At 43.4% G+C, this 144,179-nt stretch overlaps 8 protein-coding genes and 1 long non-coding RNA gene across 14 annotated transcripts in view; 3 read left to right on the top strand and 6 right to left on the bottom strand.

Moving 5' to 3' along the window:
• Positions 1–1,037, bottom strand: part of srsf9 (serine and arginine rich splicing factor 9) — a 3,648-nt gene extending 2,611 nt beyond the window's left edge. Inside the window, exons 1-2 of one of the 3 annotated variants that reach the window (XM_062478072.1) lie at positions 899–1,037; positions 1–32 (exon numbers count right to left, since the gene is read on the bottom strand). The exon at positions 1–32 is cut by the window's left edge and continues 379 nt beyond it. The gene's annotated coding sequence lies outside the window, so the exon portion shown is untranslated. The remainder of the gene's footprint in view (positions 33–898) is intronic. The other 2 variants (XM_062478073.1, XM_062478074.1) reach the window with 2 other exon arrangements.
• Positions 1,038–1,315: 278 nt separating this feature from the next.
• Positions 1,316–5,433, top strand: gal3st1b (galactose-3-O-sulfotransferase 1b). Of its 4 annotated transcripts, none has more exons than XM_062478696.1 (4): positions 1,316–1,460; positions 2,237–2,288; positions 3,930–4,077; positions 4,162–5,433. In XM_062478696.1, the coding sequence occupies exons 1-4, from the start codon at positions 1,332–1,334 to the stop codon at positions 5,291–5,293; spliced, it is 1,461 nt and encodes a 486-aa protein (XP_062334680.1). In that variant the 5' UTR covers positions 1,316–1,331; the 3' UTR covers positions 5,294–5,433. The 4 variants fall into 4 exon arrangements, with proteins under 4 accessions (XP_062334680.1, XP_062334681.1, XP_062334682.1 ...); XM_062478697.1 differs by lacking the exon at positions 1,316–1,460 and adding an exon at positions 1,727–1,756; XM_062478698.1 differs by lacking the exons at positions 1,316–1,460; positions 2,237–2,288 and adding an exon at positions 2,445–3,228 and having other exon boundaries at positions 4,162–5,432.
• Positions 5,434–42,137: 36,704 nt separating this feature from the next.
• Positions 42,138–52,017, bottom strand: LOC134034003 (uncharacterized). Its single transcript, XR_009932182.1, has 5 exons — positions 51,952–52,017; positions 43,834–43,962; positions 43,434–43,632; positions 42,947–43,284; positions 42,138–42,425 (listed from the first exon to the last, which is right to left on the bottom strand). It is a non-coding gene; the product is annotated as an uncharacterized LOC134034003 (long non-coding RNA).
• Positions 52,018–62,661: 10,644 nt separating this feature from the next.
• On the bottom strand, positions 62,662–77,481 carry LOC134034223 (reticulon-4 receptor-like). The gene is made up of 2 exons (XM_062478613.1): positions 76,998–77,481; positions 62,662–64,700 (listed from the first exon to the last, which is right to left on the bottom strand). The coding sequence occupies exons 1-2, from the start codon at positions 77,017–77,019 to the stop codon at positions 63,352–63,354; spliced, it is 1,371 nt and encodes a 456-aa protein (XP_062334597.1). The 5' UTR covers positions 77,020–77,481; the 3' UTR covers positions 62,662–63,351.
• A 15,266-nt stretch (positions 77,482–92,747) lies between these two features.
• On the bottom strand, positions 92,748–105,233 carry prodha (proline dehydrogenase (oxidase) 1a). The gene is made up of 15 exons (XM_062477941.1): positions 104,799–105,233; positions 104,090–104,298; positions 101,329–101,363; positions 100,037–100,186; positions 99,559–99,623; positions 99,290–99,406; positions 98,893–98,972; positions 98,561–98,642; positions 98,131–98,223; positions 96,899–97,045; positions 96,076–96,251; positions 95,729–95,827; positions 95,215–95,303; positions 93,062–94,089; positions 92,748–92,949 (listed from the first exon to the last, which is right to left on the bottom strand). Exons 1-14 carry the CDS (start codon positions 105,156–105,158, stop codon positions 93,899–93,901), a joined length of 1,893 nt encoding a protein of 630 aa, XP_062333925.1. The 5' UTR covers positions 105,159–105,233; the 3' UTR covers positions 92,748–92,949; positions 93,062–93,898.
• Positions 105,234–106,313: 1,080 nt separating this feature from the next.
• LOC134033544 (scavenger receptor class F member 2-like) lies at positions 106,314–113,430 on the top strand. Its single transcript, XM_062477753.1, has 11 exons — positions 106,314–106,654; positions 106,986–107,047; positions 107,151–107,252; positions 107,452–107,971; positions 108,503–108,721; positions 108,941–109,069; positions 109,287–109,390; positions 109,613–109,727; positions 109,964–110,079; positions 110,844–110,996; positions 112,070–113,430. Exons 1-11 carry the CDS (start codon positions 106,554–106,556, stop codon positions 113,200–113,202), a joined length of 2,754 nt encoding a protein of 917 aa, XP_062333737.1. The 5' UTR covers positions 106,314–106,553; the 3' UTR covers positions 113,203–113,430.
• A 1,827-nt stretch (positions 113,431–115,257) lies between these two features.
• LOC134033546 (cytochrome b-c1 complex subunit 9) lies at positions 115,258–116,129 on the bottom strand. The gene is made up of 2 exons (XM_062477755.1): positions 115,943–116,129; positions 115,258–115,597 (listed from the first exon to the last, which is right to left on the bottom strand). The coding sequence occupies exons 1-2, from the start codon at positions 116,081–116,083 to the stop codon at positions 115,550–115,552; spliced, it is 189 nt and encodes a 62-aa protein (XP_062333739.1). The 5' UTR covers positions 116,084–116,129; the 3' UTR covers positions 115,258–115,549.
• zmat5 (zinc finger, matrin-type 5) lies at positions 116,099–118,306 on the top strand. Its single transcript, XM_062477754.1, has 6 exons — positions 116,099–116,231; positions 116,540–116,688; positions 116,860–116,922; positions 117,211–117,291; positions 117,748–117,856; positions 117,964–118,306. The coding sequence occupies exons 2-6, from the start codon at positions 116,562–116,564 to the stop codon at positions 118,115–118,117; spliced, it is 534 nt and encodes a 177-aa protein (XP_062333738.1). The 5' UTR covers positions 116,099–116,231; positions 116,540–116,561; the 3' UTR covers positions 118,118–118,306.
• Positions 118,307–125,565: 7,259 nt separating this feature from the next.
• Positions 125,566–135,731, bottom strand: cabp7b (calcium binding protein 7b). Its single transcript, XM_062478608.1, has 5 exons — positions 134,703–135,731; positions 128,497–128,640; positions 127,778–127,890; positions 126,176–126,323; positions 125,566–125,930 (listed from the first exon to the last, which is right to left on the bottom strand). Exons 1-5 carry the CDS (start codon positions 134,809–134,811, stop codon positions 125,803–125,805), a joined length of 642 nt encoding a protein of 213 aa, XP_062334592.1. The 5' UTR covers positions 134,812–135,731; the 3' UTR covers positions 125,566–125,802.
• Positions 135,732–144,179: the final 8,448 nt, after the last annotated feature.

The following is a 144,179-nucleotide window of genomic DNA, read 5'->3' as shown; positions in this document are numbered from 1 at the left end:
AATCAGCCCAGGAGCATGGACCAGTCTGAAAGCTTTAAAAGAGGACAATGAATTCCTGGCCCTCAAAACACTACAGAAAAAACGACTACAGATATAACGTGGTCCCCATTAGAAGTTAATTGGTCAACACTTCCTAGTAAGGAGCTTAAATAAATTAGGGGTTGCATGTTAAAACAGTCTATTGTATATATTGGGGGGAAAAGACTGGCAGAACAATGAACGACAACAAAAAGTGAAACCTTGGATTTGCGTGTTATCTAGTCATCTAGGCTAGCTTTTTATCACGGCGGGAAGGTTTCCAAACATAATTAGTTGAATTCACGCTAGTTGTAACTTGTAGAATGTACGACATAAATACATTCATAAGATTGCATGTCAGCTAGATACTACTGCTGAGCTAGACAGCTAGTTGCATGTAACGTTTCTAGCGAGGAAAGAAAGCATGCACACCATGCTAGCTACGGTAGCACGCAGCAACTACATGCACACTGCACAGCTAATGTTAGCCTAGCTAATGCTATTACTAGCTAGTAGTAGCACCGTAGTGGATGTCCCGGTACATTTTACTAGGCCAGCTAGCTATAGTCGTAGCTATCTTACACTGAATAATTACAATCAGTAAATTGCACGTTAGCTAAAAATTAGTTGGCTTCCAAAACTTGTTGAGATCCGCGCAGTCGACTGTGTAGCGGCTAGCTACCCGCCTTTGTTGATTGCATATGGATAGTCTACTCTTGCTAGCTAAATAAAAAAAAGATTAGCTCCCTTGATATACACGCATTGCCTCATTCATCTGAACTTCAGTTGTATTTGGGGAAATAAACACATATATATGTACTTTGTACACGTACTGATACACGTAATTTGTCAAACTTAAGATAATGACTTTCAGACATACCTTCAGAGAATTCGCGATACGGGAAATGAGACTAGCTCGATCTGTGATCAGTGTCTCTCTTCCGTAGAGGAAGTCAACCAGCAGCAATAATTGGGTACTTCGTATAATCTACTTGGGCCACCCTGCGGTGGACCAAGTAAGACACTCAAGTCTTATGACATGCAACATTGGCAGGTTAGCAATTTTGACGGAGACCCGTGAAAATAATAATTTATGGTTCTCTAGATCCAACAGTTTGCTTGAAAAAAATCCTGAAGATCATCTATGCAATTACGTTGGCCTCTCGCTTGGTATAGGGATGATTTGGGACTACCTGACACCCCTCTTCTTCAAACGGATCCCGACGGGACGAAACATCTTATATTGCTGACATCAGTGTGAGCTCACATATTGCTGACATCAGTGTAAGCTCACAACTCCCATCAACATTAATATGTGCCAAGATATTATAGAACAAGGTAAGATGTCACCTGGGAACAAGGAGTCGGACGGGGTCAAGATTCAAACCTTCAGCTCTTTCCTTCATCTCACATTTTCGGCCAGATTTCTTCATCCCATTCAGGTGGACCAACTTTATTTTACGAAATGATGTTTTTGATTGTAATTTATTGCGTTTTAATTTTTTGTAAGATTGGTAATGTGCTCAAGATAAAGATATATTGCTGTGAGCTCACTGTGAACATATTTATGTGAATTTAATGGACACAATGAACTCGCAGTCTGTCTCACACACACGCACACAAACCTTTGGCATAGAGGAGCCCATGTCAGAAGACAACAGTCTGTTGAACCGGTTTTGGAATTCTATGAACTGGAATTTACGTCACATCTTCATTCAGAACGATGAACGTGTTTCAGGTCAAAGATTTTTCTCATTATTATACATTTAATAAGTGTGCAGTGTAATTGTTATTTGCCACCTGTTATTGACTTGAACTAAACCATTAACTGTGAATAACATAAGAGAACCTTTAACTTTCATCTGATAATATTTGGTTTAATGGAAATGTTTGTTAACCTACTCGGCATTGTGTGCTACCCATATCAGATACCTGTCCTAAGGCTTGTAAAGCAGCTTAACAACAATACTGTAAACACTACTGCACAATTAATGGCTGTATTTGACGAAAACTGCCTTTAGACTATATGTTGATTTTTTATTTATTTTCGTTTGTAACTAGGAAAATGGTTCTACAAAGTGTTTTGTACCTCACTGGAGAGGTTGTGCGCACCAGGACACTAGGGGATAGCTGGGGGGGATTTTAAAAAGGTAGTTGTCTTTGGGGGGGTTGCTGGTTACGTGGAGATGTCACCCCGTGTCATCTAATGTCATTACAGGAGCTGACTTTTGCAGATGATCTTCAGAAAATGCGTTTTTCCAGTTTTAGAGGTTGGTTTATAGGTTTCCCTTGTAGGTAACATCGAGATTATAGCATGATTAAGCATGAGGTGTCCTATCTCCCAAGTAAAGTTCAGCAATAGTTGCAGTTCAGGGTACAGTACTGTACTGCTACAGTAGCTACTAAACGGTGCTACTGTAGCTAGCTCACCAGTTGAATAGAGGAAAAATATGGAATGTAAAGGGCTATATTAGCTATGTAGATTTACTTTCTTAGCGTCTGACATGTTTGTTAATAATTTTTACATTTGCCAACGTTGTATAAATGTAAATTCGTTATTTTTTAATAAAAATGTCTAGAACCATGCAGTTCAGTGGCGGTTGAACGTTATGTCAGTGAGCGCGTGCCACTGGCGGCAATTCCTACAGTTAGCCTAGCTATGGAAAGATTCTTGATAGATAAACAAACGAACTTATGAGAGTTATAATAATGTGAACAACTCACAGGAGTTATGTTTTACATCTTAAATGTTTTCTTTTAATTTCTTGTGTAACAAGTTATTTTCAATCAGTCTCACTTCTGGAAAATGCTGTACAGACTTTTCAGTATCCCAGGCAATCATATTTTCCCCAGAGTTGAACACTATACAAAACATCTGTAACCGCAATGAAGGTGGAATTTCAGAACTGAAAACATGTTTGTTGTGTAAGCAGTGTTTTGTTTTGGAGAAACATTTCTTAGTACAGATAAGAGTGTTCTAAAAGTATTACGAATGAGAAACATAATTGTAAAGACTGGTCTTTAAAAAAATTATTGAATGTAAATGTAACAGACATGGTATTCCGCCGTCAGAGGTAAACGGGCCGATGTTCGCCCCTCACTGGGGTCGAGCACGCCACCTCTGACTTGCCAAGCCCGACCACTACCAGCTAACGCCAATGAAAAGCTAGCTAGTCGTTGGTGCGGGTGGCCTGTTTGCATACTTGAGGAGTGAGTTTAAACCGATACACCCGGCTACATAAATATATTCACTTTTCATCTGTCTACCCATTATTCACTTAAACAAGTTGACTACCCAAAAGATATGCAGCTTGAGCGAATACAACAAATTCCATATAGGGTATGTTTGTTCCATTTACACAGTGAGAGTGTATAGTGTCAAGGGGGAGGATGTCATGACAGCGTGATAATTTAGAGGCAGTTTATAACTAGCAATATAAATTAATTAGACACTTTAGACACAATTAGACAAGACACAATTAGACAGGATAAAAAAACACACCAGATGATGTAGTCCAGCATACAGATGCATCACACAATCCTCTCTCTCTCTCTCTCTCTCTCTCTCTCTCTCTCTCTCTCTCTCTCTCTCTCTCTCTCTCTCTCTCTCCATCTGTCTCTCTTTCTCTCTCTGTCTCTATGTCTCTCTCTCTCTTTCTCTCTTTCCCCTCCCTCCCTCCCTCCCTCTCTATCCTGTCTATCTCTCTCTCTCTCTGTCTCTATAGTATAGGGATAGTACAGTATAGTGTGAAATATTAGAAGACTGGAAGAGTGTTAGAGAGTGTATCTGTCTCTCCATCTCTCTCTCTCACTTGCGTTCTCTCTGTCTTGCTTACTTTCTTTCTTTCCATTTCTCTTTCAGTGTCCTTCCCAATCCATCTCTCATTCACTCTCTCATCCTTCCATTGCAGGTCTCCCACATATTGTAAATATGGAGGGAATAAGACAAGGAAATCCCAAATCCTTAACAAGAGGACTGATGATTGCCTTGTTGGCCACTACCATGGTAGTGGTGTACTTCACATCTGGCCCAGGGGCACCCCATCTTTACCTTGAGCAGTGAGTCTAGTTGGGGGGAAAAAAACGAAACATCCGATTGAAAGTGTTTGTTCAAGGTTTACTAGGTTTCTGTTTCTTTCACAGGTTGCCTCTTTCCTGCCTTCCCAGCTCGGCGATATCAGAGCAGGACAATCAAACCAACTCCTCTCAGAGCACAACGTGTTCTCCAAAGTTTGACGTCATGTTCATGAAGACACACAAGACCGCCAGCAGCACATTACTCAACATTCTTTTCCGCTTCGGTGAGAAGCACAGGTTGAAGTTCGCCTTTCCAGACGGACGGAATGACTTCTACTACCCATCTCCTTTCCACCGTTCCCAGGTGAGGAATTATCGCCCCGGGGCCTGTTTTAACATCATTTGTAACCACATGCGTTTTGACGGCCGTGAGGTCTCCAGGCTTCTCCCCTCTGATTCTGCCTACATCACCATCCTGCGGGATCCGGCCCGACTCTTTGAGTCGTCCTTCCATTACTATCGCAGCATGATCCCTCTCACATGGCGGATCCCCGGACCCCACAAACTAGCCGAGTTCCTGTCCTCCCCCCGAACCTACTACAAACCAGATGGTTACAACTCCTTCTACCTCAAAAACTTGCTCTTTTTCGACTTCGGGTTCGACAACAACCTGGAGGCGGACGATCCCAGTGTGGAGACGGGCGTCCGCGCGCTGGCCGAACGCTTCGACCTGGTCCTCATCGCGGAGCACTTCGAGGAGTCCCTCGTCCTGCTCAGAGACGCCCTCTGCTGGACGACGGACGACCTGCTTTTCTTCAGCCTCAACGCCCGGAGGACGGCGTCCGTGTCCCGGTTGAGCCCGGAGCAGAGAGCCAAGGCCCGGGACTGGAATGGGGTCGACTGGAGGCTCTACCGGCACTTCAACGGCACGCTGTGGGCGAAGGTGGAGGCGTACGGGCGGGCAAGGATGGAGCGGGACGTGAAGGAGCTGAGGAAGAGAAATGCAGAGATGAGGGGGATCTGCCTCGTGGGTGGAGGTGCCGTGGAGGCAGGGATGATCCGGGATAAGGATATGCTTCCTTGGCAGCCAGTTGGGGAAACCTCCATCCTGGGCTACAATTTGAGAAATGACATTGACCCCCAACACAGGACACTGTGTCGTAAAATGCTCACGCCTGAAATACAGTACTTATCCAACCTAGGTGTCAACCTGTGGCTCACGCAGTTATGGGGCTGGTTGAAGGATCTTCTCTGTTAGGCAAAGACTGCCTGAGGACTTGGAATGCAAGACTGGAACCTCAGGCATTTCATTTTACAATTACATTAGAAAAAACATGTTTTATATGATGAAACTAAACAAGTTGACAAGTAAACAAGTTTTCTGTTTTACCACTTTGTTTTGATGTGGTACTTGATTACCCCCTCCTCCATGCAAGACAGTCATTTCTATCTCCGGCCCTTGAAGTTGAATGGATTAGAGAAAGACAGGCATTGAGCTAACTTGTAGCTTACATAGGAAAGTGTGTGGGCCCACTGCTTGTAGGTGTTAGGTGTAATATTACAAGTCTCATTCCATATCTCTTCTGTCCAGACTCATATAAAAACATTGATCTACCGCTCCTCCAGAGGACAAATGAAACTGCAGTTTGTTTCACAGTAGATACATATGTATGAATCAGTAAGCCAGTCATCATTCACTTGGTAATGCAGGTCGATCTTTATTAAAACAGGGAAGAGTTCGACTGCTATGGCCGTATAATTCCTTTTTCTCATCTGGACACCTGGTCATTGATCAGCGTTAATCTACAAATGAGTCACGGTTCCCGAGTCCTCGGTGGGTCTGGCTGCAGTTAAAGACGCGGTGCTTTAGCAATGCAGTTCCATCACACTAATGAGAAAATAGACACCGCGTTGCCTAATGAGGACCGTGCTCCGTCTAGATAAAACAAAAAGTTAATTGTTATCATGTTGTAAACTAGCTTCTCCAGCACAGGCAGTTTTGAACAGTAGTAACTTTAAACGCGTTTGCACTTTCTAAAAATAAGTACGCCTGTTGATTGTGTCGTGACTTGAAGTGAGATGAGGGACAGTTACACTAGACCGCCTGCAGGGAGCAGTAAAACACCTCCATACTCTATATATCGATGCCAGAGAGTCGACTCGTCAACATACGTGTTAAAATCTGAAACTCCGATGTATACCAATCAGGATTATTTCATTTATAATTAATAAAGCATAATGTGTACAAGAACGCACATGAAGTTTCAAATATTTAAAAGATAGCCATTGCAGTAGGCTACATCATTATCTGTATATTTCAAATCAGAAAATCTTGTGGAGAAAGGGCATCTCTGAATTGTACCTTGCTTACAGGCCTGACCCAAAGAAAGTGATATTGTAATTGCCGTCTAATGTATGCTTTTGTGGTGCAGTGCATTGCTCTGATTTATCTACGGAATCACCCATTCCCTTGGGATTAGTTCGCCACAAGGAAGGAAGTTTGAACAGACCCGTTTTACAAGGGGAAGGTAACCATGGAAACCGTCACAATGGGCAGCCCGGTGTGGTTGTTTAAGGAGCACGTTTTGTTGGCAGGCTACATATCGGAGGTTTTTTACTCGCTGGAATAGCCTGTTTTGTGGATGAACGGGGGGAGAATAGTTCTTATGCAGGCTCTGGTTATGTTCGTCAGTGGTTGGACACTATAATGGGGTCGCAAGCAGTTGACAGGTGTCCTCACCTCACCAGACCTGTAAACGGGTGATAGTCTAAGCACTCTAAGCAACGTAACAAACAACCGAGCATGAATAATGTTTTGGAGTTCATCACCACCTTCTGACAGTGCTTTCATTTCCTTTGGCTCTCTTCATGGGCGGCAGTGATGTCTTAGGTTAAATGAAGGATCATGCATGTCTGTCAGGGGTTGGGCTGGGTAGGCCCCTATGATGATGATTAATTTTTTTAACTGTTTTCTTAATATGCAGGCTAGGCCCTATCTTGTGAAAATGATTCATGCGGCCATTTACTTGGCATTATTTCTCAGAAAATGAATCTTAAAAAGGATCAACACGCTGCCTTAAGACAGTCCCGTCTAATTGCTCACATCGATCAGTTGGACACTAAACAGGCCTCCATTTGCAGCAAATTATAAAATCCGAAAGCGCGACAACCAGATAATTGAACAAATAGTATTAATGTGGTATTTATTAGAGGTAGGCTATAGGTTATTCGTTTTCAAACCAGTCCTCGAAGGCTGATTTCACCATTTGGAAATCATTGTAATGATTTAACTGGAGGAAATAAAAGTTATTTCTGAATAGCTTCCATTGACTATTCCAATGTTTTCACTGGACGATTAAAATCCTGTTTCATTTTGCCTTGTTAAATATGCGCTTTTTAGACAGCAATGAAGCCACCTAGCTCAGTGCATCAAACTATAGATGCGGATATAAATTAATTTGTCAAAATGAGTGAGGTTATAGGGTGAGCCTGAGAAGTGGATGTTGACTTTAGATGCTGTTTTTATTATTCATAGCTGCACTCTAGTGTCAACAATCAGACGGGCCCCTCAGAGATCACATCTATTCCAGAATAATACCGCTCATGTATATTCAGTCCACATCGCAAACCTGCCTTAAGATGTGTTATTTTCTGTGGCTTTAGTCCTGAGAATTCCTATCTAATCCTGGCATCACTCTGCCAATATATAGCCCTGTATCATTGTGTGTTCACTTCTTCATGGCCATAGACCTCAGCCTTCACTATCCGAGAAACGTCTGCCGGGTGTTGACACGACCAACAAAGCCTGCACCTTCGTCATGCAGTGCAGTTATGTACACATCAATCTTATCATTAGAAGAAGAAAAAAAAGCACTGCACTCTTTGTATTCCTGACGCTTATATCAAGCAGGGGGTACTACCCCCTGGGGTAGAACGGAATGGTGTTTTTTTCTGTGATGTTGCGCTCAGAGGAAAGGCTTCGGGTGAACGACACAGACCAAAAGATTTGTTGGCAGCGCCACTGATGACTTGTCTGATCACTTCATTGGAATTCAGAAACATTCAGACGATGTTACTTTCTTTTAGAGTGTGAGTAATTGACAACAGAGCAAAATTGAACCTGCCAGATCAAAGTTAAATTCGGTGACGCACAGGGAGTGTCAGGCGGAACCCCAGTCACTGAGCACGCTCAAGGCACGGTGTTGATGATACAAGTTTAGCCTATAGGTTTGGTGATAAAGATATTAGGTGAGTTATCAGCAGTCTGTGGCCTCTGGTGGAGTCACACTTGCCAGTGTTGTCTAGATGCTTCTTAATAGAAAGCCATATGTTCTGGAAGACATCTTACCTGAGACTGACTTGTTTAAATCCAAAGGGGAGCAAGACTGTTTTCTGTAAATAAACACTTCTTGTGCGCATTGGGCACTGTGATGAGATAAATAACCATTAGTTGATCGAAGATATTCAGGATGATGAATTCAGTCAATGTTCATGTCAACAGAAAAGCTCTCTGATCAATGATTGAAGTGTAGCTTCCAAGAAAGGGACTGGGAGGATTATGGAAATCTCTGGCTGTGTTTATTTGCTTCTCAGTGGGAAGACTATTTTAGAGATGTTTCACACTGCATGCTATTTAGTTAAGTAGCTAATGACTGGACCTCTGCTGATTTTTATTCTGAAGGAAAAGCTTACTAGGGACCATTACTTTTACTGTCACCGTAAACCAACTCCATATGACATTCAGCCTGCTGACATCCTTCGAGGAAATATCACAAGAAATTCAAGTGGTTTCTAAGCCTGCCTCTCCACGAGCCTCCATCTTGGCATTTCTGCAGAATGCGTAGGGAAGTGACCAGCATATTTGGGACTAATTTGAACTGTTCTTCTTAGAAAACACCAGACAGAAAGTGTTCACCCAATCAATTGTAATCAACCATTAGACACAAGTCTGCCCCCATATACTCAGTTTGGCCTAATAAATTCCTGGTCAAGACGCATGTATTCTAGTATTCCTCACATAATTAATTAATTATTCGCCTAATTGTCTATCAGTTTCTTTCCATTAGCGAACTCCCCCCTGCCAATATTTATCTAGCACCTTCCCTGGAGGTCTAAGTGATTCGAGGATGCCACCTCTACTTATGATTCCTCTCACAAACGATCCCGACTGGATAAACAAACCCCCAGTATCTCATTTTTTAGCGCACTGCAAGCGATAATGACACTACTCAGCTAACTGGTGCCTCTCATTGACTCCCACTACCTTTCTCTCTCTTTCTCTGTCCATCTTTCTCTTTCTATCTCTGTCCCAGTTTATGCCTCTCATTTTCTCTTTTTCTCTCTCTCTCGTGCCATCTCCCCCCCCCCCCCCCCCCTCCGCCTCTGTCTCTTTCCCTTTTCTAACCGTCTGTCTTTCCAAATGACAGTTTGAGCCAGAAGCAACCGTTCCCAGTTTCCGTACTCCGCTGCGGGCTATCACCGGACAGTGACAGTCTGATAAACATACATACTGTGATTTAGAGGTTTCATATTCGTGACCTCTCCCTCGGAGCAGGGCTTCCTCCTGCAGTCCTCTCCTGGGGGCTAGTTAGGAGACCAGAGCCGATCCAGCTGTAGGAATCTGTGAGTCTTGCAATGATGACCGTTCATCCTCTGGCTGGGGGACGAGCCAGAGGGTTGGGAAGGTTAAGCAGACAGTGATAGATTTCCACAGCACCGTCTTAGATGTATGTTTCTCCTTTGTGGTTCTCCCTGTCCCGTGTGGGCAGGTGGCAAATGTTTTGAGAGGCGGGAAACACAAGACTTTGGTGAGAATTATAATGCTAATGGAATCGCCTCGGGGGTTCTGGAACTTTCAACGGTGTTCAGTGGAAGGGTCATGTGGTTTGAGTGTGAATGTTTGTTTCTAGCATGCCACCTTCTAACATAACCCTAACCCTTGCTGGTAATGTGAAAGGGGTAACATGCAGAACCCCCACACACATTAAGTCACATCTACTGTATCTCAGCTTGCCATTCAACCAACCTTTCCACTTAAAATGCTTTGATACTGTTAGCTATTATACGGTGTGTGTGTGCAATACCACTGTGTCTGTACTATACACACACATTGCTTTCTGTCATTTAATTTTTCACAGTGTATTTTCACAACCTGCTGGTATCTCCCACAATGATCTGGTATTCTGTCTCATTGACAGAAGTGAATGGAGTACAAAAACGTTCCCCTTTCTATGACTATTGGCAGCTGAACCTACCATGAAGGCCCCCCTGCAGTCACAGAGTGGGTGGGAACAGACTGGTGTGGAAATCCTGACAAGTGACATGGGGCTTCATAAATACAGGTCTGGCAAAGGGCAGAACAACCAATGGTAAAGGTGTCGGAGACATGTTGCTGAAGTGTCAATCTCGTTGGCAAAGTTGAAAGTGAAAATGAAACTCGTGACGAAATCTGAGAGAGCTGACTCTGGCTCTGCTGGGATGAGATCCATTCCATTATTGTAACCTGAAAACCTTACCAAAACTGTACGAACAGCACATTCACACACTGATTGACAACTTTAATATAGGTAAGTATGTTCGCACTTATACTTTGTGTAATTTGTGTCCACTTAGGCCCGTAATTAGACATTCTGTTTTGATGGTCTGCTCCTTGTCAAGAAGCATTTCAGTGTGAGAGCATAATGTTGACTGCAGCATTGAGATGTGAGTCTTCTGAGGCCTCTTTCTACTGTAAACAAGAAACAACCTTTCTCAGACCTCTACAATCACTTAAGGCCAAAATTACTTTGGACTGCTGCAGATACAATGGGACTAATTTAGACGTTCCTCATTAAATCGGAGAGGTCTGAAAGACCCTTATGTGTTCCCTTAATTCGTGAACCTAGAAATAACCATGTCAACATAGATTACTTCCTGTCTTGTGGAAAGCGGTCTCCAAAAAGCAGGCATGGTTGTCGGTCTATGAATTACAGACGGATTGAGATCTCTTCAAGGACTGAACCTGACAGACTGCATGTGACAGAGTCAGACCTCAGCAAGGCTTGTTCCACGCAACCCAGGTGTGATGTTGGTTTGATAAACATGAGATATGTTAAAAAAATACTAAATATGGTTAGGAACTACAGGCAGTTCTTTGACTCTGATTCCTGAAATACTGTAGAACTACTTAATAGACTATTTGCACATCGCTTTTTTATAAAAGCGTCTGCTCATTAGTGAACTGTAATGTAATCTAAACGTTTGGCTGAACAGGCATTCAGCAATTTTTGGGAAATGTGGATTGATTTGAACCAATTTTCTCTTGGCAAAACACTCTGTTTTTTTCTGCAGCATGTTAGGATTCATTGATTTGATTTAAACTCCAAAACACCCAAATGTATATTATCCTAATCTAATGTCCCCTGGCTTAGACAGAGGCTGGTAGACCGTGCTGTTCCACATGAAGCCAAGAGCTTAAGTGAAGACAGACAGAGAAACACTGGTGTGTTCTCAGGGGCTTAGAGGGAGACGATAGCCTCTGTACCTCAGCCTGGCCACGGTATATTTTAAAGACAGCACTGAGAATAGAATAAAAAGAAAATATCGTTGCGCAGGCTGCAGAATGTACTTCATTTTCATGGAGGATTACCAGGGGTCTCCCAGCACTGCTTCAATTGGCTTGTCATATTTCATTTGGCTTAGTACAAAGCTTTGAGGTATAGTGTGTTTCAGTGCTCCAACAATTACTATGGCTGTCCATCCATTGGTGTATAATTTCAGTATTGTAGTTTTAGCAGTTTAATACCATGAAGTGGGTATAATACTCTTGAACTTTTCAAAGTATTATTTCAAACTAATTTAGCATTTGTGATAATTATGGCTTCCTAGTTGAATAAATTATGTTGTTTATTTTTCATTTGACTTTATTGGATAATTTCCTCATCCGTCGATGGAACGAGATAGACGTGAAAGCAGGAGGGAATGTTTCTCAGTTATAATGCCTTATTTACTGAAGCAAAGGATATGTCAGTAATTCCATATTTCAACACATCAAGGTGCCATACCTGCTGATGAGTGAACCAACTGCCCCTTAGTAGACTTGGTGATGATGTTAACACAGACGCTCATTCATTTTACATTCTACTCTGAAAATCTCTCTGGAGCAGACAGCCCAAATATCAATATCATCCACTTAATCAGCAGACAACCTTTACTCATCCCCTAAACAAGCAGCAAGCAGAACATGTGGGGACCTAAAATAAAAATAAAAAAATTGCACGGTTATATTTTTTTACTTTTAAACATTCAGTAGGTAGCAGGGAAAAGAGAAGGTGGCTGATAGAAAAAGAAAACTCAAGTGGTTGTTCCTCCAGTTGAGATCAAGCAGCCCTGCAGGGTTTGTAAAGCTGCACAGCATTGTGGGATATCTAACTGTCAAATCCCCTTCCTCCTCCTGTAAGATTGAAATGCTCCTGTTCCGCCAGGTAGATGTGTGGGTGTTTACCTTTCCTGGCCCTACATGCTCCGGGGTTCCAAGGGACGCCTTGCCTCTCCGGCTGGTCGCGTTCCGCTAGGAGAAGACAGCCGTCAGCTGATGTAATGTCGGAGAGACCTCAAGCCTTTGCTAGAGAATAAGTGCAGAAAGAGCCCCTTCAATTATTCATTGTATTTATTTCAGGGTTTGTTTTGTTGATGCTGTTTTTAAAGGCAAAGTGGATGGAGCGAGTCACAACGGCAGGTTAGGTAACGATAACATGTCCGACCATGTCTTTCGATACCGACAGCTTAGGCGACCAGGAATTAAATACTTTTGCGAGCACACCTTCTCCCACATACAAAGCAACATTTAATGGTCATTTAGGCTACAACTTCTTCGCCAGCATTGTAAACGCTGTGTTTTGCGAAATGTTTCACTGTCTGCAAGCTTGTTGCTGAGAGGCTCAATGTAGCCTATTCATCAGTGAAAATACTGGTTTAGGCTATCAGTTGAAAGAAATTGTGTGACTAATAGCTGAATGATACCACCTGTAAATGATACATTGTGATTTGCTCAAAGTAGATTCAAAACAAAGTGGCTGCTTTAAATCGTTGCTGTCCATAACACCAAGTAATTTATGTTTACTCTGGCATGACTTTACAATTCATTAGAATTAGCTACACTATGTATTAGGCCTATACAAAATCCATATTGTCGCTACATAGTACAGTGACCCAGTCTAATTGCTCTGACAGCCCAATTCATATTCCAGATGATCGAGCATCTCCGTCTGTCTAGAAAAGGTCCGGAGAACATATATGTAGCTTGAAAACAGGTTAGGAGGACCATAGATATATATAAAATACATATCTATGAGGAGGACCATGAATACATACCTGTTGACTGTGACACCCGAACGGAACACAACAGTTAGAACTTTAATGCAGAGCTCTGGGTACATGCAGATACAGACATATAGACACAGTGACCTCCATGGGGAGGAACGCTGGTTGATGTCAGCAGCCGTCTCCAGGACCTAACCCAGTCCTGTCTGCCTCACTTGCGTAGCCCAGATGGGCTACTGACAACAATGTCTTCATTTAGCAGCTGAAGCTTTTATCCATAGCAACGGGGGACATGGTAACAGACGACCTCTTGATCTGCAGTCGAATGCTCTTAACCACTGAGCTATACCTAGTACTATTCATGGGAAGGAAACCATAACAGATATCCAGAACACTATCTTTATTTGATGCCATCTCCTTATCGTGGGGTATATGTGTGTTTATGATTGTGTAAGTGTGTACGATTGCATGATGGTGTGTGTATGTACACGATTACATGATGTGTGTGTGTGTGTACGGTTGCATGACAGCCGTGTTTTTGTGCGCCTGAGTGATCTCAGTGTGTGTGTATGACAGCGTGACGTGTGTGTGTGACTAAGTGATTGCAGTGTGCGTGTGTCTATACAATCTAGTGACAGAAGTATGTGTGTGTAGATGTAGATGAAGTAGATGTGGTTCCTAACTATCAACAAGCAGGGGCTGATACAGTTAAGCTGAAGTTTTGAAGGCAGGGGATTGCAGATGATTCTGCTTCGCGCTGGGTTGAAGAAGATGACCGTCCCTCTGCCATGGATTCTGGTAGGTGTACATCGATTTTGTTGCTGCCTTGTGTGCTAGCGCCACAGGTGTCATGGCGTCGCTCGTCAGTTTCTTCTCTATCTTGCCCATGCCGGACATAGATATATATAAAGGGTAGATGTCTCGTCCGCGTTGCCGGACAACGGAGTCGAACGTCCGCACATGGCGGCGATCTTGTTACATTCAACTCGCTCACCCATAACATCAGAGATGTCGTTCTGCCACTGCATACTTATGAATAAATATGTTATAAAAAAAAATAGAATAGAAGTATGCAGTGGCAGAACGACATCTCTGACGTTGATAACAAACCAAACCGTTTAAAAATCGGTTGAAAATTGAGCAAGTTATGGTCATTTAAAAAGTACATGTAGCATCAACACAATGTTATGGGTGAGCGAGTTGAATGTAGCAAGATGGCCGCCATGTGCGGACGTTCTAGACTCCGCCGTAAGACATCTAGTCTTTATATATATCTATGATGCTGGAGATCAAACTGGGGACAGTCCTGACTCATGTAGCAACTACCTCTCACAAACACCGCTTTAGCCAGCTGTGCCACTGAAAAAATAGCTAGGAGTGTTTGACTAATTCAAGTGAGGAGAAAGAGGTGAGTTTAACCAATTTGACTCGGTTACACTCTACGGTGCTAGGATCCCCTCAGCTTCTGGAATCGTGTTTGTCCTCTGGTTGACCTGAAGTGCTTCCTGGTGGAATAAAAGGCCTGGCCGCGGGCCTTGCAACAGCAGCTTCAAAGCTGAAATTCCACAATGTTTTTATTTTTATTTATTTTTTTACAACATATTGACACAACTTTTGAAGCATGCCTTCTGTTTTCCTTGTCGATTCATCTTGACTTTTGGCTGTCTGTTGTTACATGGAACGTGTTCAAAACATGAAATAATCTGTGGGTGTTGGACTCCTCAGATTGAACTATGACTGACTGTTCAGACTTGTGAGATGAGCTGTTGACCCATGAGTTTGTCATGTTTCATACAAACAAAATACATTTTTCATTCAATTGAAAGTTAAATACTTGACCGTAAGAAAGATAAGTATTTATGGAACCTACACATTCCAAGTGGAGTCTGTGCCAGTTAGTTTCTGGTGAAATCTGTTCTAAAGTAGCTACTTTTTGTTGCTGTGTTCCCAACAAACGCTAGTTACAATGCTGGTGGGCTGAACGGTAGACAGCAAACGTGTTTCTATATTTATAATAATTTTTTTATACATTTATTAGTCAGGAACAGTCAACACTTCATGTCCTTGAGACCTGAGCCATACACAGCATTCATACAGTGTCGGGTTCGCCAAATAATTGAGCCGCACACACGGTTTCTTGTAATTTTCTAGTTAGATGTGTTTATCCTTATAAATACTTATATACTTAGTGGCATTAGTACCACTAAGTGAGAGATTCAGAACGATTCCACAGCAAATAAGTGGCGTATTGTTTCACTCTGAGCAAGGAAATGTGTTGCTGTGTGTTAATGTGAGGATGAAGGATATCAGAGTAAACGTTTTCATGTCAGTTAGCCAGCGCAGGCCTCGCTGTTAACTCCATGAAGGGCAAACACCGAAAAGCATGTGCAGCGTGTTGTGAAGCCAACGGGGAGATAAATGAAATCACACAGTGTTTCCCCCCGCTAACTGCACACTCAGTGTGAGAGGGATGGCCGGCTCCTGATGGTTCAGAGAGACACAACAGAAAGAGAAACCAACATAATCACATTCTCCTAATGTGCCCCCGTCTCTGCCTCTGGCGGGGTCAAACAGCCATGCAGCAGGATGAAAGGCAAGGGGACTTTGTTGGGAAGGATACAGCCTTTCCAGTGAAACAGGCTTCAAGATTCCCAGTTTCATTCTTAGATACTATCCTTTTCCCTTTAAACCAGGTAGATATATCTGTCTGTATTGCAAATTAATACAGTAATACAAATTATTTTGTGTTTTTATGTCAGCTGGGTTTCCCGCAGCACTTTGCAGTTAAGGCGGCCGCCTAAACAACACACCCCCCCCCTCCCCCCCCGACGGCAAACCCCACCCTACCACCTTAACTAACACATTTTCTGCGGGAAACCCTGAATAAAATTCCTTTTGTGTTTTAATGTCAGAGTCTCTCTGCCCCTAGTAAGCTTTTCTGATAACCTTTTATATTTTCACCAATTATCTCTGAATAATGAATAAACAAATACGAATAAGTCCCAAGTGCGAATCAGTGCATGTTTGTGCTTCATTAGACATGACTCAAACACACTAATGAGGAAAGGGTTTTCCTACTTTAATTGAAACAGTTTCCACACCGAAGGGCAGGCCTATAGGTTAAACCACTCTCCGTTCCCCAATTTGGCTAAATCAAGGGAGGCATGTTGAATAAACCAGGAAGCATCCCTTAAATCCACCCCTGGTAGGCAGCTCAGGCCAAACCAAACAAATATTTAGCTTCTTTGCTTTGGAGACGGCAAAAGCATAGCAACAAACAACAACAATCTTCTTTTAGTGCAGAGCAACAGGATGTGTTCTGAGGCCACGAGTTCAGAAAGGCGTTGCCCTCCATCGCCCAGTCAGTCACCAACTAATCACATTTCAAAAATGATGTCTAACCAGGAGGAACAAGTCAAAAGCCTTTTGCGTTATAAAAGTTTTGCCGTTGGTGTGACGTCCACCTGATGGTTACTTACAATACCAGTGGATACTCAAGGCTAAAGGTCAAGGTAGTCGTCAATGAGGGTTAAGCTGAAGTTTTTCAGTACTGGTTTTAATAGAAAACGTACAGAGTACATCCATTTCATTTGACTTTCTTCTACAGTGCTTTAATGAAAGATCCGGCTCCTAGGAAACTGACATTGAACCTTTACAGTGTCGCCCCTGAATGGGCAGAGGAACGATCAGATGCAGTCATGGCAGTGCCCTTCCAATGGGTGGTTCTGTCACGGCAAAAAAAAAAATATAGCAGTCACGACCTGGAAAACATATATGGCATTTACCTTTCGATTAACCACAATTACATATTCTGCTCTTGACTTCATTCTGAATGAAAAACATAGAAAACGGGATGCTGGAGATTATAGTTGATCTGGGTCTGTTGTTTACAGTTGAGTTGAGACCACGTCTTCATTTCAATTGAGACAGTTGCTTCTTGTTTAATGCGAATCTACGTTCATGAAATTTTGAAGACAGTGTTCTGGTGATGATCAAAAGACCTTGGCTGCCAAGTTCTTCTTCAGAGAAAATACTTTGAGGATTCTACTTATCCCCAGTTCAATTTAGTCCTACCAGAAATGTATGCAAATAGTCATCAATTGTAGATGATTGAAGTCACAACGGTTCCAAGGGAATCGTAAAATCACTCGTAATTGGCCGAGGAGACAAAATAGACGGGAATCTCTCTCCATGTTTCATTGCACCAGTTCAGCCCAAAGCCATGATTACCCTATGGATGAAGGAGAGAAGGAATCATGAAATAATACACATCTCCCCAGGGGATTTTATTAGCCTCCTCCAGTGTGTTTTCACTTGTGGGAGAGGACGAATCTGGAAACCTCTCCCTCCCTGAGGAGAGCCCTAGAAGTTCAGTAAAAAAAAAAAAGATGTCAGTTAGACCATGAAAAGAAATGAAAGAGAATATTTTAAAAATGCTCCTATTAAATGTCTGTTATGTAACACAGGAAGTCTCAGTTATGCATGCAGTGATGTATTTAACTGTGTGAGGTGTGTGTGGTGTGTGTATGTGTGAGGTGTGTGCATGTGTGGTGTGTGTATGTGTGATGTGTATGTGTGTGCATGTGTGGTGTGTGCATGTGTGGTGTGTGTATGTGTGTGTGTGTGTGCATGTGTGTGTGCATGTGTGGTGTATGTGTGTGTGTGCATGTGTGGTGTGTGCGTGTGTATGTGTGGTGTGTGTGTGTGTGTGCATGTGTGGTGTGTATGTGTGGTGTGTGTATGTGTGGTGTGTGTATGTGTGGTGTGTGAGGAGTGAGTGCGGCAAACACGCGTGAGCACTGCACACATCCCATGCAGGCATGACGTGGGTTTATGCTGAGGAAATGCTTCAGCTTGATGTGTGGTGTGTGTGTGTGCATGTGTGGTGTGTGTGTGTGTGGCTCTGTACTTTTGCAGGTCGATCTTTTAGGCGTCAGAGACCTACCTCTGAGGCTTCCTCTGGCTGCTTTGAAGAGACTTGGAACACCGTCTGGAATACTGAGTATGTGGGTGCTTGTGTGTGTATGTATGTGTGTGTGTATGTGTGTGTGTAGAGACAGTGACTCTAATGGGCTGCCACGTAAAACCTAGTGAAAGCGGTAGTGAACCGCCAGGATGCTCTCGAAGCGTTTGAACGGCATACTTATCACTGATTAGCAGGATGCTAGTTAACTCCTTTACAACAAACAGGATGGTCAAGAATCATCCCTGACCTTTGCTTTTAACCAATCCATGTAATGTTTAATTTACAGCACCATCATCATCTATCACTGCTTCCAGACTCAATATGTCAGTAACTGAAGATCCTGTTGCGATGATTCCCTGAAGGGAAATGTTTCCAACTCGATGCAGACAAATTCAAGTATCCAAACGAATCTCAACCTTGCTGGAATTTCTCGCACCCTAAATGTGCTCCGGTTCCATGCCTTGCCCAAATTGAAATTCCCATTCTGGCCTCTCTGTTCCCTCTGCTTGGCCCAATCAGAGTTGTTATGTAGATCTGGTCCCGTGAGAGAACCGATAGGGCCAATGGAGGGAAGCCTCTCTGTAAATCAATCCCCTTTTTGTGAAGTTGCAGAGGTTATTGGATTGGAATGGTGTCTCATTGTGAATTCCAGTCAGGAAGACTCTGCTCTCCCATAAGGATGGTGTAACTTGTGTGGAATGGAAAGGTTACCCTTCTATTTTATTGTCGGCGTGGTAACGACTCGTGTGCTCTTGGGCATTCTCAATGAGCTGCAACTTGTGTTTCCTGGCGAGATGGAAAGAGTGGCTTGCTCCTCACACACAAGATGCTCTTCCTTGTAACGACGGGGGGGGGGGGGGGGGGGGGGGTGAACTGTAAACAACCTCGCCGGATGAAAGTAAAAAACAACAACTTTGTTCTTACCGGGGAGGGATTTGGGGTTGTTTCGCTGTACAAGACAGGCAACAATTTTATCGTTGTGGATTTAGTTTAGTTACTGAGGCATTGATTTAAATGGTCTGTGCCTGTTGGAGAATGATCTGCCTCATCACATTGTGATGATGTTAAACAGCATCTATCCGTTTGGCTCTGTGACATGCTCTGCTATCTCAGATGGACATGGGTGTGCTTTGGACTGTCCACAAATAAAGCCATTCATGTGATTCTTCAACCACAATTCTCAGATAGAAGCTCAGCTTCTTTTGTCATCGACTAAGAGACTTACAAAAAAAAGAATAATTAATTTGGCCGATGAATCATGACTGGATAATGCTTCATTGTCTTTCTAATACCATGCCTATTTAGTAAAAAAATATAAGACCATTTAACAAACACTTAACATGGGAACAAAAGGATGTGTTTTGATTGACAGCCAACAGGTCATGAAGATCTCCAGAGAGGATAGACTATAAATAGAAGATGGATAATAATTCAGAATACAAAAAGAACGTATTTCTGGACTTTATAGTGTTCAACAAATTGCACTTGACTTTCTCTGAGTGCAGTATGGTTCCTTTGTCTGATAGGCCAGCTTGATTGTTATTAGGGTGGGCTTCATGTAAGTCATTAGTATATTAATACCAGCATGGCCTCATGCATTTCTCTAACTATCCATCCTCATTTTTTAACCTGTACACTCATTTACACTTGATAATTACAATCATAATTATTGGTCATGACATCGTATTTCATAAATTACAAGAAAGTCTCTGGCTAAAACTTGATCGTCATGAATTTCATTGTACGATGAAGGTCTATTTATGCATAATTTATAAATTACACATGAACTAATTATCAGGCAGTCATTCTTCCGACATTTCCTATCATGTGTATACATTTTTTGTACATATAATATATAACACTTTTTGTGCATAACTAATTAGTGTGCTTAGTTAACAACTTACTAAATAACTCCTATACAAGACTACAATATTACCACACCGTGATAATAATATAACGTAACACGTCTTCCAGGCACTATGAGTCCAATGCTCAACGCCCTGTTGTTGTTGAGAGCAGGAGACAGTTATGGAGATGAATGTCTCTCTGGTGGCTGTTGTACCCCTAGTGAGTCATGTTTCACTTCCTCTCTTCTGTAGAGTCCTGACAATGTTTTCTTCGTTAAAGAAACTCACCCAATCTTTCCTTTTTCGCCTCGGGGACGTTGTATTATCACCCCTGCTGTTTGATAAATGGACTCATTTTCCACTTTTGCGGAGAGATGTGCACGGGACTCTGACATGTCGACGACGCCGCTACGGGATGTTTGTTTGTGGTGTGGTGCGCTGAATATGCAGTCGGACGACGTCAAGCAGGTAGTTAGGAGCTGCTGTATATCTTAGCTTTCCTTTAGTCTTTAGTTTTCCGTGCTTCTCTCCAAGGCCAGTAAAGGCCACGCGTTTGAAACGCATGGCCTTTTGAAGTCGCTGACCCAGAGGGAAGGGCTCCAACATCAAATGACGATGGAGTCTTTTGAAAGGTTGCCTCTGAAGTGAACTCTCGCCTTCTGCAGTCACTGCCGGAAAAGGTACTGCGCCGGCTGTGGTCAGGAACAAAAGAATCAGGTGTTCCGCTGTTGCCGAGTTACTTATGGAATGATCTGACCATACTAGACTTTACAACCTAGCCGTTTAACAGATCTGTCCATCCAAAGCCAGGTACAAATAGGAACATAGAAACGCATAGAAAGATCAGAATTGCGTCAAGGAGTGGGCTGCATTAAGCACATCTCAGGTCCCAGGCACAGTGAACGATAATAAAATGTCAATATTAGAAATGACAGGTATGTACATACCCTGCCAGGTAGACAGGGGATGTAGGTGACAATTAGGCGTAGATTACACTCTAAAATGACCTCTCACAGTACCTAATGACCTCTCTTTGTTTTTTTTGTGGTTGCATCACATTTCATTAAGTATCTAATGCACAATGACAAATAAAGTCTATTCTATTCTCACGGTACGTAATTACACAAACAGGAAACAGATAGTCCACTAGAAACATGACAACTCTGACTGATTTGTAACACAGGCTAAGTTCCTAAACAGGCAAGCCTGAGATCGTGTGGTAAATTCCACAGTTTTCCTCTTTATACCCCGTGTGTTAGATCTGACACATCATGGCGCAGTGCGGCGTGGAGTGTTCTGTGTTGCGTTCAGGACTACAAAGTCACGCAGGAGACAAAGGCTCAGCAGGCTGTCTGCTTCGGAAAAGAAACGACAGAAAAATCTGCAGGGGGAGTCAGTGTGCTGAAGGGGAGTGACGGGAATTAATTTTTCTTCCTGTCAGAGAGACAGGTAAAGCGAGTTAGAATTAAGGTCAAAATAGAGGCTTGGTGTGTGCCCGGCGAATGTAGAGTTTCCTGCAAAGCATGATGGAAGGTTGAGACATGCTCCACATTAAACCAGGTTTTTGTACTTTCAACAATCCTATACTGCTGTACAATATGTGTTTTTTTCTGGCTTTCTCTTCATTACAACTTCACTTCAACACATACAGTCTTCCTTTTCTCAAAATCTCTTGTCTGTTTATACAGTGAACCTATCTTACGTAACATGAACGCCCAGAATCTAGGATAAGGCTGTCCTGTGTAATTCCATGATATCCAGCTTTCTGTGCAATTACACATCGTCCTTTTATACCCTCTGCCCTCACATTTAGAACTAACATGAAGGAGATATTGGAAGATCAAAATGCTGAAGGATGTTCAAACGGTGGGCCAGGATCTCGGCTCTCTGCTCCACTCTTGGTGGTTACTTTCAGAAAAGCCCTCCTTCAATGACTGACCCATGCCAGAGAACACTTCGTAACTTTTCACATCATAGTTAAGTTAACATAACTTTTTTTGCATGGGCAATAATTCAGATTTTTCCCCAGTCTCTAACACTGTTCGACCAGAGAATCAAATAAGGTACAAGTGTGTTTTCTGAGGTAAAAACGTTATACAAATAAACAGATTTAAATATGAATACATTAGTTACTATAGGGAAGTTTTCCTTTTTCCCCCCTTAACAAGCTTTAGCAAAGCTTTTGAAATAATGTTTGAAGCTGATGAAACTCTGACCCAACCCCTCTGCACACATTGGTGGATATTTCTGGAGCAATCGAGTAGTGTTTCTACAAAGTGTGACTTTCTCACATTCTAGGAACTTCCATTCCCATATTGGATTATGTATTTAAGTATTTATTCAACCAAAATGTTTATCTTTGGCGGTGTTTGGCTCTCTCTAAGCTGATAACTGTCATCTGTGTGTTTACCTCCTGAACAAACATTGGTTAGCTGTTTCACTTTAATATAATTATTTAGCAGATGCTTTTATCCAATGCAGTGTACAGTTCAGGGGGGGAATGTGAACCTCCCACAGATCTACAGTCAACCACTAACCATTAAGCTACACCCTCACCCCATTTGAGGAGCACTATCTCCAAGGCCACATCCAACATGATCGTTTAGGAGAAGAGAAGGTTCGTAGATTGCAAACATTCCAACTCCTTCAATTCGTCTCCAAGGTTACCACAGCGTTTCCCCCTCCAGCCCGCCCCTGGCTCTAATCCTCTCAGAGCCCCAGATGATGCTTGTGTCTCTTGCTCCTCCGACAACCCTCCCCAGGACGATCATTTCATCAGATGGAGAGTGTCTGATCCCTTCATCCAGGTGTCTGGGTTCCCCCGCCCTTCGGCGTTTCTCCTCGGCCCATCCAGGAGGATCATCAGGGCCAGGACTTGACGACCCAGATTCTCTGCTCACAGTTAACACGATTTGACTGAACTCGTCCCGGCGCCCTAAGCAGCCCACAGGTTCCTGCCCCCCCCCCCCCCCCCACATCGAGCAGGTAATTAGCAGGGAAACAGAAACACCAGCCGCCGTCTGCAATTGTGCGACCGTGTGACCCATCACACTCCTTGTCCCCTGTGAGACGTTAATTAAAACTACCTCCGCTGATTAAGGGGGGGGGGGGGGAAGAGGGGGGGAAACTGTCAATACAATGGCAAGCTATGCCTTTTTGATAGCGCTACTTTCTCTTCTGGCATGGATTTGCATAGTTTGGGGGGGGGGGGAGTGATGGGGGGAGGGGGTGTGAGTAAAAAAAACGAAATTGTAGGGTGGATTGCTATGGAGATTAAGAAGTTAATGAACACACACACACACACTTACACAAATGCACAGTATATACACCACACACAAATTCTTTGAAATCAAATAGTCTATAAATGGCAAAATTGAGTGCTTTTCAATGCAAATTTATTTCTGTAATCTAATTGATTCCATTTGCAAGTATGAGCCCCTTCCCCTTGGAAATGGCGAAGAAATAATTACTACATCTCTTTTTCCCTTCCTTTGTTGTGTAAATTCCCCTTTTTTCAAATCCATACTTCTCAAAGGACACCGCTGAGAGATTGCATTCCCACCAGGGAGCCTTTCAACCACAGCTCTCCACATCCCTGGCTGGACGCGGAGCTGCGAAGCACAGCACCATGATTCCTCCAGAGACATCGCCCGGAGAGTCTGTCGCAGGGTAGGCCCACAGCAACACCACAAACGAGGACAGTGCAGAGAGTACAGTTCCTTTCAAACGTGGTTATTAACACGGGGAGGGTAGCTACACAGGGCGCCATCTGGAGCGGTTATGTCTCGCCAGACTAACAGACGCCGGGGCTGTTTATGAGTGACTCTAGTTTTAAGTGAGTAAACGTACATTAGCTCATCATCTGTATCAATTAGCTCTGTGGTCTCCCTCCATTCATTATATATGACGGACCTCAGACACCAAGCCACATCTGATTGACCGGAGAGGTGAAAATGACAGCCGAGGTCGGTCTGGTGAGGCCTGACTGGCTGCCAGCCGACATTGATATTCATGTCATCCAAGCCAAGTCCACGGGCAGACTGAGGCTCCCCTCATTGATCAGGTTGAGGAGTTCCGACACACACTCGGGCACAGCGGGCAGACAGACACGGTTTTTCCCCGTCTTACCCCCAAAAACTGGCAGAGTATAATCTCCCCTGACTAACAGGCCTCGGCCAACTCCGATTGTCTCTTACGAGGCGATCATCCGCCACTGGATCAGGCGGGCGACAGGTGTACTCGTCCCATCCGGAGGCGGTACAAATACAATTCATCTGGTAAAAGGGGGTGATTTTCCATACGGTTGGTGTGTGTCGTGTGGGGAGGCTTGTGTTGACACAGAGAGAGGGGGAGTAGTTAATGGAGCCGGGGAGCAGGCAGACATCAGTGGAGGCAAGAATGAGACTGCGAGGAGGAGAGAAGCTGCCGTTAGAGGTGAGCTGAGCAGGAAACTGTCTCTGCACTCTTCCCCTCCCACTCCGGTCTGCCACTGTATAAACAAGCGAAGGGATAGAAAGAGATCAAGGGCCACGACAGGCCTGGCTTGAAAGAGAGGAATGGGGGTGGGTGGGGGTGGGGAGGGGGTGCGGATAGTCAAAGAGAATGCATGGGCGAGTGAAGTCTAACTTAAAAAGTGAATGGAATACTGTTGTCGTGCAAACGGAGGCCGCGTCTGAAAGGGAACGAAAGTGTGACACCCTAAACCGAGAAAGCTACTTAGGCATGAATATGACTTTGCGGCACTGTTTGCTCTGCCTTGTTTGCGGTGCAAGTGTGGGGACTCTTGAAAAAGGAACAATCAACACTTGAGTTTTTCCCTAGACGTCTCTCTACCTTGTCAAAGCTTAGTCCATAACCAGAAGGCTCCCAGATTCCTGTCACAAGAGGGACCAGCCTTGACTGTCGGCCCAGCAACTCTGCCTCCCTGACAAGAAAGCTGCAAGCACTCACCTTCATAAGATGTTATATACAGGCTTCTTATGGGTGAAAATACGCAATACGCCACAAACAAAACATCCGATTTTTGCATGTTATCCTTTTTTCTCATAGATCCAATTACCGAGCTCCCAAGAAAAAACGAACAATTGAAAGTATTTATATTTGTTTTCATGTTTACAATGCACTGTTACTTCAGGTGTGTTAGTCATAATGCATTGTAATTCAGTGTAGGATCACACCAGAGGCCATAATTTGTCTTTGTTCAGGGTTAGCACTGGAAGTCATTACGGATTTTGATGTGTTCGGGAAACTCTTGTGTAAACAAATGAAAGTGATGGAAAGTGACGTGTTCAAGAGAGAAGTTTAAAGCAGAAATGTGGAGCCTCCCTTCAGTGAGAAAGCTTTTCTGTCTTAGTGCTGAGGTGTCGGGAATCGACTGTGTTTAGTGCTGACAACATTTTGGGGAGCAAAAAAAAGGCTGTCATAATCAATATCATGATCAATGTGATACTTGGGCTTGCAGTCAAGATAGAGAGTGCCTGCAGGTATTAACTATACATCACTTCTCTCTCATCTCTGCACTTCACAATCTCCACAGCCCAGAGTTATAGAGTTCACATGGGATTGAAATCCTGTACTTCACAAGACTGCAGCTGAATATTGTCAACAATCTCGATGGAGGTCCCCCTGATACAGCCTTTCTGTCATTTTGAGTAAAAGTATTTCACTTTGAACATACAGAAAGCGTCAGATATGTGAACGTGTGCGTAAAAAAAGCAAAAATCGACAGACTATCAACAATATGGATGGAAATCCCTCAATTTAATCAGATATGTTTCTCTGCTTCAAAATCATCAGCCTTTCAGTTTTTTATTCTTTTACTCTGAACATACAGAGCAAAAGCATCAGTTATGTAAGAATACTTACTTCATTTTCCACACACACATTTGAAGAGAGATGGGAAAAAAAAGTATTGTCGCATTAACTGATGGTTTTGTATGTGCTCTGTAGACTCTAACTGGGACTCTATTAGGGAGTCAGATGGCTGAGCGGTGAGGAAGTCGGGCTAGTAATCTGAAGGTTGCCAGATTCCCCGCCGTGCCAAAATGACGTTGTGTCAAGGCACTTCACCCTACTTGCTTCGGGGGGAATGTCCCTGTACTTACTGTAAATCGCTCTAGATAAGAGCGTCTGCTAAATGACTAAATGTAATGTAAATGTAACTGCATCTTTTCAGTCAGGCTAGATTACATCAGTGAATGTGGAACTGGAAGCCGCATCAGCCAGGATGCTACACAGTCATCTCACACAGACACGCGGAGATAATTATATTATGATAAAGAGAGATGTTTCTCATTAAAGGCAGAGTAGACTTGAAGTATTCTCCTGGAGAATCTAGTTCTGCTTCATGTATAATGCAGGGTCAAATCTACCGTGCTTCATACACGGTAAGGATCCTAACTTGTTTAAAGGAGCATCAAAGTTTCTCAGTCGAGAAAAATCGAATTTTTCTAGATTATTGTGGTGCTTTGCTTTGACGAGATACGTTCAAACTTTCAACACGAAAAAAATCTACGAACTTTTTCTAATTCGTTTTTCAGAAAGTTCTTAGTTGGTTCTAAGAGAACACATACAAATCTTAAGTACCACCATAACTCATTTGACAGCCATGAAGTCATAAAACACTTTAAAAGGTCTGTGGTGCTCTAAAGCTTCCCATTGTTCTGACAGCCCACCGACAGCGCGTAGAAGGACGCACAAACAAAGAAATTTAAATCTGTGTTGAGATTTTGCCTCTCAGCCATCATCGTGCTCTTTCCCCCAGAGCTCGAGAGAATCAACCCGGCAAACCCACAAAAACAAGACTCTCTCCATAGCCGGCCATCCATCAACCACAGGCTCTGTCGGCATGTTACCATTCTTACACGCTCTCTCAAGTAGCTTCAGCCACTTTTCTGCCAGTGGTGAGGGGTGGCAGCGATGGTCTCACGTCTCCCTCTGAAGACAGATGTCTGCTGCAGCCAAGTGGCGTTGGGAGTCTCGCGTGGATGGCGTTACGTAGCCGGTTAGCATGCGGCGCACACAGCAGAGACATAGGGACATGATAGGGAGGGATGGGATTAAAGCAGTTTCTCAGAGACTGACAGGGAAAACAACATGCTTTTGAGTCAAGAGACACAGTCTTTTATTTATCACCTTGCTACAATGGAATCCCGATCCAAGCTCGAGTACTTTTTTTTATCTCTAGAAATCTAGAAACTATTTCTGTACACACACAGCCCCCTGGCAACCCCCCCCCGTCCTCCCAAACAATTTCCTATAAAAAGGAAAATAACAAATGTCCTTGCGGAATGTGGAAAACAATCTCTGTGTATGAACAGACATATTAATAGGAAATGAAGCTGTGTTTGAATAGTCAAGTGTGGACAGGGCTTTAGTGTTGCCTTCACCAGCACTCGTTGAGAGGGCAGGAAGCCTGCTGGAGCTACAATGAACATAGAGCCTCATCATCATCCAATGGGACTGCGGTGATCAGACCAGGGATCTCAACTGCCTCATCCAATCATACGACTTGTACCTAAGGCCCGTACTTTATGATTGGCCGAAAAATAGTATTTGGCAGCGGTGGGCATGCTTGTCTAGGTGGTGTCTGTTGTGGACTCTCTCAGACTCGGGGAGACAGGCCAGATGCAAACCCAGTAGTGAGGGGGAGGTGGATCAGGGGAGCTGGGGCGGAAAAGGGGGGAGGAGGGAGGAAGAGGGCTGGGTGTGAAGAGGGCTGGGTGTGAAGAGGAGAGATTGGGAGGAAGGGGGGGGAGGAACAGGGGGGAGGGAAAGGATGAGAGAGGGCTGGGTGTGAAGAGGAGGGAGGGGGAGGAATGGGGGTGAAGAGGGAGGAAAATGGGGGGAGGTGAGATAGAAGAGGGAGGGGGAGGAAGAGGGGGGAGCAGGCCGGGAGAGTCGGTGCTAACGTGTGTCACAGTTGCGAACAGGAAAAGGCTGCAGTGTTGCTGAGTTCCCAGACGACGAGGGCCTGCAGGGAGACAGCAGGCTCTCAATGAGCTACAATATCCTCCAGGAAATAGAAAAGAGCCTGGAGTAAATGTTGTGCCCCTGCAGTGATTTATAACGCTATTTTTATATCTCATATGAAGCCGGTGTTGTCACACAACAAAGTCTGGGACATTGGATGCTGTGATGGGTTATCAAAGAGATGATTGTCCTATCTTCCTTCATCATCCGTTATCAAAGTACTATAACTTTTTCAAATTTCAAACAAGTGAAGACCCTCATCACGTTAAAGATTATTTTAGAAATGGACTGTACTTTTTTCCTAGTGGACCTGTCTCACAAAGAAATTGCCACTGTCAAAAGATGAATGTACAATGAATTGCAGATTCTAACTTTTATATTACCTCGATGAAAAAAAGGGATTATTTCATGTCCTGGAGGTCCCTGTGTGACAAGTTCAAAGGGAATTCTCTGACATGCAGTTTGACTATCATATTACAGGGCTGAAGATAATTAGCACTCAACCACATGCACAGAAGTACACCCACACACACACAGGTGATTTGGTATGTTAGAAGTTCATCAGCACGCAACCTTTTGTCTTGAAGATCAGAAGAAATCTGCATGCCCCAGTCTTTTCCTGTATCACACACACACACACTCTCTCTCTCACACACACTCTCTCTCACACACACACACACACACACACACACACACACACACATACACACACACACAGACACACACCCGTATCCAGCCTCACTCTCCTTCCTCCAGTCCCTCACTGGCAGGGCATGCTCTGGATCAGTGCCCAGACCAGATGGCTGTGAAGAGGGAGAGGGACGGGACGTTCCCCCCACTCTCAGACGCAGCTCTGGTGCTTTGCTGTCAGGTCTCCTCAGGCCTCGCTCTCTCCCTCTGACGCCCGCTACGCTCCTCCTTCAGCAGGCAGAACTCTGGAGGACTGGAACATTCACAGTAGTCTTCCTGTCCTCCTCCATAACTCCATATTAAAATCCATCACTGTAATGGAAGCAGATCTTGACAGTGTGCTGAACGAGGCAAGTCAGAGCAGAAATATCAAACTGACGTGCAATAGTAAATTGATGTACTGTGTTACTTAAATATAAATTGATATAAAAAATAATAATAATGAAAATTGGCCTATAAAATGTTTTCACGACAAAGGTTAGGGTTTGCTTGCAGCCAAGTAATGGTATTTGATTGTCATTCATTAAATGAACAATATAACTAACAACCCTATATCATATGAAACATTTAAGTGAGTTTATTTGCCTGAAAAAGGTTTTCACGATAAAGTTGGGGGTTTGCTTGGGCCAAGTAATGGAATTCAATTCTTATCCATTTTATGAAGACTACAACTAACAACCCTTTTTTAATCAGAAAAAGCTGGTGAATGGGACTCCAATAATGTCCAAAATGTTGAAACTTCTGACCCTTTTATCATTTCAAAAAGACGTTTCAAGTCCATTCAACCCAGAGGACGGGACTTGACAGTACAAGCAAGAGGTCTTTTTTTAAATAAACGGCCTACTTAGAGAATCACTTGTGCATCAGTCGATTACTCATCAACTTCTGTTGAATTCTTGGTCTCTTGGCGTTGCCTGGACGTCACTATTACACCAGCGTTAAATTATCTTCCATTATCGGACCTCTCAGTCTGTCTCTCTCTCAAAAAGAAAATAACTACTTGATTGTCACGAAATTATCCTGTTTGTGACGCCGCACTCTGTACTACTTATATAACGACGTAGCTCCTTCAGCTGTGATTCAGCTGTGAGCTCCTTCAGATGCCAGAGTTCCCCGTCTACGATTCAGACTGGAATCAGAGTGGTGGTGTCACGCCAAAAACTGTCTTAGTGCCAAAAACTGTCCTAGCTGACGTCACAATGCCGTTCCGACGCAAGGACGCGTCCGTCGTTATGCCAACCTTAAATTCTACTGTAGAATACACCATGATCAATATTAACTTTGAAGCTAGTCAGCACTGTTTGTTTTGCAAACATGGAAAATGCACATGCCGGTCACAGCTGGCTTTAGATCCCGTCCAGAAAGCTTTCGTTTTGAATCAACGAATTTCACAGTTTGATTCGAGTTCAGTCAAAACAAATGTTTTTGCTTGAAGCACATGCACTGTGTTGTGAACAAACTGATGATCATGATGTGTCAGTGCACCTGCACATCAATGCTGCACTACACGTATCATTAGCACACAACACATACCATCACTACAATACACATAGACCTATCATATCTACAGTACAGTATCATATCTACACATATCTACAATACAATATCATATCTACAATACAGTCTCATTACTACAGTACACATATCACCACAAAACAATGACAGTTGTGTCCCATATTATTGTGCTCGACAGTCAGTGAGTTCCGAGAGAGTAGGATGCTAATTTACGTACTGTAACTCGAGAAGTGTTAAAATGTAAGCACGCTTCGAGGGAAGTTATTTGGAGACATTGTGATGACATTGAGTCCTTCATGTTTATGAGGCTGTAATGGCAGAGAAGACTCAGGAGAAAGACTGGCGACAGGAGATAAAACTGATCTGTGAGCTGAATGAGAGCATACAAAGTGTCTGAAATCTCACAATGTGCTCCTTTTGTTCTAACGTCTGGAGCTTTGAAACTCGTTTGTGCAAACAGATTAATGAAAAAAAAACTAATGAGTACAGGCAGCTCATAATATATAATTATAATAATGTTATTGTAAAAGATACTTTTTGTGTCCTAACCTTTTTTCTTTAACCCATTATTGTGATATTTTATTTGACTCATCATTGTGCACTCTCATTAATATCAGTGAATCTACAAAGCTCCAATACTAATATTTATTTTTTGTACATACATACTGTATATATTCAGCTGGGTTTGTTATTTCTCAAATTGGCAGAATGCTCACTTTGCAGTATGACAGTCGTTGTAGCACCATCACATTCGACTTGGTGACGCATTCGCTTCGAGATACAGCCCGAATGCATTCACGATTTCCATGTGACCCAAATACGTGGGCTATCTTGTCGGCTCTGACGCAACACAAGCGTTTATTTGTCAATCCTGATGCAATACAAAAAAAACAAAAAAAACAAAAACAATACCACACTCCACACCGCAGTTCAACCCACGAGGACTGATCTGTGCCTTCCCTGATGGTGGTTCTCCCTGGGCGGTATCGGGCCACTCTCCTCAGCCTTGTGCTACTAGCCTCTGCCTCCACGATGGAAGCATCTGCTCTGGGTCCAGATGCTCCAGTATCAGGGAGCCTTTAATGAGCCTCCGGGGCCCTGGCATTTCTGTGGGCGTGCTCCTCCGTCAAACCTCCTCTCGCACGCACAGCCTGCGTATTCGCCGCCCCCTCCCCCGCCCCCCCCTCCCCCGCCCCCCCTCCCCCGCCCCCCCCTCCCCCGCCGCCCCCTCCCCCGCCCCCCCCTCGGGGATGATGTGGGAACACCAGCGGAGCGTGGCGAGGGCTCTGGTACATGACCGACCTCAGTCCTACCTGTTAGAGGAGCGTGCGGGGATCACGCTGGGGGATCGCTCGGCTAACGGGCGAGTCAAGCCAGCGCCGAGTGCTAACATGTGCTCGGGTGAATCGGGGAGAAGAAAGCTCGGGATGGTGTTTGTTTTTTTCTTCCCCGCCAGACAGTATTTGATCATCACCTTTTGATTACTCTCTTTGCAGCTTCCTCTGTCACTCAGACAGACACCCGCTGACACAAACACGCAAGCTCTTGCAAGCACAGTCACGAGCGGACTGTCAAACACACACACACACACACTCTCCTACATGCACGCACACACAAGCACACACATACACGGTCACACTCACGTACACAGGCAAACACACGTGCGCAAACACACACACATGCGGCTTTCATGCCGAGTCGGGATGTAGCAAGTCTCCCACTTGCTACAGTGTGTGTGTTGGTGTATATATGTAAGTAGCAGAGAGTGTGTGTTGGCGTGTGTGTGTATGTAGGAGAGTGTGTGTTGGTGTGTGTGTGTGTAAGTAGCGGTGTGTGTGTGTGCTGGTGTGTGTGAGTAGCAGAGAGTGTGTGTTGGCGTGTGTGTGTGTATGTAGGAGAGTGTGTGTTGGTGTGTGTGCATGTAGGAGAGTGTGTGTTGGTGTGTGTGTGTATGTAGGGGAGTGTGTGTGTGTTGGTGTGTGTGTGTAAGTAGCAGAGAGTGTGTGTTGGCGTGTGCATGTATGGCGGAGTGTGTGTGTTGCTGTGTGTCTAAGTATCGGAGTGTATGTGTTGCTGTGTGTCTAAGTAGCGGAGTGTGTGTGTTGCTGTGTGTCTAAGTAGCGGAGAGTGTGTGTTGCTGTGTGTCTAAGTAGCGGAGTGTGTTGAGATGGTCTCTGCAGGTCCGGAACCTCCTCTGTCAGCAGGCAGGCATGTGTTCACCGAGCCCATCTGTTATTTACACAGCCAGGGAAGGTGTGAGGCGGCGGCCCTGGCCTCTACGGCCTCACTCCGCCTGCCTCACCTCGGCCCCGCACTGCCGCAATACGCCCAGACACTTGAAAACTAAAACCCACTCCCACTCGCTGCCCAATGTATGCCGCTCACACACACACACACCGCCGACCAGGGGCATTTTTAGAATTGAAAGAGACTAGGGGTTTAGCCCAGACCCCAGACACAGACTCACAGCACCCCAAGTGCAAACATTTTCGAAATTCACCTGCGCCCAGGATTGAACACATCGCCTCCAACATCAGTACAAATATATTAACTGGAATTGGATCAAATGGTCACCTATGGTCACGAACTGTGGGTAGTGACCGAAAGAACGAGATCGCGAATACAAGCGGCCGAAATGAGTTTTCTCTGCAGGGTGTCCGGGCTCTCCCTTAGAGATAGGGTGAGAAGCTCGGTCATCCGGGAGGGGCTCAGAGTAGAACCGCTGCTCCTCCGCGTCGAGAGGGGCCAGTTGAGGTGGCTCGGGCATCTGATAAGGATGCCTCCTGGACGCCTCCCTGGTGAGGTGTTCTGGGCACGTTCCACTGGGAAGAGGCCCCGGGGAAGACCCAGGACACGCTGGAGGGACTATGTCTCTCGGCTGGCCTGGGAACGCCTCGGGGTCCCCCAGGAAGAGCTGGTGGAAGTGGCCGGGGAGAGGAAAGTCTGGGCCTCCCTGCTTAGGTTGCTGCCCCCGCGACCCGACCCCCGGAAAAGCGGAAGATGTTGGATGGATGGATCAAAAGACTCTGGGCCAGTACAAAAACACCTGGGGCTTAAGCCCCGGAAGCCCAGGCCTATTGACGCCTCTGCCGCGGGTACCTGCGTCGTTGTGTGTGTGTTTGCTTGTGTATGTCTGTGTGTTTGTGTATCTTTCTCTCTTCACGACAGAGCATCTAAGCTCCTACTTACAGTATACATTGGTTAACAGAAACTGCTTCAACACAAGAAAATCCATTACAACGAGCAAAACAGCAGGTAAATATAATATTGTGTTACACCGGAGCACATCACCTGATTGAAGCCCACTCCTCTAATGCATGATGGTTATGATAATGTGGGTTGGCTCCCCCTATGAATTACCAGTACTGAACATTTACATTTAGTCATTTTAGCAGACGCTCTTATCCAGAGCGACTTACAGTGAGTACAGGGACATTCCCCCCGAAGCAAGTAGGGTGAAGTGCCTTGCCCAAGGACACAACGTCATTTGGCACGGCTGGGAATCGAACTGGCAACCTTCATATTACTAGCCCGACTCCCTCACCACTCAGCCATCTGACTCCCTTTTACATGAACATACCCAAACTTAAAATTATAACTCTAACTTTGGGGCCTTTTCTACAAAAGAGTTGATAAAAATGAGACTGTTGATTATTGTTATTTTTTGTTTCTGTTTGTCCCTGAAGGTTTCTAATATGGGCTGTTCAGTTTGATTACATGTCTGTAAAAGTATAAGTACAATAAAGTTTGATGAGAGTAAACATTTTTTCTTTAGTGTTTTCACAGAGAGCTGTGTCCTGAACTTAGATTGGATGGTATTTTCTAAATCAAACCACAAAGACCATAACATGTCTCAGACAGAGCTCTTCAGACATACACCCTATTCAGGAGGGAAGAATATAGTCTGAGGTTTTGTTAACTACCCACCAAAGGTCACCTTGTGATTCTCGGCTTAAGACCGTGACACACAGACAGATGAAAAGCCAATGACCTCTGTCCTCATCAAAGCAAAGAAGACTAACTAATAGTAAAGTACATTTTTTTTCCACGCTCAAAGAAAACATTTACCTCAAACACACAAAAAACATAGATTTTTATCGTGGCATTTTCCCCCCTTTGTGGCTTCATCTTCACATGTGAACAAGATGAGAACGTTGTCCTCATCTTGTTTATAGGGCTCTGTTTATTCCCCTCTCTTCAACCCAAACCAAAACGTCGGCAGATAACCACACGCTCATCCAGACGTCCACATGCTCTGCAGGGGGGTAGCTAGGTTGGACTCTGAGGTGATGGAAACATCAATTAGCCTAATGATGCTCTCGCTGGCCTTTTGTAAAGGATAATTCCCATGCCGCTCAGCGCTCTGCATTAGCCAGTACATCAGTGGGATCCCTGGCCTCTCCCCAGCCTCTCCCAGCCTCTCCCCAGCCTCTCCCAGCCTCTCCCCAGCCTCTCCCAGTCTCTCCCCAGCCTCTCCCCAGCCTCTCCCAGTCTCTCCCCAGCCTCTTCCCAGCCTCTCCCCAGCCTCTCCCCAGCCTCTTCCCAGCCTCTCCCCAGCCTCTCCCCAGCCTCTCCCCAGCCTCTCCCCAGCCTCTCCCCAGCCTCTCCCCCACCTGCTTAGTTTTCCATTCATTTCTCTTGGCGCCCGTTCTGCTGCAGGAAGCCTGCGAGTGTGTGGTTAGTTAGCAGACTAGCCAGAGCCCAGAGGGACAGGCCTGTTCTGGCTGATCCTGCCTGTCTGGACACTGACCCGCCCAGCCCGGACTCCAGCCCCGGGACGGGTAGAACCCCAAGCTCTGGTTCACAGGACCAAGGGAGAACACATTGTGTGGTAGGACAATAGTACAAAAATGATGTCTTTCTTTAAAGCTACAGAAAATATGGTTGCGTGCGGTCGAACGCGGTGTGCCCAGTGTTTCGCCTGTCTTCCTCGGTGTGGCAGTTTAAAGGAGGGGTGAGAAAGGGGGTTGTCGCTGTGAAGAGTGATCGATGGACACTTTGGTAGTGTAAATGCTTGAGGGAAATGTTTAGCTTTTCGTTCGCACACAAAGCATTATTTACGTAGATTGTTACCACAATCGTTGTGTATTCCTGTGCCCCAATGCTTCTGTGCTACAACATGATCATTTATCAACCACCCCTTTGTTTTATTGATATAGTGTGATTTTAATGAGTGTTGGTTGTTATTTGTGTTTTTGTGTGAACCCCAGGAAGACCAGTGAACACTTTGTTGAAGTTAATGGGGATCCAAATGAAAGACTAAAGAACATGAGCACTACCCTGACGGGGAGTTTGTTCCCTGAGAGAAAGTTGATTGACAAAGAAAAGGAGAGCTTGTTAAAGGTTTGGCCTCTAATGACTATCATCCCCTGCACAGTTGGAATGACGTGGTCAGTTTTGTGAGAGCTTCGCTTTGAAGACTCAACTCCAACATTTGAAATGTATCCAATGTTCCAACAAACGAGCCTCTCCCAGAATGAGTTCCTTTTACAGTAAAAGAGTAATCAGCCTAACTTGTCATGGTGGCAATAAATCACTCATGCAGACACTTCTCACAGTCACTTTTGGACACTAAAGGACTCTATGATGGATTGTCCGAAGATGGAATATACACTATTAATGACTCTGGGTGTTTCAGCGACAGTGTTACTGTAAATGTGATCATTGCTTTAAAACGAGGTGGATATTAGCTTTCTTCTCACCTTGTTGAAACAACCTCAAAGTTACTTTCATACTCTTTGAGGGGAATATTCTGAATCTACTGATGATCTACTGAAATGTTTAAAACTTTACATTTAAACATTTATGCATTTTGGATAAAAGCGTCTGCTAAAATGCATAAATGTAAACAGTCTGAAATGAGGCACTCACAATGTATGTTATATAACAAAGTTGTATACTGACAAAAACAATTCAGATATTATGTATACTGAGAGATACAAGGAACATGTGTGTCATTTAGTCACACGCTATCTGCGGCTGATCACAGTCCCCTCACTGATGTGAAGAGCTGTAAGAAAAACGATTCAATTAAACAGATCCTAAGGGACTTGTAACAACAAACTGAGCAGTAAATTGGGTCAAATATTTGCCAGGCAGAATCTTCCACTCGTGTGCAGAATATATGACACTAAAGCACTGACATCAATGAATGAATCAATGAGTCCATGAATCAAATTAGTTAAATCTTAATAATAATTAAATCTTGTAGCCAACATATCAACAGAAGTGTTGAAATTAAATCTGCTTGGACCAACCTTTGGATCTCTGTGTTTGTATTTTCTTTTTTTCTGGTTTTATTTGATTATTTAAACATTAAAGTAAAAAAGAAAATGCAATCATCCATTGTCCTACAAGCAAACGTTTCACCAACAACGACCCACACTTTATATTCCAACTGCATCTACCGTATTTACAACATTAATTAGAACAACATTGATCAGTCGCTTCTTTCTGCTCCAAAAGGTTAAGTGTGAAAATGTTCCTGATTGTTGGTGCCAAGAGACCAGTTTCTCAGCTTTCGAAAAAGAGAGAGAAGGCAATTTTGAATCATTAGAGTTTTACTAATAGATTTTGAGGTTAGCTTCTTTCTTTTCCCTTAGAATTGAGAGTTAAAAAACGACATTTACCTGTTCAAAACATTATTTGGGATCCACAGTCTCCGTGCCTCAGAGGAACTGGGTTCGGCCATTCCAGTTTGGTGTGTGTCAGTCATCCAGACATGGTCAGCTGTCGACCCAGACTTGTTGAGGTTTGAACAGACAGACTCTTCTTCTCTTCCGTCTCGTATGTTTGTTTGGAGCGGAAGTGGGGACAAAAAATGTTTCACCCCGTGAGCTAACACTAACCCTTCCCCTGTTACAAATTATAGATGTAGACTTTTCTCTTGACATTGGTAAAGGACATGTCCTTACAGTTCGCCTCAAAACCTTCGTCGACGCTTTCAAATGTGACGACTGAGAAACTGAGTCCAGAAAACTGCACCAGCACAGCGCTCAAATGTTTTTTTTCTTCAGGAGCCTAAATACAAATTCCCAGCAGATCTTCAGTACCCCAGTCAGGTACAACACTGTGTACAAGGATCTGGACTGTGCACCATGTCTTTCATGAATTGGCAGTTGCTTTTCTGTTCACTGACAGTCAAATCTGTCAAATAAACTGTTCCTTCCAAGCTTTCTGGCTAATATAGGTAATACTGACCAAGATGGGCAAAAGAAGGATTCGTGTTCCTTGGTGGTTGCCTGATAGATCCTGTCTATACCGTTCAGCAGTGACCAGAACACACAATCAGACAGGAAGAAATAAATAGAATGGACTACCTACAGCATCTGAGAGAACTGTAATCTGGTCTCTTAGCTGATGTTAATCATGAATCTGATGGACTAAGACCGATCCAGAACAAAGAGGAGCAATCAATATTTATCAGCACCTCGGGATTTCTCTGTGTTCACTCCAGTCAGTGTGTCTGTCTGAAGACATCTCTGACTGAGTCCTGCTGCACCTGCATCCTGACAAAAGGGCACTAATGGGTGAATTTGACTACCAAGGGCTCTTTTTGTAATGACCCTGGGTCTTTGAGCGACAATCTTACTGTAAATAATAGCTGCTGCAAGATAAGATGTATGAAATTAGTTTTCCTCTCACCTTGTTGAAACCATCTCAAAGTCAGTCATACTCATTGAGGGAATATTCCGAACAATCTGAATTTTCTGATCTACTGAATAATAATTTCTCATTAAAACAGTCTGAAAAGAGGACTACATCTTTAACTGAACCAGTTCAGAGACTATGAACACTCCTGTTGTTGTATCTCTTTGTAGGTGCCCCTGACTGAGTCCTATCTCTCTCACAAGGACACAAACCGGTCTGATAAAGAATCTATTGACCCATGGAGCTAATAGTTGGATCACCAGCAGCTGTGTCTTAATCGGATAAGAACAGACCTTCCGAGTCACTATGGCCCTGGGCTTGCGAAGATGAAGATAACATTGCATTTAACATTTAATAATTCCGCAGATGCTTTCCTCCGAAGCGACGTGCAAATAGTCTATATAGAATGTACAGCAGAAGATCAAGGATCCAAAGTGCGTGGCGGTTAGAGTCAAGGAAAGGTCCCATTAGATGGACGGTGAGAGCAATCTAACCATCTGCCATTTTCAACTTCCTTGACGTGTTTCCTCACGTTGCCGTCGGAGACGGGCCTGGAACTGCGCGGCCCCAGTTCTCCGTCGAAGAAGAACCATCATCATCATCATGGCGGTCAAGATTGAGCGGCTCTTCTCAGTGCTTTCCTCAATTGTGATGGAGAGACGTGGGGAGCGACGTGAAAGAGAAGAGTGGTGACATGGAGCGAATTGGGGAGGTGGAGGGGGGGGGGCATACAGAAGGGACTCAGGGATCAAAGAAAGGAGAGGGAGAACTTTAAGTGCAGATAGGAGGGGGTTGGAGGGGAGGAAGCAAAGGAAGGGAGATGAATAAGGAACATTATGGGGGAGTTTGCCTGCTAGGTGAGTCAGAGGACCAGATCAGAGCGGGGAGGGATGGAGGGAGTGGGGGGGGGGGAGGTGGGGTGGGGAGAAATGGAGGTGGAGGTTGGGGTGTCAGGGGGAAGAAGGGGAGGGGAGGTGGGGGAATAGACGGAGTGGGAGATGGGGGTGAGGGAGGAGGGAGGGAAGGGAGATGTAGAGGTGCTGTGGGGATGAAGGTGGATGCAGTAGAGGGTCTGTGTGTGTGCGCGTGTGTGTGTGTGTGTGTGTGTGTGTGTGTGTGTGTGTGTGTGTGTGTGTGTGCGCGTGTGTGTGTGTGTGTGTGTGTGTGTGTGTGGGGGGTCTCCGGGAAGCCATGCTGGTCACAGTCTGAACACTGAGCATCACACCCCCTGCCTTCCTTCGCTGGCTCAGTTAATAACACAGGGGCAGCCATTGATTGGAGCGCCACTGAGCAGCTAATAGCCCCCCTCTGAGTCTTCCCCCTGGTGCACAGGGCGGCCTGGGTTTGCTGATGCGACTCGGTTATGGAGGCTCATTTCCACACACCCCTGACCCCCCCACCCACCCCCCGCCTCCCAGCCCCCCTCACCTATCTGGGCCTACAGCACGCCACAGAGCTGGGGGTGAGCAGGAGAACCCGGAGGAGGTCATACACAGACTGTGAAAAAGCCGCCAAACCCCAAATCATCCCAATTAGCTAATGAGCCCAATAAACCTAACCTCACATGCTTGTTAAACTTCTCTGTGAAATCGTGTATGTATCATTCATGCCCCCTCCCCCCCCAAAAAAGAAATTGTGGTTCAATATAAACCCCTGGACCCAATCTGATCTGGTCTCATCAGCTTCACACTTAGTCTCGCAGATATTCGGTTGCTTTTAGAAAACTCACCACGTTTCTTATGCGTTTGAGGAAACCTGTTTCCATGGAGACCAGTCAAGGCCACAGAAGTGACTCCAGGTGTTATCTCTCACTTTGTTCGTACACAGAGTCCAGGCTCGAGGTACGGAAGAGTCCCACAGCTCTCAATATTATACTGTCGAGCATAAACAGATCAATGAACTGGCTCCCAAGTCTGTGTGTGTGTGAGTGTTTGTGTGTGTGCCTTCCTATGACCCTTAATTAGTATAAAATTGGTATAAAACAGGACAATCCAACACCAGCTTAACCTGTGTATCCATGGACACTGCAGACAGGTTGAAGCTCTTTCAATCCTCCATATTTACTACAACACTCAGAATGCAAGATCTTATTAAAAACCACTGCTGTCCATGTGAAGGCCGGATTGATTCCTTTCTTGTATGAGATTCATTGATCGAGTCAGCGGTTCCGCAGTTTACTGAGACGTAACTGTAATTACATGAAGAACTCTGAAGTGTTTGACTTTCTCTGCAGTTTATTCCAATCTAAAGGGCACCCCAGATCTATGAACATGAAGGTGGAGAAGAGGCTAACCAGTCCATCCAAAGATCTAGCAGGTTAAAAGGCCTGGAAGAAGATTAGGAATCCATACTTTCACTGAAATGCCGAGATGTTTTTCCTATAGGTGTTTGCTGAGTAGTTTTATTATACTGTAGGCATCGCTGTTTTGTTACATGGTGGCTGATAGAACCTGACTGTTAATGGTTGCCCAGGACTTTTCTGAGGTTCAAAGTAGTGGCTGCATATCACTGTGATATTGCAGACCTGTGGTTCGGCCTCTACCCGGATACATAGAGAGTTTCCTCAATTCTCAAATTGATATTGATTGGTTCCATCAGATTTTGAGCAAAGGCCTGAGGAAGCCGACCTCTGGCCGGACCAAGGTCGTTATCCCTGGCGTCTCTGACCTTCACAACAAATGATCTCCGATCGAGGAGAAGAGCATTGGGAAGCGCTGAGGTGGGCGCATCCGGCGCTCTCCGGCCATCACTCGGAAGTGGGTGTTTATGGAGGTAATTATACGCGTCGACCTTTCTGTCGGACGAGTGCTGTAAGGTGTCAGCAGGGATGAGGTGTGGCTGACAGGAGCGGGAGACTGGTCTCCACACATAACGAGATGCAGCGCGAAAAGGTCAACGCTGGCTGACCAGCGCTCGTCACGTCAAGTTTGCGTTGTAAACTGCTGTCAACATTGCACACTTGAAGATAAATAAACGAAGGGGCGCGAAGCAAAATGTATTCAGCACAAATAAAGGAGAACAGTTTAGGATGATCGCAACTTAGATTTTCACCTTTTTTACTTCACACAAAACCCAACTTTTCTGAATCACTGTTTTCCCAACAAATACAATATTTCAAAACAAAATAATATGGACTTGAGGGTATGTGTTTTCATTTCGTATTTCCACATGGTTCAAGGAGGCTCAAGCCCATGGTGGGATGATCCAGACATGTCTGCCATTTTCATAGCTCTTTATCTTGTGTTGAGTGTTGTACCACATGCTGGTAAAAATCGGTTTAATCCTGGGCCCCCTATGGTCAAGCATTGTGCCATCGACATTTACCAAATTTATGTTGTCCCAGACACCAGATAATCCCAGTCTTGACACACATGTTGAATACAAGGATAATTCTTCTCAATGCAGGATCAATAGGCCACCGAGGTGTTCAACTCACTTTATACACAGTGTGAGTTTTTATTTCTGGGGGGGAAAACACAGCTTAGACGGAATACAAATTGGGCATAAATGCTGAGAATGAAGTCTTCACAGAAAGAGTGTACACTGTCCAGATCGTTTTGTTTACACAAACAGATTGCGGGGTGACCCCATGTAGCTATAGGTCATTTGCAACCATAATAATTTCAGTGCCGATATACTGGTTTTGTCTTGCGGAGAGAGAGGGAGAGAGACAGGGAGAGAGACAGGGAGAGAGATATTGAGAGAGAGAGATTGAGAGAAACAATGAGAGAAAGAGAGAGAGGGAGAGAGAGATATATTGAGAGAGAGAGAGATTGAGACAGAGATTGAGAGAGAGAGAGAGAGAGAGAGAGAGAGAGAGAGAGAGAGAGAGAGAGAGAGAGAGAGAGAGAGAGAGAGAGAGAGAGAGAGAGAGAGAGAGAGAGAGAGAGAGACTGGTCTGTAAGCTATTGATCTCAGATGAGCCTCCAGCTTCCAACATTAGCATCCTAATACAGAAAGAGATTCTGCTGAAACCCAGTCAATAGCCAGAACATTGAATTCTTACCAGGTACATCCAGCAGCTTCTCATCTGATTATGAGTGAGGTGAGGAGGTGAGATGCCACATGGAAAACGAACATGCACTCACGAGCTAGTAACAACACAAGCCACAGTAGACAACCTGGTGGATAACCGTCCTCACCTGTCCTCAGACAGCCCCACACGTTAGTCTAGTTAGGACCGGGTGTGAAGCGGAACTAATCTGCATCTTAACCCTTCCCAGGGTTGGGTTGGTGAAGTGTTGGATGAGATTCCTTTGCTGCTTCTTTCATGTGAGATCTTCTGAGGATGGGCCAACTTAAAAGCTTTTTTCTCTTGTTTTTTTTTTCCTTTTTTCTTTCATCTCTGGACTCTGTGGCGTCTCTAAGGGATGGGTCAGCCGCAGGTGGAAGAAGAGGACGGAGACGCAGAAGAAAGAAGAAGAGCGCTGGGACTCATCTGCCTGGATGACCTAATTGCGATAAGAGTTGTACAGTCATTTGTGCTTATTACTGAGCCTACCTACGTGGGAAAGAAGCTCTTTAACAGGCCAACAAACATCCCGTGGACTTCAGGATGTTTTCAGCATGTGTTTCACGAGGCCCAGATACCCTATGCGTGTTGACGTTGAAGCAGGGTTATAAATAGACATGGCTTTATGAGAGTTTTAAGATGTTAAATATAATATATGTCAGCATTTATGCCACAGTAATCCACAGATGCTGCAGCAGTCACTGCATTGAATCCAGCTCACGCCATTACCTGCATGCCCCCCCCCTCTCTCCCTGCTTTCCTGTCTCTCTCCAACTGTCTAGTTAATATATATATCCCAAAATATCCCAAAATAAAACATCGGCCGGGCCTTATATCCGCACAGTACAGTCTCGCTTTGTTGCTAGTTTATTTGGTGCAGTTTGAGGGTGTCCAACAGCACAGCTCTTTCCTCAGCAGCTGTCATGACCCTCTGGTCTGAGTAATTAGGTATATACTCACACTCTCTTCACTCGGCCAGCCATCTCTTCACCCCCGCCCCTCTAAACCCTGCAACACTTGCTCAGCATGGGTGAGCGATGGACTCGAGTGAACGCAGACTGATTCTTTCTTTCCCTCGGTCTGCTTTCGTCCGGCTTGTCTGCTGCGATAAAGAAAGAGATACGGACTGTTGATTGAACGAACCGACCAGAACAGGCTCGGGTGCTTACAGCAGATCTACCACAGTCCTTAAACGCTTTCACTTGATGGTTTCTTATCTCCTTCTCGCCGCCCCAGTCTGTGAGTGTCACTTCCTTTATCTGGGTGGCCAGCCAGGGATTGGAAGCCCCTCACTGGACCTTGATCGTTCAAGACATTGTCAAGACAAGTTAAACACTGAATGTTCCCATCAGTCTTGGTACTAACTAGACATTTACGTATAAATCTCCTGGAACCTTTTGGTTGTATTTCTTCTTTTTTTTTTTTTGGGGGGGGGGGTAATTATCACCTTGCAAAGGACTCTGGAAGGTTCTGTGTTCTTATTCCTTAGTTGATATCAAAGGCTGAGTTGACACTACAGGAGCTGATGAAGTCAGTTGAAGGGATCCTGTTCACAGACAGGGTGCATCCTGGGTCGCCTCTCAATTTCATGGCGTGATTGAGAAGAGCAGGAGGTTACGGATTCATTTCACAGAGGCGCGTGGAGCCTTCACGACAAAAGTGGTGAGAATTACATTCAGGGGGAGAGAAAAAAGAAGGAAATTCATGAAAGCTCAGGGTGGAACTCGAGTTACCTGAGGCGGATGTTTGCTGTGGTGGGTGTTGTGTAAAAACAAACATGGTTTTAATCAAATGTACATTGTGATCGATACATGCAGTCTCCACATGTGAACACCATGTGAAACCACCATTTCTCCAGGATGCCATGAATTGTGTTTCTTCCTGGAATCCTCCATCTTCCTGTGATGAGCATGGAGCTCCCAGCTCTCCGAGTCCTCCAGAGCTGACGCAATCAGGCTTTTAATGCCGGGTCATCCCTGGAGAGGTAAGAAGGACCAGGGTTTTTTTGTTTGTCGTCGGAGCAGGTGGACCGTTCATCAGCAGTGAAACAGAGATGCAACAGGGACAGGTAGCTGCACACAGAGTGGTCAGAATTAAACCATCACCGCTGGCTTTGAACGTATTGATGGACGGATGTATTGATTTGTGTTGAACAAGAGTCTTCAGTGTCGAGGAACTGAGAAAGTATAACACTATACCTTTCAACTAGCAGGTCTTTGCCTTAAATACAGTAAATTGATATTCTCCTCGCCGGATGTCATGGATTTTTTATTGAGTATTCAGTGTTTAATTAGTCTTAATTGGGGCACAAGAACATTGGGCTCAAAACCGCATGGTAACATTAAGTTAAAGAGGCAGGCATCTCTGACGAGACTGTTAAATGAATTCCCTTGAGTCTCTACAATACAATGATATCATGTGTGCATGCAGTGTACCTTGTAATCATGCAAAAGCTTGATGAGATAATGACAGCTTACACAAACCTCCCTGTAATTACTATCATGTCACAGCTGAAGTCTTTATCTCAGAGTTTCACAGTCTCTTCAGAGTAATTAGGGGCTGTGAGACTCAACTATTACCCACCCAGTCATGGTTTAATTACAAGCCGTTTACTATTTAGCCTCCTTAAATTGCTGGAGAGAGTCTGGGGATAGTGGTGGTGGTGGTGGGGGGGGTATCGAACTGATAAGAACAATCAGGAAATGACAACTCTTTCGTCTGTTATGAAATAAATATTAGAATTGTACAAAAAATATGTATAAAAAGTGTGCTGAACCCAACTATCTCTATGTATTTCCATTGACTTTATAGCACTAGCTATAGGACTCTATAGGACTATCTATAAGACTTTGTAAAGGACTCTCTATAGGACTAGCTATAGGACTCTCTTTAGGACTGTCTATAGGACTATCTATGAGCTAAACACTATCACCTCTGGTTAGCTCTTCTCTAAGAATAAGAGTAATATGAATTATTTTGAAAATAGCAATAAGTCATTGCTGTTGAGATAACACTTCTAGTTTGTGCATGATTTTCCCTGTGTTTATATTTTAATTTTAAATAATTTATTTCACCTTTCATTTCAAATTTAATTTCACAATCTCTGCAAGACAAAACCCCTTCCATCTATTCAAGTAATCACCTATGCAGAAAAAAAACGTGGGGGTTTGGCACAGTTAACTGCAGTAAAAGTTTTTTTTCAAAAAGTAATCCTTTTGTTTAATGACTGCAGCATAATGACTGCACTCAGTGGTCACTGATTACAATGGAGACTGGCCAGAGAAACACAGTTGGCATTTCATTATTTTACTGTGTGTGTGTGCGTGTGAGAGTGTGTGTGTGTATATAAATGAGTGAGTGTGTGAGTGTAGTGGAGATGATAACTACAGCACGTGTGTGTGTGTGTGTGTGAATGTGTCTGGATGGATCAATTGGTACAGCTTTCCAGGCAATTGGTTAGGAAGATTAATGCATGGGTTATTAATGTTTAAATCTTCTAATGGCCGGAAAATCATATTAACTCAATTCATCCATGCCAATACTCCCCTGTATTCACGGATAAATTACTTTTTTCTTAATAATTATATGCTAACACAAAGGGTGAATTTACACCCTGCTTGTCAAATGTATAACAAATAAACAGCAGGCGGCTTCAGTAAAGTCAAACAATTTATTCTGACTGTAAGGAGTGGAATTTTCATTTCAGGAATGTGTCTAAAGTCAAAAGTCACTTAACAGAGGATAATCATAATTCGCCCAGGGACATCCTTCAGTGGATGATTACAGCAGAACAGTTCAGCATCGGAAGCCAAATCCTCTTAGTTCAACACAATTACATCCAACTCAAATCTGAGAAGGCCATTTTCAATGTTATGGGAGAGTGAAAGACTGCACTACTTCCGGTTAAACTCTGGGGTAGCTGGAATGTTTTCCAATGACAACCACAAGAACACACACGGACTAATGAAGAAAAATAAACAAATTAAAGAGCAACAAGGCCATGCCATGGAAGAGACGAGAGGATAAACCACAAAGACTGAGATTGTAGGCTACATGTCACAAACTCATCTCCCGATCACTGTCCCCTAAGGAATACTCGTGTCTCCGAACAATTACCTTATCCCAGTTTAACTGATGTCGCTCACAAGGTAACGACCAAACTGCTTTGAAATACTTTCTCGTGTTCCTTTTCAAGGAATTGAAAGGTGTAAATGAGGTTTGAGACGCGCTAGTCCGACAGGACTCAAAGTTTGTTTGATGAAGGGGTGAACCATTCACACATGAAAAGACTCTGGGCTTGTCAACGGTGCTTCTGCCCCTCGCATGCAAAACTTTAATAAAGGCAGATGACAGAACCCTGCTGCCAACCTCAATTACGAGCGATCGCCTTTTATCTCCACTCTCCCTAATTAGTATCCATCCTTTCACTTTAGAATTCTTCTTAAGGCTCACATGCCGAATCTTATATGCTGTACAGATTAGGTGTGAAGCTTAGTAGACACAGGCTGACTGCATTATGCAACATTTTACAAATGATTTAGCCTTTTCTGTGATTTTGATTTTTGGTTTCAGTCTAACAGTCCCTTTTACGACTCAGTAATGTGGTACTTCTAACCACAAATAATCAATATTGTATTTGAAAGGATGGTATGCAGTTAATACCTACAGAATCTAGTTGATTTGCTGCATGTCAGTATCGGACAAGACAACAAGTCACCACCCAACCAAAAACACATATAAACTTTCCATCTGTATGCATGTCAAGGCCTGTGTTCCCAGCCACAATATTCTATAATCGGGCAACAATCAGGTACCACATTACTGCACTGCAGTGTGCTCATCCATCTTCTGAGCTATATTTCAAGAACAAACGATTATTCTCCAAAAGGGCACTCTCGAATTGTAATACGTTGGGATGCGGCCTAATTTTCAGTCCATTTACCCTAGATTCATGTCACATTCAGACTCTTGACAGACGGCCCTCTGGGAGCCTCAATAAATCTTTAACATAAATATTGTGTTAAATCATCCCCACCCTGGCCTCATCCCCGTCACGCTCCAGTGATAGGGGACACGGCAAGGTGACAGAGAATGAAGGATCGTGCAGACGTCCTCTGAACCGCACTGGCACCAGTTTCCACGGAGACGACACAGCAGGGAGTCCTCGCTGAGTGGACTCCACAGCTCATATTCAAATAATTATTAGTTTCCCTCTTCTTTTTGTTTTTGGATCAAGTGGCTTTTCTATGCTTCCACGAGATGTCAGTCTGATGACACGTTACACACCTTCCGTTGCTTAGCTGTTTCACTGTCCGCACGGCCAAACCAGACCATTTTGAGTCTGGAAAGAAATTCACCTAAGACACATTAGGCCTGCGGAGGTCTGCATGGAATGCACTTCTGAATCGTTTCCATGTTCTTGTCTTATAAATGCACAAGTCCTACATAAGACACTGTTACCATCACATAGCCACAACCGAGCGCCGTTCTGAGAAATGTCCAAAAGATGACCTATGACCTTGGCGCAACGGGACTAAGCTAGGCTAAAAATGTATCCTATCAGCCTGCCAGTGTATCTCGCCAGGGCTTTATGCTCTGGCCTCACTGTCTCTTCATCAACCGGAGTCAGACACGATGACTAGTTCATTCATGGAGTGCTCTGATTGGCTGTAGCATATGGAGGCTCATTTCCTCTCCCCGGGGTGCTAATTAGCCCAGAGTATTTGTCTCAAGAAAGGGCCTAGACTCTGAACCTGCACCACATGCCAGCAAATGAAATAAATAAAAACATCCATTAACGTGACAGATTTTAGTGTTTGTTACCAAATCCACTAGCATTTTAGAGAGGCGAGTAATTCTATCTGCATTGATCCATGACCCACATTCATGCAAATGGGCCTAAAAGTAATTTAACTACAGGAAGCGTACAGCTGTATTTCAGACCTGAGGATGAGTTTTACAGCCAACGAAGAGAGAATGAAAATTGAGAGTAGAAACTAACAATTGATTGTTTACTGTGGTAGAATCCCTCTACCGTCTCTCCTCACCAAAGCTTTACATTTTATTCATTTAGCCGACGCTTTTACCCAAAGCGACACAAAGACAGGAAAAGATTACGGATCAGAAGGGCACAGTTCGAACAGTATTTCAATAGTCTGTATGTTGTGGTGTGTTTTTGTTAACCAGATATAGTGCAACAACAACATCATCACTACAGTATTAATTAATCATTCCGATCAATAGCACTGCTGAAAGCCTTGGTTGTCACACTCCGTGTCTCCTCGCCATGCTCATCACATGTTGGATCGACTTCCCCCACAAGCAAGGGGTTTGTTTCCAAACCATTATGTTTTAAGAAGAATATGTTACTACGTCACTTCAAGGTGACTTATTCTGTATTTATGCACACAGTTACTCGAACATGTTGAAGCCTATTGATTATTGGGCAGGGTGGCAGGCATATGTGTGGTATCCAAGGGCACTCAGGAGAAAGGCCTAGGTCTGAGCTGTATTGTGTGAGCAGAGAAACATGAAACACTTGAATTTCCCTTTTGTGAGCTCTGGAGCTTCACCACAGCTGATGAGGAGAGGAACTTCTCATATGCCCAGCCCAGCTATCATGATAAGTGCTCATCAGCAAGAAGACCAGGCAGGGATCCCGCTAAAAGTCTAGGTATGGTAACTGTGAACACTGGTGTAGATCACTGTGATTTTACGAAGCCGCTAACTTGCCTCAAAGGACTGAATACATGGAATGGCGGATCGAGCGGTCCTATTCTTCATCGCTCGTCAAGATGCTACATTGTGGTGCGTACTTCATCCTTTTAATTCTTCCTGTTTCTCAAAAAAAGACTTGTCTGAAAGTTGTCTGACTCCATCTGGAGCATTGTGTGAGTGAGAAGTGTGGTGTAGAATGTTCTCTGTCGCCAGCTGACGGCCTTCAGCAGCCAATGAAATGCTCCATTACAAGGATTCATGACACTAATGAATCATGGCTGCAATCTCCTGTTACTTGGTCGTCTGTTCTGAGTTGTTTTTTAGACTGATGTATTTCATGACTCGCCCCTGATGTATCATCCCGATCTATCAATAGTTGATTAATGTTTTCTGGTAGGTGGGATGAAAAGGCTACCAAATGTTTGAGTCTGCTTCTGATGTGTCTGATTTTGTCTCTCTCTTTCTGTATCTTTATCTCTCTCTTCCCCACGCTGTCTCTGCCTCTCTCTCTCTCTGTGTCATGATTAGAATTGCATAATCAGTAAAAAGAACATGAATCTTGGGTACACAATTTTAATAAGCTACAGATCAACAAATGAAGAAATATAAAAACGGTAGACAGTTAAAGCTGTTTCTAACAACGTTGGCTTTTAGAGACATTTCGTAAATTATAAACACTTAATCCAGTTGAATGTCTACACTTATGTAGCCTACCACAGAACACGTTTTTTTTTACATACCTTTCATTACTGTAGGTCGTTATAATTACCTCACCTAATGTACAACTGTGTACATTATGTATTACATGGTTTCATATTGTATGCAGTTGTGTGACCCAATTACTTTCTGAAAGCATGTGTTACATTTGACATTTTGTTCATTTAGCAGACCCTTTTCTAAGGAAACATACAAATAGTGAATACTGAATAGGAGGTAGCCTACAGATTAAACGATTGTGGACCAGAAGTGCAAAGTCCTAACATCAGTAACAAAGTAGGAGGCGAGAGTGTGAGTTCATCCTGAGTGACTCACTGTTCATACAAATCATTTAACGAAGGGGCACAGCAAATATCACCAACATATTTAAAACACATATTGCTATATTCAGGGGTCACAATCTCTTAACCCTTGTGCTGCCTTCGGGTCACATGACCCAAAGGTTCATAACGAACCATCGTTGTGTTTACCCAATTTTACCCAATACAAAAACAAATAATTTTCTTTTAACCTTCGCAATGTGGGGGGTCTGAGACAGCCCGATGGTTAAAAGAAAATGCTTCACTTTGTTTTTGTATGCAGTAAAGTTGTCTCAATACGACGGTGGGTCACAATGACTGATGGGAATGACCCGAAGATAACACAAGGGTTAAGAGTCTGTGAGACGTTACGAATTAGAGTGTATTAAGGACCACAGTCTACGGTTCATCATCTCCTACTGTGTAATATCTCAGTACTTGACACTTCTGGATGGGCTGGAGTCGGCACTCACCCAAACGTAAAGAACGAGTATAGCCTACTTACATTAAATGTATGAATTAAATATATAAAATGAAAGATTTATACATTCTCAGTCTATTGTAATAGATTATAATCTTTTTCCACACAGTTGGAAGTGTAGGCTACTTTAATTTGTACGTTTTTTATGTAGGCCATAACTCAGTAAATACGTTTGTACTTATAAATCATAAGTAAACTTTTGGTTTAATATATTTTCACTTGGGTAGTAGTCTCACTATGTATCCCTAATGACACGGAGGGTGTCTGAAGTTTGCAAAGAAATGCGCGAAGCCTAGTCCAGGCATGGCACTCGGGCAGCGCGTGTCATTCCGCTCATCAACTACACGTGTTAACCTGCTTCAAGCCCATTGGACCACGTCCGATAAGACGGAATAATGCCGCATGGATACTCGTACACTGTTATTGTGCTGCTGCCCCCCTCCACGATCCCCATCTCCCCCTTCTCTGGCCATTGGGCGGGATTGTTTCTCTATTTGCTCCCTGCCCAATATTCTATGTATGTTGCTCGCTAATGCTTAAAGGCAGGAAGTGCTTCCCCAAGTCAAATCAATTTTCATGTCTATGGTTATCAGTAAATGCTGGAATCAAAACATGAGTGTCTTGACTGAACTCATTTTAGGAGAATGTGAACAAGTAATTTTGGCGGTACAGCTGAACACCAGAGCCTTGCAGTTAGACGAAAACCAAGACTAGGATGCGTTTGTTGACCAAGATGGAGGCAACCCATTTGGTCCAAGTTGAGCAAAATCGATTTTCCGGTAGTAGGTGAGTCAATCCGGTGGAGCCAGTGTGACCTTATGTTATACATAAAGGTTAACTATGTGTGTTAACAAACAGCAACAACTTGCAATGGTCAGACTATTCTTGTCAGTTCCTAGTAATATCGTTATCGACGTGAAACCCACAGAGGACTTAATTGCTCGTCGTGTCTTGTCCAGGGACTGTTATGGAGTGGTAATCAATCGCACTGCCAACTCCTGAAAACACATGAAAAGGCAGAGAAAGAAAGAGTATGGATTTGTTCATTTGAAGTGGACAGACGTACAAAGACGAAGAAAAAAAGAAATCTACGGCATGTTTTGATAGGCTTTTGAATTTTTGTTGTGGAATTAAAACATAGCTCTAATAAGTGTTGTCACCCGGGGAAAGACACACAGGAAACAAATAATGTGTGGGTTGGTATATTTATAGTTAGAAAGTATAAAATAAAAAAGTATAAATGCTCTACTGCTTTTCCTTACAGTGTTCTTTTCTTTATCACAGTACACCTTAGTATGCTCTCTATCCTAAGTGCCTGACTAAAGATACAACCCAGAAACTGTAACCAAAGGAAATAAACCCAAACAAAATACAGATCAAAAATAAGGTAGTGGCACTTCAATAGTTGAACTTTGAACACGACCAAAGTTATCACGCAAATCCAAACGTCTGCTCACAGTTCGATGCGTGAAGAAAATAAATCGATTATCAGTATCATTCTACAAAAACCTCTGAATACAATGCAACACATTATGAAAACAGATTTAACATTTCCAAGGCATGTAGCCGTACGTTGCCACATGGAACGTTGCTAATTAGCACAAGTGTGCCAACACGTTATCTTTCTCCATCAATGTATCACTAACACATTACAAAACCATCTATTATACCTATTTATTGAACTCAGACCTCGATCTACTATTTAATGGCAGTATTTTATAGTCTTATTACTTATTACATCCGAAACTTACAGATTCCTTATACACCACCACGCACTGTTGTCTACCGCGCCACCTTCAGGGAATCGCAAATCCAACTTCCTGCTAGGAATTTACGTCACTGCCTACCTGACTAATTTCAACGAGACAACAGCATTAACCTAGCCTGACGTTGTCATACTCATAATTCTAGTCAGAATATGAGTCTGATACCGCTCCATTGGGCTGTGAGTATGGGGCGTGTTTCAACCGAACCCGGAAAAAAAGGCCTCTTCACTCAATTGGATAGACCTACAACCAATCAGAGCAACGTAGTATGTTGTTTGTTGAAAACTCAATTCAACCCAAGGATTCTTTGGTGATGTGGTTGATTACGTTACTGTTGATCATCTGTCCATCGTCATATAAAGCCCGCCCTGACAATTTGATTGGTCCGAACAGCTCTTGTTCGGACATAGTTTTTCCCCAACCGAGCGACCCCAGACCCGACTTCCCGACCGCAGGTGTTTGTTAAACTCTCTCCATTCTATAATAGCCTACTTCAAAACCCAGAAACTAAACCGATATAGTCACCACCATTCCAGACAGAACGGTGCCGTACAAAACTTTCTTACACAACATATTTCTAATTTTTACTTGGTTTTGAATGTAATTTTTGCTTTTCTTCTTGCATTCGCTTCTCTGTTGAAAACGCAATCAAGAAAAAACAAACCCCTTTTCTTCCTAAAAGCATATTCTTAAGCTTTGACAGCACACAGAGGCCCTGTCAACTAACAAAAGGACATTAGATCATCTTTAACGATAAGGCCTCATAATTATTTGGATAAATCTTTTTTTTTTTTCCTCTCAGTTCTATCATGAAGAAGAACATTTGAGCTTATCAGAGTGTGAGAATATAAAACATAAACGATGGATGTGATTTACTTATCTCAGCAGCTTGTTTGGGTTTATTGTGATTAATTACCGAGACCATCTCGAAATCACAAGAGCCTCTCATTTAGACACCACTAATATTCCCTTCACTTAAATCTGTCAAGATCACACACACAGCAGGAAGGTGTTTTTATGCATTTAATCTTGAGCATGTAGGCCTAGATAATTGTGAAATATAGGCAGGGATCTCAAGCCCCTTTAATTGATGACTTTCCACATTCAGGCTTAATCACCTAATCCTGTGAATCACCTTGCACCGTGAAAACAGGGAACCGTAATATACTCCAGACAGAAGACATATACCATACCGTGTTAATTTATACCCTGTAGATTATTGCTTCAATATATCACATTTCATATCCGCATGTACCAACAATCAACTCAAGAACCCCCACTGACTCAATTCAGTAAATCAGACCAGTAGCTTGGATTCAAAATAAAGGTTGTAGGTTTTAACACAAGTATTAAAATGAGGAATACGAACAGATTTACTGCTGTCTTTTGAGTGTGGTGTTTATGGATTCCAGCTCCATAACTACCTCCCTGGAGGTCACTTGGAGAGGTAGTTCTACCGTGAAAGGCTTGAGAGGTGTTAAAAAAACAAATCCATGTCTGAAACATGTTTCGCGCGCGACCTTAAGATGAGGGAGAGATGCATACTAACCTTTGTCAGAGGGTGACAGTTCCAATGCAGAGCCAACACAAACATGACACCTGATGCTCTGGCGTGTTGGAAGAGTTCTGCGGAATGGTTTGAATTTGAAGCCAACTCCCAAGGCCTTTCAGACCTAATTTGTATTCTTACAATAATGTATTTTCTCTGAGCAGTGAGCAGGAGAGATATACTTGGTCTCTGCCTCCAACTTTGTTGATAAGGTTAGCTCATGCAGGATTCGGATTGCTCATGCAGAAATTACGATTTAGAAACAGATATGATTTAGGTTAGACGTTAAGAAACAGTTAAGAGGAGCAGGAAGAAGATTTTTCCATGTACTTATACTTGTATAAAACACAAACTTGAAAGTTGAAATAGGGATGTGGTGTGTTTGAGAAAGGGCAGAGCCTGCCTGCTTTGCTGTCCTCCACGTTCAGGCCCAAGCCGAGCATCATTTCAAACTACCCCAAAACACACTGAAGTGTCCCGTGACTCTGCATGTGGACTGCTCTCCAACGTAGGTATATAAATCCCTGGGCGGCTCGCCTGCTTTCTAGAAACATGGCTTGGTCAAGTCACACAGATCCCCAGGAGAGAGATGAGAGATGAGGCTGGGTGTGGAGGGGTGGAGGGGGGGCAATCAGCAGGGGGGGGGGGGGGGGGTAAAGGGGGCAGCAGCATGCTCGTCTCCAGGACAGAAGTCCCTCTGTGCATTCGGTGGCAGAGGATCATGGGATGGTGTGGCACATAATGAGTTCCTCAGGCTGGATGTCGTGGCGAGCATAGGTAATGAGGTATCGTTATTCTGCCCGAGGAGGAGAGGATGTGGCCGACCAGGTGGCCCAGTGGGGGTCTGCCATGCCAATGAATCATTCAGTGAGTCATGAAGAAAAAAAGACAATATAGGCCTACAGCCGCTAACGCTCAAGGCAGCGATGTTTGCTCACGACATGCTCACAATGAATAGGAAGACACAAGCGGCTGTGGGAGAGAGATGTTTTCCTTTCTTTGTGTTGCAGATGAGAGAAGAGCTTTCCGTTGACCAAATCGATTTATTTTCTATGTTTTTCTCATAGTGAGCCGTGTTTTTTGTCAGGATAGGAAGTGAGAATGATGTACTCATACTACAGGCAAACAACCAATAAGCGGTGAGATTTTCTCAAAACCAGGAAAGGATTACCGACTAAGGTGGTGCTCTTATTTAGACTAAGTTTTTCGTTTTCTCAGAGTATAAATCCAAACCCTTCGTGAGGCTTCTGTCATCACGTCTTGGATAGTGAAACTCCGTTGCTGCCAGCCTTACTTCCGCTTCCCAATCTTGTGCCTCACCTTGACAGCCTCTCCAAAGCATGGAAGCCTTTCAGGAGAGGAGGCTCTGAATAGGGAGACAATAAGAAGTGAGACCACTCAGACGAAATCAATGCTCTTCTGAAGTGTAGCAGGATAAAAAAAATCTCTCAACTATGCCCCCTTTTGTCTACTCTTATATGAGACACTGCCTAATCACGATAACCAAATTTACCAAAAATTCTCATTGTTCCAAATTATGATAATATTAACGCATTTTTTTTTTAAACACTTTTATCCAAAGAGAACCTTCAACCTCTTAAAACCTGCAGTCAAATGCTCTACCTCTGAGCGTTACCCATCGTTTACCCAACGTCCAAAGGATGCCCTCACACATAAAAAATATGTTTTCTCAAACAAGAACAACAAACATGAAGAAAAAAAACATTCACTTATTAAAAGTGAGTCGAACAAAATGGACGGTATCCTCCATCAGTTGTGAATCTGCACACAGGGCAAGGACTGGTCGTTGTGTTGCCTGATTTTAAACATGGCAGCCAAACCCCTTGGGCTTTTCCATCCTGCAGGAGCGAACCGAAGAGGGGGCGGCACCGACACACCATCACCAGCCCTGATTATAGAGATGTAATGCAGTTTCAGAGAGCCTTTAATCTCATTAGCTCGCTTCTCAAAGGAGCAGCTCTCATAAAGGCTCACAGTACCAAATCTGATTGTACACTGCATCAGGCCTCGGTCCAATGACTCTCTATCTTTGATAGCAACAAAGAGCGTGCCGTTTGGTCACACAGCGTGGCCTGTTTCGCTTTGTAGCCTTGTTGAACAAGGAGTGTGTTTTTTGCCTAAATAAAACCCAGAGGAGGGTATAAAAGGATGTGATGTCAAACGGGATGTTCCTGTCAATCTGTCTGTTACTGTCAATTCTAACTGGTGTTACATTAACAGTCTGGCAACAATCTGCTATGAAATCAGATTGTCAAAGTAATGTTTGTGTGCCATATCAGGTACAGCATGAAACACAGTATTATCCTAATTTTACAGCACACTGTGAACCATAAACAGTAAGCAGTAAACATTGCTGTAAAAGAGTACAGACTTCAAAAACAGAAGAAGTACTGGACTCTCGTGTTGTTGACACGCTTGGCAAGACATGACCAGGAATGGCAGGGAGGTGCTTGCCTGCTACTCTCACTCACACACACACTCTCTCTCACACACAAACGCATGCACACATGCAAGCACACACACACAAACAGCCATATATACATGCACACACTCTCTCTCTCTCTCTCTCTCTCTCTCTCTCTCTCTCTCTCTCTCTCTCTCTCTCTCTCTCTCTCTCTCTCTCTCTCTCTCTCTCTCTCTCACAAACACATGCACACATGCAAGCACACACACACAAACAGCCATATATACATGCACACACACTCTCTCTCTCTCTCTCTCTCTCTCTCTCTCTCTCTCTCTCTCACACACACACACACACACACAGACTCACTCTTACACACACCATACCTACATTCACACACCACACTTACACACACACACACACACACACACACACACACACACACACACACAGACTCACTCTTACACACACCATACCTACATTCACACACACACACACACACACACACACACACACACACAGACTCACTCTTACACACACCATACCTACATTCACACACACACACACACACACACACACACACACACACATACACACACACACACACACACACACAGTGAGCATGGATGGCTTTGCTTCCTTGATCTACGTAACAAGGCGACAGTTGGACTGTTCACGCATGGCTTGAGACTCAACCCCAGGACGTTGTTGTTCTTTCAATTTCCAGTTTCAACTTCCATGGGTTAAGATTTAACCTTTAAAACCACCAGGCACGAGACTTACAATTACAGCGTCTGAAGATTCCGTTCCTTTTCTCTGTAGTAATGAAACACCCGGTATTTGCAGGTCAAGACACAAGAAATCATGCTTTCCATGCTGTGTGTATGGTTGTTTTTACTACATTAGTTAACTATATGCCTCTGTAATCTCACAATGGGGACAACAGGAAGTGCGATCATGGACATGACTGGACATCTGGACAGTAAGCAGACCTCTCTTTGCTTTATATCTGTGGTCCGCAGCTGCCACACAAGGTTAATGGTTATCAAATATTCATGTTCATACTCAAGTTAACAAGAAGCCATGCGTTGTGCTGTCACACACTGTACAAGCACAAGGTGACTAGATGGACCTAGTGGACCATCGTGAATATTTAATCTGCATGTCCGAGAAAGGACTAGGTAAGTAAGAGGTCTAAAAAATGGCAGGGAGTAGACCGATATAAGTAAGCGTGCATGCGTTGGTGCGTGCGTCCACAGCCTCACTGGAATGTTCTGTGTATTTACTGAACCTCGCAGGTTTACTCAGGGACCCTGGTCCAGCTTCAGACTCAGCCTGATGCTCCTGATGTCATCTCCAACACTCAGGAAGCGAGAGAGCTAGGCAGGAAGCAGGAAGGCGGGCTGTGCCTAGCGGATTGTCCCTGTTGTTGCTCGAAACCATCTGAACCGTGAGTAATTCAATATTTGGAGGGCTTCCACCCAGAGTCACTTAACTGGAAGCTCTCAGTCCAAGAGGGAGGCTGATTCACGTGTCTGCGTTGAGGCTGGTAAATCAAACACCAGGGACACCATTACATGTTCTCCAATGTTATTAATTGATTATTATTTTGTAACTCATAAAATCTTGCGAACGGCACTTTATACATGCCGGTGATCGCGATGCTTGATTCGCAAGTTTCACTCGAGCATCCTGGTGGTTGTTCGGGCCTGACGTTGAAGGACACAGGCAACGGGAAATTGGAGAGAAGCTTTCTGCGTTAGAGGCCACATGAGCTTTCCTGAGAGCCCAAGGATGTGGTTTGGAAGTTTTAACAGAAACAGGCTTTTAAGACATATTCCCCACCCTGGTCTTTTCTGCACTCTGTTCCTAACACGTCCTGCTGAATCTCTGGCCAAGCATCCTGGGGATGTTGGGTAAATGCAAGTTAAACAGTATACATCAACGTGAGGGAATCCAAACACACAAAATCTGAGGCTGGGGAAAAAGTTAATCATTTTGGATTATGTTGGATTGTCCTGCCAGACAAAGGCCAAATCTTGAAATAATTCAAACAGGTCTTTGAAGACAGGACTGGGTTTAAAATATGTGCATCTGCTTCACTGTCTTTCGACTGATAAATATCTTATCCGTGAATCTTGTGAGATGCTGTAGGCTGTCTCTGGATCTTGGTAACATGGTTGGGGTCACTGCAAAAACTACAGTTCGTAACATCATGTCACTGACTTTAGGTCAGGATCAAGTAAAGATAATCTATTTTCTACTATCTCTGCCTATTCAGTTTCCTTTCTTCTTTCTGTCTCATCTGTCTCTGGTCCTGCTTAGTACTTGTTACATGTGTCGAATTTCAAAGTTGGGAACATTATATCTGAGACCCGCACGTAACAATAGTTTTTTTTCTACAAAAACTGTGACCAGCATATATATCGCCATGGAAATTCTCCTCTATGTTTATTCATGCTTATGTCACAGCCAGTGCATTCCTGTTCCACAAAATCAATGTGCTACCGTTTGGATAAACTATTGGCAAAGATTAATCTCAGTTTCTGTCCTTTAGTAAACAAATCATTTAGGAAGGAACGAGTGACCTTAAACAAAGTTAAGACAGGTGAGGACGATCGAGCCATGAAATGACACAAAGCTGAACTCACAATCCAACACGGTACAATAAAAAAGATTACATTTCTTATACTGAAAAAACCCTGAAACATTAATTTAATAACGTCACCGGGGGAAATTTCCCTCAGATCTCCCAGAAGTCTACCTCAGGCAGGAGACAGCAGGCTGTGGCCGGGGACCCAGGGAGGCATATTGACCTGTCCCTCTCAGTACGAATAACCATGGAAGGAGAGCTTCCAAGCCTGTGGCATCCAAGCTTCTAACGACGCCCCTGGCAAAACAACAGAAGCCACCACATGACATTTCTACTGCTTTCATATCTGGAGGCAAAACTCGGCTGAAATCCCCTTTGAGTGGAAGCCGAAATCCGGTTTATTCTTCTTTGCTCCTGTCCTTGAGATGAGTCGCCGTGTCTTAAGATAACCTCAAATTTGAGGTTGGAAAGATCTGGAAAGCAAATTAAATTACCTCAAATGCTGAATTAATTTGTGCATCAACAGCTATTTTTGCCTTCGTTTGCAGAGTTCGAGTTACAAAGAAAACCTCTCCTATCACGCCAAAAAATATTTAGCAACATTCCAGTAAGTATACCAGTGTACAACCTGCAGGCCTATCTACAATACATTGATACAGTGATATAGAAATATTTCTATACAAATGGTCCAAACACACGTGGTAAACTTAACATTGAATCAACCAAACAGCAGTTGATACATTCACAAAAGGAAAACATTTGGTTTGTGTATTGATGGGGGGTTTTCTGTCTTCTTTTCATACAGTCCAGTCCATTGTTTGTCTGTTACAAAAGTCCGTGGGGAGTTTTCTGCCGACATGGAACTTTTAACACGCGTCCACTCAGCTGTGAAGTTACATGGGAAGAGTCCTGTGTGCGCACACAGGAATTGGCGTTGCATAATTGAAGCTACTCCCTGTCTGTATCAGGCAGAATGGCTCTGTGTGCCGTTTGAACTCTGTGATCAAAATGAATTTCGTAATCAAAGGCTTCAAACCCTAAGTGAAGACTGTCTAATCTCTTTTTACCCTCCATTTCATTCTCATGTTGACAGCACCTTTGATTTGATATCACCATTAGTAGCGTGATTTGTTATCGTTACAACATTCTCAAAGCACTGACATTTGGAGAGCGTGAGGGTGTGTTGTTACTAAAATAGTCAAAGATTTAAAAGTAACAGAAATATATCATCATAAGGCTTCCTCAATCAACATCAACATGGACTTATCTGAAGTTTGTAGTGAGATCTCGACATTGCCAATTTAAAGATCCAACAGTATATTCCAGGATATAGTATACTTCTAACCAATCTAGGTTTATATCGGTTAGAAGCTACCTTCAGGAATGGGTTTGAGAAATACACCCATGAAGAAGTAGTTGCATTTATACAACGCTTTGTTCCATTAAGTAAACAAAGTGCTTGAATCAAGGTCTAGTCACAAAGAGGCAGAGAACTCAAGTCCCTTGGCTTAGAAATTCGGTGTGCTTGAATCAACATGACAGTCCTGGCACAATTGCGGTAAATTGCTTCAACGAGGAGAGTCAACATCTGCAATGCTCCGTGTTGCTGTGGAGTCAGTGGTCGCGTGGGTGGGTTGTTGGTTGGGAAAGACAACAGCGTTAACTTGAAAATGTGCCATCCAAATTGTCTGATGGCACGAAGGCAGTTTTTGAGAAAACATACGACATCCAACACTTGTAAACAACATAGTAGTTTACATAAGTAAATTAATTTCCTTCCCATGTGAGTAACCAGGACTGATAAACAGTCATATTTGGGTCATTTATTTCAAAGGCTAGTAGAGACATTGTGGTCAATACTTTCTATGGTTGACTGTCACCTTTGTCCAAGTGGCCCCAGTGGGGATGAATTGAGATGGATGAACAATGTGTTGCCCTTGGCAACGCATTTACAGCCACAGTTAATTGAAATGTATGAAGCCATTACTGCATTGACAATGCTCTGGGTTTCAAAACATTTACACAAAATATTGCCTGCTCCCAGGTTCCACTGTTACAGAATCTGAGAAAAATACCCAGTACTGAAAATTGACTGACTGTGTGACTTACTAATGCATGTCTGTGTAACTGTGGGTTGCTGGTCATTACGTTGGTTGAATGTTTAAGATAAAAATCTCCTTGGGATCTCGTTGTACAGATTTCCAGGAGATGAGATATTTGTCGACAAGGCTGCCGGCTTCTTTTCCTCGTGGGACGTTTCTATGGGTGTCCTTGACCTTCAGAAGGGAACAATTTAAAAGGGACGGTCTTTGTTACACTGCTATTCCTACATAGCAGATGTCCGTGCTAATTTAACACCAAGAGTGTTTATATAGTTCCATCTCATGAGAAAATGAACACTCCTGGTGTTAAATTAACTCTTAGACATTTGCTGTGATAGTTTTTACCCTGACACTAGTCTTACGGAAACCCACATCAAGTTTAAACTATATGGTACACGCATGTCTCTTGTCATGATATTCAACCATTACACTAAAACATACACCAACACAATGATCAATATTGTTGACTTACTCTTCCATCGATATACTGAAGTGGCAATGCATGGCTTCACTTTCTACAATTTACACTTCCATTTCTACACTTTATATTTCTACAGTGTGAGGATCCCTGCCGCCAGGAATCTCGGTGCTGCTGCACTGCCTCTGATTCATCGCATCGGACAAGAAACCATCAGAACAGTAGTAATAAAAATAACGATGTATCCTTTTGTAGACGCTCATATCCAAGGCGACCTGAGTTAGAGCTGTCCCGTAGCCCTGTACTGATTCATGTTCTGTTATTTGTTGTGAAGGATTTAACGATTGAATAGTTGAAAAACTGATGCTGGTATCTAAAAAATCAAAGAAATACCAACTATTTATTAAACGTGAGTTCTTCAGGAGAGAATTGCTGCGATCCATCAGCAGTTTATAACCACCAGTGAAGAGGGCCTTTTGGAGAAACATCAATAAAATGCTTCTTCTTGTGATTTTGGCCCTCGAGCTAAATGTTATCGATCTGAAGCACGCTTGTGTTCCGGAATGTTTAATGCGCTTCGGAAATATTTATTATAATACAGATAGCATCCATGTTTCAACAAGGGTGAAAAAGGGTTTATCAGTGGGCATCATTATTAGTGTTGGCCTTTATTCACAGCAACCCACTTATCTTTTAACTGAGTCCACTTTAAGGCATGATAAAGAGTCATATTGGAGTAACAGGTTACATAAACAGAACACAGTAACTATGTAACTAAGTAGCAAGTAACTTCATGTCATTTGGAATGAATTGTAAATTGTTTAGCGTTCCCATGTTTAATGTTGTGTAGGGCTAGGAAAGTTACTAAGGGTGTTGGTGTGGATTATATATATTTACATTTTACATTTAGTCATTTTAGCAGACGCTCTTATCCAGAGCGACTTACAATAAGTACAGGGACATTCCCCCGAGGCAAGTAGGGTGAAGTGCCTTGCCCAAGGACACAGTGTCATTTTGCACAGCCAGGATTTGAACCGGCAACCTTCTGATTACTAGCCAGATTCCCTGACCGCTCAGCCACCTGACTCCCCTATATGTTATTAGGGAGAGTGTAAGATATGCATCATGACACCAAACAGCCTGCCAATATTCTTTGAATGCCCTTGAATCCACACAGCTTGTACGTCAACATCCACATTGATTTACGAAGGAACCGATCCAGCTTTCGGCAATCTACTATTCATGGCCTCAGCCGTGAAGGAAGCTACTTATAATATCATATAATATATCACATTAATTCTTTTTCAGAGATGATGTACATTTTCAGCTCATCTCAGACCTATGTTTCAGTCTGCCTTTTCTATGGATTACCCTGGAAATATGACTTTAATATGATAGTGGAAATATGACTTTAATATGATAGTGTACTCAATGGGATGGGTGTTGCTTGTTAGTGAGAGCATTTGACTGCATATCAGAATCTCATGTTTAAATTCCCCTCTTTCCTGTGCAACGCTTTGGATAAAAGCCTCGCTAAACGAATACATTACTAACATCATACCAGCTGTACTACACTTATTTTTGAATGTTGCAAAATGATAGAAGATATCTAAGAAAGAGAATACTTTATTTGTAAGGTACCTATACTTCTCACAAGTAAAATAAAATGCTTATTTATAATATACAGCAACGTCAGTGAACAAACAGACAATCTCCTCTGAGCAGCACCAAAATCACGGCATGACTAGAAAACATATAAACATAAAATATTTCTTCTTACTTTGTTTTTTGATTCATTCGTTTTTGTTTCGTTTTTTTGTTTAGTATTTTACGTTGAACATAAAAATATCATTGAATCAAGGCATCACTTCAAAATTATAAACAAAACTCGATGAAGGAGAAAACTAAAAACTGTCAAATGTCTGTGAGGTTGTCATGGAAACCTCAAAACATTGTTGGTGATGCTTTGTCATGTTATATAGTCTTTGTGATGACCAGGTCATCAACATTGGCAGATTTCGCTCAGAAAGAAGAGATTTTCTAGGTGTAATAAACAGTACAGTCAAATCTGGGCACAAATCAATTAAGTATATACTGTACATCAACATTGACATAATGTAAAAAGGCATCCATTTTCAGATTTGTGAGTCCAGTTTTTACAGCATCCTCTTGGTATCTCTCATTGACACTCTCATTCCCAACATGACACTTCGCATGGCTAACACACACACACGGACACACACACACACTGTGCATGATTGCCAGTCTTACATAGCTGAAGTTATCCATTTGTATTCCCTAACAGAAGTCTAAGGATAGCAAAAGCAAGGGTATAAAAATAACCGTTAGCGCTCTCATGGTAGAACAATGATCTTTGACACAATGAATGTCTGACATGTCAGTCTGCACACACCTCTTCCTGTCCAATGTGTTATTAGAAGAGTCTAGATCCTGGTCCAGGATGTCGGGACCATCATTCAGGCTCTGTTTGTTCGGATTACCGTTCTTCAAGGGGTCGCCTTCCAGGACCTTCGTTTTGGACATGTTCTCCTTCTCCTTCAGAGGGTTGTTGGTGATTTGTCTACGGTCTGGTAGGCCCTTGTTGGAGATGATGGACGACTTGTCATTGTCCGAGAGGCAGCAGCGAGGAATGCCGGCTCTCAGTGGACTCTCCGTGCTGTGGAACTTACCAGATCGTGTCTTGGAGGTGAGCACACTTATCCAGGTGTGGTGAGGGGTGTCATAGCACCCCTCCAAGTCTGGACTTTTGAGCCTCTTGAGATCTTTTCCGGCCAGCCGGGCGGGAACATGGCACTCCAGCTCCGAGCTGGACCCTTTGAAGCCCTTGAACCAGTCCCACAACGTTCTGGCCCGGCAGTCACAGATCCATTGGTTTCCATTCAGACGCAGGTACTGGAGAGACACTAGGGGCTCCATGGTCTCCCCTGTGAGCGCCGTCAGGTTGTTGAAGAACAGATAGAGCGTGGTCAGCTTGCGCAGGTCGTGAAACGCCCTGTGCTGGATGAAAGTCACTCTGTTCTGATGGAGAAGCAGCCGGTCCAAGCTCACCAGGCCCCTCAGCATGTGGTCCGTCACGGTCTTGATCTTGTTGTTGTGGAGGAACAGGAAAGTCAGGTTGGCCAGGTCCAAGAACGTGTCGTCGTGGAGGGTCAGCAGGCTGTTGTCCTGGAGGTAGAGGTGCTGCAGGGCAAAGAGACCCCGGAACGCCCCGACGGGAAGCTCAGAGAGGCCGCACCTGTGCAGGTGCAGGGTGTGCAGCTTGGTCAGACCCCTGAACGCCGTGGGGCTGATGATCCGCAAGTCGTTGTCGCCGATATCCAGCTCCTCCAGCCTCTCCAGCCCGTAGAAGGCCCCTGCCTCGATGTGGCTGATGTTGTTGGAGTACAGCCACAGCACAGTCAGGTTCCGGCAGGGGCTGAAGCTGGTGGAGCGGACCGCGCTGAGGCGGTTGTTCTGGAGGAAGATACGCTGGGTGTGGACAGGGATCTCTGTGGGGATGGAGAAGAGGCCCTGCTGCTGGCATGCCAGGCTGGGCCGGGGCTCGCTGTGACATATGCATGGAGCCGGGCAGCCGGACATCAGGGGAACTGAATGCAGCCACAGGACCACAAAGTAGAGCTCGCCAACTGCAACAAAGGAGAAGACAGTGAGAAGACAATAGCCTGGTTAATTAAAAGATACATTTGATAAAAAATGCGTAAATAGGGTCGGTGTTTTAAAAAGCGGTTGAGAAAAAAAGAGTTTAGTCCAACCCACAAAACAACATGGATTTCTGATATTCAGTGAAAGGATATCATTTGAGAGCACACGGGTCTGTCACGAAGAAGATTCATATTGAAATCCTGCCAGAAGTATTAAATGAATGTGGGAGATTATACAGTTTTATGCATTTCGTAAATTTGATTAGCCTATGTCTCTGCAATGCAATGCTAGGTTTTCAAGTGCATCAGCGTAGATGCGGGTTGTGTTTCTGCTGACTCTGAACTGTGTTGATCTTTGAAAACAACTGAACAGCTCTCTGTGCTCTCTCTCTCTCTTTACATTCTACATTCCTAGTCATTGAAGCCTAATTATAAATCCATTAAATACATCCACGAGGAGAATCCACATTCACGAATTAGGAATCAAAAAACAATAATGAATAATTAAACAGTGTTAATCCCCCGGTATTAGGAGCCCATGTGTCATTAATATTGTGTCACAGCTGCTGAAAGCACCACACACAAATTTGAAATAGGATGAGTGGTCTGGAAAGGATTACCTCAAACTAGCCGAGCAAATGGAACTAATCACACAAGGTCAACAGCGAATTGCCCAGCCGGACAGATCTCAAGATCTCCTCTGTGATTTTCATGGTTGGTTGGGATTTGGAAAGAGGTGGGAAGGGGGGAAAAAGGGTGTTGACACGGTACTTTCTCACTATGCCTGTGAACACGAGTGCCAGACACATGCTGAGTGTTCAGACAGAACTAGTTTGCGGTGCTAGATGGGCTGCTCTCCAAGATTTACTGCAGTTTCCCTTCCCTCCTGATACAATATCTTCACAGGACAGACATCCTTTGGTTTATTCGCCTCCATTCGCACCGCCTCACCCTGCCAGACTGCCTCTCCTCTACAAATCCTTTTACTTTCATGGATTTTGTGTGCACACAAAAGAAAAAGAATGCAGCGCGTATTATTTAGTTATAAGATCTTTGGAAGGACGAGTTAATATCTCATTGAGAATCGTGATCTGAGTAGTCTGTGAGTAGTCTCTTAGGAGTGATTATATTGACTTTCCTCTACCACGACTCACATTAAATCCTGATATCCAATGACCACCTTCGATGCTGTCAGCAGCAATCAAGCAGATGCACACTGTGCTGTAGCCAAGATGATGCAGATACTGGCTCTCAGCTTTGGCGTAACAAAGAAGTGACTCCTCCTTTATTCGGATGTTGTCTTGTCATTGCTACTCAAGGCTAAGCCGCCCCCCCACCCCGCCCTCCACAGAAGAAGGAACTTGTGTTGCTCTAATGAAAAGCCTTAGAGGTGTTGCAGCTGAGCTTCTGAAGACTGCCAGAGACCATGGTGAAGGTGGTGTTTAATAGAGAACAGTTACAAAACAAAAAAGGGCTCTGTCTCTCATTTGTAGAGACAACACATCTTCAAACCAGATGGCTCCTGAATAACTGAACCACACAGACTCTAAATAAATAACGGGGTGAGAGAGGGGGATGACAAAGTGAGAGAGAAACAGAGAGAGTGAAATAAAGGGAAGGAGAGGGGGGGCGCAACTAACCTCTCCACCAAAGTGATGCAATGTGCATGGAAGGTATACTAATCACTTTTGTATCCAATATCGTCAATAGGCATTCAAAGAACATGGATGGGAGAGGGGTCGTATTGTGGATTGGAGTCATGGATTCCATTTCGACTTTGCAGCGGTTTGTTGGACACAGAAAGGACACAGGTTGAGTCCCTTGTCGCTCAGCATGAGAGAAGGAAGGGAAGCAGTTGGTGCTGGAAGGGAAATCTTCCTCTGGAACAGGTGGCAGCGCTGGGACATGGAGACACCTCACCTTCTGTACAATGCTCCCAGCTTGAGCATTTTGTTCTGTTGTATTAAGGTCCCTCTGCTAATTATCATGTAAATGAAACCATCTCAGCTCCTTTCTCAGGCTTATAGAGGAACAAATACTCCCTAAACATCAGGAAGCCCAACGGATTACACCCTGTGGACTGTTCAACAGAAAACAAGGAAAGGTTCTCAAATATGTACAGCAAGTAGGGAGTCAGGTGGCTGAGCGGTTAGGGAATCGGGCTAGTACTCAGAAGGTTGCCAGTTCGATTCCCGGCCGTGTCAAATGACGTTGTGTCCTTGGGCAAGGCACTTCACCCTACTTGCCTCGGGGGGAATGTCCCTGTATTTACTGTAAGTCGCTCTGGATAAGAGCGTCTGATAAATGACTAAATGTAAATGTAAGTACTTATTTAGCTCTACAATCTACTTTGTGATTTCCTTCAGCAAGAGTTTGATTGACAGTGGTTTCACAAACTAACCGAAGGAAAAAGACCCTCCTTGCCAAAGACTATTGGCTGGAACAGGATTGCTGGAACACAATTGGCTGGAAAGTAGCGGGCTGCTCCAAAATTTGAAATTGAGCTCAGCTCATTAGCTGACACAACATGTTTAAAGGGGACCTATTGTACCTTTAAGTAAGTTCTCTTGGTTCTGACTTTTACAACTTAACAACAAGGGTAAAACCAAGGGAGAGGGGGAGAGAACTCAACTTTTGGTAAGTTTACAGCCATTACCAGCTTCTGGAACTTGTTTCCGGCACACCAGCTAAAACCTTTTTTACAATATCAACAAAACATTTAAAAATCATCCCGTCATCTTGTTGCCAGAAATATCACTGTCATACAAGAGGGAGGAGAAGAAAGTAAGAATTTAGAAGTTTCTTTTCTAACGTGTTTTTCGATTGCGAAAGCCACAGTCCATCCCTGCTCGTGTACTAAGGACGTTTATAGTATAAAAAGCAACAACACAGGAAACAGGCCAGTCTGTGTTTTGTAGACGTATTTACCTACTTCAAACACATGAAGGTTCAAAATCTTGGTAATGAAAGTGAAAAGATAATGAAATCTACAATAGGACTACTTGGAGCCGTGGTAAGGAAGGTTTGTAATTACTTTGCACCATTGAGAGAGGACCTATAAAGATACATGAGATTGCTTGCTCCCTGCACAATTCTCAGGAGACACGAGACTGTGCGGTACTTCCTCATAGGAAACCAATCTCCGCAGCGTTTGGGAATCGGTAGCTATTAAATGTGGCAGCAATCTCACTGGGGGGGTTTTTCAGAAAGGAGAACAGAAGATCCATAGGCTCTTTGCCACAGAAAGCTTCGTTCTAAAACGTGACGCTTGCCAGGAAGTGATGTTTCGCAGTCATTTAAAAGTCTAGAGAGGTTATAAACACACAATCTGCTTGCCAAATCTCATTACGTGCACACTAGCATGTAATGGAGGTGTGTTTGGTATCAAACGGATGGTTCTGAACCCAAATTACAACATATTATATACAGTAAGTGCCACAGCCTCATTATAACTGTCACTGTGGTAATATTTCCCGATTACAATCAGTTGTCATTGGAAAGATCTCCATCGAACATTAGCTGTGACCCAGCTATGGAGGGGCTCTAAACCATCCCACAAAAAAACAAACGCACTAAAGTTTGACTGCTTTAAAAGGCTTTCAAAACACACAGCATAGTGTTCTGCTCCTATGGAGGGGGGAAAAACTGCTGCATAATTGACTAGCGGTGCCTGTTGGGTGCGCCTGGATGCACTAAAGCCCCCGTGGTGGAAAATGGACTCCGTCGTAAAGAGCAGCGATAAGGAGGCTTCTGAACCCTGATGCACACCTGGATCCCGGCTCCGCTGGACTGAGTCTCTCATCCCTGGACTGATAACGGGCTTCTCAGCTACAGACCTTTATTGATCCATCACCTTTGCTGGTTAGAGGGGCGCCCTTTTCTCCACAGCGCCCCCCCCCCCACTGGTCACCCTTCATTCCTCCTCCCCTCCAGATTTCTCGTTCCTTTAACTTGGTGTTGGACAACAAATGAAATGCAGTGCAACATGAAATGTATGCGCACCCCCCCCCCCCCCCCGCCTCCCCCTGTCGAAAAAAAAGGAAGTGTGTATCGAGCGAGACTGAGGACGGCGTTGGCGGTGATCAGATAAGCGTGCGTGTGTGACAGGCGGCGGCGGCGGTGCTGGAGGGAGGCACAGCTGTGAGAGGCTCCGTCAGATTCCTCACCTGCTCAGCCTGTCAGGAGAGGAGAGAGGAGGCACCCACACTCCTCCTGGCTGTCACACCGAGAGGGGAAGAGGGGGAGGCGGTGGGGGGGGGGGGGGGAGGCAGTGCATGCCATCCTCCCCTGGGCTCCACTGGGCTGGGCATTCACATGGTGACAATCCACAGATGTGACAAAAGATATTAGCAAAAGTAAGACCTCCAAAGTGACAGCATCTGCTTTAGTATATCTCTAATGTAAGATAATTATGCTACAGCTCTAATAATGTACTTCTACCTCAAATAATTCCCTCTATACTTCTAACAATGTACTCTGTACCTCTAATAATGTACTGCACAGCTCTAATAATGTGATTTTTTTTTTACCTCTAATAATATACTGTACAGCCCTAATAATGTACTGTATGGGACCACATACCATACTGCCATTACTTGTAGTCACAAAATAACATTCGACACTTTGACGAGGATCGCAGCCCCCTTGTATCCTCGTGCCCCCCACTTCCCGCCGGAGACGTCTGGCTGTCACACTGCCCAACGCCACAAGACACACAGTGATGATTGCGTACTTGGGACAGCGAGGGAAATAAGACCTCATGAGCTGGACCAAACCACGGATGGCTTTCAGAAACCTGGCGTTAGGCTATATGCGTGGCTAAATCGAACACATCCACTCAAGACAAAATAGCGACATACCATATTGGCCAAACCGCTGAGGGATCTCCCTTTATTATCTATGGCTGTGAGAATTAGAATCCACGTTGACATCCTCCTCCCTCTACCATATGTCAGTTCTGTTCGTCTTTATTCTCCTTACATCTTGTTCCCACTCGCAGTGGCCTTGCTCGTGACCCCTACTCCCCCGTTCATCCATTCTTCACAACACCGCGCTCCAATCAGAAATCAGTAGGCTAGGTACCAAGTCGATACCGAGACAGTTTTTTTTTAAACAACCTCCCACCCTTCCTCGCATACACCCCCTCCCTCTTTCCACAGTCAATTTCTGAAGGTTTCGCACTCTCGTCTCGCTTTTTCCCCCAACACCTATACGTGCTGGTGCTGCACACGTGCATCACACGATTAGAGCTCCATAGACGCAAAGCACTGCTTACTTTACTGAACGCTTGATCAAGTCCATACGCACTGATTGGCTAGTCGTGCCAGTACATTCGTTCCTCCCCGCACACAATTTGAGCTTTGACCTACCAGTTATCATTAAGCAGAGCTCGTAGGGAAAGGTCACATACATCGTATGATTTTGAATAATAATAACCACATTTGGAAGTCGGTCGCGGGTGTTATTTATATAATCCGGTCGCTGCTACGAGTGTAGGCTACACCAAGCAAGTTTGACTAAAAAAAAAGATTACCATCCGTGGCAACGTTTGACTACTAAAATCCGGCAAATGTACGTCCGTATGCCTGTGCCTCGTCCATTACTTGCATGTTGGACAAATTATCCTCTTACTTCTTAGCGTGAGAAGTAACATGGTAACACCTAGTAATTCACTCAACATCGCGTGCTAGTGTGTGAAATGGTTGAAATGCGTGAGTCTCACGGCGAATGCGTGAACCTTGAGAGCCTTATTGCTGTTATGAGAAGGATGATGGTTTGGTATGAACATTTGAGGGGATAAATGTTATCACCCTGCTAACACCCCCCCCCCCCCGTGACGCAATCATGACGCGCGATATGCACCTGTTTCAACCATAATTGACCATTGCACAGTCTCGCACTCGCTCTAAATACAAAATCCCCGAATTCCGGGAGATTGTATAGCATTTGCGGGCTTCCGGGAGCCGCTATTGAAATGCGGGAGACTCCCGGAACTTCCGGGAGACTTGGGATGTCTGACTTTCTGCCTCTAACCGTCTGCTTGTTACACAAACGGTGCCTCTCCAAAGAGACAATGCTGTGTACAGTGTATTTCTCTCACAAAGCCTGCAATTCAAAGGCATAATTTTATGCACCATGCTATGGGAGAACATCAAAGTGAAAAGGTAATCCTTCTGGAGACTGGAACCCCCAAAGACAACTCTACAGCACAGAGGGGAAGAGGGGAATTGGATTAATGACATGGCCACAAAAACACTTCCGGCTAAGCAATAACACACAGTCGATTATGTAAACATGTGGATGACCTGGTGTCTTATGCTCCTCCGTCAAGTGATTAGCCATGAGAAAGACGGCAAACGCTGTTCACAGAACAACTTGACAGAGCCAGCCCACTTCATTATATCATTACGCCTCACTCGACTGAGCAAATGGGTTGCCTGGCCCATCGTTCCTTAAAGAGACTGTTCTAATGATCAAGCCGCTTTTTCAAATACACAATAAATAAAATGTTACCGCACTTATTGACATAATCATTCACTTGTAAATGTGAGAACTGTTTTAAAAAAGTGACTCAAGATTCAAGGGCAAACATGCTAATTTGGTACATGGAGGCTCTTCAATATAATAGTAAATAGAATAGAAATATAATAGGATATAAAAATTTGAAAGAGCATTCAGTGTCCTGTATCCATAATATGTTGCTTGAAGTTGTTAATGAGACAAGCTAAGTTTGAGAAAGACAGACATGGATAAAGCGTCTGCAAAGTGAATATATTATTTTATGACAGTCCCGAACAGAATTAATAGCGGAGTGCAAATATATCCGGTCTGAGGTAAACATATTAGCAGCGGCTGCATGAATCAGATGTGTGTGAGACAGTGTGTGAGCTGAATTTGAGTTGGCACAGAACTTCAGCTATATTTCTGGATCTAGATTCTGTTTGTGACCTTGTTATGAAGTTCTACAGACTTGCTGCAACAGCAGCTGGGAGGTGAACACCTGAGATTTTCCCCAGCTCGTCTGTCAGTTAGTGAGAAGAGATATCACCCTTCTCACACCCTGCTGATGAAGGCATCATTGGAGAATGTCACTCTGAATGATTCAAATAAAGCTCACTCCAAAATGAGGTTTCAGAGCACAGCAACGACAACTGTGTACGCTGCCTCTGTTATCTTGCCACTTTTCACTGTGGTAGAATATTTTGTATATATTCAGGTGGCTGAGCGGTTAGGGAATCGAGCTAGTAATCTGAAGGTTTCCAGTTTGATTCCCGGCCGTGTCAAATGACGTTGTGTCTTTGGGCAAGTAACTTATGCTGTTATGGTTCTTCCCATTGGCACTTATTTGGTTTTTCACAATGTATGCTTCATGTTTTGGCTACCTGCAATGTTTGGGGCTATCTCATTGTTATGATCAGTGACCTATGCACTTTTGTAAAGTTCTCTCTTGGAAGTCGCTTTGGATAAAAGCATCTGCTAAATGAATAAATGTAATTTATAGTGTTCAATTAACAACAATCTGTGTGCATGTACAGTAATTGTTGTATAGTGAATTGTATTGGTAAAATGAACTCCTACTGTCATTGTGCTTTGGATAAATAATTTGAATAGCAACATGTAATACTAAATATCAAGCAGTAAGATAAGGTTTCCATCACATATAATGTAAGGTAAGTAATGTAAGTAACAAAAATGTCAGAGTCATAAAACTACTCAGAATGTTAATCCTCAGTGCAGCATCTTCAAGTCTATCAAAGACGCCCAAAATAGCAACTCAACACTACCAAGCTCAGGGATTTACTGCAGAACATTCTCGTTAGCAAATCCAAGGGTCAGTCATTCACATGAATGCCAACATGGCTCAAATCTCATAAATTCTTTTCAGGGCTCATTATCATACACCCAAGCATCATAGAACTGTGATTTGTCGACGGGCATACATGGACACACATGTTCCAGAGACCCCTGCATGCTAAGGGTCTTCCCCCAGGACGTGTGTTTCCCTCGCACGGCGTGAAGTTGGAGGGTGACCCCACCTTCGGGGGCACACGTGAAGAATACTTGAGCAAGGACTGGCAACGAGGTCAGGAAGTCAAAGATGGAAGCCCGCCATTGGTTCTGGTGGAGATGAAAGCATCGTCGGACCGTCATGGTTGAGAGCAGGCTCTAGAGCAGACTGCATGAGGAGAGGGCCATCAATATTCCATTAGCTTTCTTCTTGGGAATTCTCCCCTGAGATGGCTTAGTGCATGTTCTGTTCTCTAGACAAAATATTCTCTCCCCCCCAGAGGACTGCCATGTCCTGCTCCCTTACAGGGAATGAATTCTGTGCAGTATTTTTAGGGAGGAATTCATTAAAGACAAAAAAAACACTAACCTTCGGTCATTATTAATGACACACATTGTCAAAGCTATTTGGTAGAGTTCCCCTGGAGTTGAAATGGATGGGGTTTTACTCGTCTAACTTCGCAACCACCACTGCAACATTTAAATGTCTTATTGGAAAGAGGATTGGACAGAAGGGGTGGGGGAAAATATCGATGCTAGCGATTCAGATCGATTCACAATTCGATTTTTAATTTTTTTTATCTCAGAAAAATTGAGAATCGATTTTTAATCAAATCGTTACCCAAGAATCGATTCGAATTGAATCGTGAGGTACCAAAAGATTCCCACCCCTATTGGACAGCCATACAGCCATGGTAATTTTTCACAAACATCTCACCTCATTCTTTCCACTTTTCTGTAAAGGCAATATTTTTCACTAAATTAGCTTTTCTCTCCAACATGTCTTTTCTGATAACTATGTTAACCTAACTGCCACTGAATTAATTTGTAGTTCTGACATTTTTCACAAGCTCACAGTTTCATGGCCCCATTAATTAATTAATCACGAAAATGACAGAGAAACAGTGCAAAGAGCTGAAGTGATACTTTTCCATCTGCAGCAGAAAAGTTTAAACATTTCCCCCCCAAAATTAAGAGATTAGCATCTTCCTGCATTAAGCTGTGGGTGTATATTACGCTGCGTATGGCATCATAGAGATTCTGCTGAATACGACCATGATCTCACACAGCATGTTCTGGCTCCAGTCTTAGTGCCCTTGTACCTAGTTTATTCACACAGTTCACTGACAGCATGCAGTCCATCTGTTCCAATGTACTGCATGAGGTCAAATGTACTAAAATATCCCCCATAGTACCCAGACGTCATTTAATGAGTAGAATGGAGCTCTAATGATGGTGTGTTATCGTGATTGCGGAGGAAGCGGAGTCGAGGAGGTAGAATAATTTACGCACACCTTAAAAGTTGTTAATTTGAATCACAGGTGTGTTATAATTAGCTGAAATTGTCGTTTTTCGTTGTTTACCTGTTAGGTGTTTGTGAAGTTTATTTAAAATCTATGACGTTATTTTTTGTTCACTCTTCACTAATGAGGCCTTGTTTTGTCTCTTTCAATCAATAGCGCTGAACGTCAGTGGAATGCAATCCGGTGTACCTCTCAATCCCTTGTCCCTTTAGCTCATTCAACCCCATTAATAAAACAACAGTTGCCATGGTTTACAGTGGATGCTGTGGACATCGAGTGAAATTTAAGACTGAAACGGTATGATTTAGAGAGTATTTTGCTGACGCATGGCAGAAACCCAGGAACCTCCCTCCAAAGCTACCTCACCTTCAGCATGTTCACAACCAGTCTGCTCAGGCCTGTACCACAGTCTGCTGAACCACACATGGTTCCTTGGCTTTATATACAAAAAAAATACTGCTAGAACCGCACCACTTCTAGTCCTTGATTATTTATATGTCGCTTTGGATAAAAGCGTCTGCTAACTCAATAAAACGCTAAATAAATGAATGTGTGGCTTTGGGCTCCGAGGTTGCTGCGTGATGGGAAAACAACAGCACAATAAAGAGCTTGTCTCAATGCCTCAGCGCTCATTCATTGCGGGCCAATCATCTACTGACTGGAATAATGTCTAGTCCATCACCATCATCATAATCAGACAGCCTTTCACAGCGAGGCTCACATTCTGGAGTGTGTCTGAACACACATGCAGGGAGACAGTCAGCTTTTCGGATGTCGGGGAGTGAGTGATCATGGAGAGAGGCCCCAGGGTGACCTGGCAAGGAAGCTAATCACTGTTTCATCCGTCAAGAGAGCGTCGATATCAAAAGCAACTTGAGGTACGGAGGTGACAGACAGCAATGCTGTGAACCCGTGTTTTCACACAGTGTTTCCATGGCGTTTTACCCCATTAGCTTTCCACCGTTTCATCCTTCAACCCATACAGGGTCATTATCAAAAACGACCTCAGTAAAGTGTTTATGCAAAAGGTTGGTTTGGATCAAGGAGACAGACAACATTGGACCAGGCACTGGTCAGCTTCCCCACCAACCGGTGAGGGAAGCGGGCTAGTAATCTGAAGATTGCCAGTTCGATTCCCAGCCGTGCGAAATTACGTTGTGTCCTTGGGCAAGGCACTTCACCCTACTTGCCTCGGGGAGAATGTCACTGTACTTACTGTAAGTCGCTCTGGATAAGAGCGTCTGCTAAATGTAAATGTAACAGGATCAGCAGCATATGCTCCTCATTACTCCTCTTTAGTCCCAGAGACCCCCTCCGGCTTCCTACACACACACACACACACACACACACACACATACACACCGTGACCGTGTTCAAGGCTGATTGAACCATTATGGACCTCACCTAAAGAAAGATGCCCACCTACCAGCACATTCAAACACAGGAATGGATTTAACCCTTTTGCAATTACCTCTAATCGGAGGCCAAAGGCATCCGTAATGGATTTCAATAAGGCAGGATTGACGCCCCAGACTGTGATTTATGTGTGCTGGCCCGTACTGTAGAGGGACAGTGGTTTAAGAGAAGAAGCAATGGCTAGAACTGTTGACATGTCAAGAGGCTGTTTTGAATAAGGACAGAGGGCATGAGGGAGGCTGAAGTAAACAAGGTGACTATAGGCTCTGTCTGTCTGTCTGTCTGTCTGTCTGTCTGTCAAGAGAAGAATTGACCTTCCTAGAAGATTGCTGGATGTGTTCATGTGTAGCATGGTGAACACCTTTCAACAGCTGTACTCGCTCTCTCATTCCATCTCCCTCTCCCACAGGTAAAGAGAGAGAAACGGAGACAGAGCTAGAAAGAGAGAGCAAAAGAGAGAGTGAGATACAGAGAGAGTTGATGAGAGAAAGAAAGAGAGAGGAAGAGAGAGCTGGAGAGACAGATTGCAATTCACACTAGTCTAACACACTCTTCCAGTCTTCTATTACTTCACACTATATGTAGGCTACTGCAAGCTTACTATCCGTCTCTCTTCCTCCATGTCTCTCTCCATTTCTCCCTCTCTCTCTCCTTCTCTCTCTCCACCACATTTCTTATTCTATCTCCATCTTTCTCTACATCTCTCTTTCTCTCCATGTCTCCCTCACTCTCTCTTTACATCTTTATCTCCCTCCCTCTGTCTATCTCTCCCACTCTCTCCTTCTTTCCCTACATCTTCCTCCAGTGCCCTATGGACTGTTTGATGTATTTTCAGCACGGGGCATTTGGTTGGGATTACTGTTAATTATTCAGGGCTGTTCTTCCCTGCTCTCCCACCTGGCGTGATGTACAGGGCTTTTAGAATGAATCATAGACCGCTGCTTGTTCAGGAGTTCAGCTCCATATATAGGCCTATACTCGTGGAAAGAACAATTACTGTAAGGTGAGAAACCCACGCCCCATTTAGTTACACTCTGGTCTGTCACACGGACTGGAACAGGCTACTTATGGACGGAAGCTGACATACAAGCACCCACACTAACAAGCGACCAGACTAATATGTCAGTTGACGAGCCGTGTCAGAGAGGCCGAACGCCCCGCCCAATCCCCAACTCCCCGCTGCGAGACTAGATGCAACTTCAACAGAACAGACAGGCTGTACGCAGTGGGATACGGTTAAAATAGACTACAAACAAAACAATTTACGTTCCTGCAAATACTCGTTAAATATAGGTATGGCGCTTAGTATTTTAAGTAAATTATTTTCAGTTTATTTAGTTTTTCTATTGACATGTTAACCTACATGTTATTTGAATGTACGAAAATACGTGCGCATCCCCTTGCAGTATAACTAGGTAGCATAACCTGCTAAATTACAACGACTATTAAAATAACCTATTTACATTTAATATGACCATCAATTTGTTTTGTATGAATTGTGTCAATGTGTCTTGATCAGAATCACGACCACAATCTATTCAATTTGATAACCTACCTCGGGTTAAAATGGACTTCATTTTCGAAGTATAATCCCAAAGAGCCTCCTTTTGTGTCCGCGGATGAATAAAACTGGTCTCTGCTTCGAAATCCGCGATCCGGGTAAGAGGAAACGGTGGTAAACCCAGGTCAGCGTCCAGAAAAAGTTTAGCCCGATGATTTTACCTTGAAGCGGACTGGAGAACGCGGTCTCCCTATAACACCGCGCTCGGTCATTTGAGATGTGTGCGCGGAACAAAATCTTCTATTTACATCCAGACAATCCAGAGCGTCTCCAAACAGACCACCTCACCCCACGGGCGGAATCGACCGAATAGGTAAGTAAATGGTAAGAATGCATAAACAACCGTCACAGTGTAATCCACTGAATTTAACCATATCTATCCATCCGACCCTCGTTGTCCAACTCGGGAGTTATCCTGTGAGTGTGCACTGCAGATTGGCGCGCGAAGGTAGCATCACAGGTACCCCTCCAACGCGGATCTGCTCCGGAGTTAAAGGGAGCCCGGTGTGCGCGCGCGCTTTAAACAGGGGCACTGTGTTGGGGTGTACCAATGCTATCAGCTCTAAGTGAAGTTGGTTGAGCTCATCCATCCAGGCAACACACAACAAAATTGAACCCTAAAACATGCACGGTCTATAATGAGCAAATTATTAAATGCAGTATTTCAGACCTCGCACCCTGATGCTTTTCGTAATAGAAAACGCCACTCGCCGTTTGACTTTATCCAATACCTGAATCGTTTATAACATTATACCAACCTGCCTCACACCTTTAAACGTCCTTGTATGCGGACGACGGCCATGACGGCATCATATAACATTTATCATCTTTATCATCTTTATCACTGTATCCATTGTGCCTTATTTTTCTATGGTTAGATTTAACAGTGGTTTAGCTTAATGTACAGCCGTGTTCAAAAGTATTGGGAGCGACATACATTTTGTGTTTGCAAAGCTTGCTGGGCCTTAAAATAACTGCTAACATAATTTCAGTAAGTCATATCATCAGCACAGGGAAAGTGTGAACTAGTTCTAGCCAGGTGAAATCACTCTATCATTCTGATTGGATTTTAAGAGTAGAAAAGAGGGGTAAAAAGGTGCTGTAAAAGAGGGGACTATTTGCATATATTGAAAATTTCCGCCCCAAAAAGCTTTAAAAAATATGAAATGTGCCTTATTGTATTCCAGTATTCTATAGAAAAATTTGAAAACATTTTCTAAAATACTGAACCACCAAACTTTGCAAAAGACAACTTTTTTCATTGCCAAACTTATGGCCACAACTGTATTTTTAGGCTGCCATAATAGAGACACAGTAGACTATATCCAACACAACAAAACTTTCGTCACACGTGGAGAAATTGTATTTTTTTTATGAATCATCCCATGCAAAGCATGAGCTCATCCAGATTTGATTCCCACAGACCATAGGCGGAAATCATGGGGGGGGGGACAACCCCCCCCCCATCCTGGGATAAATATGATTTGTCCCCCAGAATAAATCACTGTAAACATAACTATGTAATTTCAATCAAATTAATAATACGCAATGAAAGCGCTTTGATGATTATGGACACAAAGGCGGTTTAATGTGCTATGTGTTACAGCAGTAATTTTGGTGTCCCCCTCAGGAATTACTCTTGAGAAAATGTAATATAATTGTCCCCCCCAAAGTTGATAGCAGATTATTGCCACTGCCACCGACACAGTAAAATAACACGTTTCATCGTAGGCTACAGTGTGGGTTTAAAACTTCAAATAGCCTACCTCCGAAAAATAAATGAAAACACATATGCCTTTAGCCTCCATACTTAATCATGTTAACGTGACCACTATATTTACATTTAGTCATTTAGCAGACGCTCTTATCCAGAGCGACTTACAGTAAGTACAGGGACATTCCCCGAGGCAAGTAGGGTGAAGTGCCTTGCCCAAGGACACAACGTCAGTTGGCTTGACCGGGAATCGAACTGGCAACCTTCGGATTACTAGCCCGATTCCCTCACCGCTCAGCCACCTGACTCCCATATATACTCCTATACACTGTAGGCCTATAGTTATAGAGCGTAATATATGGCTGTTTTGTACGCTTCTGTAATATATTTGTTATTTCTTGTCTTTCTGACTCCTCGGGTTGTTCACTCGTGCTTGGCATCAGTAAACAACAGCCTTTTCCAGGTCCATTTTCTGCTGCATGAATTAATGATGTCTTCATAAATTAAGCACGTTGCCTCATCTATCCGGGGACTTGTTATGAAGGCATGTGAAGGAATGCGTATCGTTCAGATGTATAGAAATGTCAGGAACAACAGATTGTCACATGCGTTTACAAAAGTCACATAGCCTTTCACACCTTTTACAAAAACACAAAACACTGATATTATATTCATAGAAGTTTATCTGCATTCTGGAATGCAGTTGCTATTCTTCATGGTTAATGGGCAGCACTGTGTTGTAGCCTCTTGCAGTAAATGATTGAATCATGGGTCTCCGAGACATTTAGAACATCTCTGTAGCCGCACCTATCTCTCCTACTCTTTACCAATAATACACATTGTTGTGATAGACTGAGGAGAATCACTGTGGGTGTTTTAGCTATCTGGGCAGAGCACAGAACAGGAAGTGCTTGTGACTCAGACCTTCTGAGATGCCTGTGTGCTTTTATTCCATAGTCAGCGTATTTGTTCTGAAGTCTCTGGATTTCCTCCAGTGGTGGGGTTGTATGCATTACCTACACTACATAGAGCTACTGTGCTGCTCATATGAGGTTGGGGGTGGAGGGGGGTTCGCGTTATCTTCTGCAGAACAATCTATGATTGGATCAAGAAGGAGATTGAGTGGTGGTAACAGCCACCTTGTTTCGGATGCCCAACTATTAATATTCATGTGACAGTACTCAGATAGGGAACTCCAAGCCCCTTTGCCCCAGAGAAGGAGAGGTCCATATGAATGTTAATTAACTGGTCCCAATCTCCTCTGGGGTGGAGAGGAACATGAGCGCCCAGGCCAGCGTTTTTGTGTCAAGTCATTCATTACTTTGGTGTACATGTAGCTGGTGTGAATCGGTGAAAGACGATTCGGACGGATGGGCCTTCCTGTGTGGGAAGCTCCCAGCCCTACAGGACACCTACCACACACGCACGATGCCTCAAGAAAGCTAGCAGGATTCTAAGAGACAGTTACCACCCATCCTTCAGTCTTTTTACCCTGTGGCCTTCTGGCTGGCGTTACCGCAGCATTCGTTCTCGCACACACAGACTGGACAACAGTTTCTTTCCAAGGGCCATCAGGCTTCTGAATGAACATTGATATGGACACTGATACACTTCTCACTAGTCATTTACACACTGTCACTTTCAGCTACTGGTTGCACTATCAGCAATATTGCACTTTTGTACTTCACTTGTCTTAGGTTAGTATAGGTTTATAAGGTTAGTATAGGTTATTATGTGTATTATGTGTATTTAGAGGTTTAGTATACTGTATTGAATATTGTATATTATTTTATTTTAGCTTATCATAGATGTAATCTATGCTCTGTGTACTTATATGTTATGTTATGCCAGGTTGCTTTGCGTTGTCTTGTCCTAAGCATTTCAGTGCCCAGTCTGACCCTGTGTTGTTCTGTGCATCTGACAATAAAAGACTTGAACTAGAACGTGAGTGGAAGACACAGATGACTTGCAGCTCTGAGAGGTGGAGATCCTCCCATCTCTTGCTGACGGAAAGCAAAGATCACGTCTGTTCTCCTCTCCACTCTCCTCTCTGCTGTAGAAGACATACAGTACTGTACACACCAGACATGGCAAAAGCACGCGCATCCTTCACTCAAGGAGACTTACAGACTGATATATAAAAGACTGGTCAAAGTTGAAGTATTGACACTTTTTCACTCAAGGTAAATAAAGAAGTATGGGTTCTGACATATACTTACGTAAGTAAAAAGTAGTCGTGACTACTATGGATTTTTTTTGTTTCAACACCCACTGACACGTATTTCTTGATGAATGACTGTTTAGCCTGTGTTCTGCACCTCTCTTTCACCAACCGTCTCTGGGGGAGAGGATCCCTCCCTGAATTTCTGCTCAAGGTTTCGTCCATTTTTTCAATAATTAGTTTTATTTCTGGAAGTTTTTCCTTGACTTCCTTGAGGTTTGAGGTTGGCTGAGGGGCATTTCTATGGGCGTATGAGAAAGCCTTTGCGACATTGCTTGTAAAAATGCCTACACAAAGGAATTTGATTTGCTTTTATACTACTTGTTTTTGTAAAAAGTAGTGAAATCCAAGTTTTGGTACACCGACAATTTTGAACATCTCCCTCATATATGGCCATGGGTGATCAGGAATGGCTATTCTCAGTCATTTACATTACATTTAGTAGACACTCTTATCCAGATCGACTTACAGTAAGTACAGGGACATTCCCCTGAGGCAAGTAGGGTAAAGTGCCTTGCCCAAGGACACAACGTAATTTTTTCACGGCCAGGAGTCGAACCGGCAACCTTCTGATTACTAGCCCAATTCCCTAACCGCTCAGCCACCTGACTCTCAGTCATTTAGACGTAGCTAACTCCCTCTGTCTTATCCTTAACATTAGCCATTCTTCTTGTTGCCTGGGTGTGGGTATAGCTCAATGGCAGCATTTCACTACAGATCAATAGGTTGCAGGTTCAAAACCCCCACTATAGTACTGTACAGTGCTTTTGATAAAAAGCACCTATTAAATACATTATTTTTGCTATTGAACAAGTCAATCCTGTATTCTGTAGTACTGGAAGTCAACGACAAATAAGTCATTTCAACGTAACTAACTAAAGTGAAAACACTAATTGGAATCCTATGTGAGTGATGTCATAATAGTACGAGCTTCTGGATCAGTCTACCGTGGGTTCATGTTCAGGAGTAAAAAAAAAAGGGGGTATTTAAAGGTGTATGTGGAGATAGGCGATTTCTCAACCCTGATGTGGAAGTGACACAGACGTATGACCAGGTCCAGGCCTTTCTCACAGTCCATTACCTTTGTCAAGGTGCTTTGTCTTTATTTGTTGTCTGACCTTTCCTACATTCAGGTAGATTGCCGAGAGCTGGCGCTGTCTGAGTTGTCTGCTGTGTAAACTTGGAACTCGGAATGACTTGAAAGGAAATATTCGCGTTTAAAACAAGCTGAAACTGACTTTTATTCCGCTTGTTCTGGGCCCTTGTCCCATACGTAAACCGTGTGTTTAGTGAAACAGTAACTATGTAAATAATGTATCTTCGCGTCCTGTGTATGAGATACATTAACCCACAAAGCTCTACATGCACAGTGATTGGTCGGACGGACTGCTCTGAAAAAACAGACGGCTCAGAATTTTTTTTTAATAAATAAAGTTTTGTCCTCCTCGCCACCTTGAGCCTGGTAGAATTCGACCCCCCCCCCAGCTGTATTGAATGACACGAGGAGAAGACAAGCAATCATCTCCCATCCCAGTCTGCCACTGCTCAGTTCACACCAAACCACAACCCAGACAAACACATGCAATGACAGAGGAGAAGAAACCAGACAGCTGTGATGGAACGTTCCAGACCTTCCAGCCGCGTGCCTTCTCCAATCTGCACGTGAGCAAGGTTCCTTCTGTCTTGTGTCCCATGTTATTTTGGTCTCGTTGCAGTTTATATTCTTATTGCACGTTATTATTCCATATGTGCATCTGTGTTTTTGCTTGTCCTGTAAGTGTGTGAGTAAACAGAATGTTGTGTGCACCGTCTGTGTGTGCACATGTGTGTGGGTGTGTGGGTGGCCTTGGGTCGTGCTTATTAACTAGAAGATGGTCCTCTCTGCTTCTCTGTGAAACGGAGGTCAGCGACGTGTGACAAGCACAAAGCTGTCGTATGAACATTCCAGGAGACAGGAGTCAGAGCTTAAATCCTGCTGCATGTATTCAGTGTTTTAGAAAGGCTGCAAAAGATCTACCCAACAGGGGTTGGATGACGTGAGCTGTCCAATGTTTGGGAAAAAAAGGAAGGGATTTGATCTAGGTTGTCAGCAAATATTCAGCGATGCTTATTGCACGTACTGCCACCAGTGTTTTCATTCAGACCTAATTAGGCTGTCCCTTTTCATAATGGTGCCATCACACAAATACCCACTCACTCCCCCACCCACCCACACACACAGACTCACGCATCCACATAATATTTACATTTAGTCATTTAGCAGACGCTCTTATCCAGAGCGACTTACAGTAAGTACAGGGACATTCCCCCGAGGCAAGTAGGGTGAAGTGCCTTGCCCAAGGACACAACGTCATTTGGCACGAACCAGCAACCTTCGGATTACTCGCCCAATTCTCTAACCGCTCAGCCACCTGATTCCCATATTTACACGTTGACAGACGCACACACGCAAGCTTCAAATAACATGGGCGGTTTCATTCGGCACCGTGGCAAAGCGTCTTGGCCGGTGAACGTGTATCACACCACAGGCATATTTGATCCCGGCTGTAATTGATATTCATCTAATCCCCCCCTTCAACTCTAGACGGTTAGACATGCTAAAATCAGTGCAATCCCTTCTACTCATGCTCTAAATCCTTCTCTTGTTCGGGCAAATTGATGTGTGTTCCCGAGGGCCTCCAAACACGTTAATCTGTTAAATCCAAGCGTAATTACTGCTCGCTTCTTTTCCTGGAATAGGTCTGACGGCTCCTCCTGTGTTAGTCGTGTCGCCAAGCAGAAGTTCCTGGTCCTTTGTGGTAGAGGGGGTTAGTGTTGTGTTGTCTTTCCATTCCTACAGGTACACTCTTGTACTTTTGAGGTTCATGTTGTTTAATTTATAACTTGTTTAACTACATGCTCTTATGTTTCTTCCCATTGGAACTTATTTTCTTTTCACAATGTATGCTTCATGTTTTGGCTACCCGCTATGTTTTTGGGGCTATCTCGTTGTTTATGATCATTGACCTATGCACTTTTGTAAAGCTCTCTCTTGGAGGTCGTTTTGGATAAAAGTGTCTGCTAAATTAATAAATGTAAATGTCTTCTCATATGAAAATGTGTGTATGTGTTTGGAGACATCGTATATTATGTTGGTCCTGCTTACACAGTGAATAAGCAATGTTGACTAGCCTGTTGCCATCATTCAGAGGTCTTTTTGCACGACCGAGACAAGACCGTGCAAAAACTTCTCTGTCGTTTCTGAACTTGTTTTTTTTCCCCTCAAAGGGTTGAGAGATGCTCAAAATGCAGCATCGCTCTTCCTGTGTCTTGGAATCTCAGAATTATTAATGGCAAAGAGTCAAACTTGAGAAATAGAGAGAGAGATAGAGAGAGAGAGAGAGAGAGAGAGAGAGAGAGAGAGAGAGAGAGAGAGAGAGAGAGAGAGGGAGAGAGAGAGAGGGAGAGAGAGGGAGAGAGGGAGAGAGGGAGAGATAAAGAGAGAGAGAGAGAGAGAGAGAGGGAGAGATAAAGAGAGAGGGAGAGGGAGAGAGGGAGAGATAAAGAGAGAGGGAGAGAGAGAGAGAGAGAGAGAGAGAGAGAGAGAGAGAGAGGGAGAGAGAGAGAGAGAGAGAGGGAGAGGGAACACACTGTGCCATCTTCTGCTGACTCCAGTAGAACTTGGGGGGGGGGGGGGGGGGTGACTCCAAAAGTGCAAAGTTTACTTTTGATGAAGTGGTGTTGAAGAGAGACGTTTAGTTTTTTTGCGTATTATCCAGAGGGGAGGTGTTTTCGCTATTGATCGCTAGCCACAGTATGGATGGCAAAATGCCTGGAATGAAACTTTTAACAGTGTTTTCTTCTACTGACCTCTGCAAACATTGTGTGTTTTGAGATGCTGTTTTAGCAACGGGTGCTCTGGTTCCTGTCACCTTTTCTTTAGCTACCTGCTCCATGTATCCTATCACACCTTCCCTGGGGAAATCACTATGTAGTTGGGGACCAAAAAGAACCAGTCCAGTCTCCAAGGCCGTGCCTGGACACTTAATGCCAGTGTTAAGAGATGGGAGGCACCGATTACGGGGGTACCCGTAGGGGGTCTGCCGCTGGTGGAGTTGACCAGTGGGGTGGAGGTGACATGTAGGTGACCTTCACCAGTGGGCGGGGGAGGGAGGGGTTGTAGGGGGGCATATTATAGCTCGACACTGAGGGAGTCAGGTGGCTGAGCGGTTAGGGAATCGGGCTAGTAATCAGTAGGTTGCTGGTTCGATTCCTGGCCGTGCCAAAAAATGACGTTGTGTCCTTAGGCAAGGCACTTCACCCTACTTGCCTCGGGGGAATGTCCCTGTACTTATTGTAAGTCGCTCTGGATAAGAGCGTCTGCTAAATGACTAAATGTAAATGTGTTGGGTGTCCGACTGGAGAGCAGAGACCACAGGGTGTATCACCAACCCTTGACTTCTTCACCCACCAAAGATCTCTACAGAAGTTAATTAATCACCGCTATTGATCAGTTTGTCACTTTCCCCACGTTGGGGCTGAGAGTGTCACATGGTTCACACTCACAGCGGCAAGGAGACTTCCTCCGACGACTCACACACGGTGTCATCACGGCGACGCCCTTTCACCCTCAGCCCCCCCCCCCCCCCAACACACACCCAGACACAACTCTCTCCAGCGGAACAGTTCTTGAATTGTCTGTGAGGTCCATCCGTGTTAGCCTCATAATGTTTCTGTTTGCGTTGTTACTCATCATTAACTAATCGTTTTGATTGGTAGTTGATTAACACTGCATGCTATGCTAGGGGGCATACGGTGTTGCAGAGATTTGGCCGCAGATATTTGATATTGTTGTTGTTTGAGTATGATTCATGCCCTTTTGAAGTTGGGCAGCTTTTGAAGTCAGTCTGTATTTTAGATGTCAGTTCTTTTGTTACAGGGATTATTATGTGTTGTGTTTAAGTCTCTCGTGTTTGGCTGCCTTTCCATATCAATCTAAACACTTTCATTTAATCAAAAGGGAACTGTCAAAGAACATCAAGTAATTATCCTTCATGTTCATCTCTTCATTTTTCCTAATTAGTCTAACATCTCTGGTGGGAGATCTTTGATATGTTACGTTCATGGACAAATCAAAAGTTAGTCCCTAATGTGATTATTCTTGTAATGAATAAAAACTCACTGTCAATGTATATGGGATGAAAGGTAAGGTTTCCCTGCAGGGAGGAGATAACGACATTCACAGGAGGAGATAACAACATTCACAGACAACTCGCCCTCTGAGGGTTTCAATCCAGTGGAGGAAAGCATTGAGGTCAATCTTCTCACCCAGCAAGGCCTCTGAGACCGACTCCGGGACTTCCCAGTCTATTTGTTCTTGGGTTTAGCGGAGAGGCAGGTGCCCTACGGTCGTGCTGACAGTTGGGAACAGTGTGCGAGGAACCGTAGTGCCGTGGTTCATCTCCCTTGTGACTCTCACCGACACGCATACACACACGCAGAGACACGCACACTTGGACACACACACACACACACACACAAAGACAAATCCCACGTAGACACACACAGGTGGAGACACACAGACACAGGTGGAGACACACAAACACTTGGAGAGACACACACACACTTGGAGAGACACACACAGAGACACACGTACACTCACAAACCTACACAAATAAGCCCATTACCACAAACAGGAAAGGATGAAGAGGGTTTCGCTTGTGTTCGTGCTGTCATGTACATGTCACAGAGGGGCCAGGGATAAAAACATCTGAAAACAACATGTTCTGTGCGACTGTGAATGCGGCTTTATATTCACTTGTTTTCTTTCCGTTGAAAAGTTCAGAACATGGGGTCGCTCTTCTGAAAACAGACATAACCTGCACATTTATCCTCACAGGGATAACAGCACAGTCAGTACAGCACAGTGAGAAGAACCCTGTCACAGTTACACAGTCAGAACAACACAGTCAGAATAGTAATCTCAGTCCCAGCAGTGTGCTGTCTAGGCAGCCACAGGCCCAGCAGGACTGGACAGAGAAGGTTCTGGATGAGAGCTTATGGACCCATGCCTCTGTCACGCTGCCTTACATACACACTAGTGAAGAAACAGGACGAGTATATTCTGCAGAAAGGACACCAAAGTCATGAATCTGTGACCACCAGGCTCCATTTTCCCCACACACAAAAGTTTTGAATTACTGTAGTACTTTATCCACTCACTTTATCCACTTAGGGATTGAGTATTTTTGCAAAACATCCCGGTAGCTGTGTAAAAAAAGACTGCTCTGGTTGGAATTATATGTAAATGGCCAGGGTAGAGGGGACTTAATAGCTGGCTGTGGTTTTTACAGTGGTGGTTTACAATGCAATCCATGGTGTCGTTTCAGTATTGTCGTGGATGAGTACAGTGATAAGGACAGACAGCAAAGTCAAGGCTAATATTTTGAATCCTGTTAGTCGTCTTTTCAGCGCTTAGATCACCAGTCTTCAGACACAAGAAAACAGTTGCGCGATCGATCGATTCATTCTGACACCTAGACAAAGGCCATGGTCGGTCTACCAACGCAAAGAGGATTAACCTGCCTGTCGAACACGCTCACGGACAGAAGATAACCTTTTATTTTCCCTTAGTTTAGTGTAATAATGCGTTTCCCCCCTCCCGCGGTTAGAATTGTAAACAACATTCAATTTAATACTCATTATCGGGGAACAGTCATTCGGGCTCTGCAGGGAGCTTTCCTGTCGGGCCCGGTGGGTTGAGAGTGACTCAGAAGAATGTAATGATTTTTATATGGAGTCAGATGGCTGAGCGTTTAGGGAATCCGGCTATTAATCATAAGGTTGCTGGTTCGATTCCCGGCCGTGAACAATGACGTTGCGTCCTTGGGCAGGGCACTACACCCACCTCGGGGAAAGTAGGGTGTTTAGCAAATGACTAAATGTAAAATAGTCATCCAAAGCGGACGTACAGAAGGAGATTTGTATCTGCGATCTGTAGAAATGTATTCAAATTCTCTAACCACTGAGCTATACTCTTACCCTCAGCTCAGGGTAGACAGAGAGCAGACATAGCTTTAGTGAAGACAGCCGAGGAACAGAATTATTTTTAAATTGTATTTATTTAACCTTTATTCAACCAGGCAGAATCATTAATAACAAATTCTTATTTTCAGTGATGTGACCTGAAGAGGGGAAGGGGGCTACGAAATAAAAATCAGGTTAAAAAGCACAACGGCACACAACCACAGCAGTACAGACATACAGAAAAAAAGCATCAAATAAGCAATAAAAAAAACAAGCAGGTTAAACAAAGCAGGGCATTAGTGGTGATGGGCTAGAGCCTTAGCCTCTGCAGCATTGGCGGTGGCAAGTGGTGGCAAGGGGTGACGCTGCCACCCCAACAAAAAAGACTTGCCACCCCTTGCCACCACTTGCCACCCCAATCTCGCTATGCTAAAATATATTCTAAGTACATTATAGTACATTTTATTAAATCATAGGCTCTATTAAAATAATATTGTTATCATTAGAACGACAATGTTATATTCATTAATGGTGGTAATTGTTTCCCGTGCCTGCTCCATGCCACACCACAAATACTTCCTGCCCCCTCTTTGCCACCCCAGGTGAAAATGTCTAGATCCGTCCCTGCTCTGCAGGACTGTATCCATTTCACACTGCTCTATGCTGATATTTTACAGAATTGCAAACTACGCTTTGAGGCGACGGACATTACGACAAAGTGGTAACAACCAATATAGTCTGGCTCGGGGTGATTTAGTTTTCGACAAAAATAAACAAAACACTTACCCTACCTCTGTGTAAAGGGCTTGAAGATATGTGGCAAAAATAACAAATGAGAATGAAGTTTAGCGGACATAATGGGTTGCTAACTAGGTAATTTACAGTGTGACAATGGATGTACTATAAAACGTTCGACGAACGACGGTTAGACAAAAGTATCGAAGCATCAATCGCCTTTCAGATTAGCTGCTTGCATTTCTACAACTTAAATCTATTTCAGTGCAAAGAATGATCACTTTCAAATGGGTTTGTTTGCTGCTAAACAAGGCAATACTAAAGCAATTGTGCACTCCATCGCATAGCAATTAGGCCGAGCACAAGCCCCAAATGAGTCATAATGTACAGCAGGAGTTGCTCTCTCTCTCTCTCTAATGGTCTTCTGAGCTTTTAAAGCTCAAGAAATGTGGCCAGGCCCTATCAATGGTTCACAGCACCCAGACAACTTTAACGGGTAATTATGCAGGAATACTTTTTTTTTTTTGCAACAGAGAGGTTTTTTGAAAAATGTATCCATTACACAATACACAGAGGTGGATAACTGTTTGGTAAAAAAAAAAGTCCCTTTGTCTTGCCCCCCCCCCCCCCCACACACACACACACATACTCACACTCTCTGCCCCCCGTACATCTCTTAGGATGAATAGTGTCTGCTAAATGAGCACATTATAACATTAGTAGTAGTATCATCTCCCATTGTTTGGATTAGTATCACATTCTCCCATAGTAGGCAGGCATGGAGCAGTGCTCTTTGTCCCTGGGATCATGCTGAGATTGAAACCAGATACATGCTCACTCAGGGCTGCCTGCCTGCTTTATATAGTACCAGTCCTCTCCCTCTATCTATCTCTTTCTCTCTCTTTTTCTCTCTCTCTCGCTCGCTCTCTCTCTCTCTCTCTCTCACACACACACACACACACACACACACACACACACACACACACACACACACACACACTTAACCTCCCCCCCCCTCTCTCTCTCTCTCTCTCTCTCTCTCTCTCTCTCTCTCTCTCTCTCTCTCTCTCTCTCTCTCTCTCTCTCTCTCTCTCTCTCACACACACACACACACACACACACACAAATTGAGGTCACATTATCTCCAGTAATGACTCAGTCCAGATGTTACTATTCCCCACTACAACATACAAACATTTTGTCAGCCATTTCCTCACAAAGTGAACTGAGTTTGGGTCACGTGACACTCCCCTCTATAGGCTCTCTGGCATGGTCTAAAGTGATTACGTTGATTACCAAACCAGACAACAGCAGTCGCAATAACCAGGGCAAGAAAAATAAACTTGGGCATCATTTGTGAATCCTTTTTCTTCAAGTTGAAATTTTAGTCGCTCTGTGTGTGTGTCTGTATGGGTGTGTTTGTGTGTATTTGTGTGCCTGCATGTGAGTGTTTGTGTGTTTTTCTCATGTCGAAAGCATCAGACTCTCTGGGGTTTAAGTCAGGTGATACACAGTTCTGACCAGGATGAGACAGGACTGCCATCTAGTGGTCATAGTGTGTACTGCACTGTGGACAACATGGACAAATACTGCAAGATCTCTTGACAGTAGGCTACATTCAAAAAAGTAGCATCAATATTTATAGAATATCACTTTGTCACTTGTGCCACAACTCATTATGAAGCATTGCATTTATATTAGGTTTTTGTGCTAGGAGAAAAAATACAGTAATAAAAACAAACAGTACTGTGCACAACATCTAAGCTGAATATGTAATTCTGGCAATTCCTCCATTCTGACAGAAATAACCATGTTACAGTATTGCAGCCAAGAGATGTTTGCCAGCAAGGCTAGTGAATGGAAATAATTCCAACCACACTCCTCAGTCTGTTTACACTGTTGTTGTGTTGTTATTATTCTTATCTATTACTGTGTATGTGCATGTGCAAGAGTCTTATTGTGTGTGTGTATTTGTGTGTGTACACCGTGTATTTGCTATGTGTGTGTACAGATTATGTGCTGAACCCAGACATGCTGTTTGTAGTGGGAATTAGGTGGCTGAGCGGTTAGGGAGTCGGGCTAGTAATCTGAAGGTTACCGGTTCGATTCCCGGCTCTGCAAAATGACGTTGTGTCCTTGGGCAAGGCACTTCACCCTACTTGCCTCGGGGAGATTGTCCCTGTACTTACTGTAAGTCGCTCTGGATAAGAGCGTCTGCTAAATGACTAAATGTAGTTGGCTTTGGATAAAAGAAGATCATGTGAATTTGGAAGCTCTGAAGCTGACACAACTGTCACGGCAATGTCTTAGGGCTTGTGTTCACTGTTATAACTCTGGATAATAGCGTCTGCTAAATGACTAAATAATAATATAAATATTCCTGTACAATACTGTTTCAACAGTGTAGGTTCCCCTTGAGGATCAATCAAGTGTTGTTTGTATCTCTAGTGTGGCGCTAATGTGTTATACCACGTTGACCTCAAGGTGGCGTAACGTGCTAGAGGGCAGTGGCACAGTGAAAAGAATGTGGGAAATATGGTTTCCGAAAGCAGCAGACAGGTAGGAGTTCATTCAAAATCTTCAAAATCAAAAGTTATTACTTGGGGGAGTGGCTTTGAAAGGAGGGGGGGTGGGGGCGGGGGGCGTCCCTCGCCCCCAAAACATACCGATCCTGCCTTTCAGCTTTCTTAATGTGGTCTAACTCCTCCTGAGATCATATTGCGAATGCCTTTAATTAGAAATCAGAGTGAAATGTACTGTAACAGAAAGATAAAACACTGTACCAACCAAAGCAATAAAGGCAATAAAGTGAAAAAGGGACCCTGCTGTGCAGGACTGCAGCACACAAGTTATGTAATCATCCCCTTTCAACAGCATTGTTAGAGAACAATTCCTGATCTGTACTGAGCACAATAACCGTGGTGTAGCTGTTTTATCAACAGTTCCTGTAGACTAAAGTCATAAGAAGGTCAGGACAAGACTGGGTAAATGTGTCCCTGTGTGTGTGTGTCCCTGTGTGTGTGTGTGTGTGTATGTGTGTGATAACCATGATTACATTTATGATCCAAGGAAAAATGACAAGATAGGTTTATGAGTCAGACCACAACACGCGACTCATCTGTGACCTCAAACACGATCCTTTGCAGTGTGTAGAGGGATACCTGAAATAGTCAGAGTTCACAAGAAAACACAATATTGCGTTTTTATTGTGCACAGAACAGGAAGCATATTGTACTGTCATTCAGTAGCTAGGTATCTCCGTATAGACGCTCTGTGTCATACCTTTAATCATTGGTTTCATCTGTTGCTTGTTTGCCCCGTTTCGTTTGCCGTTTACACCCTGTGTTCCTTAGTCTTGTTGCAAAGTCGTAGTTTCAGTCTGAGCCTTGATCCTCTCGTCTAATCCGTTCTGTATTTCTGACCATTTGTTTGCCTTCCGACTACGATTATTGGATACTCTACTTTGCCCTGTTAGCGGCTATTATGACCCTTTGTCTGTACTCAGATTACGGTTTACATTACATTTAGTCATTTAGCATTTAGTCATTTAGCATTTAGTCATTTAGATTTGGAGTGTCTATTGCCCTCTCTGCCTGGACCTGTCTTCCTGGACCTGTCTTCCTGGACCTGTCTTCCTGGACCTGTCTGCCTGGACCTGTCTGCCTGGACCTGTCTACCTGGACCTGTCTGCCTGGACCTGTCTTCCTGGACCTGTCTTCCTGGACCTGTCTTCCTGGACCTGTCTACCTGGACCTGTCTTCCTGGACCTGTCTACCTGGACCTGTCTTCCTGGACCTGTCTTCCTGGACCTGTCTTCCTGGACCTGTCTGCCTGGACCTGTCTTCCTGGACCTGTCTTCCTGGACCTGTCTACCTGGACCTGTCTGCCTGGACCTCTCTGCCTGTTCCCTGAATACCTTGTGTATTAATAAAACCCTCTGCGCTTGAATCCCTCCTGTCTGGTCTGGTTACACTCCGTCACAACTGTTATGTGTTTTAATGAAAACATTGCTAGGATACGTGATGTGTACAACACAGGGCATCGAATCACAGGGGATTGAATCTTTTTTTTAAATGTATTTTATTTCATAATCATCTAAACACAAAACTTGCGTACACACATGCATATATCATTCACTAAAAAAACTCTCACCCAACAATTAAAACTGTACATTCAATATATTATCTACATTTTTAAAAGACCAAGGTTAATCATAGGTTAAACAAAACTTTAACACGGTTAACAAATGTAGGTCCCAAAGCAGACTTCCTCTAACCCACAAAAGAGTAGAAGGTCACAAAAACATCTCCATGGCAGGGGTGCGAATGTTGTCACCCCTGCCTGCATAGAATAGGATGTAAAGGATATGGTATGTGTCTTTACAAGTCGACGTTTCGACTCGTTCTCAGTCAGACTTTACAGTAAACCCTACTGCACAGGACTACAGTGCATTTATAAGCAACAGCCAGGCAACACAGTATGGACATACAGAACTATAGGACCCTGACAAAACCCAACATGTTATTTTGACATTTTTATTGATATTGGGAAACCACAAAGGCTGTAGCTGGACATATCGCAAAGACTGCGGCTTGTGTTCATAGGGTTTTATTACTTTTATTACTTGTATTATTGTTTCTATTGATTTTATGTAAAGCACTTTGAGCTGCAATTCTTGTATGAAATGTGCTATATAAATAAAGTTTTATTATTATTATTAAATAAATTGGCAGCGAGTCTGTTAGGAGTGTCTACCAAAACAAAACTACAGAGATCATTCTGAGAGCACAAAGATGAGGCCAAACCGCTGAGGCATTTTCAATGCACCGATAGGTCACGGCTAAAGTTTGACAGAAAACAAAGTTGAACTCAGCAATGCAATAAATAGTTAGACCTTTCTGCTTCAGGTACGTAGGTACAGTAAAGGTGAAGGACTGGAATGTTTGGAAGGATTGGCTGAATTAGTCTGGGTGGGGGGGAGGGGGGGATAGAGAGAGAGAGACAGAGAGAGAGACAGAGAGAGAGACTGACAGTATGGTCGGGATAGGGCAGAGTGTGGATGGAGTCAGCCTGGTTAAAGGAAGGAGACAGTGAGCGTGGGGTGAAGGTGGGGGGGGTCTCCATGGAGGTAGCCTGGGTGGAGGGGGGAGAGATCGTCAGTGTGGGGGAGGTAGGGAGGTCATCCTGGCTGAGGGGGGAGAGATTGGTCAGCCTGTCCGCTCAGTAGACGGGTCGGTAGAAGACCTGCCCGCCGGCCAGCCTGCGTTTGAGCTCCCTCCACAGCAGGCTCCGCTCCCTCTGCGAGCCCTTCATGAAACCACGGTTCTCCTGGGCACGCCGCGACAGGTAGGGGATCACCTCGTTCACCGGTCCGTATGGAACGTACTTATACACCGGGAAGCCTGCCTGACCTGGGAGAGAACCGGACAAACACAGGTGTAAGGGGAACCTGCCTGACTTGAGCGAGTGAGAACCGGACAAACACAGGTTAAGGGGAACCTGCCTGACTTGAGCGAGTGAGAACCGGACAAACACAGGTTAAGGGGAACCTGCCTGACTTGAGCGAGTGAGAACCGGACAAACACAGGTTAAGGGGAACCTGCCTGACTTGAGCGAGTGAGAACCGGACAAACACAGGTTAAGGGGAACCTGCCTGACTTGAGCGAGTGAGAACCGGACAAACACAGGTTAAGGGGAACCTGCCTGACTTGAGCGAGTGAGAACTGGACAAACACAGGTATTGTAATTATTTTGCAGATCCTTTAGCCGTACAAGGCGGATTTGAAAGTGGGACCTCTTGACAGAGATGGCAAAAGTACACACATCCTTCACTCAAGTAATTGAACAATTCAACAACAAAAGAATTCAACCTCTCGAGACTTTTTTTGTTAAACTTTTTTTCAACAATTATTTAACCGTAAAAAATTAGTTACCTAAACCGTTTTTTTTTACTTTTCTTCCCCTCTCAAAAAAATCGACCTTTTGAAACTTTTTTCAAAAATATTTTTTCAACCTTTCTAAACTTTTTCAAAAATATTTTTTTAATCTTTCAAAACTTTTTCCCCCAAAAACATGTCAGCCTTTCGAAAATATTTTAATCTCAACTTTTTTTTCCCACACACAGTGAAAGGAGGAGAGAGATCATGCCTGAATTAGATTAAAACTAAATTAACAAGCCTGGCTTGAACATTTAAGAGGTAGAATGTACTGATATTTGTGTAAAAAAATAAGGAGTGAGACAAATCTACCCAAGTACAGTAACAAAGTATTTGTACTTTGTTACTTCCCATCTCTGCCTCTTGATTTGAATTCAAATGCTCTACCACTGAGCTATACCTATTCCTGGCTGATGGCTTGGGGAGAAAAAATCATTTCTTAACAACAACACGAGAAGTCAATATATAGAATACTGTTTGCAGGAGCAACTTGAAAGGACATGCCTGCAACAGTCCAGACCCCAGGGGTGAAAAAGCTCCACCTTTGAACGAAAGACCCCTGTGATGTTTACACAACAATCAAGTGTTTACATTCAGTACCTAGTGGGAAGCTGATTTGGTCACACATGCCGAGCAGCTGTCCAAAGTAGACCTTGTTCTCCGTGGGAGACAGACCTATCTCGTTCATCCTGGTGTGAGAGAAAAACACCATCCAGTTACACAAGACAGGAACACAAATGCTCCTCACATGTTTTCATTGAGCACATGCTTTTAGGCCAAAGTGACATTCTCTACAAGGGGAATTTGAACCTGCGACCCCATGACCTGCAGGCGACTGCTCTAAACACAGGCCAGAATTCCCTATGTCCATGTTGTGTTGTATGAGTATGAGATGAATGCAAAGCACTCATTACTCAAACTAGTTCAACTGTCTGTCATTATGTTCTGGATGTGTTACATGTTAACATGGCAAATGCTTTTATCGCACAGGGGGGAATTGAACCCGGGGTCTCTTGATCTGCAGCCACAGGCTCTACAGCAAACCCTGAGTTATACCCCTGCCCTGGTAGTTCTCATACTGTACAGTGGCTCTTGAGCGAGAGTGCGGTCTTACTTGTCCAGGGTGAACTTCACTGTCTCCTCATTGTGAGACGCCACCATGACGTTGGCCCTGCGGTTGTGGTCGATCTCCTCCAGCACGTACTCCAAACACCTTCAGAGAGGATGGGAGGGAAGGGGAGTTCACTGTTGGATTCACCCCCAACCGACTCACACAGGCGACGATTCAAACGAGCAAACGACTCCCAAGCACAAACCGACTCACACTGGCGACCGATTCAAACGAGCAAATGACTCACGCGCAAACCGACTCCCAAAGCACAACCGACTCCCACAGCAGTGGAGTGGACACAGATCCGGGTGAAAAGTGATAGGCTCACCCGGCTCCTTACAGGAACTTACTTGTGGTACATCCTGTTGGTGGCTTCATAATCGGGGTTGATGGGGTCCTCGTAGCCGATCTCCTGGGCCCGGGACCTCTCCTGGTACATGTACGCCCCTCGGACCAGCTTGGCGCCGAAGAACCAGCCCTCCCTCCGAGAGAGCTCCACGTCCACTGACACGTTATCATAGGCCTCCTGTGGAGACAGAGAGGGGGGTCACTTATGTATAGGACACACACACACACACACAATACATGCACACACACACCACAAATGATACCTACACACACACAATACATGCACACACACACCACAAATGATACCTACACAGACACACACAATACATGCACACACACACCACAAATGATACCTACACACACACATACTATACATATGCACACACACAAACACGATACATGAACACACACCACACACGATACATATACACACACCGACAGAAACACATGACACGCACACACGGACACACATAGACACACCTTGTGATCTCAGTCACAAGGCTCTATTGCATTTGTTGTAAACAGGGTAGATGAGTAACAGCTATTCTGGTCATATGAAATCATAACCTTGAGTGTATGCGTGATAAAACCAGAAGTGTTGTAGATATTGCGGGCCACACTCAAACGTGCCAAGTCATGGTAGTATAGCTGCTTTTGTAGTGGAAAGTGATTTCACAAGGGTTTTACTACTAAATGGATCTAAGGAGGCTGATACGATGCTCACTCTGTGTATTCAGCGGCCGCACACACAGGGCCAACATGGACTGTTATCAGTGTTGTGTGTGTGTGTGTGTGTGTGTGGGGGGGGGGGGGGGGGGTGCATACCTTGAGGTAGCACTGGAAGGTGTTGAATATGATGGGTTTATCCCTGTTAAAGATCCTCTGCATCTCCAGAGTCAGCCTGGTGATGGCGGGCTGGAAGTACGTCTGCTCTGCATCCACCATCAGCCTCACGCCGTTCTCCACCGCATACTGGGAAACAAGAGCCACACAACGGTCACCTCCCCTTCCCCTACGACCGCGTGACCCCCCCGCCCCCCGGAAAATATCTGTCCTCGCTTCACCGGCTGTGTACACGCACGTATCTGGACATACATGTATTACTGAGAGGCTCTGACGGTGTTGGCGTGTCTGGTTCCAACACGCGTGTATTTGTTGGTCTGTATCCTGAGGTACTTCCTGAGGTTTGGTTATATGATGCAGATTCTCGTTGCCTGTTTTTGGCTGGTGCAATCTCCAGGCCCCCTCTCAGGTCTCCCACAGCACTTACAAAGTAAACAGGGTTGCGATACGCTATATAGTGTCCTTTCAGAGTTTGGCCAAGCAACGTTTGCTGAAACCCTGTCCAGGAATCCAGACGAATCAATATCATTTTATAACACTGGGCCACCAGGTCCTTGTTTCTATGGTGGATGTTATGTGTTAATGTGTTTACATAGCAGACGCTTTTATCTATCGCAACATACGGGGGGGGATTCCAACTTGAAACTGTCTGTCGTAAAATTCTCTACCGCTGAGCTATACTCTGTAAAATAGGTTGTGATAATGAAAATAACTTGATGTAGGAGAACTAACTTAAAAGAGGTATAGTATTAGCTGGGATATATATCTTTTTTAGTTACACATAATAGTACCCTGGTTCATCAGTAATGCACTGGTTCTTTTAGTCTTTTGTGAGGCTGTTTATGTGAGAATGTATTCACGTGAGACTTTAAATGTGAAATCTGGGACTTTTGATGTGAAATCTGGGTCGACACACTGCATCAGAGACCATGCAAGTGATGGGTTGTTGTCAGTGGCGAAAATCTGCTATCAATTTTGGGGGGGACAATTATAAACATTTTCTCAAGAGCAATTCCTGAGGGGGACACCAAAATGACTGCTGTAACACATGTATATTAATAATGTATATTATTAATATGATTAAAATGTCCTTATGTTTACAGTGATTTATTGGGAGGGACAAATCCCCCAAAAATCCCAGGATGGGGGGGTCGTGTCCCCCCTGTCCCCCCGGGATTTCTGCCTATGGTTGTTGTATGTGTTGATGATGGTACCTTGGCCAGAACGTCCACTCTCTGCAGCAACCTCTTCATCTGCTTCTCCTCCTCGGTGGTGAACTTGTTCAACAGAGGCTCCAGCTTGCCCGTCTGTAGGGCGGAAGAATCATGTATCCTTCATATTGTGAGTTGTGCCTTTTAATAAACACGAATACAAATAATACTAATAATGTGTTCATTTAGCTGACACTTTTATTCAAGGCGACATCCAGGTGGAGACACGGTCAAATGGACTAACACCGAGATATACCCAGTCCCAAAGCCATTTGGAGGAGAATTTTCTTAACATTAGCATGGTTGAATAACCAAGACTAACACATAGATTGATGTCGAATTTTTCTACTTTAGTGATTCCCTTGAAAGTGTATAAACTGACCGTTCTGTTTAACCTCTGCATGTAAATGCGTGGTCCATTAGCTAAGCTCACCTCAAAGTTTGGAATCATGAGCAGGTTGGAGATATTGGTTCTGTCATTGATCAAGCTGTTCCAGTCCAGAAGGTCTATGGTCCTGGAACATGAGAGAGTGGAGAACCATAAGCACATAGAATAATAAAAACAATCAAGAATCATGTTTGTTGTTTTTGTTGTTCATGACAATAATACTAATAATAATAGCTCAAAAGCTTAAACCGAAGCTTAAGATATGTGGCCCTTATAAAAATGCCTTTTATAATGCTAAATATCAACTACAGTGTGATTTAAACTGCTGTAAGGAGGAGCTAGTGTACGTGTCCGTGCTCTTAGTGTGAGATTCTTACCCTGACGAGCCTAGTTTCTCTCCGGTAAACCAGTTCTCAATGTCATCTTTGTCCCCAACCCCCAACTTAGTCAAACTATCCTGAAGAAGAAATATGAAAATGTATTAATAAATATGATATATATAATGGTTAACAATGTAAAAAAAAAATTGGGTTGGGGGATAGTTGTTTTGGCTTTCATAAGAAAGAAACATGGTTTTGGGGATTTTTTTTTTTAAATAAATGACACTCCTTAGCCTCTACATTTTAACGGCATCTTCACAGCAGTTTGTTGACGGTTATTTGATGATAAATATTCAAAACGGTGGGCTTCAAGTTTTGACAGGTAACCAAGAGCGAACCTGCTCATGCAAGACACGTAGAGTCTGTTTCCACTACAACCCGCAACCTTGCCCACCTTAAGTTGCTCCAGATCCAGTTTCTGCTCCAAAGCTGCCATGTCGGATTTGCCTTGATGTGCTGCGAGCAAGTTGAAGAACTGCCTCCATTTTACCAACACCTCTGAGAACTGGAGCTGGTGGAGGGGATAACAGAGAGGGTCAGAAAAAAAAAGATGACTAACTAAGAGGAAATAACTCCCATGAAGTCTTTTGGAACGACTTTAATACAATTTTGATGGAACTGAAGGCAGTTGAATGTAACAATTTCGAAGGCAGTCAAACTCACCAGGAACTGAGGACGACCAAGGGCAGTCATCTTAATGGCAGAGAATCCATCTACAGAACTTCCTCCTGGGAACAACATATGTATAAAGTGCCGGGGGGTTAGGTATGGCTCAGTGGTTAGAACAACTAACTGCAGGTCTATGAAATGAATACTTTGTTGTTATTATTATTATATGCAAAAAATCTAGTAGTGTAACGTTGTTGTGAGTATAACTTTAGTGTACAGACTTCTGGTATGTCTCATGCCAGAGACTTTGAAGCAGATGAGGACAAAATGTCCACGGAACATTTGCCTTAAGTTAAATCGCTTGTGAACCTGTACTATGTGGTCCACAACTATATTAACATTCCGGAGGCCTTGAATCAGTTGAGGACATAAATACCTCCTAAGCATGATAGTAGCATTCCTCTAAAGCAGCCATTTCCAACATTTTCACGGCCCACTTGCATAGCTCAAAAGAACAGAACCAACAGCCTACCGGAGGCCTTGATGCAGTTGAGGAAGGTCTCCATCTGGCTGTCACACTTGGCTTCGTCAGCGTAGAAGTACGTCCTGGCACTGATCACTCCACCTCGCCGGTCACCAAACTGTCGGTGGGCCTTGTACTTCTTCTCACGATGGCCGATGCCTGGAGACGAAAGACAACAACAGAGTGTGACGTCGCCAAGGCAACGAGACCCTGTACCCGTCTGACCAGTGCACAACATCACCAGGACGGAAACACACAAGCAGGTATGTTATCCTATTGACACAACCACCTAAATAATATGATTTTAGCCTAGAGACACCAAGAAATCTCCTTGTTCAGACATGTTTGTACTGGGATAACATTCTTTCAAGCAGAGATAGGAGATGTGAATTTGTCAACTGTAAGCCTTTTTTTACTGTTGTTGGAAACTTAGCTTAGCTAACCCTTTTCGCAATTGTTAAAGCTGCTTTGTGTAATTCTGGACAAAATATATAGAATCAACTTATAAATTTAAAAACATTCCATATTAATACATATCGATAAGATGTACAAGATATTCCAAAGTGTCTTCTGCCAGATTGAGATCGTGAAGGGAGAGGAGAGGTGACTGAAGGGTAAAACACACACAGAGTCCAGGTCGCCTTGACTACGGCCTCATCTGCGTTGTAACTCAACTGACAGGCATGCCCTCGTTGGCCTGCCCCAGCTCGCTTCCAGGAGACAGCCAGATAGAACCAGCCTGGGCCATCAACCTAACTCACATGTCAGCCAGACTCTGCGTCCTTCCATGTCAGCAGGAGTCAGGGGGCTAGGAATGCATGTTGTGCTGGGGCACAGAGTCAAGCCTGCCAGGCTGTCCTCTCACTGGCATGTTAACATGAGGCCTCTCTCCGAACCTCAGAATACACTTACTAACCACCTTGAAATGTCAAGAGGTTGGTTACATATATTTTGTCCAGAATTACACAAAGGTACTTTTACCAAAGGTTTCCAAGAATGGTCAGTGAGATGTGTTTAAGACAACTAACTGGTACATCCTTCCCTTTTGTTGAGTTACAATTTATCTGTAAATATATTATAACTGAAACCTTGGTCAAGCAATATTCGTCTCATTTAACACATTTAAATTTGATTTCAGGACACTTCTGGAGTTTTCTGCATGGGTTGTGTTAAGATGGGTTGTGTTAAGATGCTGAAGATATCAAAGCTGGCATAACATCACACGCAAATAAATCGATGAATAACAGAATTGAAGTGCAGAATGGAATTGAAATGTATGTGTTGAGTCCATGAATACACACCTGGGCTTTCCTTCTCTGCTTCAGATACACATGCACTGAAAGAGAGGGTATTGGAGAAAAAGATGAGTAACACACAGTGAAGTATTGAAGTCCTGTCATGCATGCATGCATCAGGTCAGTATTTAGACTGGCTGAGGAGATGCATGACACCAGAGACAGCGACATGAACCGGTGAACACATGACCAGACGAATCAGGTGACAGCATTGGAAAAAGGAGTTGCAAAACAACGTTTTAGCCAAGCAGGATGTGCTTAAGCAAATCACGTTTCATGTCACGCCTGGTTTGAGCCAGGCGTTTCACAGCCCATCCAGGGTGAACACCCTCGTGTTCTATTTCTGGCATGTTTGGCAGCAAGCAGGGGGGACTCACGCTATATGCACAAGGGCAAACAGTCTGTTATTTGATCAGTTATGCATGTGAGTCTTTGGTAATGTATCCGAGTAAAGGGTTAGGGGTCCTCCTGAGTCAAATGGTTGAGTGTGCGTCAGTATGATGTTCATCCTCTTACACCACAACACCACACAGTACAGTTTGTATCTACCTGCTAAAGTACACAAAACATTTTATAAGGACACATTTTGTAATATTTGTTCTTCCAATCAAACCTAGTGAGATAACAAGTTAGCGAATAATCCGTTCTTATTTCTTTTTAGAATTTAAAACACTGAAAGGTCTCTTTTACAGTAAAAGGCTTCTTGGAAGAGACCAATGTATTTGAAATATTTGACCACCCCAAATGTGTTATCTGTAGAGAGAGCTGGGATCATTATAAATATAACAAGTTAAACTGTTGGTTGTGTGTCAGATTTCAATCAGGTCAGCATGTGACAAAGCTAGCATTGTGAAAAACGGAAAAACCTTTTGTATTCTGACCTTGGATTATAAACTGTACAAACACGTTAACTTTGTAACCCACATTACACAGAAAAGGAGTATCCTGTATGGGCATGCACCCAAGCTCTTAACATTATGCAAAACCTGCATGCCAGTTTGAACAAAAACTTTTATCTCAATTATTCACCAGAGACGCACCCAAAACACTGTAAAGGCTGCAGAGAATGAGAGGTAATCTCCAAGACTCCTCTAAACCACTGAATTTGTTTGTTCATCTGGAACATTCCTGTACAATCAGGCAAAAGGAAACCCTTTCATTTCTGAAGCCCTCTGTGAGGGCCCCTGTGAAAAGGGCTATACAAATAAAAGCCAGGTTCAGGGTGGAAGTAGCTAATGTGTTTAACCAAAATACTAAGACACCTGCAACACTGTGTAATGACTTCCTGTGTAAAGAGTGGGTGTTCTGTAACTAACGTATACGTAACTGACAAGACTCAAGCTCAGTCCAGTGTGTTCCTTGACATTTGACTTGCAGTCACTTTGCCTCAAACGTATTATACAGTCTGCAATGCCTAAACATTATTCATGACATTTACTCTCATCACAATTTGATATGAATTACATTTGCAGGGTTTCCCGCAGCACTTTTCAGTTAAGGCGGTCGCCTAAGCAACACCCAACCACCTTAACTAACAACTTTTCTGTGGGAAACCCTGCATTTGTAAAGTTTTTAAATGTCATGATTTTAGTTTTGGTGAATTATATATTTTGGAAAATGTTTTTCATATTCTATATGTATTATCAGAATGCAGTTTTTTTTTTTATGTAAACATCCAAGCTACAGCTGTGTATGTTCTTAGAAAACATTCTCTGGTTGACATTCTCAGTATTCAGTAACAGTTAGAATGTGGGAGTATCTTGTAAGAAAATCCCTACCCAAATATACACTCCCCAGGTGCATTCAAAACACTGTCCAATAAAGCTGCACCCCCTTAGCTTCCTGTGGTAACAGGGCTGCCATGTGCCGACTCATGTGACAGCAGTCTCAATGGGAGTGGCTTAAACAGGCCCCCCAGGAACAACCAATAAGGACTAAGAGGTCAGTCAAGGCTGGCCAATGAACACTGGGTATGGGCAGAGGAATTCAAGGGATTTAAAGTAATTGTTTACAACCAGGACTAAGTGAAAAATTGCCTGGGATGTTTATGTGCAGGGTTGTCAATATCAATCTTAGGAGTTATTGCACACAGTCCTGTTACACATAGAACATAATTTCTCTGTGCTGGAGATATTGGCTTTCATCTTGGGCAGCTGAAACCAGTCCTAACAGGTTTTACTCCAAAGTACAAGTCCAAACCTGACAGTGATGTCATAGTGGACTGTTGAATTGGTCACGGTTACGTTTTCTGCCAAGTTTCATCATTCCAAATGCAACTGCCAAATTCAGAATGGTTGTTGTTATGTCAATCAATGACAATGAGCAATTTGAGCTAGCTTGCGGAAAGTGAAACAAGAGCACGTCCTTAACTAGTAATCTAGGCTACACCTAGCAGTCTTAAGGCCATTGCACACTGAGTCCGAAATTCGTATCCGAAATGTTCGCACATTAAAAAATAAATACGACCTCACGTTATGTCAATCGCGCTTACACACTGCCTCTGAAACTTTCGTCCGTCAAAAAAAGTTCGGATCGGGTTCGATTTTCTGCGTATTCGCATCCATAGCCAGCATTTTGATAGTTTTTTTAGGCAATTCAGAGCCACCGAATGTTGAGGCTTACGATTGCGAAAAAACGCATACGAAAATTTCGCACTCAGTGTGCAAGGGCCTTTAGGGATGTTCTTAGGACACCTTAGTAATGAGGGGCTATCAACAACTGACGTGTCACGTTTAGTTTGATAAAATAATGTGTCAGAAAAACTCACTCCATCTCCTTCTTCTCTGCCTCTTCTTGGGTTAGGTCTTCCTCCACACTGTAGTCTAGCACTGCCCCGACACCAAAGGCCTGGTTCTTCCTGATCAGCGGCTTGATTGTGTTATGGTCCTCCCCTGCCACAAACTGGCCGTAGAAGGTCATCCTCATCAGCTTCTCAAACAGTCGCTGGCCAAAGACCTTCTTGGTGAGGTTCATCAACTGTATATGAAAACAAATGAATGAAGGTAATGTCCAAGCTTGAGTAGAAGACCCTTGTGGCAGTTTTGACGTACCTGGGCACGATAGGACCTAATAGGCACTTCCAACACACTTACCGTATGTCATGTGGGCAATGTTATTTAAAATACCTTATTTGAAGAAGTCTTGAGGTAATCTAGCCTCCATTATATTCAATGCAAATTAAATGATAAAAGTAGTATTTTCCTGGAGTCAGAGTAAACAAGAAGCTTTATCTTACGTTTTGATTCCCAAAACATTACTTTTGACCTTGTTTTTTTTTTGGGGGGGGGGGGGGGTTATACATTTCCATTCCAAATGGTTAACCGTATGTATACAAAGTTAATGCATTTAATATTTATAATGTATATATACATATTATAGATGTATTTCTATCAGTTCAGCACAATCAAGTACCTAGCCAGTAAGCAACCTGAACAATGCCATTGTAGCCTACTGAGGATGGATATCTAGATTCCTACCTCCTTGTTCTTGTCAACGAGGAAGTCGAATGTACATAGCTTAAACACCAGAAGACTTCTCAGAAGCTCGATGTTGGTTTTACTTTTGTACGCTTCCAGGGTGTTCTCAAAGTCAATTGTAATTTTAAGTGTGTGAGTGTCTGCGGCGTTTTTTGTCTGGCTTATGAGGTCAACCTGAACCGGTTTCGTCACCGTACAGTCACCATCGATTCGTGGGTCTTTCTCCCCACCCTGAACCTCTGTCCTCTGCGTTGAAGCAACAGTTGACCGAAACCTCCCAGGACACGAAGAAAAACGTATTCTCTTGATATTTTCCGAATTTGCCCTGATTAGAGCTGGTACTAATTTAGTATAAGACATCAGTTTATATATGGAAGTCAAGTGAAGATAAAGTTCCTGGTCTTGAGAGTACACGCGGAAAAAGCGACTGATGGAGAACTTTCTTGAGTCAGCTAATGCGGCGAGGATCTTTATAAACCATGGGCGCCACGCACAGCGATTGGATATCGCTCATTCTGACGCACTAAACATTTAGTATTCAGGAACTCCCTCATCACAGCCAGCACAACCAGCGCGCGGGCTCGTTGTAGACCCTATATAGAGTGGCGCAGAAGCTAAGTTTACAGCATGGTAAATAAGTACTTTAAATAGACTACTTGGTTATTTAATGGTTATATGCACGTTCATTGCACGCTGCTGGTGCGATGCAAAAATACCATAGCCGAACATTATGCGTTATTGTGGTGGTTTATAGTAAACCTCCTAAAACAGGGGTGGGGAACGTATGCGGCCCGCGAAATCATTTGGTCCGGCCCGCCATGGCACTGCAGGAACCATATTATAAGGTGTATTATTCGTTGCCAGCAGCACTATTTTAATATGTGGAAGCGGACCGTGGAGGCGCGCAGCGTTGCGTACCAATGTACTAAAAAAAATTAAGGTTTATTTACAATTATCTCCAGGAAATCGAATCATCCCTGTGGTGGCCATTTTGGAAACATGTGGCTCCTTGTCATTTGTGAACATAAAGAATAACCTACAGTTTATAGCTATAGCCTACGAAATAAAGCCTTTCAGACTCGGGGACTTTTGTAACATGGAGTGAGACACAATCTTTTAGCAACAGAGGGAGCCCTTGACCACATTTTCAGTGTATCAGTTGACGTATTCATTTGTTTACATAGTATCTGTGTAATTACTTCATGTTTAAACCAAAACTAGTAGACATACTCCTTAATATAGTCTTGCATATCTGTACTTTGAGTTGCAGTCATGCCATCATTGTTTGCTAACTTCGAAATTATATGTTGAAGTATAATTTAAAAGTCAGCGACTAATTCCTATTCTTGTAAAAAAAAAAAATATATATAAAATATTCAGACTAGCTATAGGATACGATGGCAGCTGTCTACATTTAAACAAATACTCTAGATCGGTATCTTGGTCTTTGAGGATGACGGGAGTCAGACTGCCCGATGCCGTCATTGGACAGTTGCTTCCCAGAGGGGTGGGAGGACTCAGAGGAGGGCTTCCATGCTGTTCTGCCACTCTGGAAGTTTTGGGAGCTGCTAAAGTTTCACGTTTTTGCAACATCTTGTCAGTTCTTTCACACTTCAGCCCAGGGAAAGCTCTTGATTACAGAGAGCTGCATGGGCAAATATTTTGTTCAACTCAGAGCAGGAGGTGTCAGTGGAGCTTGGAATAAAGGTCGCCTATTTTCCCTGGAAAACACTCAGTGATGCTTTCTTTAGCAAAATGGGAACAAGGAATATAACAGTTACTGTGTTTCTTTTGAGTGTACTTCTCTGTTGGAGTCAAGGACTAAATCCCAGAGGTAGAAATGTTTGCGAATCTGGGTAAGAAATCTTTCACACAATAAAATGGTTTTATATATATAACTTCACTTTGCAAAATCAACAGAATCTTTACAACAAAAAGATTCTGGTTGTGACTGCTTGTTAAATATCAAGATTGGTGTTTTTTTTGTATGTCTGCAAAACTTTAACAAATACACACGGTTTCCTTCTCCTTATCTTGTAGTGACTTTGGCAGTGGACATGTTGTAGAGTTGAATGTGCTATTTTTGAGTTGGAACTTTATATTACTTTACTCCCCTATCTGTGTAATAACACTGTAATTACTTAAATTACAACAATCTACTAACTAAAATGTTGCTTCTCTAATCAGATCTGAAGGAGGTTTACAATGTTGCAGTGGTTGGACTCAATTAGGAAAGGAATGCTTAACACGTGTGTACATTGACTCATTACACTCATTACACTTTCAAATGCTAACGTTATGACAGATAAAGTGTTTTCAAGTTTTTGATCCTTTCTGCCTTTGTCCCCACAGCACTCTGTGAGGGTAACTTCACTTGCAACGAGAACGAACTTTGTGTTCGCCCCAATGAATGTCGTTGTCGTCATGGTTACTTTGGTGCTACCTGTGATATGAGTAAGTATCTTGTGTTGTTGGTCTTGTTAACTATACATTTTCTTGTTGCCTATATGTGTACAATTAACTTTTGTTTTTGATATTAAATACAAGTCGGCTCAGTGTGAGTCATGTACAGACTTCAATAGAAGAGTTACGTAACTGAATTAATATGTCATATTTTATTTTACCCTTCCTTCTTCTTCCTACCTTGCTACAGAGTGTCCCTCCCAGTACTGGGGTCCTGACTGCAAGGGCAAATGCACCTGCCACCCCAACGGCCAATGCGACGATGTCACAGGGACCTGCACCTGCAAGCCCAACCGCTGGGGGTCGAACTGCGAGCATCCGTGCGGCTGTCAGAAGGGCTCGTGCCACCAAGACACAGGCGTGTGCACCTGCTATCAGGGCTTCTGGGGCGACACGTGCTCCAACAAGTGCTACTGCAGCAGCCACTCTCACTGTGACCCCAACACGGGCCAGTGTCAGTGCTATCTGGGCTGGTACGGACAGCTGTGCAACGCCCAGTGTTCCTGCAACAGGTCTCCGTGCGAGCAGCTGACTGGCCGCTGCCAGTGTCGGGAGCGTCTTTGGGGAACCCACTGCGAGAACATGTGCCAGTGCGTCCACGGGCGCTGCAACCAGGCCGACGGATCCTGCACCTGCAGGCCAGGCTTCAGGGGGAAGTTCTGCAAGGAACCGTGTCCCGCCGGGTTCTACGGGCAGAACTGCAGGAACCGGTAAGGCACATGCTCGCCGCCTCACAGCCGGGGCGCTCCAGCGTTCGCATGTGCGGTGATGTCACCGGTTAGCCGAGCAGGCAGATCTAATGTGGTTGACATCCCTTTTAAGGTGTGACCCAGTTAGAGACAGTATATTCTTTCCCATGACCCAATAGGAAAGCGTAGCCAATAGTGTTGGTCAGCTAGAGCCAGTAGGCTTCTTTCCCATGACCCAACAAGAAAGCAAATCCAATGGTGTTGGTCACAGACTGGTAACCAGCTACAAAATTAAATGAAAAAGCCCTGTCTATGTGTGAAGTGTGAAGCATGGTCGAACCATTCAAATCCTGACACATTGTGCTCGTCCGGGGTGTACCATTCAGGTCCCTGTAAAAACTAAATAAATGTAGCACCAGGTATGTTCATTTTAATTCTTGAGTGTTTACACAGGTCCACTCTGATGGACCTGTGTAAACCTGTGTGGTTTCACACTCCTTGTGCGAAACAAACACTTTAAAACGTCTTGCGTTGTGACTGTGCTTGGTGCAGGTGTGGCCACTGTAAAGGCCAGCAGCCCTGCAAGGTGACTGAGGGGCGCTGTGTCACCTGCGAGCGAGGCTGGAACGGCACCAGGTGTGACCAGTTGTGTGCCCCGGGATTCTTTGGTGAGAACTGCCACGACATTTGCCCGCCGTGCAAAGACGGGCACTTCTGCAATCGCATTGACGGCAAATGCCCCCACTGTAACCTTGGTTTTATGGGAGACAGGTACTGAAACTAGATCCGGATTATAAATGTAAACTCCATTAAAATACATATTGAATACGTACTCAAAAAAATATGTATATACATTTGTTAAGCAGTTTTGTTAGACTTTTTTTGTGCCTTAAACTTTTGCAAAGTACTGTTGTTGCATTATAAAAAGATGATATTCTGTGCTCAGGTATCGCTCCCTTAGTAAAAATGTGTTCATTTTCATATTGACAGGTGTGAGTTCAAGTGCCCAAACGGAACATATGGAGAAAATTGTGCCAACGAATGCAAGCTTTGCTTCAATGGGACTTGCCACTTTGCTACTGGAGAATGTCTTTGTGACTCTGGATTCCATGGAGCTCAGTGAGTTCAAAATATTCCTCATGTAACTGTGAGAGTGAATTAAATAACACCCTGAAGTTATGAAGTTGGGATGTTATTTTTACATTATAGTTTAGACGTACCATATTGAAACGTAAATGTAACATATACTGGAAGGTTCAAAACCAGTGATAAAAGTGACTATGATTTGGACTTTTTTCTGTTGTGCATGTGTGATTTATCCTTTGTCTCTGAACAGTTGTAATATAAGCTGTGCACCTGGTCAATATGGCATCGACTGTGCCCAGACATGTTCCTGTCACGACAACAACTGCCACCCCGTTTCTGGAGCGTGCAACCTACGTAAGAAGCTTCCATGTTCCCGTCTCAAACAGCTGATAACACGAAAGCACCCCCTGTCTCTGTTATTGAATCCCGCTACATGATAAGTCGAAGGAGTCCTTAAAACAAGACAATCATCAGATTACTTTTTAATGACATGTTTATGCTACAGTGCGTAGCTCGCGGTGGACAAGCGAAACACGGGACAGATTAACGCTTCGGCACGTTGTTTTGGTGTTTCAGAGCCGAACCAGAGGATGGGTGTGATGGCAGCAGGAGTGCTGGTGTCTTCTCTGCTCCTCCTGCTCCTCTCTCTGCTCTGCTGCTGCTGCCTGTGCAGGCAGAAGAACAGCGACGAGTAAGGCCCCTCCAGTCCAGAACATGCGTTGATGTGAAACAACGTTTCTTTTGATTTTCAAAGCGCTGTAATCTTGTGTTTTTTATGAGCCAGTGACAGACTCTGTGTAGTTATTCTGCTCTTAGAGGATTTTATGTGTTTGTGATGCGTTTTTTTTTTGCGTGTGTGTAGTTACAGACATCACTTTTACATTTCTGTGGAGAATTCACTGTTTGCTTTTTGTTTATTACTTTCAGCCCAGAGAACAAGACTAAGAGACAGACTAAGAGACAGCTCTGTGGAGGGTTTACTAGAATAAGCTCCAAGCTGCCTCGAATTCCGCTGAGGAGGCAGAAATTACCCAAAGTAGTTGGTAGGCATTGCCTGTACCAAACCTCAACACTTACATTTCCTCGTCTTGCCTGGCTGTTGAATGAACTACACAAATACTCTGTATATTACATTGACGTTGTATTCATTTAGAAGACACCTTTATCCAAAGTGACATAGAAATAGCTCATATAGCAAGCACAACAGACAATCAAGGATCAGAACAGCATTGCTTATTCATGTCTGGAATTAGTGTCTGGAGATGAGCTCTTATGGGCTATTTTAAGGGGACCGATTGAGTAAAAAACGAACTTGTATAAAGGGGGACTTGATCAAAAGGACTTAAGGTCAGACTTGGACCTTTCCACCCATGCCAGGTAAACAGTCGGAGGTCAGGGTTGAGGATAAGAGTATCACTACCCCTCTGTCTTTAGTGGGTTTTAGGAGGAAGTGCTGTGGTGATGAGGTCAATGTGTGCATGTCTGTAGCTGCGCTCTGCCTCCCCCCTCTCCTCCCCCCCTTCTCTTCCTCCGTTTCCCTTCATTCCAACAAGGGCCCCTCTGGACAGCCTGACAGGAAGTGGCAAAAATTATCCTAACCTGCAATTTCTCTCTACTGGAACTGGGGTAGTGGGTCTGGGGGGATGAAAGGGGGAGAAAGGGGGCAGGGTAGTCTGATGCTGCCTGTAAAATATACTCATTATTCGTTGTACATGGACGTACTGATGAAATATGCAGATATATTTCCAGATATGGCCATGCAGGAAAACCTAACTGTGTTGTTGTCTGATTTGTGTTCCTTTTGAAGTGTCGCACCACGACCATGAAAACACGTTCAACTGCAGTTTCATCGAGCCCCCCTCAGCATTAGAGCAGCCCTCCCCCTCCTGGTCCTCCCGAGGGTCCTTCTCCTCTGAAGAGACTGCCGAGGACAGCCCAGTCTACTCCGTGCCCCAGGATGGTGGGTGACCGGTGCAACCTTCTCTGTCTTCCTTTAAACTTTTACATTTAGTCATTTAGCAGACACTCTTATCCAGAGCGACTTACAGTAAGTACAGGGACATTCCCCCCGAGTCAAGTAGGGTGAAGTGCCTTGCGCAAGGACACAACGTCAATTGGCACAGACGTAAATTGAACCGGCAACCTTCTGATTGGTAGCCCAATTCCCTAACCGCTCAGCCATCTGACCCCCACACTGACCCCCCCTGCTTTTCTGGCCTCCACCAGTCTAGGAAGCTCAAAATCACCCGCTGTGACCTCATCTATGATTAATGTAGTGTCTTTGAAGCTGAGAGTTTGTCAAGTGTTTCTGCTGTATGACAGCTGATGTCCTGTTTTCTGGGGACAGTATTTGCTACAAGCATGTTGTAGGCACTTAGAATATTCAGATGTTCTGTCTGGCAAATTATTTTTGAGCTCATCATGAAAAACTGTTTGAAACCTAGGTCGCTTTATTTCAAATTTAGCCTCGATTTCCAAAGCAGTGCCATTCCAACAGGGAGAATCACTTTGTGATCCTAGTAACTTAGAATTGAGATGGTAGACGTTTTGTCAAATCTTTGTTCCCTTGTAAAGGAACATTCTGTGTAGGATGTCGACTGAGGTGGTCCTGGTTATTTTAACAAATCACCCAAATACATGACCTAATTTCAATCAAATAATTTGTATTGTAAACAGATACAAAACATTCATATCCTGTCTGGGGCTCAGCTCTAATCTTAGCTGAGATCCAGATGAGGTGTTTACTTAAAGCTTCAGCTTACTTAGATAAGCTTTTTTTAATCAAGCCATCTCATCCCATTAGAAGTCCAGTAACATGAGCCAGAAATAACAGGAAACTAAAAACCAACGCCTTTGTCAAATCGTGACCTCTTCCTTTCGAACGTTAAGTTGTAGCTGAGGTCAGGATTGATTGGATGATTATAGGAAGAAAGAAGATCACGGCGATAGAGATGACGATATAGGGGCATATCTTTGAAACAGACAAATTAACGTCCGTAACATTCTGTCCTGTCTTGTGTTCCGTCCGTCCAGAGTCCGGCGAGGACAACAGAAGGAAAGAAGACAGAAACAACACAACAGAGACAACGATTCTTGTCGATGACGAGGACGTGGACGGCGTCTCCGAGGTCGAGACGTTGCCTGAGGACACAAGGGTGACTGAGCAGGCCTCAGCAGCCAACAGCAGTGAGCCTCCATGCCAGCCGTTTCCATGCCAGCCGTTCTCAGAGAGCGAGGGTTCCTGCAGTGGCTCAGAGTCTGCTAGTGTGGCCCTCAAAGGCCCCGCCCCTCAGCCTCCACAGCAGATAAATAAGCCAAACGATAACAAAGGTGGGAGGAGCAAACCTAAAGAAAACAGGAAGTGTGCGTCATCAGAGAGAGTCAAGCCAAGGCCCCCGGACCCTTCCACAAAGCCCAAAGTCTCTTGGATCCATGGAGCCACTGGGGCCAATCCCAATCAGTTAAGTCAGGAAGAAACCATTGTGGAGGAGAGATCGAGATCGGGAAAGAAATCCAGCAAAAACAGGACCGTGAGCCCAGAGGAGGCTACATGCATAGATGAGGCCAGTGCCTCTGGTGAGACGAAAACACAGAGAAACAGTTCAGGTCTGGTGCAGCTGGACCACATAAACGGGGCCGTACAGAGTGTCTTTAGGAAAATGAGCGGTTTCCGCGTCAGTAAGAAGACTCCAGACCCCACTGAGTCTCCGCCGAAAAGTCCCAGTTCCTCCAACAACAGAGAAGTTATTCAACCGCACATCAACCCGGAGGCAGCTTCTCTGTTAGCTGCTCAGCTGAAGGAGAAGACTCAGAGCCTGAGCAGAAGCGAAGACAAGACCAGCGAGGAGAGTAGCCTCTCTCAGGGCCAGAGGAAGAAGCCCACACCGCCCCAAAAGACCTCCGCAAGCTGCCATCTTGGAGCTGGAAAGGCCCTGCTACCAACATCAACGTCCAGTGGCCTGCAGCGTTCTGCTTCAGAGTCGCCATCCAAAGAAGCCAAGACTCTGGAGAAACAAGACTCTGAGAGACCCGAGAAGGGAGACCTGGTGGTCAAGAAGACGCCCATTAAAAAGCCTCCGAGAAAGAAGGGCAAGGACGGAAATTCAGACCTGAAAACAAAGACTGAGCCAAAGGTGGCCGTGATGCCGCCACAGATTGTAAACTAACGGTCTTGTTTTTGTCTTTTTTTGTTTTGTTTATTTTTTATTTTTAACAGTGTACTGGATACATTTGTTAAGTATTTTTGGGCAAATAAGGTGTTTTTGCCCTGGATTTATATTTTTTACAAAACCTTTTTTTCTCATACAATGCTTTATATTCAGTATTTTGTGTATTCTAATACTTAGATATTCATAATAAAACATACTATAAAGAATGCAAGAGATTATAATCATTTTCATTTAATTTCAACCATTTATTTTATTAAAATCAAACACAACGATATTTCCTTTACTCTCGGGAGTATAATGTGTCAGTGCACTCTTACAAAAATCTTATTTCAGAAATAAGGAACTTTTCCAAATACTCAAAGTGTTCATATTTATAAAGAGAAAACCTTTGAAGCCCATGTTGACACAATTAGATTGACTCGTAGCAACCAGAACTATGGAGCCACCAGAGGTCTCGTATGGAAACAAGGAGGCTGTTGATGGTGGAACAGTCTGGGGTCTGTGTCCAGGCAGGCCCGTGTGGCTGACATGTGTCCTGCCGGCGCTGCATGAGCAGTTTTTTTGGAGGTGGCAGAGAAGCCGACAGATCGTATGGTGTTTAATCAGACCCAGATGCTGAGCTGGAGCCAGTTGTGCTGATTCGACGATTCTAACATCTTCAGACATGCTCACATCTGACACTGACACAAGCAAAGAACAGCGGAAATAGTTTGTTAAAGATGTGTGTGTGTGTGGTGGGGGGGGGTTCCAAGTATGATTAGTTTATGAGTAGCAGATGATTAGAAATGATACTTCAGCATGTAAGGTCATCATGCTGGTTGGACTACTTCAGAGCAAGTAAATTAGTAGTGGTTGTGCGAAGTATAAAGGTAAGTTAGGGTTAACAACCATGCCTTCGGGATTTAGTAAGAGTGCGTGTGTGCAGCTCATTGAAAAAAAGATTGATTCAGATGCCATGTGGGAAAAGCCTGTGGTCTGGTGGTGAGAGGAGTACCAGAATGGCTTTTTGACTGCCAGTTTAAACATATCCCTGGAGCTTGGTCTGCGACTGCACGCCAGACCTTGAGGAACAACCACCAACTCAATCCTGTCCCAGAATCCTCCAGGGAGACAGTGGTTACCATAGTGACACCCTATGAAAGCATTGACATCTGGTAGCCATTACATAGCTTGGGAGAGAAAAAAAATTACTTTATGAGTTGGTGGAAAAAAAACAACAACTGCAAAGGAAAGCAGAAAATCAAGTGGTGTATAGTATGTAAACATCTTAATAAACAGGCTTGGAAACGTGTTGCACATGATTTATTTACATTCTCTTGAAATGCAGCAACACATATTTGAATTTGAATAGAAAAAAGGTTTGATTGTCAATTACAGTTGAGCTGTTTAATTTAAGAAAGTTTTCAAAAATTTACCGAAAGTGGGGTAGTTTTGGAACACAAATTGCTTTGGGGCAAACTAAATTTCTGGTCACTTGTATTTATAATGTTCTGTTCCAATGTTTTTACTTCTCACAGAGAACACACGCACACAGCGCCATCTGCTGGATCTCAGCCTCCATGCATCCCAACATGAAGCCGCATGATCGGAGGTCAAATGGGGTGAGAAATGTCAGGAGTTCTAAAGATCGACATTAATCTTTTATGATTTATATCAGAAAAAGTCGATTTGGAATCCACCTCCAAATTGTTGACTAATAAAGCCCTTTCAAATGTGAGTGATGTGCATTCTAGATACTACGCAAATATACATTTCAGTTGAACAGAGCAACCCCAATTTGATATTAATAACAGAAGCTAAAATAGTTCAATCCATTTAAACTGGACTGTGTAAATTATAATTGTATTATACCATACTTGTTTTTGCATTGTATAGAGGTACTGGAGAAGTGGCTATTGTAGGCACTTTATTGATCCCAGAGTAAGGAGTACTTGAAGTAGAAGGTACATTTGCACCATAACGGTTGTGTCTGTACTGAGAAAGACATGGTTGTTCAATGTCACCATATTAACAGAACCATTATTTACAGAACACACCAAACCTACAAATATAAAAGGTTTATCTGGAATTTATTGACAGAGGTAATTTAAAAGTACATTTACAGGTTAAGAGGACGAGGAGTCAGGAGAGCAATGGCAGGGGAGAGGACAAGTTAACAGGAAACTCTTCCATGATGATCTGATCAGTCTTTTAACCCCAACAGGATTTCTGATAGACAAGACAACACTTCAGCCTGACATTCAAAACAATGTCGAAGTGACGATTCTGGAAGATGGACTCGGGAGGAATGGGATGTTGAAACGGTAGCGTTAGCCTCCTTCCCGCCGCATCAATTGGCTGCATTCTATTCGTCTTCCTTCTCGTAGTTGTGCTTGATGTGGCTCCAGAGTTTCTATACACACAGTGCAAGAACAACACGGGCGTTAATAATATTATTGACAGTCATTGGACATTTAGTTAGCAAACCAATAAGCTAACTCGATGAAGGGGTTTAGAATTCCAGGATTATACGATACAACAACCCAGCTATAGACTTGTTTTCTGTCAAACAAACAAGATGGTTAGGAATGTTAGTTACATTTAAACAGGATTACTGGGCCAAAAGCTATGAGCTAGTAGGAGCCGGTTACAGTACTAGTCTAAGGGCTGTTGCGCCGTGTCCTCCGTTAGCTTCCTGCTAACATAATGGCTAGCTAAGGTCAACGAGTCTGTTAGGAATAGCGCTGACAACACTTACCCCCCGATTCAGTTGCTCGAATATAGCGTCTCCTCCTTGGTCGAACACTCGCTCAAATAGTACCGCTGCGACCATAATGGTAACGGTAAAGGTAGATGTTTTTTTGAAGAGCAAGTGGTAGACACCTTTCACTAGCGACATGGTGGATGCTGGGTGGGTGGCGGAGAAATGCAGTTTCCGGATATGACGACACCTTAAAACGTACTTCTAACGTCAACCGAACCGTGTGGTAAAACGTGTACCCTACAAACCAAAACATATAGGATGTGTAATATTGCGCTTATATAAGGTAAATACACGTACAAATTCATAATGTATTGTTTATTGTTACAGCATAGAATTGTTTTCGTTCAATAATCAAATAGCAAAGCTTAACAGGAGTGTAGAAACTCATTACTTTGTTTGTTAGCCAACGTAGTGTAGTGCTAGCTTTCAAATTAAGGTAGGCTACTTTACTCCAGGGCTTTTGAACAAATATGTTTTCCGTTTCCTACGTTTTGTCAGAGTTGCTGACGGACATTCGCTACTATGGCCGTCAGCTATTCCCACATTATGAGCAAAAACGAGGGTAATTTACAGTATGCGATGCCTTTTCAGAATCTGGGACCAGCATCTCATCATGGGGAAGCGGTATTATTGTGACTACTGCGACAGGTCCTTTCAGGACAACATGCACAATAGAAAAAAACACTTGAATGGAGTTCAGCACCACAGATCAAAAAAAGCTTGGTTCGACCATTTCAGAGGCAAGTTATTTACTCCACAGACGGTGTATTATTTTCTTTCAAGATCATTTTAATTGTTTTAAATTGTAACCTGGGGTAGAACAAGGTGTATGCCTAAATTAATTGTTTTTTTTGACTTTGCTGCATAGCTGGTTGGAGTTGTAAACATTGACATCCATTCTCGTTCAACAGACACTGCAGCCCTTCTGTATGATGAACAAGCTAAGAAGCCTTGCCGGAAGTTTCTTCAGACAGGTACGACCATTTAGTCATTTAGCAGACGCTCTTATCCAGAGCGACTTACAGTAAGTACAGGGACATTCCCCCGAGGCAAGTAGGGTGAAGTGCCTTGCCCAAGGACACAACGTCAGTTGGCATGACCGGGAATCGAACTGGCAACCTTCGGATTTCTAGCCTGATTCCCTCACCGCTCAGCCACCTGACTCCCTGACCAACACAAGGACCAGATGAAGGTCCCTTAAAGATGTCAGTTTGAAAATCATATTAACGTTAATCAATAACCTTACTTCTCTTGTGCGTCAGGGAACTGTGGCTTTGGGCCCAGCTGCCGGTTCTCTCACATGTCAGAGAGGGATATGGAGAACCTGAAAAGACAGATCGAAGGTGAGTTGCTTCCACAAGATGGTGCTGTCTGCCTTGTCCAAATTTGTTGCGGCGCACGCAACATGACTCCACATCCCGTGTGGGCAGTTAAACGTATTGTCTTATACGATACGTTTTAGAAATCCAGGCGTATCGGCTTACTCGTGTTGACTCCAATCGTGCTTATCTTTCTATCTCCGTTCAATGAATCGATCCCCTTCTCACGGGAGTTGCCGTGGGGATGGCGTCGGCTAGATTAGTTTCATATAACAAGTGATGGGTTCTGTCTTACATTTACATTTAGTCATTTTAGCAGAGCGACTTACAGTAAGTAAGTCATTCAGACATTCTCCCCGAGGCAAGTAGGGTGAAGTGCCTTGCCCAAGGACACAACGTAATTTTGCACGGCCGGGAATCGAACTAGCAAGTATAAAGGTAAGTTAGGGTTAACAACCATCTGACCCCCCTGTCTTCCAGAGGAAAGGCATCACAGGGAATCCCCCGGAGACAGAGCGCTCCCTGAGCGCAGCATAGAGGACTGGCTCACCAGGAGGGAGAAGAAGAGAGCTGCCCTGAGCAGCGGAGGGTACGAGGCTACGAGCTACCAGCGCTAACTCGCACACACTGTGTCACTAGATGTACACCCATTGAATTTCTCTCCCAAGTGCTAAAGTGAAAATCCCGCTCCTGCAGGGTTTTGAAAGAGGAGGAGGAGGAGGACCAACAGGACGGTCAAGCTGCGGATGACGTCCCCCCACAGTTTCTCTCCATCCCTGACCTGCCTCCCTCCCTCCAGCCCCCTCCCCTTGGCGGGTGGCTGGTCCATATGAACAGTGAGTGGGGTTAATGAAGGGTCACCGTCTGGGCCTTACTGTCCTGAGGCAGTCATCCACATAAGAACTCACACAAGATACCAGTCACTGGATTCTGGAAAGTCTGAAAACTTTTACGTGGATGGGGAACATCTCTTTGTGTTGTTTAATATTGTTGTTTAATCTTGATCATTTTGTAATAAAAAGTCGTTTTTTACTCACTTTTTAATGTGTGCAGTCTTACTGTGTAATTAGATAGATAAATCAGAAATGCTTGCATTTTAATGTCGATTAAACTAGATACTCATGGCGCTAATGGACTTCTTTTATTGCCGTCATAATTATGTACCGTCAAGGATGTCCTGACGAGCCATGTGTCACTCTTGGGATGGTCCCATTCTGCTGTCCGCCTCTTCTGCCAGGGAAGCAGATAGCAATCAGGAACACCGTATCCTGACAGAACTTGCCATTTGTTCCAGATTGGTTTCCTGAGGAGGATGCCAGGATGATAATGACATCCCTCAGTGATGTAAAAAGGGCTCTCTCTGCCTTGAGGAATAATATGGCCTGTGATGAAACATGCAAGGGCTTTGTGTATAAAGTTGGGTGATATCAAATTCTATAGGCCTTTTTACAAGCAAAGGCACAGAGGGCTTCACATACGCCCATAGAACTGCACCTAAACCAACCCAAACCTTCAAGGAAGACAATGAAAAGCTCCCATGAAAACTCTTTTTTTTTTTTAAAGCTTAAGGGCAGCTAATCAGTGAGGGATCCCTTCCTCCAAATAGGGTGACACTAAATGACTCAGCCTTAGTGTGTCAGCGTGCCAGCCCCACCTCTGATTGCCATGTGTGATTTATCACTCCAATATCCATCAGGGAAATCCAATCTCTTCACACCAAAAATTAATATTTTAAACAAGGAGATTTATAGTAAAGTAAATGTCAAGACTACTTGAATCTACAGCTGTCTCTACCTAAAGTTGCTGTCACCAGCCCTACCTTTCACGCTGTTGGTATTCAGCAGGAGCAGTTGGGTGTTTAATTGCACATTCTCACTGTGCCCTTTCTATCTGCTCCTCTCCTTTTCACCATCTCCACTGCTCTGTAAGACCTTGACCTCTACCAGTGAGGGCAGGCTGTGCTGAATACTGAATTCAAACTTTGAAGCACGACAAATTAACATATATATATATACACACATTTAGCAGACGCTGTCCCGAGCGTAGCTTTGCTACATGGTCGTTAACATATATTACATTTACATTACATTTAGCAGACGCTCTTATCCAGAGCGGCTTACAGTAAGTACAGGGACATTCCCCCCGAGGCAAGTAGGGTGAAGTGCCTTGCCCAAGGACACAACGTCATTTGCACAGCCTGGAATCGAACCGGCAACCTTCAGATTAATAGCCCGATTCCCTAACCGCTCAGCCATCTGACCCCTATATATATATTTATATATATATAGAGAGAGAGAGATGGGCCGATCAATAGATTAAACACAGTCAAGATGAATAGATAGATATTCTGTCTAAGGAAACTGCATGAATAATTGTAGCTTTGTTTTGCATGTATAAGTTGTTCTGGAGGTGTTACATCCAGGGACAGCCATATCTGAAAGACGTGCCAGCTGTTATTGCGCTGTGGTCGTAAAGAAACCGTCAGTGTCATCCATTATTGTTTCTCTTTATGTGGCACCTGAGTGATGGTGGCGGTCTTTTATAATGACTGTCGATTATAAACACTGTGATCGCCTTTCAAATGAGTTTAGTGGCTGAATGCAGATTAACCTCCAAAGCAAGACGTGACCAGTTAATAATCCCAGTCGATTGTCTGCTGAGGAAAGACTGGTTTGACAACATCAGGGATCTGGCTGCCATCATGTGATCATGTTCACCCAGAACGGGGGGGAGATGCTTGTGGACTGGTGAATACCAGCTTGGCCAAATGTAATTTCATGTATTGTTGTATCTGTCATCACCAACATGTTTCCTCATTGCTCATTCAGCTAAAGTCTTCTTAATAGATGGCATATACATGTCAACATTGTTATTATTTTTTATAGTCTCCCAATGTACGGTCACCACGGAAATATAGATAATCATCAGTTGAGGCTTTATGAAATTGTATTTAATGTGTCTCTATCAGAATGTAGGCAGACTCAGCCAAGTGTTAATTTAGAGGTTCATTTGCATTTACATTTACATTTTAGTCATTTAGCACTTTTATGCAGAGCATACAGCATACACTGTCTTGACACAACACAATATTAGTAATGTTTTTTTATTTTTACAATGATTAGTAGTACCACACTTAAGCTGGAGCAGCAATATATATTACATATGCCAACTAGGCTACACTTGTAATGTTATTGAAATATATACGTCTATAATTATGGTAATGATAGGCAGGAAAGATACAGTGGTGAATGATAATGTATTTCTGGCATAATTAAGTAATATTTACATTTAGTCATTTAGCAGACGCTCTTATCCAGAGCGACTTACAGTAAGTACAGGGACATTCTCCTTGAGGCAAGTATGGTAAAGTGCCTTGCCCAAGGACACAATGTCATTTTGCGTGGCCGGGAATCGAACCAACAACCTTCTGATTAATAGCCCGACTCCCTAACCGCTCAGCCATCTGACCCCCATTATATCTGCACCATTCTGTATTATGTACACCTACTATGAGAATGCAGTCCAAAATGCCTGAATGAATCATTACTGAAACTAGGCACATCTCCCCTCTCCCTGACATGGGAGCCAAAAGTCTTAACATTTAATTAAGAGACAAGATAGGTTTTGCATTGGCTCAGGGTAAATGAGGGTTTGGCCTGCCCCCAGTTGCTCTTCTGCTCTCAGTAATGCAGTACCTGTAGGCTGGGTTCCCATACCCCAATCCGTTTTTTTTTTTTTTTACTCTACCTAGTTCCGAGCAAAGCTCAGGGGAGAATTATGTTGTGTACACAAACGTTTGAGGCGTGAAGTGTGGAGTTTAAATCTCATTCCACAAAAATATGCAAATCATGTTTTTTGAGAGAGGGGGGGAGGAGGGAGGGGGCACAGATCGTTTGTTTGTCTGGAGTGCTGCCTGGATTTACTCATTATAAGATCTATTTTTAGCTTCCTAGTGGTTCTACACTATCATTTATTTAGAGTGCTTCCTTTAGTACAGTGGATGTATTTTCCTGTCATCAAATAATAAATACATAGTTAGGAAATGCTAAATATGTGTGGAGAAAGAATAACGTTATAGATTGCTATTCCTCACTTTTAATTAGTTTCAGATCTTAAAATCCTAATTTCAGTTTACTGTATTCATCTGCTCCACTATTAGCACTGGAAATAGAACTACGCACTAGGATCAACTGTCACACCATCCTCCTCCCACATCACAATGACGTTCGATAAAAGTAACATCAAGTTGGACTCCAACTTCCACGGTAGTCACATGCACCCCTAATGACTCCTCCTCTTAGATTGTCATCTTTAAAAACCTGATAGAGCTTTGAGGGATCGTGGGGCTATCTACGACATGAAAGCGCTGTCTACCCACAGGCCCTCCAGGCTCCCACTGCAGACAGGCTGCTAGACCCTGAGAGTGGGGCACTCGGCCCCAGGGGGGAGAGTAAGAGAGCTCTCCCCAGACCGAATCCCGGCGCTGTCATCGTGAGGAGGACACGCCGTGTGTGGAACTAAACTCACTAAATTCAGAGTGCCTTCTTGTCAGAGCTTCCCGGGTCGCCAGCTTGTCAAGGTTTTACACCATCAAAACCAGAGCGTCTGTCATGGAAGCAGCACAGACATGGGAAACCAATGTGGTAGCAGGAGCTTACAGAAGAAGAAGGATAAAAAGAGATAGAAATATCAAGTAACAGGTTGTACATTTTTCATGTGTGGGTGTACTGTCAGCTTATTCTCATCTAACCCCAGAAGAATCAACTCCCAGATTTGGTGACATCTTAAATTTCCCAAAGAATTGCAAAAATGAGCAGACATTTATAATCTCTGTTTGAGGGGTTGATAAAATTAGCCGCAAATGTCTTCGAAAAAGGGCAGTTTTCCATGCCGGTTCTTTGCACCGACATTCAATCTGCATTCACGCAAAGCAGCACCAGCTGAGGCAGCCCCACGTTGAAATTGTAACTGGGCTGCTTTCTAACATCTGGAGGCGACATTGAGGATGTGGATCCTCTAATGATGTCTGCTCGGTGGACCCCCTGCCTGCCAGGTGACGGGGATTCGGGTCCCGCGAGTCCAGGGAGGGGATCACCATCTGGGCTCAGGCTGACTGGCTCCTCCCAAGGTTTCTTTCATTTTCGACACACAGAATTTCCCTGGGAGTTTCTCCTCGTCTTCCTCAAGGGTATCTGTGATCTGTCGATCCATGGGTCTCTGTGGAGCCCTGACGATGATTATAAAACTGTCTGTCTGATTTTGAGTTCCTGCAAGCCATTGGCGATTTTTTAGACCCTTTCATCTGAGCACCCCTAAAAATAATAATAATACAAAAATAAAAATAATTATTGTTCATTATCATTTGATGCTGGTAGTTCATGAAGAAAGGGATATCCTTAGTTTTTTCATTCATTCAATATTTTGCATAATAATACATAAATGTATTAATTGTTATCCAGTGAAATTAAGGATTTATAGCAAGGGGGTTTAGCACTTTTGCAAGGCACTGTATTCATGTCACATTCTCATTGGGGGCTGAGCACCCCTAAAGTTCTGATCATAGAATCGCCCCTGCTGCCAGAGTCCGTCCGTCAGCTTCCACACTGGCAGCGGAGGGGTTCTACCAGGCAAAACAAAACCAGATGGGATCAAGACGCTCGTGTTTAATTTATCCCTTGTGTTATCTTCGGGTCATTCTGACCCATCAGTCATTGTTACCCACCGTCGTATTGTGACAACTTTACCGCATACAAAAACAAAGTGAAGCATTTTCTTTTAACCGTCGGGCTGTCTCAGACCCTCCACATTGCGAAGGTTAAAAGAAAATGATTTTCATTTGTTTTTGTATTGGGTAAAATTGGGTAAACACAACGATGGTTCGTTATGAACCTTTGGGTCATGTGACCCGAAGGCAGCACAAGGGTTAACTGTGGTTGGTGGCCTGGGATTTCTCCCGACGCAAGCCGTTTGAGACGGCGGCCGTTACCGGAACGTGGTCACGGATCACAGATTGGCAGGACCAGCTGACCTTTCGATCACAGATAGAATCTATGACAGTTTACATGTCTGCTTGCAATGGCTGTCACATAACTAACCCTTTATCCTAATACTGATTACTTTGTACAATCCCAATCAGTGGACTGAACCTCAAATCGGAGTTAGGGACGTGATAGTTTACCAGGCCGGTGAATTATACTTACATGTACTCATACCCCCTAAAATATACCAATACACCACATTAGATTCATGAATGAAATGTGCATTACCATATTCTGTCAGCTGGTCTTCATGTTATGTTGAGACTGTCACACTTCCGAGAACAAAATGGTTGTCCTCTAACATGAAGCCAATGTGTCTGTGAAAAACTACACATGACAAAAGGCTTAAATGTTATGTATTTAATTGACTTCATGCTTCCAGATACCACACACATACAGGTTTCATATTAGATGCAATTATATACTGTAGATATTAATATATATGTGCAAATACAGCACATATGAACGACATAATCTCATTGGGATGTTCAACTGTAACTGTATGGGAGTTGAAACACATTGTTGGATGCTCCATGTATGATGAAGACAGGAAGTGCAAAACGTTTAGAATGTTCGTGTTTCTGTTCACTTTGCTTGCAGGTATTGCATCATTATTTACATTACAATACTTCAGACAAAAATACATTTAGTGGCTTTGAGGTTCTTTCTTCCCAAGAATAGTCCGCAGGAGAATTCTGAAATCATTGGTAAGTGCATTTTTCAAACTCTACTAAGCTTGAAATAGTTACTTTGAGACAAGTTATCAGAGCTGAACAAAACTTGACTCAAGGTAAGTCACAGTACTATGAGTTATAAAACAAAAGAGAAATCTTAGTTTTGGCAAATAGTAAACAACAGTAGAACAACCATATTACCTCAATGCCACTGAAACATACGATACGCTGTATAATTGCTTAAACGTCTATAAAGCATTGCCTATTTTTCAATACACTAACTATTTGCATTAATGCAATCTATGGACCTATGTTGTATGGTCAAATTAAATAAGTAAAAGAGCAACTGGTTGTCCTTCTTGTGAAGACTATTGCAAGCTCTATTTCTTTGTAATATAATAATATCTCTGTCATGATACATATTCTTGATAACATTTGATAAAAATAGCAAGAAAAAATATAACATTTCATAAAAGTTTTTTTTATGACAAACATTAGTAAAGAAAGCACTGACTCTTGTAAATAAATCTGTAACAGAAAACCCTTAAAGTTAAATGTAAGTCCATGGCCTTAAAACACATTAATTGTGTGACATATCCTCTATTTCCAGTTAACCTGGAAGTATACATTATAACCCTGATTTACAAAATATTCAATGTTTTGCATTCTTAATAGAATCATAGATATAAGGTGTCCTTCCTCTCAATAAGAAAATAGACCCAATTAAACCATAGTGGAAATATGTTGTTTTGGTGTTCTACATAAATGTCAAAAAACAAAACAACATTGATATGTTTGTGTCCATCACAGAATACTGCAAGACATGTAGAGCTTTTGGAATCGTCTCTACATTTACATAGTACTGATATTTACAAAAGGAGTTAATGTACTAAGTACTTTTTTTGCTATAATAATCATATCATTTGCATAATTATTTGGATAGGTACATCAAACTTTTGACATTTGACACCACATAGATTAAGAATACACATTTATCTTGAACGTATTTACATGACACTGTACAGTGTGTGTGATTACTGGGACAACGTGGTGGGTTCAGGAAACACCGTTACCTAATTATTATTGTTTGTCAACGTCACAGCAAGCTGCAGCAAGCTCAGACACACCCCATCTAAAACTGTTATGCAAAGATAGTGCAAATTATAATCCTCCACATTGCGAGCGTAACTCCTCTTACATTAGGTAGTTACACGTTATTCACTGTTGACTTCCTGCTCCAACTATCTAATACATACTGGGGGGTATTCCAGAAAGCAGGTTATGTGACATACCCGGGTAAGTTAACTCCCCAGCTGACACCCAGCGTTGTAGCAACATTGCCAGTAGGTTGCTGCAACATTGTGAATCAGCTAGTGGATTTACTTACCCAGTTGTGTTGCATAACCTGCCCTCTGGAATACCCCCCCTGGTCTCTGAACCACAGAGAGAGCATGGTTACTATCATGGCACAGGCAACACAGGTTCACTCCGAGACATGCTTCCACGATCCTGTCTTATTATTGAGCTCTAAGTCCATGAGTGTTTAAGTTGTTGACTGATATTCTCTCCAGCCTTTGAAGCAACAATATATTTAACATCTGTATTTTACTTTTGTATTTTTTTTTTACAGATTTTACGCTCCCGTTTTTGACAGTTGTTGTAACAGAAAGCTCAAATGGATTTCAGACCAGATTTTTTGCTGGTTTAAATTTGGTGCTGGGGTTACAGCTCTATTTATTCCCTCCAACCCACTAAGTTGAATGTCAAAAAAACAACAAACAAACAAAAAACACTTGTTTGGGAAGAGGATGGAACTCCTGTGTTTACTTCATTCCTCTCCTGAGCATCTGATTGGCTGCGATGAGCATCACGCTGATGATGAAAGCAATGGCGAAGGCACAAATCAGGCTTTTCCGCACGCACGTATGCTTCACCTGTTGTGTTGGGCTTGCTGTGTGAGTGTGTGTGGGGGGGAGGGGGAAGGGTTTGAGTTTGGGTTGAGGGGAGGGAGAAAGAGAGAGAGAAAGAGAGAAAGAGAGAAAGCATGAGGGAGGAAGTGAGAAATAGCTTAAAAAAAAATTGTACGTTGATTTGCTAAATGAATTTACCACCATGTCAATGTTAAAATTCATACAGTACATCAATGAATAACATTTTAGGGATAAAATCTATGGATAGATAATGCTGAGGTCATACTGTCGATGTCCACTTGGCACTCTGGACTGTCCATGTGGCTCTCCTCGGTCATAATGATGTTCTCGATATCTTTCATGGTGAGGTGGTCACAGAACGTGTCGTACAACAGGCTCTTCAGCTCGTCCACGGTCAGCTTCTGCATGTCACACTGAGGGAGGGCAGGAGAAACAGTTCTGCATGTCACACTGAGGGAGGGCAGGAGAAACAGCCCTGCATGTCACACTGAGGGAGGGCAGGAGAAACAGCCCTGCATGTCACACTGAGGGAGGGCAGGAGAAACAGTTCTGCATGTCACACTGAGGGAGGGCAGGAGAAACAGCCCTGCATGTCACACTGAGGGAGGGCAGGAGAAACAGCCCTGCATGTCACACTGAGGGAGGGCAGGAGAAACAGTCCTGCATGTCACACTGAGGGAGGGCAGGAGAAACAGCCCTGCATGTCACACTGAGGGAGGGCAGGAGAAACAGTCCTGCATGTCACACTGAGGGAGGGCAGGAGAAACAGCCTTGCATGTCACACTGAGGGAGGGCAGGAGAAACAGCCCTGCATGTCACACTGAGGGAGGGCAGGAGAAACAGCCCTGTATGTCACACTGAGGGAGTGCAGGAGAAACAGCCCTGCATGTCACACTGAGGGAGGGCAGGAGAAAAAGCCCTGCATGTCACACTGAGGGAGGGCAGGAGAAACAGCCCTGTATGTCACACTGAGGGAGGGCAGGAGAAACAGCCCTGCATGTCACACTGAGGGAGGGCAGGAGAAACAGCCCTGCATGTCACACTGAGGGAGGGCAGGAGAAACAGCCCTGCATGTCACACTGAGGGAGGGCAGGAGAAACAGCCCTGCATGTCACACTGAGGGAGGGCAGGAGAAACAGCCTTGCATGTCACACTGAGGGAGGGCAGGAGAAACAGCCCTGCATGTCACACTGAGGGAGGGCAGGAGAAACAGTCCTGCTGTCTGAAGTTAGTTGTGGTTTATAAACTATTTTATTCGACTGTGTAGACTACTTTGTACTACATTCTGTATAGGATAAAGTGCTTCATACTACTGCACAGATTACACTATGCTACAATATACTATTAATAATATACAATATACTATTAACTATAAATATATTGTATACTATAACATTATATTTATAATAAAGTATAACTAGTATAGAAACATCCATTGTCATGTCAATGTCTTGCCCTCGGTGTTGCCTTTTTCAAACACCAAAATGATTCATCACTGAAATCGGTGACCAACGGGCTGTAAACAATGAACTCATAAAAAGGGTTTTGTTAATTGAGTGAACATTGCACTAGGACCGCCTCTGATTAAGAAATAGAATTGATTTCAAAAACCTCAGAGGAAAACCTGCTCAGCCAATTAAAACTGTTAAACAGTCTGGAATTACTCTCATCTTTTAATGACCACAATATTTAACTCCTATCATGTTTTCATGGGCATTTTAATTAAAATGGTTTATTATCACCAAATAGTTTCAAAGCCCTCAGGAAAATCATTTCACTTCAACAAGGAACGAGAAAATCATAATTAACCCTGATATAAAGTCGGGGACTTTACAGAAAAGAGAACACTGATAACTTCTTTGTATACCTTCCAGAACACAGAGTCGAAATCTGCTCCGTGGAACTTATCGGGCATTCCAGCTGCAGATAGTTTTGGCCCCAGGAGGGTCACAAACTCCTCAAAGTCAACCTGGCCATCGCCTGCAAAGACAAGTGTGTAGGCATGAACACATAACAGATACACACGGTACATACACAATACATGAAAGTACACACACGGTACAGAACATTAAAATATAATGTAACAAAACCAATACACAGCAAATAAATGAAAGAATAAATAAATACAATCCACTGCAACAATACACATACACAGGAAAGAAACATCCAATTAATGTAATCCACTGTGACAATACACAGTAAGTAAACGTACTATCAGTGATCAAAGTGACTTGTAGCATCCTGTGCTGTGTGCTCATGTACTGTAGGTGTGTAGATGAGCAACTGGGAGATACTTGGGAGTCAGGTGGCTGAGCGGTTAGGGAATTGAGCTAGTAATCCGAAGGTTGCTGGTTCAATTCCTGGCCGTGCAAAATGACATTGTGTCCTTGGGCAAGGCACTTCATCCTACTTGCCTCGGGGGAATGTCCCTGTACTTACTGTAAGTCGCTCTGGATAAGAGCGTCTGCTAAATTACTAAATGTAAATCAGAAGGTTGCCGGTTCGATTTCTGGCCGTGCAAATGACATTGTGTCCTTGGGCAAGGCACTTCACCCTACGTCTGCTAAATGACTACATGTTACTTGCCATCCATGTCCAGCCTCTGGATGATGACCTCTAGCTCCACCTCATTGGGCATGTACCCCAGTGAGCGCATGGCCATGCCCAGCTCTTGCTTGGAGATGAAGCCGTTCCCATCACGGTCGAACACCTTGAACGCCTCCCTTATCTCTGCGGGTCGGGTGGAAGGGTGGAGGAGCAGAGAAAGGAAGTGACATAGGGATTGGGCTAGGTTGAGTATGTTATTGATTCTAGGGATGGGGGGGGGGGGTGAGGGATGAGAGAGTGTCACTTGAACAGGCTTGATGAAATGTTTCATGGCCCGACAGCTATTCGTGTAATATTCTCTATCATTAACCAAACGAAACGCCACCCAAGCGTCATTAAGAAAGCTATATCATTTTTTATTCACAACCCCTTTTGATGACATCATATAGCAGTTTCTTTATATATTTGCCATGTGGCTTACATGATCGAACCCATTTTTTATTCTACCCTTATATGCACTGGGTATAAGACTGTGGAAATCTGAAAGCTATTTACCAAACTAAACGTTGGCCCAATAGACGCTAATAGACACTGTGGGCTATTACACCAATCAATGCTACAAACCAATGCTAACCAGTGCTATTCTAATCCACATTTAGCATTTGATACTCTGGGAGCAGCCTGTCGCTAAATCTTAACAAGGCTCTGGGGCTTTCAGACTGCTAACTAAAATGTAGAGCAGCATGTGTTTCAAGGAATTACTTATTTTCTTTATCCCCTGGTGGTAACGGGCTGTGCACAAGAACTGAATGAATCCCCTGAATGAATGGATGACTCTATGCCCATAGGGGCATTTGTTTATTGAGCTAAAACGATTCCAGAGTGACTCATCTATGCCATGTGAATCCTTGTAATTATAAAGATCAGAAAGCAAGCTGAATGCGGCACTAAGTGTCTGCAGGACTCTCGGGGGAAGACCCAGCAACTCATGACAGAGGCCCAGAGCACTAAACAATGTCTTGAGTGTGCTGCAGATCAAAGCAGAAATTCGCTTCAGCTATACAGACAGCAATAGAATGTTTGTTGAGGATCCATTGTAGAATACGGATTCATTCTAGAACGTAGATTATTTTATCTTTTTTTCGGACTTCATCAGCCTTCGGCATGAGGCATGTTTGTTTGTTTTGTCTGATCTGCTGTCAGGTTTTCACCTTTTGTCTACCATGCATCATCTATGCAGAGCTGTGATCCCCAACCCTCTCTCTCGCTCTCTCTCTCTCCCCCCCTTCCTCTCTCTTTCTCTCTCTCTCCCCCCCTTCCTCTCTCTTTCTCTCTCTCTCTCCCCTTTCTTTCTCTTTCCTCCTCCATCCTCTTTCTGTCCCTTTCTCATTCATATTCTCTACCTCTCTTGCTAAAAACAGTGCACAATACTGTTAGAAACACTACCCAATACTGCTAGAAACACTTCCCAAAACTTCTAGAAATACTACCCAATACTGCTAGAAACACTTCCCAAGACTGTTAGAAACACTACCCAATACTGCTAGAAACACTTCCCAAGACTGCTAGAAACACTACCCAATACTGCTAGAAACACTTCCCAAGAATGCTAGAAACACTACCCAATACTGCTAGAAACACTTCCCAAGACTGCTAGAAACACTACCCAATACTGCTAGAAACATTTCCCAAGACTGCTAGAAACACTACCCAATACTGCTAGAAACACTTCCCAAGACTGCTAGAAACACTACCCAATACTGCTAGAAACACTTCCCAAGACTGCTAGAAACACTACCCAATACTGCTAGAAACACTTCCCAAGACTGCTAGAAACACTACTCAATACTGGTAAAAACACTGCAAAATACAGTTTGAAACAGCCATTAAAAACAAATGTTCCATTTCTCTCAGACCAGTAGATGCTATTTTTTTTTATAACAAGCTAATACTTTCCACTCACAGCTGGTACAGTATTATGCCATTCAACAAAACGAACACTGTCAGGCAGATACTAGTGACAGAACATTAATTCAGCACCAGTGATATATACTTTCATCCACTGACAGGCAGTCCTGTTTCCAGACTTAAAGTGGAGCCCCTTTTGGTTCAATAGCACCAATTCATTCTAGCCTTCAGTGTCTCTTCAAGGTCAGTCCAGAAGGTTTTTACAACAAAAAAATAAATTATATAATTATGTTGTTGCTGTAGACATTTGAGTTGGAATCCATGCTCTAGTGCTTGGGCAATTGAATACTACAAAGACGTTCTTTCCAACTGCCAAAGTCAATTTACTTCAGAGTAATTGTGCAACACCAGATCTTTGACCACAGTTGAAATTGCATGTCAGCTATCATTGTTAGTGCTCAAGATAAATGTCTGATCTATCCAAGGCCATTTGACGGTCTTAAGGAACAACACCGCTCTCGGAAAATGTATCAAACTACCATCGAACCCATTACTCAAACAACAAAAAACTGCAAGTCCAAATCCATCTCAAACATTCAGCTGCTTGCATACATAGAACTACCTTCATGTTCACAACTTTGGTAATGCTTGGACTAGAGATTAATTTCCAGGTAAAGATCCCGCTAGGATCAACATCAAGGTGAGACACTTCAGCCAACGTGACACCTATGAACCTTAGCTCATTTTACGATTGTATATTACTTATTGACACTGACATATGTGCTCATTTGATTATATTACTTCTAGCTAATTAGCTTATTAAGTATTTGGGGTTATGTTGCTATAGGTAGTGAAATCTGAACTTCTGCATTGTGACTACGTTGTTGTCTCATCCTTCATGTGATTGATCCTAGCTCGTCTGGGCCATTGGCACGATAATACTTCTGTGTTTTATGAAGTGAAACAAAAATTATTCAACTTGACTGACAGGTATTCTGTGTATTTACTGGTTCCAGGTAGTCAATGATCTCCCTCCAGGAATGACCTTGTTTTGCTTGATAGCTTTGCTCTTAGTGTTTTGAGTACTAAATCCCCTTGAAGATACAGATAATAAGTAGATATTTCGCTTCCTTTTGATGGTCCAGGATAATTGCTGCACCATAGGCAGGTGTATTTGGTTCAGTAGAGGAGGTCCTGTAACTAACTTCGTGAATGCCTAGCTTCTCTTAGGTCACAGTTATGTGGGTTCTTGAAGATGAGAGGTATGATTTATCACTGTTAGCAAACCCTCAGTGGAGCTCATTTAAACTGCCTGAGTCTCCAGAGGGAATTCACTGATTACCATTCTGTAAAAATCTAAGCTTATCTGTAATACTACTCTCCCACTTTGGAATAAATCCACCTAAAGCCTAGGTCTTCAGTTAGGCAACAGAGGAACTGAATAGTTCCTCTGTTGCCTAGGTGGCTGAGCGGTTAGGGAATCGGGCTAGTAATCTGAAGGTTGCCAGTTTGATTACCGGCCGTGCCAAATGACGTTGTGTCCTTGGGCAAGGCACTTCACCCTACTTGCCTCGGGGAGAATGTCCCTGTACTTACTGTAAGTCGCTCTGGATAAGAGCGTCTACTAAATGACTAAATGTAAATGTAAATAGTTGACATTCGATCAGACTCTTAAGCATTTTTCTTTTGTTTGAATACAATTTATAGTGTCATTCTGAAACTTTCCCCATGTAATTATTTTAAGTTATTTTCTACTGTAAACTAAAAATCATTGTTTGTGTATGTATGTACGTCTGCCTGTTAAATCAGAAGGATGAATCAATATTGTTTTTATTCAGACGCCTCCATCCTTCAGCTTCCAGAAAGAAAGACTGCCTCATGATTATGTCTCCATTCGTCTCTGTGTGAACAGCATTGTGTAACATCCCTCTGTTTGTGACAAAGACAGCTTTGCATGCTAAATGAAAGCAGATCTGCGGCCCACTACTACATCTGGTGTCTGGGGGATCCTTCTACACACTGGGATCTATAAATACCATTCTCTGGCTCCCAGGCACTGAGCAACAGGAAGAACATTACACTGAAAAACCAGGAAGTTTATGTTGAACTACAGTCTTATCTATCTCAACAGACATGCCTTTCTCTTGTCCAAGGATATGAAGCACTTAGCTGCGACAGTTTGGCCAGTATGCAATAGCAGGGGATGCTTGAGGTATTTGAGAAACACATCTGAAACATTCTGACATATAACAGAGGTCCGTAAAAGCCAATCTGGCCATTTTGTTGAATTTAACTTACTGAAATCCAGTGAAAAAGTTTTGGAGATGTTCACGTTTGACATAACATAGGTGTTTAGGTTTTGCTAACAATTTTTTTTTAAAATAGAAAGCCATACCACAACATAGTTTTCAAATTTCTTATGTCTCTATTACTTACAATTTTAGAGGTTGTTCACTTTTGTGACATTGTTAGAAAGCCCAGGATGTCCTCTCAATTGGACAAGAGAAACAATCAAAGACAGAGGGCAGTATGGTTGCAAAGTTCCTAGACCAAAACCAATATCCACTATAGCAGACATAAATAAGTTCCTGGGCCACAGGAGAACATGTCCTCCATCCAGCAGTCCAGCCAGCCTCCTCTCCATATGTGGGAGTCAGGTGGCTGAGCGGTTAGGGAATCGGGCTAGTAATCAGAAGGTTGCCGGTTCGATTCCCTGCCAGGAAAATGACCTTGTGTCCTTGGGCAAGGCACTTCACCCTACTTGCCTCGGGGGAATGTCCCTGTACTTACTGTAAGTCGCTCTGGATAAGAGCGTCAGCTAAATGACTAAATGTAATGTAAAATGTTAACGACCATGTAGCAAAGCTACGCTCGGGACAGTGCCGTTGGCCTGGCAGTCTCTCCACCAGCAACACATGGAGGCTCTACATCCTCTGTTTTGATCTCATTCTTTGAATTAAGTTCACTCTTAGCCGAGTTTTTAATGAGATCTGTTTCCCCTTATGCAAGTGGGTTTGTAAATCGCTCAAAGCAATAAATATTTTGGGGAGGTGAGACAACTTGGCAGGAAGTGGGCCTGGTCATCAGGAAGTGGGCCTGGACATCCTGCAAACAGCTGAAGGAAAAAATAGATTTTCATCATCAACATGAAAGGATGTCGCGTTTGATTGTCCTCTTCTTCTTAGGCTCCAGAAAAACACTAGCTGTGCCATTATTTTGATCTGACCAGCGACACCTTTTCATCTTGTCTTTTCTTTTTCTAGTGTTATGTAAAAAATCTAAAATGAAGATTAATGTTTGAATGTGTGAGTGTGAATGGAGATGTGTGTCTTGGTATGTTGCCAATTCACTTTTCAGACAGGTGTAGTAATGATCTCTGGCATGGTTCCCCTGGGCAGGGAGAGGAGCTTAATGATGTGATGCTGTATCCATCAATCTCAACTCAGTAAGAGTTGGTTACAATGAGGAAAAAGCTATTTTGCTTCTACATTTCATTGTCATTTATTGATACACTGTATTAGGCAGTCCTACAGTACACACCTCATTCTGTTTTAGCTCATAGCATTTTTATAATTTCAATGATTCTGCTGCTTTTACAAATAAATCCATCACAGGCTTTTTTATGATACATTATTATTTGGATCCTCTAACCTCCTGGTGTCTTGGGCTATCAATCAGGAATAACCTTAGCAAGAAAAAACCCCAGCAAAAGGCAAATTCATGAATATAGTCCCACTTAATTGGCTTCTGTGAGTCATTCCTTTCAAGAGGCAAGACAACCTGTCTTGGTGACATGCTGTGAACCCGGTGCGTGTACAAGATCGGAAATAGAACATTTCCTGAAATTATATAAACAAGGAATTATAATAAACTAATAAGGAATTATTCAAAATGACTGTATGTTATCTAAAATAGTCAATTCTATTTTAGCTGTCAAACCAACAGCCAACAATCTACTACAATTGGTCCCATCAATATATGACAGATACTGCATGTCATTAAATATGTCAAGGAACCTATTTAAACATTTGAGTGATTTTTTGAATTATCTTCCAGAGAGCAGATGGTTTATTTGTACATATCCCCATTTATAAATCGGTTACACATGTTAGGTTGCAACAGATAAAAGCAGGGAAAGTGAGTATGATTCATACTGAACTGGATTTGGTAGGCATTATATTTGTCCGTTTCAGGCCGACATCTATTGAGGCGATGGGGCGCTATCCAAGGTCCTGAACTCATGGTGGCAGTAAATTAATGATGTCAAAGCTCAACTTTCACCTAAATGCACATGCAAATGGTATTTGTTTGAAACAATAAACTAGTAATGATCTCACCTTCCACCTCATCCTCAGGCAAGGTTACGGGTGTTCGATACGATAGGATATCTGGAATTGTGCAAAGTCCCTTGTACATGAACCTGGTAGTTACAGCACGCACTGGCATTTCTGCGAGGGAAAACCAACACCTGTTTGGCGATCGTCATATAGCTCCCCGTGGTTTTTGATGGAAACTTCGCTCGGTAGGCTGTCCACTTTTCGAAGAGAAAAAAGTCCACAGAAACTAAATATTTAAGTGCTCTTGGTTGTTTTGCGTTCTTCTAGTTCATTCAGAAACCCAACGACAGAATCGTGTAACGTCGAGCTCGGTGACAAAGTGTAAGCTGTACTCCTTTGGTTTCGATGCACACAAGCTACATCCCGAGTGCAAAAATAGTCGAGACAAATAGGCTACAGTCTAGAGTTTGTGTAGGCTGCACAAACGAAACGCATTGTCTTACCTAAAACAATAATCATCATAAACTGGTGACACACTCCTTCAAGCCATAAACCCACTCTATTGAGACCTCACAATAAAAGACCTCCACGAGACACTAGCACATCCGTGAAGGAAGCGTTTGAGGATTCCAAAAATGCATTAAAAACAGAGCAAACTGAAATCCGAGTCTGCACCGAGGGCTTCTCTGTCAAAGTTGTCACTAATTTACAAGAATGCGCATTTCAAAGACCGAAATATGTTAAGTTGGATCCTACAGGTTCCGGTTTTTGGGTTAAATAATTTAAAAGAGTCATCTTTATCTCACATTTCTTTCACATCTTTGTTTTTGCGTCTTGCTTAGCCTACTCAAAACCAGTTAAATGATCTTGCAGAAATTGCAAACGGTTGTTTTATAGGTTGCCTGTTTCTTAGCTGCGAAAAGACGAGGGGGAAAAACCCCAAACCCAAAACCTAAAAATTCTCGAATGTCTCCCGATAAGATGTTCAAGAGATTTCCCCGCCGACTCCCGTTTTATGAGGTGTTCCCTACACTCTCCGTACGCAGGTTGATTCAGTCTTGTTCTCCGCGCGCTGTCTCATTTTGGCTCACTCTCAGCTCGCGCACTCCAAAAGCCACGCGCTCCTCCACCTATCTCTCCCCCACCCCTCCCATTCCTATCCAAGACGTTGTAAATTATTTTACAAAATAGCGCACGAGTGGTATAACTCAGGCTGCCTGTCATGTAAGCATGAGACGTTTTGAGTGCTGAACAGATTGCTCATGATAACAACTCAGACACAATCAGCTTGGTTCAATACCCAAAAGCCTAATGCTTCCTATATGAAAAAAAGATGATCTCGTTGCTGCAAAAGGCTGGTATTCGATTTTTTGAACACACTTGAATTCCAGCTTTTAACTAATTGCCTGGAACGTTGGTAATTAATCGATCTTCCAGGGCAATGACATCCAAAGCAGGTCTGACAGACATAACAAATATGCTGTTTCTAGAGAGCCAGGATGATGGTGGAGCCTACTATCACAGAAAGAGGAATAGAATATGGCGTGACACAAGTTGAGATCACCCGGAGCCTCCATCACTCACTCTGCTGGTTCAGTGTGATCTAGTTGTGGACCTTAAATGGGGCCTTTGTAAAATGTATTTGTGTTTTGGGAAGATCATTGTACAGTGTTGCATCATGGGCTCCACGGAGAGATTCACAAACCTCTTTAGCATTTATTTCGCTTTCGTCTGAAGCATCACAGAAAACACTCAGACCTGCATCGGCTTGATCTGCAGTGAGACGCTCCACCACTCAGCCATCCCCTTGTTCCTGCGCGAGGCTTGTCTGGCAGGTCTATTCTCCTCCCAATGCAGGGGGGTCGTCTCTCTCCACTGCACCTGAGGCTCTCTCCGGGCACCAGCCTCAGAGTCTGACAGCATGCTTCATGAGACCTGAATAACAGGCTTTCCTGTCCAGGCTCATGCACCATTCGATGGATGTGTGAAGATTCAGAGACTGAGTCATCCCCTCAGACCCAGCTTGGCAGGCTCCTGCTTCCAACAATGACACGGCGTCTGAAGAAACTTGTGTTCGTTGGAAAGTGTCGGGAATTTTCACTGGTAAACAGATCAAGTACTTGATGGATTTAATTGTAAAAAAACAAACAGCTATGAGCTAAAACCAGAACACAATGGCGTGTACTGTAGGAACACACGATACAGCTGTACAACATGACACAATTATTTTAGCTTTTTTTTTCACAGTCAGCCAGACATCCAGTGGTCTGGGATAAACAGACTCTACCGTGACTCCGCCAAAAAAAGCCCCCCACTTGCAGTGTGTGTGTGTTTACAAAGGTACCCTGCTCGCTTGGTGCCTGAGAGCCAACCTTTAAATATGGATTGATCTTCAATGTCATAGCTTCCCTGCTAGGAATAAAATATGCTGGAAAGCTGTACAAACCAGTATGGTATGAAGATTGTTTTGTATGCTTGGTGACAGACTGAGTATGTATGTATGTATGTATGTATGTGTGTGTGTGTGTGTGTGTGTGTGTGTGTGTGTGTGTGTGTGAGAAAGAGAGAGAATATAGTGCCGCTGTGAAAAAGTACACACTTTCAGTCGTCTTCGAAGGTCAGGTAGCTCAATAACCTCCAGACTGCATTCATGCCCTGACCAGCAGGCCCCCTCTTTTGTTCCAACTGAATCTTTAATGGTTTGAGTCCATTGGAGGCGACCCCAGGGTAACAGAGTCTGTCAATATGACTTCACTCTGCTTTGTTTCCCCTTCACTCCTCTGCTTGTTCGGCAAACACGGTTCAAAGAGCCCTTGCGCCTTCCTTGTGATCGAGAACAGATGGCCTCCTCTGTCTCACCTGGGTCAAGAGACCGACTCCAGAAGTGAATGTCCAGTGAACCCCTGGGGAGGCAGTTGTACGTGTCACGTCTTAACAACTACCAAGCTACCAAAACGACCGAACGGCTTCACCTCGGTTTAAAGCTCAGGTACCTTTTGGCTGGTTAGTTGTGAATACATTTTATTTGTTTAGTTGTGAACATCCTGACATTGGGGTAAACTGTTGAACAACTTCAATTTCATATCCTTGGCAAGGCACGAAAAGTAAACAGTGTTTAATTTTTGTTCCACAAGATAGGATTGGGACAACAGGGCTTGATGGCTGTAAATATTTGAGTTTGTTTATGTGTAATGCAGAGGGACTGCAGCTTCTCCTGGTCAAGCTATAAACAAACAAACAAACAACAAAGAAATACCTGTTCTTTCACATTCCCCCAGCCAATCCGAGATTATATCATGACAACAGCACACTTTTTCACTTTTTTTTGACGCAGTACACCCATTGGAGGTTCCTTCAGTCACACAACGCAGGATTATTGCCAATGACATGCCCAAGGGCATTGTTTACACCAACTGATATTTTCTGTGGTTGCCATGGCCACTTCAGAATGCAGCACACACCCTCATACCCAGTGATGACATAGATTTATGTTAGGCGTTAACAACAATCCTCAGATGTGAATAAGCTGGAGAAGTATGGTGTTTTTCTATTAGATGAATAAATCAATGTAAACTTCATTGAGTGTTTTTTTTATTCTGCAGCTTTGTTTTATGTTGAGGAGACATTGGATATTTTGATTAGATTCCGTTAAGATCAGCCTCCATACACACACACACACACACACACACACACACAAACAAACACACACACTCACGCAGGCAGGCACACAAACAAACACACTCACTCACAAACTCTGAGACACACACACCACCTTGCAAAAGTTATCTGTAAAAACAAACAAACTGGAACAGAATTTTCCCTGCTGAAAATTCAATCTGTCAAACTAACGGAGCAGAAATTAATTCACCCAAACCTCATCAATGAAACCTGGATTGCGACACCTTACCATGGCTGATTCTATTGGGAATATTGATTGATTATGTAATTGCCTGTAGAGCCCTCAATTTCAACAACTATGAGACTGCTCCTCTGAGGCAACATGTGATCAGAATGAAATCTGGTTCTTTTCTCAGCATAGGCCTACGATTAGCCGTTGTGTCATTGAAAACCCAACAGATCCCAGCAATGTAGGTTTTGAAGAATTCAGAGAAAGTGTTTGTTTGCTTTTAAACTTTTCTGTTATTCTGTTCCTCCTCTGCCAGGATCAAATCATTAAAGCACCAACAACCAGCAAGGAGCCAGGATTAGATGCCCTCAAATTAGATTTAACAGTCATAAAATGTAGTCGCGGCACGCTTTTGCATATCTATGAGGCCATAATCTTGACATTACGGTGGAGAGGACATTAATGAATTTCATTCTGATGATTATTTGTTTGCATTAAACAAACGCTGTCCGGATTTATGAGACCATTCAGACACAGAATTAACATTCCGTAACGCTGCCTAATGAGAGGCCGTAACTCTCATCAAGATTGTCTGGTCTAGAGAGATAATGCTTACTCACTGTTATTGCTCCTATGAAACTGATGCACACCGTCAGGTTAATGATCATGTCAAGCCCACAAACTACAGCACCAGCATCTGTCGGTCTTTGACAGACATTCCCACTAAATAAGAATACAAATCCTTCGCTACATGTTTGTTCAATAAAAAATATTCTGGATAATCAAACCCATCTGAGGGTAGCAGTTAGGAGGTCCAAAAACAAAGTTTGCTAGGGGGGTTGGAATTAAACAGCTAGCTACTGTTAGCTGGTAGCTAGCTGTTTTACTCATGATGGACAGCCACGGTCTGACTGGGTGGGGATGAATCATGGCAATAAACTACAAGCAGACAACTGGTAAAAGTGTCTGGTTACCTCACAACGCTTTGGGGGATTAAGGTGCCTGCTCTCCTCAGACCTAGGTTTGGTTTGATTTGGGCCTAGATATGGACTTATATCTTTAGCATTAACTTTACCGCATTAATACCGTTTTTTTTATTTATATATGGCTCCAGTACAGTGGAGCCCCCGCTCCCAGCCAATTTTATGAATATAGTCAACAATAAAACTTAACATTAACATAACACTGTCAAATTCGGCAGCTTGATTGAACAAAAGTTATTCACATACACCTGTACCTCTAGGCACATTTTAAAAATGGTATCCTAAACTCTTCCAGTGGAATACCTCATGCGTCACTTCTCCAGTTCAGAGAGAAGTGTCTGTATTTTACCACAAGGACTGAACAGAACAGGGAAGACTGAACCCACACGAGTGTGGAGTTGAAGTACGATCCGTGCCTTGCTCTGAGACTTGTCTTGTCACAATCCGCATCAGCCAGAAGAGAAACGTACCAACAAAGAGCATCTGGCAGCCTGTGCAGACGAGGACAACATGACACCATTAGAAATCAGCTTATGTAAGTGAGAACAGGGGGCCTTGAGGTGCATTGTTTTTTTTTGTCTCTGGTTTATGGGAAAGAAGTTTAACTTTAAATCAAGGGCTGACATCCGGCTGCGCTCAGCCTGATTTAAGGTGACCTTAAGCTAAGGTGACATAGTGATGTCAGTGGGATGAATGAGTTAGCGATGTGATGCATGTGGAAATATCTTTGTGAGTCAAAGTCTAGCTTCTGAGCCTGTCATTGGTCGATCAACAACATGTGACAGTCTGTTGACACACAGACACGCCAGACAAACATTATGACAAACATTATAACATGCCATCAGACAAACATTATGACAAACATTGTAACATGCCATCAGACAAACATTATGACAAAGATTATAACATGCCATCAGACAAACATTATGACAAAGATTATAACATACTATGAGCATAACAGACATTCATGCAAACCATGACTGCTTGGTGGTGAATTTATACACATCTAACATCTAGAATACTTTTTTGAGAGAGTTTGACACTTAAAACCTGCATGATAATCCAATCATAGTAGTATACTGTGTGTACGTATATATACGTATACAGTATATAGTTTATGGGGGTGGATATGTATACATGTAGACAGTACAGAACCATGCAAAAGGCGCCCCAAGATATTTCCCCAGAATCAATTCAAATAATTAGATTTCAGTTATTTATTTAAAATAACACTACCCAGTACTACATATTGTTGTGTGTATTTGCTTTCTGAAGTTGTGGTGGGGTAGACTAGGGGGCCACAAGGGGCAACAGCAGGGCTGGCACATCTATCCCTGATGTGATCAAGCAGTATTAACTGTTGCTGTAACCAAATCAAAGTCTGAACGCAAATGTTTGTCTGGAACACATAAACCTTCGCTACCTGCAGAGATTGCCCATGACGCTAATGCCCATCACGTCAATTTGTCTGCTTTGAAAGAAATATAAATATAAATGTAAAAAAGGAGGAACCAGCTGTTACGGTGGAGTTCCCAGTTGGACATGCTCCTTGTCTCCTCTCATTTACTCTGTGATTTCTGCTGCCATGTGCAGCTTCTCAGAAGGAGACGCAATTAGAAAGAAGGCAAATAAACACTTATGATCGCAATTAGCCCTAAGGTAGCCAACATCTTTACCTCCGCGATTGCGATAAATGGTGTTAAATTCCTCTTGATTATTGGATCAATTAGTGTCAATTGTTTTGTCAGCAGGGGGGATATATGTTTAAAGGAGAGTTCTGCTGTTACATTTGTTAGGGGACACAGTTAGAGGTTGGATTATAGCCATATCTCATGATTTGGTGCTCTGCCATCCTGGTGTTGTATAATAACGAGACATCGACGGAATTACCTTCCACATCCGTCAGGAAAAGAGGTGTTTAAAGTAAAATATGACTTTTTCATTTACATATCTGGAGAGCCCCCAGATTACTCACACTCACACACACACACACACACACACACAGACAATACACACATGCATACATACACCCACATCACTCACGCATGAACACACACACAGACCAAGCTGCAACACAGAAATACGTTGCAATTTGATTGCCAATGCATTTTTTTTAGCACACAAACACATATTCTCACTTTAGCTTATCAAGAACATCTCACTACGACTGATCACAAAGTCTTCTCCGATTTATGCAGCCCTCTGGTAGAGCGGGAGGGAGAGAACGAGAGAGGGGAAAGAGAGGAAAGCAAAGGGAGGGAGGGCAAACGAGAGTCGGAGAAGAGAGCGAGGAAGGGAGAAAAACCCTCAGTGGAACACGAGAGCCAAGGTCACCCAGATAGAGACTGTTTTATCAGAGACGAGGGACAGACTCGCATGAAATAAAGGTGAAACCTCTGTGTTGTCTGTGGGGAATTACAGTCATCCCATTCATCCAGCAGCCAGGCTGCATTACAATGCTAAAAGCGGCCAGTAGCAGTTCTCACAGTCTGCCAGTGGATGTGCCAGGTATGAGAGAGGAACACGTTTATTAATATTTTGTATTCAAATGAATGATGAAAGACGCGTCACATCTCCCAAGCACTGAAAGAGACAGAATTAGAGTGAGTTCTATGAATGTGGACCAGTGGAGTTGAGGGACAGCATATGTTACATCAGTTTTATTTATTCATACATGGTACATGCAGCATTTACATTTTACATTTAGTAGACGCTCTTATCCAGAGCGACTTACAGTAAGTACAGGGACATTCCCCCGAGGCAAGTAGGGTGAAGTGCCTTGCCCAAGGACACAGTTGGCATGACCGGGAATCGAACTGGCAACCTTCGGATTACTAGCCCGATTCCCTCACCGCTCAGCCACCTGACACCTGTCTACAGTGTTCCTAAATAACGGTTGTCCGGTTATTGGTTTTAATGTGCAGAAGACGTTTGGTATTGAGACATCCTTTGGTTCCACATCAACAATAATGTTTATACTTTTTTGGTGTCTAAGCGTGACTGTCAATGTGTGGTAGGGGTGAGTGTGTGTATGTGTGTGTGTGTATGTGCATGCCTTCTAACCTGCCTGCTGTCTTTGTTATGCTCACAATCAAGACAACAAAAGCTGCGCACTAGTCGATTCAATTGAAATTGGATTTTTATGTTTTGTTTTTTGAAGGGCACACAGTCGCTCTGTTGCCAATTAGGTTACCTTCTGGAGCTTTCTACCACCGTCACTGTGAAAGCCAAAACAGCATAGATACATAAATTACTCAGTTCTTTTGTGCTGTGCGCCTGGGTCTTGGCAGCAATGCATAGCTATCTGAGGTATAATGCAGTGCAACCAAGGGTTCAATCTTTTCAAAACAATGACCTTTTTCTTGGTGCAGAACAGTCTAATACACTTGAATGTCAAATAACGGCTCATGACTTACAACTGGCGGCTGAACTAACATGGAGGAATATAGCGAACTGTTATGGATGACATTTCTGCATTTATTTAAGTACTTTTCCTTTTTAGTTTAGATTAATATCACTGGCACTCCAACCATGAATAAAGTCAAATCACGTTTCATACAGCATCTCCACTCGCAAACAGTGGTATTAAGTGAAGGAGACGGGTGCAGAGGAATCACACCCTAACTGTTTTATTTTATTTTATAATGACTTGGACATGGCTCTTATTCATGCAGTCACAAGAGGAAACAGCTCAGACAGACTGTGCGGGCAATTTGCATGCTCCTTTGCAGAGGCCGTTTGGAGGGAGCCGTGAGCGTGGAGAAGTGAGATAGTTTACGACACAGCGAAATGGTGAATGATGGTGTTTCAAAATCTGTGCCAAGATGAAAAGGTGCATTAAGCAAAGCACTGCCCCCACCTTCGCCACCCAGATCAAATATTTACTGTTGAGTCCCACACTGACCCACTGACTCCATTTTCATCATCCTAGTCGAGTTGTCATGTTATGCGCTGATTTGTTATAAAAGTCATAAAATACAAACAATAGTACAACAATAGTTATCGTGGCACACTTTCCCTTCGTATCATTTTCTGATCGACTAACGTAAACGATCTCGATGACAATGACTACTCTGACCTCACAAACATCAATCCCGTTGCGTTTGTTTGTGAGTTTAGCACGGAAGAACGTCTAAAATGCAAGCTTTTTGAAACAAGTGTCTGTGCACTCGAGCATAAACGAGAGAAACTTATTTGTTTAGAGTAATCAGCAGTGAAGGTCAGAACGCGTTGCGATGCCTGTATTCGTGACAGAGCATGAAACGCAGAACCTGGACGAGCAGGTCTTCACATCTTGAATGACAAACAGAAAACGCAGACATTGAGGGATTCCTGGGTACGACAGATTGGAATCAGGAGAAATGATGACTGGGCTCAAAGTACCCTCCGCGTTTTACCACCAATAATTGATTTTCAAACATAGATATGGAGCAAGTCATTTGTTCTGATGAAAGGTTGACTAAGAAAAAACTAAATAATTGTCAAATACTGTGCTGTACCACATATAGTAGGCTACCTCCATCCTATATAGACATATAATTAGTATTGGTATAATATAGTATTAGTTAGTTGAGATTATAGATTATAAGTAGCATCAATGAATGAACAAGGGAAACATCCCAGAGACATGTTTTGAGGTAAATCTTTGGTATGGTGATTAGCCTTTCAATGCAAGTACATACTTAAGGGTGATGATCTGGCACAAAC

Source organism: Osmerus eperlanus, chromosome 14, assembly GCF_963692335.1.
Source record: "Osmerus eperlanus chromosome 14, fOsmEpe2.1, whole genome shotgun sequence".
In the NCBI taxonomy this organism is placed as follows: domain Eukaryota; kingdom Metazoa; phylum Chordata; class Actinopteri; order Osmeriformes; family Osmeridae; genus Osmerus; species Osmerus eperlanus.
The sequence above is the reverse complement of the archived record's forward strand: the minus strand, read 5'-3'. Positions and strand labels throughout refer to the sequence as shown.

Coding starts and splice junctions, on each gene's coding strand:
- cabp7b (XM_062478608.1), bottom strand. CDS start 134,811: ATGCCAGTGCGTGCTGTAACTACCAGGTTCATGTACAAGGGACTTTGC. Junction 128,641..134,702: donor GCCTGAGGATGAGGTGGAAG/GTGAGATCATTA, acceptor CCCGACCCGCAG/AGATAAGGGAGGCGTTCAAG. Junction 126,324..127,777: donor TCGACTCTGTGTTCTGGAAG/GTATACAAAGAA, acceptor GCCCTCCCTCAG/TGTGACATGCAGAAGCTGAC.
- zmat5 (XM_062477754.1), top strand. CDS start 116,562: ATGGGGAAGCGGTATTATTGTGACTACTGCGACAGGTCCTTTCAGGAC. Junction 116,689..116,859: donor TTGGTTCGACCATTTCAGAG/GCAAGTTATTTA, acceptor CTCGTTCAACAG/ACACTGCAGCCCTTCTGTAT. Junction 116,923..117,210: donor CCGGAAGTTTCTTCAGACAG/GTACGACCATTT, acceptor CTTGTGCGTCAG/GGAACTGTGGCTTTGGGCCC.
- prodha (XM_062477941.1), bottom strand. CDS start 105,158: ATGTCTTATACTAAATTAGTACCAGCTCTAATCAGGGCAAATTCGGAA. Junction 99,407..99,558: donor TTGGTCGTCCTCAGTTCCTG/GTGAGTTTGACT, acceptor CCCCTCCACCAG/CTCCAGTTCTCAGAGGTGTT. Junction 97,046..98,130: donor GAGTGGACGTTCTGGCCAAG/GTACCATCATCA, acceptor CTTGTTTCCCAG/TATGCGGTGGAGAACGGCGT.
- gal3st1b (XM_062478696.1), top strand. CDS start 1,332: ATGTGCCAAGATATTATAGAACAAGGTAAGATGTCACCTGGGAACAAG. Junction 1,461..2,236: donor GATTTCTTCATCCCATTCAG/GTGGACCAACTT, acceptor ATGTCATTACAG/GAGCTGACTTTTGCAGATGA. Junction 2,289..3,929: donor GCGTTTTTCCAGTTTTAGAG/GTTGGTTTATAG, acceptor CTTCCATTGCAG/GTCTCCCACATATTGTAAAT.
- LOC134033546 (XM_062477755.1), bottom strand. CDS start 116,083: ATGTCGCTAGTGAAAGGTGTCTACCACTTGCTCTTCAAAAAAACATCT. Junction 115,598..115,942: donor TCGAGCAACTGAATCGGGGG/GTAAGTGTTGTC, acceptor CTGTGTGTATAG/AAACTCTGGAGCCACATCAA.
- LOC134033544 (XM_062477753.1), top strand. CDS start 106,554: ATGGGAACAAGGAATATAACAGTTACTGTGTTTCTTTTGAGTGTACTT. Junction 108,722..108,940: donor CTTGGTTTTATGGGAGACAG/GTACTGAAACTA, acceptor TCATATTGACAG/GTGTGAGTTCAAGTGCCCAA. Junction 109,391..109,612: donor TTCTGGAGCGTGCAACCTAC/GTAAGAAGCTTC, acceptor TTGGTGTTTCAG/AGCCGAACCAGAGGATGGGT.
- LOC134034223 (XM_062478613.1), bottom strand. CDS start 77,019: ATGAAGTCCATTTTAACCCGAG. Junction 64,701..76,997: donor GAAGTCCATTTTAACCCGAG/GTAGGTTATCAA, acceptor CCTTTGTTGCAG/TTGGCGAGCTCTACTTTGTG.